Genomic DNA, 144,179 nt, shown 5'->3' with positions numbered 1-144,179 from the left:
AATAATCATGTCCATATACACATGCACAAAATAGTGTTGCAAAATGCAAACACCGTCATATTGTTGAGAGTAGCCTCTCAATGATGTTTGTAAGTGGTCTCCCACAGTTTCTTTGGCTAGAAGCTTTCTCAACTGCAGTGTATCTCATTAACAGATTATCAAGCTGTCGTATTTTTCATATCTTCCTTTCAATTTCTTTTCCAAAGGAGACCAGAATACCTCTAGAAAATCATGTTTTGTGGTTTTTGTATGACTCAAAATTTTGCACACATACTCTTTTCATCTCAATAATCAATCCCCTCCCCCCCCCTCCCCCTTGAAAAAATAAATCCCCTCAAACAACAAATCTAGACCATTCATTTGGTGAATTTCAAGATCTTAGCCTTTACAATTTCAAAATCATTTTTTTATATTTTAACATTGTTCATCTAATGATAATAAAGCCATGTCAAAAAATTGGAAAAGAAAAAAATCCTTTAAGGCCTAGATCTAAGCATCTTATCAAAATGAACGGTCTATGTTAATTGAGCTGAAAAAATACTTTTTAGGTTTCATTTTTGTTTTTTTCTTTTTTGTGATTGTTCATTAGAATGGAAAGAGTTTATATTTCAAAATTTCGATCAAACAAAAGCCTAATATGGTTTTTTAAAGTTGTTGCAACATACTATGATACAACAGTAGCATGAATTCATTGCCACATATATAAATATATATATATATATATATATATATATATATATATATATATATATATATATATATATATATATATATATATATATATATATATATGAGAAAAGTTTATATAGAGCCGAGGTTCTAAATAATCACATTCGAGCGTACCTCAAAAGTTTCACTAGATGGGATTGTTTTGATTCGTAAATATCCTCAAATTGATCATCTTGACATTAAGATGCATGGACATAAGAAAAAAATTGGTTTCAAGTTTTGAAAATAATGTATTTTGTAATGCATTTTTTGATCGTCAATTTTCAAAATTTTCAAGTTTTCATAGATATATCAATCTACTCCATTTTTGAAGTATTAAAACTTTATAAATAAAGATGAAAATATATTCTAAGGCTATCAGAAAGATTTCCAATGTTGAAACCACATTTCTTAAGACTATTTAAAGGTAGGCTCTAATTTGATTGCTTAGAGCCTAGGCTCCACACAAACACACACACACACACACACACATATAGGACAATAATTCCATGCAACCATTATATAGTAATATGATGCAACAACCTTAAAAAGCCATCTTATGGCTATTTGTTTGATCCAAATTTTGAAATATACACTATTTTCCTTTCTAATGAACACACAGAAAAGGAAAAATTGAAAGCACAACTTAGATAGTATTTTTTTAGCCCAATTAACATAGCCCATTCATTTTGGTGAGATGCTTAGATCTAGGCTTTAGAAGGATTTTTTAATTTCCAATTTTTTGGATGGCTTTATTATCATTAGATGAACAGAGTTAAAAAAGGAAAAAATGATTTTGAGTTCATAAAGGCTAAGATCTTGAACTTTACAAAATGAATGGTCTAGATTTATTTTCGGACGGGACTCATTTTGACTACATCTAGGGTTCAAATTGAACTTTTTTTTTATTTTGGGATTAATTATTGAGATGAAGAGAGTCTATGTGCAAAATTTGGGGTCATGCAAATACCACAAACGTGGTTTTCTAGAAGTGTCATTGCATTATACTATGATACAACCATTGCATTAGATCATTGCTCATATATATATATATATATATATGGAAAAAGATGAGATTAACACACTAGCTCATATGAACATATGAGCCCAATGTCTGGGCAGATCTGACAATCACAGATGTCCACTAGTGTTTGAATTTTAGTGTTTTTTTTTACAACTCCAGGTCATTTGAAAGTTTAGTCACGTGTTCATCAAAAAGAGGTGAATCATCTAAAAATATCAAAAAAATATTTTACATGCAAAATTGATCAAAATATCCCTGAAATATTTTAGGGGGTATTTTGATCATTTTTTTTCCATAGATAATTTTTGTTTTTATTTTTATTAGGTGCGCCTTGATGAGAAGAACACACATCTAAAATTTCATGTGATTTGGATTTGTAGAAAAATAAATAAAATTTAAACACTACCAGACATCTGTGATCGTCAAATCGGCTCAGATTCAATTTGAGTTGTTGAACTCATATGTTCATATGAGCTAGTGGGCTAATCCCAACATTTTATTATATATATATATATATATATATATATATATATATATATATATATATATATATATATATATATATATATATATATATATATATATATATATATATATATATATATATATATATATATATATATATATATATATATATATATGGAAGATACTAAAAAATGCTTATAGGCGAAAATGAATAGTGATTTCGTCTACGCTCATTAACATCCAAATTTTTTCGCACGGTCACAATTGTCCGGTAATGTTTCAATTTTTATCTTTTTTTTACTAATTGGAATGATCTGAAACTTGGAATGTGTGTACACCATAGTGAGTCGCACCTAATAAAATATGAAAAAAATAATTCGTAAAATATAAATTAATCAAAATAACCCCAAAAATTTTTAGGGGTATTTTGGTCAATTTATATTTTACGAATTATTTTTTTTCATATTTTTATTTGGTGTGAATCACTAAAATGTACACACAGTCCAAATTTGAAGTAATTTAGATTTTTAGATTAAGCATGAAAATTGAAACACTACCAAACAATTGTGACCGTGTGATGAAGTTTAGATGGTGATGAGAGTAAGCGAAATCACGGTTCATTTCGCTTATAGACGTTGGGAAGAATATATATATATATATATATATATATATATATATATATATATATATATATATATATATATATATATATATATATATATATATAGGGAAAAGTTTATATAAGGTTGCAACCTTAAAATGTAGAACTACGGATGCACCTCAAAAATCCATTCGGAAAGGTTGTTTTAATATTAGAAAATGCTCTAATTGATCATCTCGACATCGAGATGAATGACTATGAAAAAAAAAAGGATTTTGAGTCGCAAAAATGGTGTATCTTACAACACATTATCTAGACGGTCCATTTTCAAGATTTTCATATATTTATAGATCTACTTGATTTTAATTATTTTTGGAGTTTAAAATTTTATAATTAGATATGAAAATAGATTTTGAGATAATCTTAAGAATATTTTACATCAAAATTATATGTTGTGATAAAATTTGAAGGTGCACCTTAAATGGATTGTTTAAGGTTGCGACTTTATAGAAACCATACTCATATATATATATATATATGTGCCCTCTTTAACCCTTTGGATGATCAAATCAATAGCTCAGGTCACCACACTTGAATCTCTCCATAAGACAACCAAACCTTAATTCATTCTTCACTTTTGCATGAGAGAAAACTAACACTTCTAGAGTGGAATGCCCCCCTTCTCTATTGCGTTAGAGTCATACACTTTGAGAGAGAGAAAGATATATATATACCTCCATTGAAGCTAGTTTGAAGGAGTCTTGGAGGGCATCATATCTAACACTTGGCATTTCTTTCTTGTTGTAAATCATCCCCAAAACAAAGGTAATAAGGTATATTTCTTTCTTTAGATTTGATTTATCTTAACCCCTTCATGCTAGATTGAGTTGCCTACTTGCCTAGACTATCATATCTCAATTTGACATAGTTTTGATTAAGTTTTCCTTAGTTTCACTTTGCTGATATTTCTGATATTTTTCATATTGTATTAGTGAGCAAGAATGCCTTTTATTATACTAAGAAAGCCATTTTACTAGCCCTCACTCAGCCAAAATTATAGCTTAATTCTTTCCATGCCCACACAATATATATCTCTCAAAAGTTTCTAATTTAATTATTCTCATACACGGATCTCCAATTTGGCTTCCTTACACAACATTTCTCACTTGTTTCATATAACCATCATTTCTCTGTAACTCCACACTTGGTTCACTAGCCCTTCATTATTGAGTTTTCTTTGAGATCTTAGCACCCTCTTTGTGTGTTTTAAGTATTATACTGCATGCTTCCTAATTGTGCTTAAATTTGATAAATCGTCTTGCACTATCAGGAGTTATCATAACCAATGGTGTGAATAAATACTTGGAGGTGATCCGTCTGAATTGAGTAATTTAATTGGCTTCCTATGCTATTAGATTAAGTGGACACACTTGGATGGAATTTGAAATGAATCAATTCATGAGACTTTAGGTGTGACATCAATAGGCGATAAGATGAGAGGGAGTAAACTTAGGTAGGTTGGCCATGAGTGGTGCCAACCCTGTTAGGAGGTGTGAGAGGACTTAAAATGACAAGGCGTAGGCCCAAAAGCAAATGGTTGGAAGCAATGGTTTAAAAAACGGATCGGTGACCCGGATCGGGCTTCCAAAAAACCGATCCGGATCGGCGAATCGGCCATCCGGATCGGGAATTGGGTGAATCGGTCATAATAAAGCTTAAAAAAAAATCCGAAAAAATTATTAAAATTCATTATAAATATTGTTTTTTAGGAATTCAATAAGAAATGGGGGTACTCCATTAAGAATTTTCATGTTTTTGAATGAATATGCGAATATTGATATGTTCTTTCGCTGCATGAACCGCCATTCAGCATTTAATTTACATCACACAAAAGGATAAACATATAATTATCATGGAATAAGTATATCAACATACATGGATTACAATAAAGCATAAAATTAGTAACATATGATCTAAAAATAAAATGATAGACGACATTATTGTTCTTCTTGGTCACGCTGGTACCATTGATTGAATTCGTTTAATAATTCATTGATTCGATCTAAAAACGAATCATCGATATTAGCAGGCGTCTGACTATTCCCAAATCCCTAAGTGTTAGTGTTTTGTTGTGTTCCCAATCTAAAATCCCCAAAGATTGTCCATCCTTCATACTCACCAGCACTGTCGTGCTCATCCCTACACTGTTGCTGAATAATATGGCTGGGATAGGGTGGCCTCAGAATCATCATCTCTCTCATTTTCTCTTTGAATAATATGGATTAAAAAAAAAAAAAAACAAATTTTCAAAAAAATCGATCATGGATTAAAAAAAAAATCACAAATTTTCAAAAAATTCTATCATGGATTACAAAAAAAAATTCAATCATGGATTAAAAAAAAAAAATCACAAATTTTCAAAAAATTCTACCATGGATTACAAAAAAAAATTCGATATGGATTACAAAAAAAAGCAAACAAAAAAAAACAAAAAATTCAATCGTGGATTACAAAAAAAGAAAAAAACAATTCGATCATGGGTTACAAAAAATTCAATCATGGATTACAAAAAACTCTATCATGAGTTACAAAAAAAGCAAAAAACAAAAAATTCGATCATGGATTACAAAAAAAAAAACAAACATTTCGATTATGGATTACAAAAAAAAACAAACATTTCGATCATGTATTACAAAACATTCAATCATGGATTACAAAAAATTCGATCATGGATTACAAAAAATTCTATCATGGGTTACAAAAAAAAAAAAAACAAAAAATTCGATCTTGGATTACAAAAAAAAAAAAAACAATTCGATCATGGATTACAAAAAAATCGATCAAGTATTACAAAAAAATCTATCATGGATTACAAGAAAAAAAAAAAAAAAAAAAAAAAAAAAAAAAAAAAAAAAAAAAAATTCTGTACGAGACTCGTCGATTCACTGTTCTGACTCGCCGATTCCGTACAGTGAATAGGCGAGTCACTGTACAGAATCGTCTGGTTCTCTCTAGAACCGGACGATTCCCGTTTTTTTTGCCGATTCGATCCGTCCATGGCGATTCCCGAGTCGAACCGGGCGAGTTCGGTTCGACTCGGTGTTTTTTTAAACACTAGTTGGAAGTAATTCAGAAAGATATGAGGACTTATGGCCTCACTGAGGATATGACCTTTAAAGAGTATAATGACGGACCAGGATTTGTATAGTCAACCCCAATTAATTGAAAAAGGGCTATGATGATGATGACTTGGTTTTTTGAGTTGTATCTGGAGGTTGAGGTTGAGTTTGAAAGGTGTGGCTGACTAGCACTCCAGCGTACAATTCAAAAAATTTGTTATTTTCTTTATTAATATTTGGAGTTTCTATTTACAATTGGCACAATACAATGCAAAAATAAAACTACAATAGTCTAAGATCTTTAAATCTTATTGCCCCAAAAAAATCTTTATTAAAAAATGAAGTTGAACTTATAACTTTGGAAACAAATAGTAATGAATTAGGAAGATTTATTGAAATACGTTTAAAGAGTCCTAATTGTATTAGGTGTTCTATTTGAATTTAGATTCCTACTTGGACTAAGACTCCTAGTTTTATCAAAACTCGTAATAAAATATTATTTGTTTAAAGAGTCCTAAAAATATTAGGTGTCCGATTTGGATTAGTATTCCTACTTTGATCGGAATTAAATTAAAATACAAATCTATTTATGACTAGAAGTGGATATGGGTCAAAAGATTTAGACATCAGGTTCCTAAAAATCTCTCTAAATCATGATGGCTGATTTAAGGATGGATGACTTAAATTGGTTCTCTCTTTCACCTCATAGTGTACTTAAATATTTTCTAGATAATATTGAATCTTGATCTGATTGGAGCACTCTAGGACCCTCAAAGATGGTATAAGGAGGGGAACCTACTTCATTATATACATACACACTCTTTTTCCCCTTCTCTTCCCTCCCTTCTCCACGCCATTTCTCTCTCTCTAGCTCCCTCCCCTCTCTAGGTGGCATGCTACCGCCACAATAACATTTAGGTGGCACACACCACCCAAAGGAAAATGAGAGAGAAGGGGGCACACCTTAGGCCGAGGGTGCCACTCGCTGCATTCGACAAGAATTGAAAAGGGTCTAAGATACTATGTGTGATATTTTAGCCTTTCATTTTTTGTACAGGTCCACTGCTAGGTGGCCATTTTTTGTTTGAGAGACCCAGTCTGTCGGTCTCAACTCTTACCGATCTACACTTCTCTTTTAATACAAAATGTTGACCTCCTCAAAAAAAAAAAAAAGCCCTAATCGTGACCCATGTTCTCAACCCCACAGATTTCAGACACGGGTGTTTTAAAGGTGCTTCCCAGTTTAAAGTGGTGGATTCAACAGGTGCTAAGGATCAAGTGTGCCATCAATTAGGTGATTAGGTGGGGGGTTGACCTAAGTATATATATATATATATATATATATATATATATATATATATATATATATATATATATATATATATATATATATATATATATATATAGGGTAGTGATTTCATACAACGGTTGTATCATAATATATAATACAATGACACTTCTAGAAAACTATGTTTGTGGTATTTGTTTGATCCAAAATTTTGCATGCACACTCTCTTCATCTCAATAATCAATCAAAAAAAAAAAAAGTTTAATTTGAACCCTAGATATGGTTAAAATGAGTCCCCTCCAAAAAACGAATCTAGACCATTCATTTGGTGAATTTCAAGATCTTAGCCTTTATGAACTCAAAATTATTTTTTTCTTTTTTAACATTATTCATCTAATGATTATAAAGCCTTCCAAAAAAATTGGAAATGAAAAAATTCTTCTAAGGCCTAGATCTAAGCATCTCACCGAAATGAATGGCTTATGTTAATTGGGCTAAAAAAATACTTTTTAGTTGTGTTTTCCATTTTTTTTTTTTTTTGGATTGTTCATTAGAATGAAAATAATGTATACTTCAAATTTTGGATCAAACAAATAGCTATAACATGGTGTTTGAAGGTTGTTGCATCATATTGCTATACAACCGTTGCATGATATCATTGCTCATATATATATATATATATATATATGTATATGAGTAATGATATCATGCAACAAGGTTAGAAAACCATCTTTTGGCCATTTGTTTGATCCAAAATTTGAAACATACACTCTTTTCATTCTAATGAACAATCACAAAAAAAGAAAAAATTGAAAACACAACCTCGAAAGTATTTTTTTTAGCCTAATTAACATAAGCCGTTTATTTTGGTGAGATGCTTAGATTTAGGCCTTAGAAGGATTTTTTCATTTCCAATTTTTTTGGATTGCTTTATTATCATTAGATGAACAATGTTAAAAAAAAAAGAAAAAGATTTTGAGTTTATAAAGGCTAAGATCTTGAAATTCACAAAATGAATGGTCTAGATTCGTTTTTGGAGATGACTTATTTTGACCATATCTAGGGTTCAAAGTGATTTTTTTTTTTGGGGAATTGATTATTGAGATGAAGAGAGTGTGTGTGTAAAATTTGAGGTCATACAAATACCACAAACATGGTTTTCTAGAAGTGTCATTGCATTGTACTATGATACAACCGTTGCATTGAATCATTGTTCTATATATATATAGAACATTGAATCAAAGGGCCTCTTTTATTGTCATCAAGCTGTACATTCCCTTGGACCCGAAAAGATTATCAGCCATATCCCTGAAAAATGCATGAGAACACTGGAAAAAACCATAAAGAGGCTTCTGAGGTATACAGTTTGAACCAAAAGAAATGTTCTTCATCACAGTCCCCACCCCCCTAATAAAGTGCGGAGCCATCAAGTCTCAAGACGAATGTCTGAGAGATTCTAACATCTTGGATACTCATGAATGAGTTTTGAACAGGCACGTAGGCCTAAGAAAATTAAAGGTGTGGCGCCAGAGCTCTTAAAAATTTTGGAAACCTGACAAGTTTTTTTCTATGGAATAAGAGTTCAGTAACAATACTAGGTAACAGTTTAGGTGCATGAGACAAGCCTGTTTGAGCTTACTTTTAACAATTCAGTGCTTTAAAACTACAAATGTTTAGTGTGAATTGCCTTGGAATCCAGTATTTACTTCAAGATAGTTAGAGAGAACACTTCTCATCTCCCTACTATCACTTTTCCTCATATCATTTGGTAGATTTGTTTTGCTTTGTCATGTCCTTTTGAGCAAACATATTTTTATCTGCACTTGTGCAATTAGGATATTTCTTTCAATTGAAGTAATACAATTTATATATAGAGAGAGAGACTGAAAGCCAACACAGCAAATCAAACTATTTAAGAGAAATAGCATACTAGTTAGCACTATAGGATAACTGCCTGGATGTGTTGAGACATCATTGGGGTTTAAACCTGATGAATAAAACTCTACATCCGCGGGTAGAACACATTGCAAAGAAATAGGAATTAAAAGCAAAGAAAGAAAAACAAGAGATGCATGATGAAGTAAGAGAAGCTGGATAAAAAACAATAGCCACCATACTCCATGCATGAAATTGGAATGCCACATGTGATGTCACAAGTTTCAAAATCACAAAGACCAAGATGGGCATTAGAGCCATCAAAAGAAAACTGTGGGAAATCTTCATTCAAAATCAGTACCCAATGAAGCTATTTAAGTGAACCGCACATCCTATCGTGTTAGAAAATATTTCCCCAGCATCAAGATGTTCTTATTATAAAAGGCAGAAGGTAATCGTAAATAATAAAAAACAAATCCACTGTTGGATTTGGTGATAGCTAAATCACCATACCCATATTTTCTTCTCAAGATTAGGGTTTTATGAGAAATAGAAAATTGACTTTATTGGAAAGCAAGAAAGTGGTATCTTTATAAGAGAGTGAAGGAGAAAATAATACCCATCTTTTGAGGGTTACCTCTTTGGTGTTATGGGAATGGATCTCCAATATGGATATGGGTCTTCAAGAGAGAGAGACATGGCCTCCGAGAGAAAAGCGGTATTCCCATGAGTTTTGGGTTGGTTAACTTTCACTTCTGGAGAGAAAAAATCTCTCTGTTGCTTTCAAGGTTATCTTTTCGATAGCTGTACTATGGTGGGAGAGGATGTTGATCGATGGTGTTGCTCGGTCGGGAGAGTAGGTTTAGAAGGGAAGATTAGTGATGGTCTTTTACCGATGTTTAGCGATAAGTATTATCTCTTGTAACCCAAAACTGTAATCTTCATTATGATTGTGGATTTCTAATTGTCGAGGCCGTAGATGTAGCCCTACGAGGTGAACCACGTAAATCATATATTATTGTGGTGTGTTTTTTATGTCCACTTTATTTCTTGCAATCGATTTATAGTTGTATTCATCTACTTCGTATTTGGCCACACGATCTTGGTTGCGATCCCGATATTTGAGATTCTCGGTTTCGCAAGCCTAGGGATTCACGAGATCCCTACAATTGGTATCAGAGCATAAGGTATGTACGGGGGACTAAGACTTGCAAAAAGAAAATGATGAATGATGGAGTTTAATGGATACATGGTTTGAGGTGGAGAAATATGGAGGCAAAATGTTGATGAAAATTCTACAATAGAGGCAAGTGAAAAGAAATAAAAAAATATTTATGGTTTGAGGTGGAGAAATATGATGGCAAAGTATTTGTGAAAAGTCCACAATGGAGGCAAGTATGAAGAAATCAAGAAATCTATTCAGTGAAGGTTGTTAAGGCAATTATGGTGACTTTGCTATTAAGGTGGAGATTGTTAGGTTTGGTGATAGCTAAATCACCATACTCATATTTTATTCTAAAGATTAGAGTATTATGAGAAATAGAAATTTGACTTTTTTGAGAAGCAAGAAAGTGATAGCTTTAAAAGAAAGTGAATGAGGACATAATACCCATCCTTTGAGGGTCACCCCTTTGGGGGTTTATAGGAATGGATCTCCAATATGGCGATGGGTCTCTAAGAGAGAGAGAGACATGACCTCCGAGAGAGAGGCGGTATTCTCATGAGTTTTGAGTTGGTTAACTTTCACTTCTGGAGAGAGAAAGTCTCTCGATTGCTGTCAAGGTTAGCTTTCCGTTAGCGGTATTGATCGACGGTGTTGTTAGGTCGGGAGAACGCGTTTAGAAGGGAAGATCGGTGATGGTCTTTTACCGATGTCTAAAGATAAATATTATCTCTTATAACCCAAAATTCTAATCTTCATTGTGATAGTGAATTTCTAGCAACCACGAACTGCCAATACCACCAGCTCCAGCATTTTGTGGTACTTACTTCACTAATATTTAACATCTCTCCTTAATTGAATGACATAAGCATATGCTTTTAGCATACAAATACTTCAACTCATATAATTTCAACTATATGTAAGACAAATACAACTTGATCAGCTAGTCAAAAAATATACATGTTTGTATGATCTAAACAGTCAAAGGAAACTGGCAGCCAAAAAAACATCAGAAACATGTAAGTGCCTGAACAGATTTCGGCCATTTACAGATAAAAACAAAATGTTTTTAAAGAAGCACAAAAATCAGGCCAAAACCAATTAAAACATTTATGGTTTTATAGAGAAACGAGGACCACCATCAAGATCACCATTAATGGAACTCTAAAAGCTCTCTCTCTTCAATTTTCTCTCATAAAACCTTAGAAGAAGGAGGGGAGCAACAATTTTTCAAAATGATTCAAGAGTTGAGATAGTTAGGGTTTGAAATCTCATAATGTGCTTTTATAACATGGGTTTAACTTTGAATTCAATCAACACCTTTGATGCAGTAATCCAAAGGCACGTGAGATGCTAATGTACTTAGCTACCCATCCCCATCCAACCACCGGGATGAAGGGATGGGATTTCACACTATTATTACTCACCCTAACCTTAAGGTATGCCACTTTACCATTTTGTACTTGACCCATGTTTTTATTCTAATTGTATCCAATATGGCCTTACAAAAATGCCCTTAATTTTTTTTAATAATGTATTAGAGTAGATAACTACAAAAGTTAGTGGGCAAATAAGTAATCGACAAAGCTCATACATGTGGAGATATTCTACTTTATCAAAGCCAATCACTTTGTAGATCTAAAATTTCAAACCAATCAATTTAGAGATAATGTCCCTTTCACACATTTTTGTGAAGATATTTTTCAACTCAAATTTGAAAATGCATTTTCTCTTTAATATCAAATAAATAAATTAATTAAACTTCAGATAGGCTATGCATGACCAATGTGTGAGTTAATTAAGACATGTGATAAAAAAGGGGGTCTTAATTTATGACATTATATAACAAAATATAACAATGTATAACAAGAAACCATAATACAACCCCTTATAAAACAAGTAACCAAATGCAAATCTGGTCCACTACCTTGGGATTAGTGCCAAGCTGGGTGGTGATCATGGAGTGAGGCGGGGGTTGCCATGTGGCAGCCTATGGCCGCTCGGACGCCACATGGCACTACCAGCTCAGGATTAAAGTAGAATTTGCACCAAACAATAAGAAAGCCCTCATTTTTAGCAAATAAAATTATAAAAAATACTTTAAAATTTAGAATAAATATTTAAAGTATTTTTGAACAATTATTAGGTTTTTCTCATCATTATAAAATCAAACAAAAGATATAGTGAGATCTCAGACTAATAACTATAGGTATCGGAGTACTCCATTGGGCTAGTCCCGAATGATGTTTCGTCGAGTCTCAGATCAACACAATAGACGTATGTTCCACAATCTAAAGCAGGCCATATCAAAGCTGCTGAGCCAGAACTTCCGATCATTCGACTCTCAATGGATTACAGGTGTACGCCTGTGGGACATGATCCAACTCAATTACAGGGGTCCTCTCAAAGCACATGTGCACTAGCTCTTCCAAACTCGGATAATGCATTTGGAAGAGTGGCTTCCCGTACGAAATGAAAATGCACATGCCATGCAATGGTCTCGTGTCAGAATACGGACTTATGTCCCATAAGTCTTGACCATTTCATACAGGGTGAATACGCAATAAGTATTCGGGTTATATTTTTCTCATTTGGATTCTCCAAGCCCTGGCTGATTGCAGCTAAACATGAGGCTAACCTATAAAATCCTGACTAAGACGTGACCGTCACACCTCCTTGAGAAATTGTTTTCTCAACACGTGAACTCTCGATGCCTCATGCGTACTCGGGATAAAAGAATCTTGGCTCCATTTCGCAAGATGCCAATATTTCAATCTCTCAATCGCTCCCACTGAATGAGAGACTACTGGAATTTAGGCCTTGATAAGCCATATTTTCAACATTCTCCCACTTGGCCTTTTGAATCCTGAATATATATCTCTCTCATTATCGTTCACAATAAATCAAAGCATGCATACTTATCTATGGATTTATCATTCATAAGAAATAGACAAAGTAATAACAACTATGTCAACTTCCTTAAATCCATCCCATGCACATGCCTCATAAAATCATTTGGCCCCAAGCCTTTGGTTAATGGATCTGCATGCTTAGCATCAGATGGAATGTAACCAACTTCTACTTCACCAGCTGCTGGCTCTTCTCTTACTTTATGATATTGAGCTTTAATGTGCATTGACTTGCTGTAGAACCTTGGTTCAACTGCCACTGCTATTGCAGCTTGATTGTCACACATGATTCTAATAGTTCCATGTTTTAGAGGGTTGAAGTTAATATGATTCAAGAACTTCTTAATCCAAATGGCTTCTAAAGTTATGGAACTTAAAGCCATATACTCGGCTTCCATGATAGATAGGGCTACAGGGTCTTGCTTCTTGGTACGCCAAGAAATGACACCACCCCTATAAAGAAATAGATAACCCGAAGTAGATCTCGAGTCATTTGGGTCTCCTTAATAGTCGGAGTCTGTGTATCCCAAAGCTTTAAGCTCATTTGCATTGCCATGGGTTAATCCATAATCAAATGTTCCTTTCAAATACCTCATGATTCTTTTCACGGCTTTCCAATGTTCTAATCCAGGATAACTTTGGAATCGACCAATCAAGCTTTGAACAAAAGCTAGATCGGGTCTAGTTCCCATGGTTAAATATATTAGTGATCTTATGGTACTCCGATACGGGATCCTTCCCATCTCATTTCTCTCAAGATCATTGTTTGGTTTCATATTGACATTTAATTTTCCTCTCATTTCCACAGGTGTATCTATAGAGTTGGATTCACTCATACCAAATCTCTCAAGAACTTTCTTGCAATATGTAGATTTAGATAATTGAATAGTGTGTGCTGCTCTATCTCTTATAATATGAATCCCTAACACATATGAAGCCTCTCCCATATCTTTCATATCAAAATTACTTGATAGCATTGCCTTTGTGTCCCTTATAAGGTCTAGGGTGCTACTAGCTATTAGAATATCATCCACATATAAAGTCATGAAAGTAATGCCAGTCCCATTGGTCTTATGCTATACACAATGGTCATCCTCATTTGGTTTGAATTTATATCTAATCAGGGTTTGACGGAACTTGAGGAACGATCTTCTTGAAGCTTGTTTCAGACCATAAAGTGATTTGTTAAGTTTATACACGAACTTTTCCTTTCTTTTCACAACAAAACCCTCGGGTTCGTTCATGTATATATCCTCTTCTAGGTCACCATTTAGGAAGGCGGTTTTCACATCCATTTGATGCAATTCTAGGTTAAGGTAGGCTGCTATGGATATGATCATTCCAATTGAAGGTATTTTGGCAACAAGTGAGTAGGTGTCAAAATAATCTACCCCTTCATTTGCGTAAGACCTTTTGCTACAAGTCTTGCCTTGTATTTTTCAATACACTTTGGAGTTAAGTTTCTTTTTTAATATCCACTTACATCAAATGGATCTAAGGTTATGGTAATTGGACTAACTCCCATACATGGTTCTTTATGATTGAATTTATCTCATCTTGCGTGGCTTCTTTCCATAACTTATTATCCGGACAAGACATAGCATGTAGGTAAGAATAATGTTTATCATCGGGTTCTTCATTAATCATTTCATAGTCCTCCCCAAGGTAAGTGAAAAAGGAAGGTGGTTTCTTTATTCTCTCACTTCGCCTAAGTGAGATGGTTTCAATTTCTTTGTTAGGCTGAAGCTCATGGAAGTCTACTCTCTTTTGGGTTGATTCTCTCCCAAGGAATTCATCTTCAAGAAAATAGGAACTAAGGCTTTCACTCACATTACGCTTCAAGAGGTTATAAAACCTAAAAACCTTCCCATCACTTGGGTATCCTATGAAAACACATTTTATAGTTTTAGGATCAAGTTTGGACCTATTTTGGGATGATATGAGAACATGGCCTGAATATCACCAAACCTTAAAGTGCTTTATTGAGGGAGGTCAGCCCATGAAGAGTTGGTAAGGAGTTGATTAAATTGCTTTGGTGGGAGTACGATTAAGGACATATGTGGCGGTCAGAATCGCCTCCCCCGAAGACTTTAATTCAAGATTAGCGGTACTCATCATACTTCGTACCATCTCAACTACTATTCTTTCTCTAGGCAACCCCATTTTGTTCGGGTGAGTAAGGCATGTTGGTTTGGTGGACAATCTCATATTGGACATAAAGATCTTGGAAGGCTTAGGAGGTGTATTCCCCACCCCTATCTGATCTAAGGTTTTTGATGGTTCGACCTAGTTTCTACTTTATATTATTGGAATTTGGTTATGGCCTCACTTTTGTTTCTCATGAGATAGGTGTGACCAAAACAGGAATGGTCATCAATGAATGTTATGAAGTAGCTCATGTGCCCCATGGTAGACACACTCATAGGTCCACACACATCCGAGTGGATTAGTTCTAAAAGACTAGAGACCCTTTCGACCTTTTGATGAGGCTTCTTTACCATCTTTCATTTAAGGCAAGCCTCGCATCTATTATAAGAATCGATATTCATTTTATCAAGCAATCATTCTTTCATCACAGTATGCATTCTCGATGGATTAATGTGACCTAACCTCTTAAATGGCATAAAGTAAAATTTTGTAAATCATCACCCATGTAAACAAACTCCTTTGTTATTTTGATTTCATAAAGCCCTTGAACCAAGTGGGCTACAAAAACAAGGTCTCAATTAATAGAATCATCATGCACATAGACCTTTTCCTCCTTGAACAAGAGCATAAACCTAGCTTTGCTCATCTTGGAAATCGAGATGAGATTCTTCCTCATCCTGAGTGCATAAAGGGTGTCCCTAAGCATGAGAGTCTCATCATTAGTGAGCTCTAACACATAGTTCCCTTTTCTTAAGACTCTTTCCCTTTGATTTCCACCCATATAAAGATTATGGGTACCGGGTTTGACAGCATAAAACCTTCTAAAGCCTTTCATAGAATTTGTCATATGGATAGTAGACCCCGAGTCAAAAACCCACACATCCACCTCTTCATTGGCAATAAAAGTCTCATGGACCATGCAAACTATCTCTTTCCTTGGTCCTCCATCGGTATTAGCTTGAAGCTTATCGGTATTGAGCTTAAGAGCAAAATGAAGGTTTTGTGGAGGAGGAGGATACTTAGAAAACTTTTGGGTATGCTCAGATTTCTTGTATCTAAAGCATTGCATCTTCTAATAATCTTGGCTTGAGGGCCAAACCGACCTCCCACCTACCATCATGGGTGTGGGTGGTGGTGTAGGCCTAAAAGACACGGAGCTAGCATGGTTTTTAGGAGGGTAAGGGCTAAATGGATAAGGGGAGTAGGATTTTCCCTTTTGCTTCCCCTTTCCTTTCCATTTGCCTTTTCTTATTCTTAGCATTATCACTCCCACATTACATATATTCACCACAGAAGAGTTAGAAAGAGAAGAAGATATAGGAGTAATGAGTAAGGGAGTAGAAGAAGATGATGGTGCGTGAGATTTTACCATATAGCCATGGAAGAGTCCATCCATTGCCATCTTATCATTCTTTGCTCTTCCCCTTCCATAAAAAAGGCAATATCCTCCACTGTTGTAGGCACCACTTTAGCCATCAAATTGGCCACAAAGGTCTCCCATGAGGGAGAGATCAAAAGCACAAATATCGTCTTTTGTGTCACCTCATCATATGAGTGACTGGATCTCTCACTCTCTCTTATACAATTTTTGAACTCTCTTAAATGATCACCCACTTTAGTGTGATTATCTACTTTGCAACACATGAGATTCATCATTCTAATGATCTTTTAAGCTTCATTCAGTGTATCGTATTTTTTTTTCATGCTCTCCATAAGATCTTTGATACATATGGAATTCTCATACTCCTTAATAAATGAATCACTCATGATTGCAAAAATAATATACATGGCACTTTGGTTTTTGTTATGCCATGTCTCATATGCATCCTTAATAACTCGAGGAGCATTGATTGCGGACGGATTAGGTGGTCTAGAAGTCAACAATGGCAATAGACCATCTTCATGAAACACATAACCAATTTTCCTTCTCCATTCGAAGAAGTTGGTTTCATTGAACCTCTCCTCATTAAGCAATTCGGTGAGTATTGAACGGGCTGCCATGGGTTCCTATTTGACACTCTGTAATCCCTTTAAAGACCCTAAAAGAGACTGTAAATGAGCCTAGCTCTGATACCAATTGTTAGTAGATACAAAGACTAGAACAAATTTTCAATCCAGAAAACAAGGCAAAATGAATACCTTCAACAAGTCACTTGCTAAACCAAGCTAATTAAATAAGCTACAATCCTTTTACATAATAATTACAACTATTTCTAACCTTGTATAACCACTATAAATAAACTCAAATTCCAACCCCTTATGGGGCACTTACATATAAAGCAAGACTAGCTTATGAATTACATTTTCATAGCACAAATTATATAAACTATGTCCCACAGCTTAAATACATTATGCAATTAATCTAAACACAATTATAAAGAATAAAATCAATTAAACAGGGAATTAGAATGTCAAATTAAAATAGGGAAGCCATGTTTTGAACCCTTTGTGCTGGGGCCATGCAATCGGGCCCTATAAGGACTTAATTTTGTCCCTTCGGATTGTACAAAAGTGGTTCAATCTCACAAGAGTGTCTAATCCAAATGGGAAGAATTTCACATCTTAAAATCACTTCTTAAAATCTCAACACATTGACATTATCATCCAAAACAAAATGAAAAAGGTTTGAATCGAATCAGATAAAGAACAAGAGAGTTATGGCCAAACTACACACGGTGGTCCCTCGGACCATCAAAAAAGTTTTGTATGGAAAGATTATGAACCCCCATAGGTAAAAACGTGATGAAAAAGTTCTGAAAATGGAGTGACACTCTGAGACTAAAGTATTTGATGGATTTGAAAGAAAGTAATTAATGGATACTACACATGATCATGGATTATCATGCATATAGTCTATAACTCATGAAGGACCACACTATGAATAAGCATGATGAAAAAGATGATCAAATGGGGATTCTAAGATCAATGAAACTTTTTTAAATTCAAAACTCCAGCAACTATAGATGCCAATGAAATGATCTTATGAGAAAAAAAAATTCAATGGAGTTTACCTTGATAAATGTACAATATGGACTTAAAGCATAAGAAAGGAGGACCACCATCAAGATCATCATTAATAAAACTCTAAAAGCTCTCTCTTTTCATTTTTCTCTCACAAAACCCTAGAAGAAGGAGGGGAACAACAATTTTTAGAAATGGTTCAAGAGTTGAGATAGTTAGGGTTTGAGATCTCATGATGTGCTTTTATAACATGGGTGTAACTTTGAATTTAATCAACACCCTTGATGCACTAATCCAAAGGCATATGAGAGGCTAATGTACCTAGTCATCCATCCTCATCCAACCACTAGGATGAAGGGATGGGATTTCACACCATTATCACTCACCCTAACCCTAAGTTATGTCATTTTACCATTTTGTCCTTGGCTCATGTTTTTATTCCAATTGTATCTAATATGGCCTTACAAAAATATGTTTAGCTTTTTTTAATAATGTATTAGAGTAGATAACTACAAAGGCTAATGGGCAAATAAGTAATTGATAAAGCTCACATATGTGAAGATATTCTACTTTATCAAAGCCAATCAATTTGTAGATTTAAAATTTCAAACCAATTAATTTAAAAATAATATCCCCTTAACACATGCGTGTGATGATATTTTTGGACTCAAATTTGAAAATGCATTTTCTCTTTAATATCAAATAAATAAAGAAATTAAACTTCACACATGTCATACATGACCCATGTGTGAGTTAATTAAGATATGTGATAAAAAATGAGCTTTAATTTATAACATTATATAACATAATATAACAATATATAACAAGACACCATAATACAACCCCTTATAAAACAAGTAACCAAATTCCAATCTAGTCCCCCACCTAGAGATCAGTGCTCAGTTGGGCGGTGATCCTAAAGTGACGTGTGGGGTGCCATGTGGTAGCCCTATGGCTATTCAGACGCTACATGGCACTATCAGGTCAGGATTAAAGTGGAATTTGAGCCAAACAATATGAAAACTCTCATTTTTAAGGTAATAAAATTCCGAAAATATTTCTAAAATTCACAATAAATATTTAAAGTATTTTTGAGCAATTTTTATATTTTTCTCATCATTATAAAATCAGAAAAAAGGTACAGTGGGATCTCAAGCTAATAATTATAGGTATCAGAGTACTCCATTGGGATAGTCCCGAGTGATGCTCCGTCGAGTCTCAGATCAACCCAATAGACCTATGTTCCACAGTCTAAAGCAGAGATACATAATTGGCCATATCAAAGCTGTTGAACCAGAACTTCCAATCATTCGGCTCTCAATGGATTACATGTGTACCACTGTGGGACTTGATCCAACTCAATTACAAAGGTCCTCTCAAAGCACATGTGCCCTGGCTCTTCCAAAATCGGATATTGCATTTGGAAGAGTGGCTTCTTGTACGAAATGAAGATATACATGCCATGCAATGGTCTCGTGTCAGGATACAGACTTATGTCCCATAAGTCTTGACCATTCCATACAGGGTGAATACTCAATAAGTTTTCGGGTTCTATTTTCTCATTTGGATTCTCCAAGCCCTGGCCGATTGCAGCTAAACATGATGCTAACCTATAAAATTCTGATTAGGAGGTGACCCTCACCTCCTTGAGAAATTGATTTCTCAACACGTGAACTCTCAATGCCTCATACGTACTCGTAGTAAAAGAATCTGAGCTTCATTTCTCAAGACACCAAGATTTCAATCTCTCAATTGCTCTCATTGAATGAGAGACTACTGAAATTTAGGCCTTGATAGACCATATTTTTAACAGTACGTCCACTAGACCAATTGATGCGTGGATGTCAGCTTGGGTAATTCAAAGCTCAGAGCAAATACATCCCAAGATCTATTGCTACTCTTTAAATGGCTTTTCCCTAATTCGGATGTTTTGTGCTTCAAATCATGGTTGAAAGCTTGCCAAAAGAATTAGTGACAGATTTTAGATTTAACTAGGGTTTTAGTTTAATTAGAAATCTAATTCCAGCGCGTATTATGGAAGCCATTAGATTTGGATTTACTTTCCATGGTTTATTTGAGGCACTATTTAATTTCCTAATTAGAATATGATACATTCTTTATGTCGTATATTTCTCGAGGTTAGTTAGTAGAGAAACTTCTTTTTCTATAAAGAAATGATGAAAAGGTCATTAGATTAGTTAAGACCCAAGTCAAATGTATTTTGGATACAGGAAACACTAAATATATAAATGTACCTTAAGGTCGAGAAAAGTTATGGCAAGAATAAAAATAGAAAATAGATACATACCCCATACTATAATAGTAGTCCCAAATAAGCGCCTGAGTCCATAGAAAGCCCAGGGACCCCGTCTAAGATATAAAATAAGAACTATAACCCCCCACTTACCTTTTTCCTTGTATTTATCTTTTTACAAATTCTCCCATCATCCAAACCAAAATAAAAATGCATCCCTCCCCAATGTTTCAAAAAACACTAGGCGACCGGGGGGGTCAAGCCTCCCAACATCTATGAGAGCGCCCTGAACCTAGGTGGCCCAGTAGAAAGAAAAATATATGCCGTCTAAGTGTCTAAGGCAAACAATATAATTATATGACACATAATCCATAATCCATATTTTCATGAATGAGGAGAATTTAGATAGTTCATAATTCATATTTTCATACAATGCTATACACACAAGAGCTAGATAGTAGATAGTAGAAACTAGAATCTAAAAAAAAAAGAAAAAAAAAATACAGTTTAAGGCTCAATAGTTAACATCAAGAGTCAAGCATCCTCAACCATCATCATCACCATAAGGAGTAAGATAAGCCTCGTCATACACATCAGATTCGAGGCCATCATCATCAGAGTCATCTCCTTCTTCAACATAACACTTGTCCTCCTCTGTTTCTTTTGAATCTGTCTCTTCTTCCTCTTCTTCTACCCCCCTTTTACTTTGTGCAGATGATGCCTTAGGAGTTTTGGTTGCTCTACCTGGTGCGTCTTCACCCTTTTCTTTCTTTTGTGCTTCTCTAAACTCAAATATTGTATAACCTCTTTCTTAATAGCCTCAAGGACATTTTACATGGGGCAACATCCCCCTTAATATAGGAATGTGTTTCTTTAACCAGTAAATACCCTCATTAGTATCATTTCCACAATAATTACACCTAATACGATTATTGTCATTCGGATTCGGTTTGTGATCATACTTCCAACCTTGATAACCACTTCTAGAAGAACCTAGAGAAGAAATTTCCATAGAACAATGCTCATTTTCTTCGTTGTTCTGGTTCAACTAAAATCAAATTTTGTCAAATCTCATCTCGAATAGCATCAAAAACCTTTTTACGAGCAGTAACATTTGCTTTATTACTGGTAAGGTATTTTTTGAATTGGTTAATACCCCAATTGGTATATTTTTCACAAAAATTACAGTTTATAAAATTTTTATCGTTTAGTTTTGGGTTATAACCATACTTCCAATCTGGATCACCTCTTCTAGCAAAAGCAAAAATAGACCTATGATTCCCCTTTCATTCTCTCACATCCTCACCCCGTCGGCCTTTCCCTCTCTCTCAACCTCCACTAGAACCCCTCCTCTTGCACTCTCCCCCTCATCTTGTGAATCACTCTCTCCCTCCCTCCCTCACTCACTCCAACTCATTTCGACATATCAGCTTTCTCATAGCTCTAACACTTCAAGATCCACCTCTCCCTCTCTCTCACTCACTCTCTCTCCCCAAAAGAAACAAAAACTCTCATGTCTTCACCCCGTGAACCTCTCACTTTTACTTATTTCTCTCTCTCACACATCCTCATCCCTCTTTCTCTCTCAACCTCCCTTAAACTCTCCTCTGTCACTCTCTCATGTCGTCACCCCATGAGCCTCTCTCTATCTCACAACCTCCATTGGAACCCCTCCTCTTGCACTCGCCCCCTCATCATGTGAAACTGTCTCTCTCCCTCCCTCCCTCCCTTCAACTCATTTCCTTATATCAGCTTTCTCATAGGCCAAACACTCCAAGTCCCGCCTCTCGTTCTCTCTCTTTCATATTTATCTAAAACATTATGCTGCTTACTCTGCTTTAAACCCTAGCACCTCCCTCTCTTTCTCTTTACGAAATTCCTAATCTTTCCCTATGAATTAACCTGGTTCCGCTCCACTCTCTCTAAAAGTTGAGCGCATAAAGAACCCATAAAGGACCAGGTGTCACCTTTCAATTAAACACAATAACATCTTCTTCAACCTTTCTCTCTCATGCCACCACCTCCTCCTACTTTACTCCTATTCAATAACCCAAAACCACTTGTACACTCTACCCTCTTCTGCATATCAGATGCAAGGCCATTCACATACCAGAACCAGTAGCAGCAAAACCTGAACTTCCTCTCTCTAAAAACCAGTGTGACAAATCAGAAAATTGTATCTCTTTAACTGAGAATGCAAACACATCATATATATATATATATCTCTCTCTCTAAAACAACCGGTCTCGCTTTCATTGAAGACCACTGAGACAAAGCTACAACTTATCTCTCAAAAGACAGACGAGACTCTCACACACATCAGCGATTGAGAACAAGTGACTCTCTCTCATCGGTGGTTGAGAACTGATAACTTTTGTTCTCAATCACAACATTTCGTCAGAGGGAGAGAAAGAGAGGTTCATGGAGTGAGATAGAGAGAGGCTCTCAGGGTGAGGAATAGAGAGAACGAGAGGGGGGGTTGAGAGAGACAGAAAGTGCTTTTTTAGGCTTAGGCAACATAGGAATCAATGTAAGGAGAAAAAACAATGTTGTAATTTGCACAAGGAAAAAGATTGTTTGGGGCGAGGGGGCTCGGGGCTTTGAATGGCCTTTTTTTTTTTTTTTAACTTAAAGGGGGATCCACTTGTTTTTTTATGGATTTGAGGGTTTATTTGAGACTACAAATACAAGGAGAGAGGTTTGCGTCTTTCTCCTAATGAAATTTTAGTTTATCAAATTTATGACAATTAAGCTATCTTGAGAGGTGTGATTTTTGAGTCTTATAATGTTATAGGCATGTGATAACACGAATATGTAACTATTAAGTGGTGTGATTCCATCCCAAAGTTAAGGCCACGTTTTACTGGGATTTGCACGCACCACTACCACATCTTCCCCTTCACCTCACACCACACTCATCTCCATGGATCAACCCTTGTTCAACCTCACAACTCTCTTCTTCATCCCAACCTTCTCTACAATATACGCCCCACTCTCTACCATCCTCCATCCAAAACCTAAACCTAGATCACCTTCCAAAATCAGTACATATCATGTCCTAAAGCTCCCTACCTTCTCAACCACCTCCTTAAATCAGCCATGTGACTCCCTGTTGAGTACTCTACCATTACCCAATCCAATACTAACTATTTAACCTTCCCAATTCCAACCAAACCCTACATCCTATTCCAACTCCAATCTGAACCCCATATAAAACCCTAACTGATTTTTCATACTAACCAAACTTATAAATCCTAGCTTTCTATCTGGCCCACCATGCCCTAACCTGCTTGAGTACGAACCAAGTTTCTTGTTCCCACATCGGTTACAAACTAAATAAAATTATTTGTTCATTAAAGTCTAGAAGAGGTAAGAAGGTAGAATTACTCGCCTCCTGTTAGGTTTCTGCACAAGCTGTCAATTTTTTTAATTAGACAATAACTATCCTATTCCTATGTTAAGGAAGACATTTTCTGCACCTGCGGCTTGCTATTCGTCAAACCCTGTGATATTAAATTGCACATTGTATCATATTCTTATTTTGAATACATATAATGGTTGGAGTAGCCTACATTTATTCATTGTGAGGACAATTAATGTCTTTGAACATTAAATACGATTATTTAAGAGATGTGTGGGGCCTAGAAGGGTCATTCCATGTGGTATTCAAATTAAAGAAATACAGATAAAATCTTAAGCTTTTGAAGCTCTAGTTGGGTTTGAAGAAGAAACCCTAGGCTTCTTCTATTTATTCCCTGTGCTTGGTCTAAAATATTGTTGACTTTTTGTTTTTCATAAATTTTCCTACATCAAGTATGTTCTCAAGGGAAAATTCATACATAAACACTTTGTTCTACAAAATGTTCCAGGATACAAATTCATTTGTCACCCAAAATTACAATACCAGATACTTTTACCTTGTTAAATTCATAATAACAAGCATATCATATACGTATCATCCATAACTCAAGATGTATAGTTTATTGACATCCATGTTTGTAATTATGAAATTTAAGCTACATAGCTTTCTGGATGATACATATTTCTCAAATCATGCCTTCTCTATCGATGTGACCTTCTCGAACCATTTCACAAATCCCAAGACCTTTTCGAGAACTATCGTTTCCCTCGTAACCATCTTGCTAAAATTTTCTTTTCTCCAGTTCTTGCTTGCACTTTTCTAACACTATAAACAAAGTTTTTCATTGTGTAACAACAAACGTTTGTCTTATGGTCTGATGCCCCTAAAAAGTGTTCACTTAAAGCATAAAGTTTGAAATGGCATTGGATCAAAATTTTTTGTTCTCACATAAAATCAAACATAAAAAAAATCTCTTGCAAAATTCAGTAAAATAAAAAAAACATAGGATGATGCATAGGAAATTGAAAACCTAACAACAGGTCACCAAAAAGTTCCATGCAATGGTTATATCCTAGTATGATTCAAAAACCTTCATAAACCATGTTAGCGCTATTTGTTTGATCCAAAATTTGAAAAATAAACTCTTTTCATTCTAATGAGCAATCATCAAAAAGAAAAATTTCATTTTTCAGCCCAATTAACATAGGTCATTAATTTTTGTGAGATGCATAGATCTAGGCCTTAGGAGAATTTTTTCTTTACCAATTTTTTTTGATGGCTTTATTATGATTAGATGAACAATGGTAAAAAAGCTAAAATTGATTTTGAGTACGTAAAGACTAAGATCTAGAAATTCACCAAATGAATGGTCTAGATTTGTTGTTGGAGGGGACTCATTTTGACCATATCCAGGGTTCAAATTGAAACTTTTCTTTTTCAGGATTGATTATTGTAATGAAGAGAGTGTGTATGCAAAATTTTGGGTCATACAAATACCACAAATATGGTTTTGTAGAAGTGTCGTTGCATTATACTATGATAAAACTGTTGCATGAAATCATTGCCCACACACACACACACACACACACACATACACACACACACACACATACACACATATATATATATATATATATGGGTTTGTCTAGAGTTAACAACACCTCAAAATACAAATGTTCAAGTTAGAAAGGGTTGTGATGGGTGTATTTATCAAAGCAATCATTACTTTTTTATTAAACAATTATTTAAATATGTAACTTTACCATTAAGCAAAGACAAATTTGAAATTTTCACAAAAGTACAATGACATTTTGGAAGTTAGTTTTCTGAAAGTTTATTTGTAGAGTGCCTTTGTCCTTTAGTTAAAATTTCAACTTTACCTCTTATGGAGATGACAAAAGTACCATTTGTCTTGTAGTAATATTTACAAAATTGCCCCACAAAAGTAATTTTTTTTAAAAAATAGACTACAAAATTAATAAATCCACTATTCACAACTCTCTCTATCTTTAACCTTTGTAATTTAAAGGGTTGTGAAATTTAGATTATCATATATATATATATATATATAGTTAAGACCCCTCAAAATACAAAGGTTCAAGTTAGAAGGGGTTGTGATGGGTGTATTTATCAAAAACAATGAATACTATTTTATTAAAAAATTATTTAAATAGGTAACTTTACCATTAAGCAAGGGAAAATTTCACAAGAATACAATGGCATTTTGGAAGTTAGTATCTTGGAACTTTATTTGTAGAGTGCTCTTATCATTTAGTTAAAATTTCAATTTTACCCCTTATGGAGAGGACAAAAGTACTATTTGTCTTGTAGTAATATTTACAAAATTGCCCTACAAAAGTAACTTTTTTAACAAAATAGGCTATAAAATTAATAAATCCACCCTTTACAACTCTCTCTCTCTTGAACCTTTGTAATTTGAAGGGTTGTGAAGATTAGATTATCCATATATATATATATATATATATATATATATATATATATATAATAGTATAATACAATCACACCTCTAGAAAACCATGCTTTTGACATTTATATGACCCAAAATTTTGCTCACACATTATCTTCATCTTCATAATCAATCTTACGAAAACAAATTCAATTTGTGCCCTACATATGGTCAAAATTAGTATATCCTCCAACAATGAATCGTACCATCCATTTGGTGAATTTCAAGAACTAGGCTTTGACAAATTATAAAATCACTTTTTTCTCTTTTAGCATTGTTAAATTAATAATTATAATGCTGTATAAAAATTTTTGAAACGAAAAAATCCTTACGAGGCCTATATCTAACCATCTCACTAAAATGGACAGCTTATATTAATTGGGCTAGAAAAACACTTTCTAGGATGTTTCTTCAAACTTTTCTATTTTATGATTGTTCTTTAGAGTTAAAAGAATCCACATTTAAAAATTTGTGTCAAACAAATGTCTCTAACATGGTTTTTGAAGATGGTTGCATTATACTACTACACAATTGTGGCATGAAATCATTTCCATATATATATATATATATATATATATATATATATATATATATATATTTATTTTTCAAATATATTGCATTTGTTATTATTCGTGGGCATGCTATTGACAGTTGAAATAATTGTTGTATAGTGCTCACGACACCTAGTAGGGATTGGAGATATCCTGATTTGTTCAAAAGGGGTAATCGAGATAGCCTCGTTACCAACAAAGAGAAATCATTTTTAGGAAAATAATTTGAATGATAATATTGAAAATAACCGAAACCAATAATCCAATATTGGGATTTCCATATAAAGTATTGCTTTAATAAAAATCAGAAATACGTCAAATTTAGGCAAGAAAAAAGGAAAAAGAAAAGAAAAGATGCTCGATTAAAGCTTCTTCCCAATCTCAGTGTTTTCTTACGCCTTAATCTCTTTGGCTTAATTAAGGGGCACCTTGAAATGTAGGATGTTAAATGTTGAAGAAGAAACTTGAGTTCTGACCTATTGCAATCAGAAAGATTAAAAAATCTTGACAAATGTCTCAAAAAAAAAAAAAAAAAAAAAAAAGAAGAAAAGGTAAATGGGGAGAGTATGGGAGGTCAGAGAAGAGATGAAGAGGACAAAGAAGACTAGAAAGGTAGAGAAAAAGGGTGAAGAGAGGAATGGAGATGAAGAAAGAGAGAGGTTGGGACAGGAAAGGGAGATGGTAAATAGAAAAAGTATGGGAGAAGAGAGAGACAAGGGAGATGAGAAAGAAGATGAGGGAGATGAGAAAATAGAAAAACTAAGGGAAGAGAGAGAAAGGGAGATGAAGAGGTTGTCCAGTTGCCCCGTTTTGGATTTCAAGTTCGGATGTAATTGATCAGCGCTTAACGATTTGCAATGTTACATCTTAGAGTCGGTTCTTCCAAACGGTAAGGTTCTCTCCTTAATGAATCACTCAAAAACGTTCAGGCCAAGCGGATCAAAGTGGACACAATGTTACAAGTGGGTACACACCAAAGCCATGTCCTTCAATTTAATTCATGTAACATTTTAATAAAGAAAAATATGTCTAACAGTCTAGAGCGCAAAATAGTAGCACTAGATTAAATGATGCTTTCTTGACAAGTACATCAGCCATCATGTTACATATGTTTCAAATTGATTAATCATATATGCTATGTAGCTAATACAAAACATAACAAAAAAGTAATTGGTGCATAAGATTCCACAATAGCCTCCCCTGACGCACTTAACACCCATATTGTAGATGGATGTCAATGGCAACCCGCTTAGATTCTTAATTAAAGGCGTTAAAATTATATTTAAAATCTCATTTTCATTTTTTTTAAAATTATTTTTTAATTCATACTCATCATGGTTTAGAATTTTACATCCCAAAGCCATCTTTAAAATGGCTTTTTGGAGAGGAGGATTTATTTAAATAGGTGAGGCTAGGACCTCATAAAAACCTTGTCCAAAGATAACATCTAGCAATTACTGGCCATTTTTTGGTGCAATACTTAGCATTTTCTGCCAAAATCGTTAACCCCTTAACACATTAAACACAACTCTTACATTAATATCCATGTCACAGCCTTTTGAACCAAGGATTGTATACCATGAGACCAGTTATCTTTATTATTTTGAACAAAAATCGTATACCATGAGACCAATTATCTTTATTACAAGAACATGACCATCAATTCTACTTATTAGATGTTAAATTAGATAGCTTGGAGTCTGTCATGAAAGGCGGCCCGACCCTTAAACCTAAAGCCTGAGCCCCAAATTGTGGCCCAAAGGCTGGGCCAATGCTGGCCGGGCCTTCTTTTTTAATTTTTTCCTTTTACTTTTGCTTTATCTATTTCTAGCCCAACCCAAGCCCGGCTATTTGCCACCCTTGTCACGAAGTTGCAATTTTTTTTTTTTTTTGGAATTGTCTAATCAATGACACTCACATGCACCCGATTTAAAATGTCAAGAATGATCTCCTTTAGAATTTGTAGATGGAGATATTTTTCTTTTTATTAAAAAACGATTCGCCGAACATTAATGATTCAATTAGTCAAAACAATTAACAAAAAAACGTAGCACAATCCAATCACTTTTTTGATAAATATAGGACGTTTAAGTCGTACAAATAAACATATATCTCACCTTTAACCTCTTGGCCTAAAAATAATAATCTTTCTCAATGAAATCAGGTGATTAGGATCAAATTGTATCCCTTAATAATCGTACATGCACAGTTGTATATATATATAGTCATCAATGGAGTAGAAAAAAGTGGTGTAATGGAGTGAACGACGTCCGAGTTTCCATTAAAGTCAAAAAAGACTTTTATAGGATATTTTCCTTAAATGCACAATGAGATAACACAGCCACGTAAATAAATGGTAAACTTATCCAGCACTAGTCACCCCCTTCTCTCTCTTCACAGTTGTGCATGAATATCTTGAGCTAAATATTAATGGTAGCCTCCCAAAGCCGAAGAAGTCCATTACGAGCTCCACTACAAATCCTCTTGTGGTCTAGGTCTGAAGATACACATCTTACCTGAAAATTACACATGCCGAAAAAACAAATCAAATCACATATTTTGATGCGCCTAGGTACAAATTCATCCATCTCAAACCGTCCCCAAAAAAAATTGTTAACATTTTTATTGCCAAAGCACAAATTTTAAACCACCATAATGCATTGCGTCACATGTTTTGGGGACGTTATATATTGATCATACAATAGAAAATATATGCCCACCTTATACTATACAACGTGGACCTCTAAACTTCGTCAAGAGATGTTCCAGTCTCGAAACCATTACGATGGCTCGAAAATTCACGTTCAAACTTAATTATGAAATTTAAAATTTCAAAACTGGTGCAGATTAAACATATTTTATTGGCACTTTAAAATTCTAAAACTAGACAGTCTAGATAAATTGCTACAAGATAAACTCTTTTTCTTTATATTATACATATCTTGGGGTCAAGATGATCAATTGGACTGTCGTCCAACTTCCAACACTCTTTTCTACTAGACTTTTATGTGCACCTTCTATAGTATAAGGTTGCAACATTTTGTAAGGTAAAATACATATTAAAATCCACCTGAAAAGGTTATTCTGACGTTGAAAAACTCTGCAATAGATCATCTCGACTTCAAGATGTATAGATATGTTAAAAAGAAAAAAAGTTATCTTAAAAATAGTATATCTTGTAACACATTACCTAAACCATCCAATTTCAAAATTCCGAAGAGTTTTAGGGATCTGCTTGATCTGCACTTCTTTGGGAGAAAAATATTTTATAACTGGGTTGTGAAAAAATGGATTTCTAGGTCATAATAAGGATTTCTAGAACCACAACTGCACGTATGCCTCTTGATTGTTTAAGGTTGTCATTTAGAAATAGGACCAACCAACAGTAGTAGATCTTCTCCACAATTTATGACGCATGATTGCAGGCAAATCTAACTGCACAACCCTCTTTGCGAGAATACCCATCCTAGAATGAAACCTTAGTGTAGCATCGCCTTAATTTGTGTAGCATCACCTTAATTTGTCAACCAATTCAAGGAAGTGGTTGACAATTTGAGGGGGAGGAAGACAATCATGAGGCAATCATTTTTATCAACAATCACTACAATGAAAAATCACATGAAGTTCAGGATAATCTGGGACTAGTTCATATAATCCATCAATTTTGAGAACTAGAACAAAACATCTCTAAAGATATGGCTATACATATGTAAGATCTCATGTTGATGTGAACCTATTAGTAGTCCCCTCTCCTGTTCTCTCTCTCTCTCTCTCTCTTTGAAAGAACAGTGAAAAAAGCAAACCAAATCCAGTATAGAAATGAAAAAGAAGATACCATAGCCACAGTTCGTTGTGGAGTTCTATACAACTGCCATCCTGCCATCTTTGATCCTACACCAGAGAAGCTACCAAGTCTTTCTTGGGGCCGATGGAAGAGAGACATAGAATTATCAGCGGCACCAATAGCTAGCCAATTTTCCCCAGTGTTGATAGATAGAATTGACGATGAATGAACAGTCACATTCTTCACACATCTTATTCCACCTGCAAATAAATCACAAGTCAGAAAAGATTGAACCACAAATCCTCTCTAGAGGGAAAACTGCTAATTTCCAGGTGTTCCTTATCATCTAATTGAGTAACAAAAGCTGGAATTATTGTTAGCCAATACTTGAGTTAGTGTTGAAATAATATCATAATAAGATGGATTTTTATCACAAGCATAACAAAATGCAGTCTAGGCCTCATGGAAATTTAAAATTTAAATTCTCAAACTCTTGGAAGTTAATTTGGAACTTGATACCCCCTTCGGCAATCAATCACTTCTTTGTTTGGTTCTTTACTACAATCCTTAATTGCAAAAATTGATGAACAAAATTGCTGCACGAGTATGGATAAGTTACATAATTATGACGTGACTTCTCCCACTTGGAGAGATGCTAATGTGATTAAAACAAACGAAACAAAATGGGGGGAAGAAGGTATTAGATCAAGCAAGTCAGGTAACCACCAATGTTTTCATTGTGGTAACCACCGATTCTTCTCAAGCCAAAAAGCCGGGATGCTCATGGGTTTCTCTCCAATAGTGCTCAAAAGAAACACTGAATTTGGAATTCTATTTAAAATTCGGAAAAATTTCCAAGAAAAAGCGGTGGACAGAAATTCCATCACTAGAAAAAGATACGGCCTTGGTTAAGTCCCTATCAACAACATGAAAGTGCCAACCAGGGTCAAAAGGTTAATGCCAAAACTACAAAGACCTTAATGCCAGTCCCAAAATTTGTTGTGCGCTGCTGGACTACCTCACATGCTCTCAAAAAGTTACAGCAACTCCAATGCAATCAAGATTTCCCCGTGAGCTTCCGTCAAGTTTAATTTATGATCCTGACTGGTGGTGGGATCCATTTAGAATATCACTTCCCTAGCTGATTGGGTTCCAGGAAATGTTGTATCAGTGTTTGTAGCTTTACATAGACGATACCCCATAACTCCTTCCTGGCAACGGTCCATTGCCAGACTTCTGACTTTGATAAGAAGAGTGTTTGGGGAATTTATTGTGAAGTACCCTCCCATTCCATTTATGCCATATGGATCATAGTATTGCAAAAATTGCAAGAATCCACAGAAAGACGGAATGGGGGAAAGAACCATTGCTGAAAGAGGCTTTGTATTATGGATGGGCAAATCTAGGCAAAGACGAATTGCTTCAAGTAGGACTAGATGTTAGTCGCAGTCCCGCACAGTAAGAACGAACTTGGGACTGATTCTATGGCCTCTTCATACATGACAAACCTATTGAGGATCCGGATACTTTGATTTTCCATAATTAGAGCTTTTGACCAAACTTGTTAACCATCTCAAATCTTGATCTTACAATGGTGTGAGTATTCCCATATTCTACAGTAGCAGCTGCACTATTGTTCAGGCAGGTCATAGAAATATTTACCAACTAGATACCTTTGCTGTTAGGGCACCATATCAGCATGTCGCAACCCCTTTGAGGGATGATACAATAGTTCGATAAAGTGTTATTTACATTGTATTTTAGATTTCATTTGAATCAAAGGTAGTATGCTAACTGTCTACAGATTCTATGACCTAAACCCGCTGATTTTGTGGCCTCTTTAAGTGATGATGCAATTGTTCTATGAGATCTTGTGCTTTATTACCATTTAGGTTCCATTCGCAGCAAATATACGATGCTAACCAACATTTAAAAATTGATGATTCCGATCGTAATCGGCCGATCCGGATCGGGAATCGGCCAGACTGATCCGGAGTCAAGTAAAAACAGGGAATTGGCCGATTCTTACCAGTTCTTTGACAGAACCAACTGGTTCTCTTAGAGATCCGGGAGACGTAACCAGTTCTCTCTTTTTATTTACTTTTCTATTTATCTTTTATTTTTCATTTAAAATATTTGATTTTTTTTATTTAAAAGAGAGGTGGCTGAGTGGCTTACCCCTATGCCACGTCAGCCTCAAACTTGTGTGTTTTACAAGTTGCATGCATGAGCCACTTTTATAGACTTGCTCCCGTGGGAAATCTTGAAATGTTGCTGATGTGGGACAAATAACAAAAGGTCTTCCCTCGCAAATGACAAAAGGTCTTCCCTCTCCACGTTAATTAAAGAGAGAAAAAATATTTGCTTTAATTGTTGCTAAAACAATTAGAATAACAGGGGGAAAAACAATGATATCTGATTTCCCATAATAATAACAAACAAAAACTAAAAGAACTGTGATAATGGAAAAATAGCAACAACTAAAAGCAGATTGAATAAATAACATAGATTTCTACCATAGGTCTTCAAATGCTAATTAAAAAGAGACATGACCATAGCTTATGCCTCTCTCATTCATATATAAATACACAATAATACCCCTTATAAAGCCTATCTCTCTCTCTCTCTCTCTCTCCATTTAATAATGTCCACCACTTCCTCATAATGATTTGTAAAATACCCATCTCTCTCTGTTTAATAATGTCTACGAATTTCTCATAATAATTCGTAAAATATGTATCTCAGCAACTACATAGCAATAGTCCAGCACCAAAAACACGGGTGTATTAGGTCATCTTTCATTCTAACTTAATCGACTATTCTCTTTAAAAAAATTTAAGTGAGTCATCTTTCTTTCTAACTTAATAGACTATTTTCTTTAAAAAAATTTAAGTCCCTAGATTCCATTGTCCCTCAAATGGGTTATAAGTTACAAATATATTTATAACTGATAGACACATTAAATTGTTATTGTTATAAATTAAATAATAAATAAACATGTTATTGACATATTGTTATATCTTCCAAAATTGTAAAGTATAATTATATTTTGAAAATTGCAATATCATTTCCAAAAAATGCATAAATTTCATACATGAAAACCACTCCCTTGGCAAGGATGTGTTTTTATAAATATATGCCCCTTTTTGGACCATATATTCATATCCAAGATGATTTTATGCACCTTTTTTCGTGAGGTGTAATAGTCAACAAACATTTAGGTAGAAAAACATCTCAATATTAACGTATTTTGGCAAAATAATGAACGTACATGATGCACTACCCCCATTTTTCTTTGGAAACTCAAAAGCAATATTCCTAAGGATTTTTAGTATTTTTTGGGTTTTTTTTTAATGTCGTATCTGGCCGATTCACCGATCGGGACCGGTTTTCGTTTTGGCTATTTGGGCAACCTATCCGTTTTTTTCAAACATTGATGCTAACTATGGCCCAATCCATATCAGCTTCTCACAACCCCTTTTGAGGGATGATGCAATGGTTCTATGACGTCTTTTGCCTCCTCATTGTCTTTTAGATTCTATTTGAAGAAAAGGTCACATGCCAACTATCTACAGAATTTGCACACTAATCCAGATGATTCAGTGGCCTTTCTACATATGACACCTATTGAGGACTAGGAAGTGTTTCAAAAAGTGTTGTGCGGCACCCAGGCGACCATGGGGGTCCAGGCCCCCCCAACGGCTAGAACTTGGGTGGCCCAGTGGAAAAACAAATCTGATAATTTTGATAATCCAAATGACAAAAATTGCATCAAAATAAGAATTTTCTTTTATTAATCCATGTTTTATTAATCCCTAAGAATTTTGATAATCCATAAGACCATAATCCATTAGAATTTTGATAATTCACAAGACCATAATCCCTATTTTCATACAATGCTAAAATAGCAAACTATAAAACCATACAAGCATACACTGATAGTTCAATACACTGTAGACTGTACACACAAAAGTCCAATAGTAGAATTATAACCTAGAAAATAGGAAAAAGAAAATATACAGAAATAAAGAAAATATACAGTCTAGACACAAAAGTCAACACTAAACACAGTAGTCAACACTCAACACCACGAGGCAGGAGTCTTCAGTCATCATCATCATCATCAAAAGGAATAGGGTAAGCCTCATCATATGGATCCGATTCGAGGCCATCATCATTAGAGTGATCTCCCTCTTCAATATAACGTCCATCCTCCTCTGTTTCTTCTGAATCTGCCTCTTCCTTCCCCTCTTCTTCTACCTTCCTCTTACTAGTATGTGCAGATGAGGCCCTAAGAGTCTTGGCTGCTCTACCATTTTCTTTCTTTTTGTGCTTCCCTGAATTCAAATATTGTATAATTTCCTCCTTGGTAGCCACAAGAACATTTTTACACGGGGCAACATCCCCCATAATACCGACAAGGTATTTTTTAAATCGGTAAATGCCCCCATTAGTATCCTTTCCATAATAATTACATTTAATACGATTTTTGTCATTCGGATACGGGTTATAGCCATACTTCCAACCCGGATCACCACTTCTAAAAGAACCTGGAGAAGATAGTTCCATAGAACAAGGCTCATTTTCATCGATTTCATCATTTTCTGGTTCTTTTAAATTCAGAAGTTGTTTAACCACATCCCGAATACCTTCAGGAACTTTTTTACAAGAAGCAACATTCCCTTTAATACTAACAAGGTGTTTCTTGAATCGGTTAATACCGCCATTGGTATCTTGTTCACAAAAATTACACCTTATACAATTTTTGTCGTTTGGTTTTGGGTTACAACCATACTTCCAACCCAGATCACTTCTTCTAGAAGTTGCAGAAATAGATCTATTCAAATGACAAGGATTTTGTTCTTGTTTTTGTTTTACATAATTCATATATTGCTTAATCTCCTTTCTACTAGCTTCAGAAACATTTTTATAAGGGGCAACATCCCCCTTAATACCGACAAGATGTTTCTTAAACTGGTTTATGCCCCAGTTTGTATCTTTTTCACACAAATTGCATCTAGTGCAATTTTTGTCATTTGGATTCGAGTTATATCCATATTTCCAACCCGAATCTCCACTTTGACTAGATTCTAAAGAAGCATCTCAAAATAAAACAAGCAATCTAAAAACTAAAGTTTTGTACTTACTTTGAATGCTCGAACTCCAAACTCTCACCTCTGAGATGTTTTCTAGTGCTAAAATAATAAAAAATACCGTCTAATAGGATTATAAAACTCCAAAACTAAATCAAATCTACCTAGGTGATGTTTGGATCCGTTTTTCGCAACTTTGAGAAACACTTCGATTCAATGAAAATCACAAAATTTAGTTTTCTTGAAGTTTCTTTCTCTCTAAAATGGGTTCTTGTGGGTTTAAGTTTCAAATGAACCTAAAACCCATCTTTCCACACCTAGACAGGGCGTAGGCCCTGGGCGGCCCGTAAACTATTACTCTTCCTATTTCTATTGATACTTATTCGCCTCAGTAACCTAGACCTGCTAAACCTATTACTTCTTCATGTCATGACGTTTCTTAAGGCAGCCCGTAAAAGTTTGTACAAGAAGGCAAGTCCACAAGTGCATGATGGATACCTTCCATCGACTCAGCCAACCACCCAATGATCATCTTCCCCTAGCCACTACTTGCTTCTAGCACGCATTATTTGTCTATTGATGATGATGTATGCATCGTCGATCATAAAGGTATAAGATCTTGTACTTAACATCCCAATTCTCATTTAGTTGCCTTTGCAATTTGTTTCCAAACTATCAAACTTTATCTCTTTCATCTAGTTCCATCCCAAAGTCTTGTCCAGAAGAGCTTTCTCATACTGGCTAGAAGAATGCCATGGAAGAGCGAATGGCTGCACTCAAGTTGAATGATATGTAGGAACACATGCTAGAAAAAGACATATTGGGCGTTGTTGGGCTCATGTAGCACAATATCAGCTTGATGGCACCGTCGAGAAATTAAAAGCCAGGTTGGTTACCAAAAGATGTACCTAAACCTTTGACATATTGATTACTTTGAAACTTTTATGCGTAATGCTAAACTTAATTCAGTTCAAGTAGTTATATTTGTGGTAGTAAACAAGAGCTGGCTAGTGTGGCAGCGTGATGTGAAGAATGCCTTCATGGTGATTTACAATAGGAAGTGTATATAAACCACATGGGTTTGTTGCATAGGGAAAGTCAAATAAGGTATGCAACTTGAATGAAGCCATTTACAGTTTCCAGTAATCCCCTTGTGCATGCTTTGAGAAATTTAGTGAAAGTGTTGTGGCACATGGATTTCGACATAGCCATGCATCCAATGTTTATTTGGAAAAGGAACTCCAAGAAAAGTCTCTTAGTTGTATATGTTGATGATATTGTCATTACAGGCAATGATCAAGGAGGAATCGTTCATTGAAAGACACACCTAAAACAATATGTTCAGACAAAGGATTGGGCCAGCTAAGGTATTTTCTAGGTATTGAAGTTAGCTAGATCAGAGCAAGGCATTAGCTTGTCTCACAAACAAAAGTACCTGACTGATTGGCTGACAAAGATTGGAATGTTAGGTGCCAAATTAGTTGATACTCCTTGGGATTCAAATGCAAAATCATTAGCTAATAAGGGGGAGTCATTTGAGGATTCAGAAAGGCACAAAAGACTGGTAGGCAGGCTGATTTATCTGACCATCACTGGGCATGATATTGCTTTTGCAACAACTATAGTAATATGCGTTCTCCAACGATTCCTCACTAGGGCTGTCCGTAGAATTTTGAGGTATCTGGAGGGAGTTTCAGGTAGAGGTTCGGTTAATAAGTCATATAATCATTTGATCAAGAGAGTTACTCAGATGCTGATTGGGCAGGCTCTCCATCTAACAAGTGGTCTAACATGTCTATTAGTCGAAATCTGGTTACATGGAGAAGTAAAAAACAAAATATTGTCGCTTGATCTAGTGCAGAATCTGAATATAGAGCAATAACATATACATGTGAATTAACGTGGCTGAAGACACTTGATACAAGAGGTGGGATTTCACTATTGCTGAGCCATGAAGATGTATAATGAAATAAAGCTGCAACTTATACAACCTGGCATTCAATGTAACATAAGGGAACTAAATGTATCTTACTAGTCACTTTATTCGAGAGAAGGTCACTAATAAGCAGGCATCTACTTTGTATGTGAAATCTAAGGATTAGATGACACCTTCAACAAAGCCCTTGGCAGTAGTATATCCCAAAAAAATATTCCATGCTATGCAAGGGTGACATTTATGCTCCAGCTTGAGGGATTGTATTAAAAATTCATTTTTATCTTTATTTCTCTTTTATTTAAGTTAATGGGACCTAATGTCCTATTTCCAGTTTGTATGGGCAGTATTCTCATTTCTCTAAACTTTTTCTTTTTTTTGGTAACTGTTAAACTTTTGTATTGATCGAAAGGATAAATACAATGAGGTAAAAGTAAATCAAGAGCACCTTAAGTAAACGGAACTCTTGGTAAAAAAGAATAGGTCATCAGACCCTATACAAAATGGGTTATAAAATTATCCCCTTACACAGTGTACTGCAAATGTACAAAAAAAATAAAGAGAGTAGCTGACACAAAAAAACCCCGCCCCAAAAGGAAGCATGTGCTCTGTAGCCACCTGAAGCTGATAGGGCCCATTCTTCAACATGGGCCTTGGCTGCGTCCTTGGCCATCAGATCCGCGAACTCGTTCGACGTCCTCGAGATATGCTTCCATAAGACGGGCGTATTCCTACAAAGATGCTGAATCTCGTAATAAATAGACACAAGATACCAGGGGGGAGTAGCTTTCCTTGAAGCCCAAGCAATAATGTTTCTAGCGTCTCCCTCCACTAACAGTAACTGTCCCCAAGAACGGTTAAAGTTTTGTATGCCTTTGAGTAAAGCCATTGATTCGGCGAACTGAGAGTCCTGGATGCCGAGATATTCATAGAAGCTAAATAATACATTTTGGTGGTGATCCCTGAAAATTCCACCTGCCATTGCATAGCCTGGGTTTCCCAAAGAGCAACCGTCAAAATTTAATTGGATTGCTCCTTGGGGTGGAGGTTCCCAGGTCTTTGAAACTTTATTTTTCTTTGGTTTGTGAAGCAGGCTATGCTCCCATTTCGGTATAAAGGAGTTTGTAGGGATACCCTTGAAAAAATGGCGGTTTGAAGCCCAAAAGGTTACTAAGGACGAAACCTTATGGAAGAGAAAGGGGGCTAGACAGACCCGTCCTCGAAATATTCTAGCATTTCTTTCTTTCCAGATAGTCCAAATTGTTGCTGCCACCGTGGCTTTCCATAAGATCCTGCCTGCCTTCGGCCAGTGTGATTGCAAGTTCAGGGCGATAAGGTCTTTAAAGGTTGGAGGTATTACCCAAAGGACCCCAAATAGTTGCAACACTAGGCACCATCGATCATGGGCCGCGTTACAATGTAGGAACAGGTGGTTGTTCAATTCCTCTTCACTCAGCACATGATGCACCTATTGGGAATAGGGATTCCTTTCTTTTGAAGTTGATCCATAATAAGAGCCTTGTTAGAACCTGCAATCCAGTTAAAAGTTTGCACCTTTGGGGGGTGAGATAGACTGCCAGACCTGTGATAGAATTGAAGTTCGGTTGACGGGGAAGGTAGGTGGTTGGATTAGCTTTTTATAAAAAGAAGCGATTGTGAACTCCCCTTTAGGAGTAGGGAACCATACCAGTTTATCTCTACCAAAGATGGGAATAAAAGTGTTGTGGAGCGTTGTGAGGAGAGAAAGGAATTCATTATATTCGCCCTTAGAAAGATTCCTTCTAAAAGTTGGATGTGCCAAACTCTTCTTCCTCCATCCATTCTTAACTCCTCACGTATTGTAGCCTCTATTCAAAGTAATAGAAAACAGAGAGGGATAGGAGTCCCTCAAAGGGGCATGGCCTATCCATAGGTCAGTCCAGAATCGCACTTTACTTCCTTCTCTTAGGTAGAATCTGATAAACTTCCTGAAAAGTTCAAGGGTGGTAGTAAAGGACCTCCATACCCCTGACGCATTAGACCAAGGTTTTTTCTCTGGGATCAAAGAGTGGTTTGGAATATTATACTTGTGTCGCAACACCTGGGCCCAAAGTCAGTCAGGTTGGGTGGCCAAGTGCCACCACCATTTCCCTAAGAGGGCAAGATTTTGTTTTCTTAAGTTTCTAATCCCCAGCCTGCACTGGTGTTTAGGGAGGCGTACCTTTTCCCAAGAGAAAAGGTGGAATTTGATTTTTTTGCCTGTCCTGACCAAAGAAAGTTCCTCATGAGCTGGTCAAGACATTTTACCACAGAGACCGGTATTTGAAAGAGGGACATCATGTATACAGGTGCATTGGCCAAAGTAGCCTTGATAAGGGTGGTTCTTCTTGCTTGTGACAAGTATCTCTCTTTCCAACCAGCCAACCTTCTGCCGACTTTATCTAACACTTTGGACAAAAGTCTCTTTTTGGGTTTTCCGAGACCAAAGGGAAGACCCAAGTAGGAAGTAGGGAGGTCTTCCACTTGACATGCCCAGTTTGGGATGAGCTCCCTGGTTTGGGAGGTTGTGATAGCTATACCCAAAATTTTCGAATTCTCCATATTAACCTTGAACCCAGTGACAAATTGGAAGCATTTAAGGCAGATTCTGAGGATTTCGACTTCGAAAGAGGAGGCATTTAAAAAGACCAGGGTGTCATCTGTGTATTGCAGACGTGACACAGTGGGCCCTCGACTAGAAGACTTGAAGCCGAAAAGAAGGTCAGCTTGGTGGAGACGATCTAGTGAGCGGCTGAAAACCTCAGCCGAGATAGCGAAGAGAAAGGGGACAGAGGGTTCTCTTGGCGTAGGCCTCTCGATGAGGGAAAATAGCCTTTGGGAGTCCCATTTATGAGGATTGAAAAATTAGGGTGGGAATAACACCCTCTCATCCAAGTATGCCATCTATCTCGGAACGCCATTCGAGCCATTGTCTCATCCAATATCGACCAGTTTACATGGTTGTATGCTTTTTCCCAATCAATTTTGAAAATGAGACCAGGTTTTTTGGTTTGATGCCTGAAATGGATGCATTCATTTGCGATCATGGCTCCATCAATGACTTGCCTATTTTTTATAAAGGCCGACTGTAAGGGAGAGATGACCGATGGGAGGACCTCCTGAAGTCTAGAGGCCAGGACGTTATATAGAATTTTATATGAGGAGATGAGCAAACTTATGGGACGAAAATCCTTAATTTCCTCAGCCCCTTGGACCTTAGGGATTGATAGATTTGTTGAGGATACCCTGCTGGAAAAACTCTGCAAAGAAATTTAAGAAATCCACACGAAAAGTATCCCAAAAAATCTTAAACGGTGCCACGGGAAATCCATCAAGCCCAGGACCTTTGTCTTTGGCTAGTTCATCCAAAGCCTCAAGAATTTCGTCTTCAAGAAATGGGTGTTCTAGCCAAGTTGCTTGCTCTTCCGAGAAGGTAAGAAAATCTTGGTCAGCCATAGCTGGTCTAGGACCAGAGGGACTTGAGTATACGTTCTTGAAAAAATTTAAGATTGTTGATTCAATCTCCTCCGGCTAGTCTAAGACAAGGTCGTTTACTTTGATGTTAGAGATTGTATTGTCCCTCCGGCGACAGTTGGCAATCCTATGGAAAAAGTGGCTATTGTGCCCCAGTTTTGAGCCAGTTAACTCTTGACCTTTGGTACCAGTAGATCTCTTCTTTTTTCAAGGTGGACAAGTAATTAAGTTTGGTTTGGGTTCGGAGCTTAGCTTCAGAAGAAGATAGAAGGCGTGATTCTTCAATGTTGTCTAGGTCTTGTAGGGTCTTAAGAAGGTCAGAATTTATCTGAGAATAGTTTCCCGAAACTGACGATCTCCAGGACTTGAGTGAGGCTTTAAGAAGTTGAATTTTCGATTGCAGTCTAAACCCAATTCTACCTTTAATTTGGGTAGGAAAAGAATTCCACCAGGTAGGGATCAAAGTTGAAAGAGACCTTTCCTCCAGCCAGGACAGTTCAAATCTGAAGGGTTTAGGTCCCCTATAGAGAGGTAAGGTTGACAAGAGAATAGGGGAATGGTCAGAGACAAGCTTAGGCAAGGCCATCGCATGCGAGCCCGGGAACTCTTCCTCCCATTCTGGATTGAGCAGAAATCTACCCAACTTGGATAGAGAGGGTTGGGATGAGGGACTGGACCAGGTGAATCTGTTTCCTTGAAGAGGAATATCAAGGAGGTTAGTCTTAGAAATAAAATCAGAGAAGTCCAACATGCTCTGGGAAACCCGACTGCTGGTGTTCCGTTCATGGGACCACCTGGTAATGTTAAAGTCCCCACCCAGGCACCAGGTAGGATGAGATAGAGCCGCGATATAATCCAATTCAGACCAGAAACGTGGCCTACATGTCGAATTACAGGGGCCATAGATGATCGAGAATTTCCAAGCAAGGCCGTCCGAGAGTCTAGACAGCAGAATGGTGACTGAGAAGTCCCCTAGATGCGATGTCAAAAGATGGTCGGTTGGGTCCCAAATAACCCAGATACCCCCAAAGCTCCTATCGCAGGTACCCACTGACATGGTCTCCTACCCCAAACCTGATGAACTTGGGGAAGGGAGGGCTCAAGGCACTTGCTTTTGGTTAAGGCTAGAATAGTGGGACAGTGTTTGGAAGTGAGGTCCTTAATGGCCTTTCTTTTCGAAGGTTGACCCAGACCTCTGATGTTCCAATAGACTAACTTCATGAAGAATAAGCAAGAGAGGGGAGGGAGGCAATTCTGGGTGAACGGCTCATAGGACTGCCTGGGGGGGTGGGGGGGGGGGGGGATAGCCCTTCAAAAGTTGAGGGGCCTTGAACCGTTGAAGAGGAAAGGAGGTTGAGAAGCTCCCTCTTTCCTTTGAAACCCACCTTCATGCAGCTTTGGGGTCGGCGAGTATGAAGCGATGAGCCGGACCTTCTGGGCCATCATGCAGGAATCCCATCACGCGGCACATGTCTTTCATCCTTTCTAAGTCACGGTTGGACCCTTCCCTGTCGACCCCCTCAACCCCTGGGTTTTCTGAGGGGGAAGAGAAGGGAGCAGAAGAATCCTTTAGTGGTGGGTTAAGGCCATCCCCGTCTAAAGCCACAGACGAGGGGGAAGAGATGAGTTGGGCAGAAGCCTCGGACAAGTCCATCTCCTACTGATGGGGTGCAGAGGGAGGGGAGAAAGACAGGTAGAGATCAGAAAGGAGGGTGGGAGAAACACAGAGTGGGGGCGGAAAGGAGGTAAGAGGGGGAGGGGAAGGAGAAATAGGAGACGAAGGATGAAGGAACGAAGGCTCATGGAGAGGAGGGACGAAGGAAGGGGGAAAAAAACCAGGGAAGATGGAAGGAGAAGTGTGGGTAACGTGAGATGTAGCACGGAAGGCAGTGGGGGGGAGGTAGGAAAGGTAATGGGAGACCTCAACGGATTAGTGGGACAGACAAAAAGGCTCATAATAGTAATGGGAGGAATGCACCTTGTGCACCCTAACAATGTGGGGAGAATAACCAGGGGGGTAGTCCACAGAAGGGTAAGCAAAGGGGGGATAGTTTGGTTCCCAATGGGGGGGGGGGAAGAATCCATGAGGGGAGAAGGGAACGACAATAGGTCAGGAGTGGAAGGAGAGTGGGAATCAGTCACGGAGGGGCCCTTAGAAGAGGGGGAAGGGCTGCAGAGTTGAGGCAGAGAAAGAGAGGAAGCGAGGGAAGAAAAAGTTGACGGAGGTGAAGGAGGGGGAGGAGGAACTGAAGAGGTAGAAGGAGGAAGACCGAACAAGACAGACGAAGGCTGCATGATGGGATAAGGACACGTGGCAACCCGGGAGGGAGGCGACGAGGTCGAGGGAGGCTCGAGGTCAGGGACCTGACCTGCAGACGAAAAATTCGAGGGGGCTGAGGCACTTAGGAAAGATGGAAAGGAGGGAGAAATAAATGCAAAGGGGATAGGGGGGGTGGCGTGGCAGCCAACCCATGGGAGGGATGGCCAACTGGCAGCAGGGCAGAGAGAAGGACAACAGGTGGCAAGTGGGCCGTCAAGGCGGTAGGTGGGATGGCAGCTGGCTGATCAGCTGGCGGGAGGTGATCGATAGCACAGTGGTAGACTTCGCCGTCAACAAGGCAGGAGCAATCGGGGTAGAAAGAAGAGGGGCAGGTGGCGATTGGTCCGACAAAGGGGTTGGTGGGAAGGCGGCTGGCTGTCCAGCTGTGTCGAGAGGGTGATCGACAGCAGAGGGGGCAGGCTCCACAGGCAACATGGCAGGAGTGATTGCAAGTGGCGTGGCAGACAACCCAGGCAACGTGGCGAGTCGATCCGCAGATGCAGTCGACACGTATCACCAGACACCAAAGAGGCAGCGGTAGGGAGGCACATGCGAACAGTAGGGGGAGGCTCAAGAAATATGGGTGAAATTGGGCTAGGGTCCCCGGAATGGCCTGAATAAGGGACCTCGACGAAAGCGGAAATGAGCTCTTTACCGGATCGTCGGGGAGGCCAAAAAAAGGAAGCAGCAGGGGAGGAATCTGGGGCACCCGAAAGGGCTGTGAGGGAAGTTGGGCCAGGGGGATGGCTTCAGCAAGGACAGTGACCCTGAGAGGGACACTGATCCTGAGAGGGACACTAACCTACCGGGTCGCCGGTCATGCTCTTGCCTTTAGCTGGGCCAGCCGGGGCTCGAGGTTGCCAGACGAGCTTCTTGGAAGCGGAGACAGGAAGAATCATGGACGGGCCAGGGCGAGGGTTGGCCGCACCCCGCTGATGGCACCTCCTGAGACTACGTTTCCTGTGAATCACGGGAATCCAAATCCAAGCAAGAGGATTTGGGGGTTGAGAACCGGGGGGGTGTGTGTGGGGGCATGGTTGAAGAAGGAGGAGGAAGGGGGTGAGGCTTCCCTCGAAGATAAATAGATGCGGAAGAAAAGAGACTGCACTTTGAGCCATAAGTTGGTAGGGATAGAACTGGAATCCAGGACATCAATGAGCAGGCAAATGGAACCAAGGGGAAGAGTCTCAATGGATTTCCAGTGAATTGCAACTAAATCTCCGCAAGCTTCGGCTATCTTAGAGAAGGTCATGAGATCTAATGGAACTAAATCTCCGCAATCTCTCTCCCTCTCTCTCTCGAAACTTTTATTAATATAAAAGAGATTTGAGAGGAGCATGAGACCTATTGGACTCTCTTTTCCTCTCCCACTTTTTTTTTCATCTCTCTCTCTCTCCCTCTCTCTCTCTCTCTCTCTCTCTCTCTCTCCACCTTCGCTAACAAGCTATATATTACTAGACAAGAAAATTGACAAATGCGACTTTCAAAATTCTTTCTCAAAACTCTTTTTCCTTCCACTGCCCTAAAATTATTGGATCTCTCTAAATTGTTATTATCGATCAGTCATTAAAACCATTGTACTTGTAAACCGCTCATTTAAAACCTAAACCTGATGACTAATTTTCAAAACAAAATTAACCTAAAAATGATGGGGTTTGTGGCTTTCAAAGGCTTAGAGAGCGCATAAAACCTCTTGAACATAGTGGATATGTACTCTAATGAGAGTGTGTTCTGCATAGAACCAGAATGGTATACTTGTTTTTTTGGTTGACCCACCTGAAATGGGGTGGTCTAGGGCAAGAAAATGAGTCTAAAAATACTAGCTAGGCCTGAACCAGAACTGGAGAAGGATTGCAAGGTAATCCGTCGAAGAAATTCCTAGAGTGGTTTTACCTAGGAGGTGACCGCTCTCATCTGTGCAGTTGGTGGATAGTGAGGGTAAGGGCTAAATCATCAACACGACAACCACATGGCACATACACATGATAACCACATTATGGGAAGTGACTCAAGAGGATAGCATGTATACATGTTACCGAAAGGAGAGGATTGCCTGCACTATTGAGATAATGTGCACATCTATGAGGACATGACTTTTCGTTAGGAAGAACCTATAATCCACACACCAATCTCATGTTCTTATTATTTATTGACCAATTTTGATGGACCAATCTTGATCCACTACCATTGACTACGTCATGGATCTATTAGATTAGTTGAGAAGATAATCAGTTGGCCACATGTACTAGCATAGATAGAGTGCCTTAGCAATTCGCATGTTCCTAGCACGTTGAATCCAATCCTCTTGTAAATGTGTTTGTTTACGTTTTAGAAAAACTATGAAACAATAGAGCAATTTTTCTAACTTTGCAATTTTTCTAACTCAATTACATATTTCATTGCTGCCATATTATTTTTCAAAATAAATATTTTTGGAAATTAAAAACTCCAATTATTTTTTTGAAATCACTTCTAGGCATTTAAAAAATTACTTAGGGTGTTGGAAAATTAGCTGGACCTGTGGGACCTATGCACACGGGCCCACACATAGAGGTCCCATCTTTGTGAGGGATGTGGGGCCAAGGGTTCCATGGGGCCCACACTCACTTTCCACTTCTAAAAGGATAGGGTTGACTAAGTCAACCTAAGGTGGTTAGATTGGATAGAGTTTGTTATGAACAAGATTCTTGATTTTATAAATAAAGTTTACTTGAGAAAGGAGTTTTAAAGTTATTGAATTATCTTCAATTAGAATTCTACAAGGTTTGGAAAAGCTTCTAGAAGATTGAGATTAGTGTAATTCAAATTATTGGATTAACCTAATTCTACTAGGAGTAGAAGAGGACAACTAAGGGTTAGCGGTTCTAGTTCTTCCCTCTATCATAATGGTTGATTTAGGAAATGGCGGAATGAGATTAGAACATCGCTTAACCCCACAGATCATCATCGATCAATGGTCCAGATTGAATCCTTAACTAAGAAGCATAGCCTAAGCCTTGGCAACATTATAAATAGGGGATCCAACCCTCAAATCCCATCCCCTAAATCTAGCCTCTCTATTTTATCTCTTCTCCACCCCCCCCCCCACCCCCCAAGCCCTCTCTCTCTCTCTCTCTCTAGCTAAATTGGTGGGACACCCCACCAAGAGTGGCATAGGTAACCAACATGGAAGCCCATATGGTGGCACGCCTAGTCCAATAGACTCATGGGAGGTGCCACTCCAAGCTTAGATGAGCCTACTGTAGCATGTCACGTAAGACGGGGCACTAGCCCTAGTTGTTTGGTGTGCTTGTCTTTCTTGGTTATGCTCTCTACCCCAGTAATTAGGGTTTGTCATATGAACTTCGCATCTCAAAGAGGATTCAGACAACAAGATCAGTATGCCATTGGTTTGGTGATCCGGTATGGGCGTAGGCAAGACCTCTAGATGTGATCTTGAGGCATCTTTGCCTCTGGTAAAAGGATTCCCTATGTTCTTGAATCATATGTATGTGTAATTGTTTGTTTCTTTTATGAATAAAGTTTTATGTTCATGGCAGTAAGGCTGCATCCTTAAAATGCATCCTTAAATTGTACTAGGGTTTATTTTTTATACTATATGCATTGTTTATGGAACATGTAAATAAACCTGTCAAAACTACTAAAAGAATTTTTTTGAATATATACGCCACACTCGTTGTACATAACCACCTTTCAAAAAATTTGATCATGCTTATCTAAATATAATAAACTTAACCATAAAATTTGCCTAAGTATATATGAACTGGTCACCAACGTATATTTGGCATCACTGGATGTACTTGTTGAGAGCATTGACAAGAAATTTTATCATGCAAGTGATATTTTTTTTATCTTTCAAAGAATGCTAAGTTTTTATCCTTATAACTTGGTAGAGATTCAAGAAAGCTAATGCATAAGCATTGAGAACGTAAAAGATGTGCATTTTATTTTTCTTTTGTATAAAACAATGGGATTGATTTCCAGGTGAAAGACAAGTCAAATTGTATTATTGCAGAAAAACAAAGACAAGTAACACAGGGGCAGGAGGAAGGAGAATGTACCTTCTTCATGTTCCCAAAATCGTAGTAGTCCATCCAATGAACCTGAACAGTAAGCAGGATAATAGGATGCATACATCAGCTAAACAACTCTAAGCACAAACAGAATTTGCCATTGGATAGGACTTTAACACACTCATTCAGTAAAAAAAATTAATATTTTCTTGAAGAGAGAGAGTTTCCAACCCGTAATAATTCCTTTATCCGCAAATGAGTAATCCACACATAAAATCGGGCCCGCATGGCAAGCTAGAACAGCATCACATGCTCCACGAGAAACAGACCAGAGTCTGGCAGTCCAGTCATCGCTACCAGTAACTACGGTGTCCCCAACCATTCTTATTGACCTGCATATTGAGAGAAAATTGAAATCAAGAGTGCATATATGATGCTCAAGAAACAAAAAAATCACCGAGTCATTAGCAGGAATTCAGATGGAAGGAAATGTTGTTGTGCTGAATGATCACCGGATCCATTTTGTATGCCCCAGCAACTTGTGCATCTGTCTTCCTGCCCTAATGTCCCAAATGTTCGCCACCCTGATGTTACCAACAGATTTAAGTCTTCAAATGGTCCTTATATACTGGTCAAGGCCACACAAAACAACTAAATAGGTTACATAAACCATTTTCTTAAGTTATGGATATACATACACATCTCTCCCAGCTGCAGCCAGTATCCCAGTGGAATCATCATACTCCATACAAAGAACTGCACTTGAAGAACGACCTACTGTTGCCACACAAGTATCAGTTCGCACATCCCACATCTTTACACAACCGTCATGAGAAGCAGTAAGGACACGCTCCCCTGAAAGCATCCGTACGCAGCTGACCTACAGAAAGGGAAGGTGAAGCACATGGAAGTTTATTCAGCATTCTGTATAATCCCCTGAAATTATATCTATTAATCAATCAAAATGGAAGCTACGCCTGTATCAAAGCTTTAAGAAATGCTAAAAAAATTTCCGAAGAGGTGGTAGTGATGGAGGAAAATTTTTCTAGGGAAGAAAATCAAATAATCTATTTGATATCGAAACGAAAAGAAGCTAACAAGCCTAGCTTCAATAGCTCTGTAGAGTTGATAAAAATTCAAGGAAACAAGGCTTCAAAATGATAATTTCTATTCTAGATTCTCTACACAGACCCCTATTTATAATAAAAGGCCTTACTCCAAGAAATTCTAATTCTAATAGAAATAAGTGTATGAATTAAAGCAAAATTTGTAATGACATTTTCTAACCCTGAGAAAAGCTAAGCTTGTTAGCTCGTTTTAATTTTTCAGTATAAGGGAACACATGTTGACAAATGTAATTTTAAGATTAAGTTTAGGAAATTAATAATTTACAGATAATGCATGGAGAGACCTGATAACAATGAGCAAGACTATGACTAGTGATGATAAAGATGTTCAGGTTTCGTGGCCATTTCAAGGACTTATGAGAGCATGTAAAACTATAACTAGCGATACAATGACTCTAGTAGGACTAGGGTCCGGTAGGACTGATGAGGCATGTTTCAAGATGCCGTGACTAACCCAGGCTTCAAAAACTAGGCCTAGTGTTTCAAAAAACGCTAGGCGGCCGGGGAGGTCCAAGCTGCCCAGCACCTAGGTGGGCGCCCAGAATTTGAGCGACCCAATAGAAAGAAAAAGTTATGTAGTCTACGTGTCTAAGTCTAACAGTATAACTATATAATACATAATCCATAATCCATATTTCCATGAATGAGGAGAATTTTGATAGTCCGTAATCCATATTTCCATACAATGCTAGAACCATACAAGCAAACTTAGATAGTACATACTAGAAACTAGAAACTAAAAAATAAGAAAAAAAAAATGCAGTCTAAGACTAAATGGTCAACACCATGAGTCAAGCGTCTTCATTCTTCAATCTTCATCATCATCATCATCATCATCAGGAGTAGAGCAAGCCTAAGCATATGAATCAGATTCGAGGCCATCATCATCAAAGTCATCTTCCTCTTCAACATAACGCATGTCCTCCTCTGTTTCTTCTGAATCTGCCTCTTCTTCCTCTTCTTCTACCTCCCTATTACTTTGTGCAGATGAGGCCCAAGGAGTCTTGGCCGCTCAACTTCGTGCCTCTTCACTTTTTCCTTTCCTTTTGTGCTTCCTTGAACTCAAATATTATATGATCTCCTTCATGGTAGCCTCAAGAACATTTTTACACGGCGCAACATCCCCTTTAATGCCGGTAAGGTGTTTCGTGAACCGATAAATACCTGCAATAGTATCTTTTCCACAATAATTACACCTAATACGTTTTTTGTCATTCGGATTCGGGTTATGACCATAATTCCAACCCGGATCACCACTTCTAGACGAACCTGGAGAAGATATTTCCATAGAACAAAGCTCATTTTCTTACTTTCTAGTTTTACTAAATTCAAATATTGTCAAATCTCATCTCAAATACCTTTAGGAACTTTTTTACACGAAGCAACATTCCCTTTATTGCAGGCAATGTGTTTCTTAAATCGGTTAATACCCCCATTGGTATCTTTTTCACAAAATTACATCTTCTACAATTTTTATCGTTTGGTTTCTGATTATAACCATACTTCCAATGGAGTAATCTCTCTTCTATATAATCTCTCAATGGGGTCATCTCTATACAATTGCCTTGAGCCCTGTCTCTCCAAAAGGTGGCATGCGACCCTCTCCCTTTATACTCTCATCTCTCTCTCTCCCATCACAAAAGAGTTAGTAAACTAAAAGAACAAGGGGGAACACTCGTAGGTTTGGTTGACCCATAGGTGGGCACGCCCCACATAGTAGATCAAGGGTGAAGCCCTTGTTTCGTTCCACATGCTCTCATACATCATAGCAATGTTTTAGCAAAGCTTCCCATGTTTTATAAAATTCAAGAAACACCTAGATCACATCCGCAATCGGTGGAGGAGAGTACAAATCCTTAGAGGTAACTTGAGGCAAGGTAGTCATTAATTCTAATAGCTCTATGTTTCTTGATTCCTCATGCATTGTGCTTTGTATGATTGAATAGAATTGTAATGGTATGCAAGAGAAGATCCTAGCTTGTATTAGATTTTATTTCTGTAAATTAATGTTGTATTTTTGGACATATGTAAGTGATCTAGCCGGTATTGGAAAGAAAGAATGAAAAATTTTAACCTACATATAATGTGCTAGATCACACAATCATTCTTTCATAGCTATCAGAGATGGATCTCTTGTTGCCATATTCCATTTGTTTTTGATGTTTTTGTGTTGAGTTTAAATGAGAAACTTGAGAGCCAATGGCTTTGTGGTCAATTGATAAACCCCCGAAAGAATTATTGGCATGTTTACAACACCGAGAGGCACTCTACAAATTAGCGTTTTTGCATTGGTTTGAAGCTGCAATATGAACCAAAACATGAGGTATTTTTCTTAGGCATACTCTATTTATATTTTTTGCTTTCAAGAGTAGTATCTCCTTGCAAACTTTCAGTAAGAGGCCATGTGGGGATTGAGAGTAATGGACTCATCATTGAGGGGTGTCAGTTCTGATCCCCATAATTCCAGAAACGGTATATTATGTAAAATAAATTTTCCACCAAGTAAATATTTTTATTGTTTGGGGAAAATCTTACTGTTCACCCAAATTGAGTCTACGCTCAAACAAAAATAATTTCATAAAGAAAACCCTATGGTTTGAAAGGTATGGTTGTTTTATTGAAGAGTACTCAAAAGCTGTTTTTTGTAGTAAAACGTGTTTTTTTGACATGAATGCCATGATTATATATCGCTTCTTAAAAGATTGCCTACACTGAGTTTTTATATTGCCACTTTGAGTTTATATTTTAACAAAAAAAAAATTCAGAGAGAAACTTCAAAGGCATTAAGAGAAAAGATTATTTTATTAGAGAAGGGTCATCTTGAATTTCCGCAGTCTCATCTTTGGGAAGTGAATGTCACTTTTTTCAGCTGAATGAATTGTGTTGTGATGTGAGAATTACCAGTTCATAGACTCACTAAATGGTATGCATTGGGGCTTGTACTGAGTATTATTTACATTTATGAGTCTATTTTCAGATTCAAAAAGTTGGTGAGAGACACTCTTTTTGAGTTGAGAGAAATTGTGTTTTTATCAAAAGATGCTCACTTTCTTTCTGCAGCAAATCCCAAAGGTGGGACATGTGAAGTCACTAATTGTATTCTAATTGATCGGAAAGATATAGGGTTCACTTTAAGGCATGTTATTGTGTTATGTGCGTACTTTATGATAATAAATTTCAGCGAGAGTTCATGAACGATTGAGGAATTATGAAGCCATATGTGAGGGGTGTTCAGCCCACAAACTGCTAAAATTTAAAGTGAAGAATTACATGATATACTTGTAGAAGGCATATTGATTTTTTATTCATTTTTGGCAATGAAGGGATCTGTAAAGACACGTGGTGGCTTAGAAACCCTACGATCAATGGCAAAATCAAATTAGTGACATTTTAGAATGATGGCATGCAAGAAGAGTATTTCTTCATAATGTGCGTAAGGGAGAGTCCAAGGGCCAAATAATTGGACACTTCCCTGTCATGTGCAATTGATGACCAAGTGATTCTCCATCACTTAAGTTCTCTTTTAGGACTATAAACATTCGTCAACAAGAAAAAGCAATGATCAAAAAAGGCCTAGTACCACACTAAGTTTGAGGTATGAAATCTATCCCGCAATACTGGTGAGGTCATATAGGGAAAGAGGATTCAACAACTTATAGCCTTTTTGGGTCAACCTGACCTTTATACTTCTTTGATTGCATCTTGGCTGGTTAATGTTTTATGTATGGAGAGAAGGAGATTAATTACTAGATGCTACAATTTTGAAAGAGCCAGTTTGATACCCTTTAATACATGTGCCTTCTTATACTTGTGCAAGCCACTTAAGGTAGCAAACACAAGGGATGTGGTTTTAGTGATCTTGATCGAGGTCTATGGCCAGGTATCAAACACAAGAGATAGGTACGGCTCATTGAAAAATGCACAGCACAGAGGGAGTGTTGCACCCATTCTTGTATACTCCGATAAAAGCATTTTTGTCGTTTGTCCTCTTGGTAATGTCTGGTGATATGATGTGTCGCATGAGATGAGGATTTCATTTTAAGCTCTCCAAATTGCCAAGAAAATATGCAGTTCGGATATTTTCAGGTTTTGATAACATTTTAGTCGTGCTTTTGTTTTGGACAAAATCATAGATGGATTATATGATTCCTTTTTTGTGACTAAAACATGACTTGATAAATAATTAAATTAAAAGATTAAGCATGTATTTTGAAATTGACTTGGACCATTTATGTTGAAAAACCTTGGTCAATGGATATGTTTTAAGAAAACTCCATATCTTGTAAGGTCCATCTAGTTTATGTGAAAATTATATTAAACAATCGTTCTATTTTCTATCTGATGCTTGTGAAAAATACCAAGTCAAGAATTTTGATAAAAAGAAAAAAAAAAATATTGAGCCAAATAAATTATTTTTATACACATGAGAGAAAGTGTCATTTATCTTTGCACTAATTTTAAATTCCCATGTCTTGACTCGTATTTTTATAGTACGATTATGAGACCTCATAGTCAGCTCATTAGAATCCTAGATTACCTAAGACCATGAAACATAAGGAATGTCTTAGGATGCTGATCTTGTTAGGCTTCCTTGACACATGTTGGTTGGATAAGGTCCCATGGTTTGTATAGATTTCAATCAAAAGACCAGTGTGGTTGAACCTTTGTGGTTCAATAAAGGATTGTACATTTTGAGACCACAAGCATTGAATTATTTTGGCATGAGACTTGTTGTACTACTACTTCATGGCATATGCATGAGCATGTTGAGATAGTATGTGTGATATGTATTTTATTTGAGTGGGAGTTGCTACAGTCCCATGGTTGTTTTCAATATTTCAAAAAGCGCTAGGCAGTGCCGAGGCGGCCCAAGGGGTCCAGTTATTTCTTGAATCGATTAATACCTTTTGTGTTTAGGGACTTTGTGATCCTTTTGTGTGAATGGTACGCCTGAAGGGACAAGGACCAAAATCCTCATCGTGACCATATCACGGCTTGTCCATATGATAACGACATTGGAAAGTAGACGACATTGAGGGTGTCACATCTACATGTGCGAGAGATAGCCCCCATGCACCAATTGTGATGAGAGTGCACCAATTGCGATAAGAGTGCAAAGGTATGCGTGACCAAGGCTTGTCTCAAGGGGGAACCTGTAGATTGTGCTCTCATTACCTATTATATGGCAGTAGTAGTCCAAGAATCCCTATGATGGACTGAGGGTCATGGGAACTACAGGGTCAATTCGAGAAAGTGAGTGTGGAACATAGTTTCTAACAGAGATGGAGTGCCTCAGCATATTCACATTTTTCTTAATGAAATTGGATCAAAATATGAATTTTTAAAATATTAATACGAATTTTAAAATATTAATATGAATTTTCAAAATCCTTTGAATATTTTATTTTATCAAAATTAATTTTTAAATTAGTTAAAATTGAATTTTTAAATACTTAAATATCTAGAGAGAAAAAAGATTAAATATTCATGGTTTTCTAAAGATTAATTTAACTGTTTTAAAATTCAATTCAAATTGTGGGGGCCAAAGATTTAATGGGGCCCACCACATTAGACCCACTTATGTGCTGCATGGGGCAAACTTGTGTCATCCATAACTGCGGCACCCCACTCCTTCCTATTCCTTGAATGGTGTGGCCACTACTTCAAAAAGCGGACCACCTAGCGCCTAGGCGGTCACCTAGGCGGATATCCCTGGGCGCCCACCAGAACCTGCCTAGGCGGCTGCCTAGGGACGAAAATACGGCTCCTTAAAGATATTTTTGGATCATTTTTTTAATACTAAAGGGGAAAAATTGTGGATTTTAGATTCATTTAAAACCTAAAACCGATTAGAAGCTATTTTAGAGAAAGAAAACCCAAAAAAAAAAAATTTCTACTAGGCCGCCCATGTTCGGGGTGCCCGCCTAGGCGCTGGGCGACCTGGACCCCCCCGGACCGCCTAGTTGCTGCCTAGCGCTTTTTGAAACACTGGGTGCGGCTTGTGCATGAACACATGTAGTGATTTAAAAATCAAAATAGACTATTATGTGAAACAAGGATGATTGTTTTCAAAATTGGAAGGTGTAGAAGATTGATTGAAAAAACAAAAAAAAACAAAAAATACATAATATATTCTGTCTACACTAAATATTTCATCGGCTTAAGTTAAAGAAGCGGAGTGATAAGGTTCTGACACCTTCTACTAGATCATGATGGCTAATCTATAGAATATATGGCTAAGATCTCTCACCTTACAAGTCATCGATGATCAATAACCTAGATAGAATCGCCATAAGGATTGCTAAAACCAAAAATCCCCTCTGCTCTCCAAAAGGTGGCACGCCACTCCTCTAGGTGGGGATGTCCCACATAGTAGATCAAGGGTAAAGCCTTTGTTTTGTCCACATGCTCTCATACTTCATATTAGGGTTTAACCAAGCTTCCCAAGATTTGTGAGATTCAAGACAATCCTAGATCCTGTACGTCATCAGTGGAGGAGAACCGGTGTGGGGTGTACGAAGTCTTTGTGAGTAGCCTGAGACAAGGTACTCAATAATTCTAATAGCTCTATGTTTCTTGATTCATCATGCATTGTATTTTGTTTGATTGTATAGAATTACTATTGTATGCAAGAGAAGATCCTAAGTCGTATTAGGTTTTATTTCTAATTTTTTTTTTAGAAATGTTTTATTTCTGTAAATTAATGTTGTATTTTGGGACATATGTAAGTGATTTAGCCAGTATTGCTAAAGAAAGAACAAAAAATTCTAAGTTATACATACTGTGGTAGATCACATAGTCCTCCTTGCAAGCTTGAGGCCCATATGGGACCCACATTGCTCTCATGCCCCACCTTTGCATCTCTCTCTCTCTCCTTGTTACTTGTTGATTAAGTCATGACCAAGTTTGGCAAAGTTTTTTGATTGATGATTGATTATGAGAGAGAATGGGTTGATTGAGAGTTTTTACAATAACTTTTCCATAAATAAGATTTTATGACACACATACCATTTTCTCATAGAGTCAAATATTTAATGGAAAAGGATCAAGGAAACTTCGAGATAAGGGTTCTAGAACCTTTGCTTTAATCATGATGGTCGATTTAAGGAATGGATACCTAACATTGAAAGCCTCACTTCACCCCATAAATCACTGTAGATCAAAAGTCATGATTAAATCTCATTATAATGGCAAACCCTAGACCACACAAACTCTAATTTGATGCTACAAATACCCCCCTTGCGGGTAACCTCTAGACACCTCTCTCTCTCTCTCTCTCTCTCTCTCTCTCTCTCTCTCTCTCTCTCTCTCTCTCAAGCCTAGGCACAAAGGTGTGCTACACCCCAAGAAAGACAAACAGTGGTACATCGCAAGGTAGTAGGCCTAGGTATAGAGTAAGCCATATCCCATAATTTTGAGATTGATATTTATTCTTGGTCGTGCTCTCATTCTAGAACTACGGTATTGACTTCCCACTTTTGTGAGACAAAGAATGACCTAGATCATGTGCACCATCGGTGTTGGAGATCCAAAGTGCGGTGAACTAAGTCCATAGAGGTGATCCAAGGCAAGGTAATCAGGTATTTTACGGTTCTATTTCTTGATTCAGTCTAGTACATTGTATCCCGGTTTGTTTGAATAAGAAGTTTTTATAGCAAGCAATGAGGATCCTCGATTGTATTAGGGTCTCTTTTTTATGATTTTTCAGTTGTAATTGGCACTTGTAAGTGGTCTAGCAGGTATGAATAAATAAAGTGAGAAAATTTTGTAACTGTGTATACTTGTCGAGAACCACATTGTCCACCTTTCATTGGCATCAAAGCCGGATCTCATGCTGCAATATTGTTTTGTTCCCGTCGTCTTTATTGTTTTTGAATAAAAAATGTGTGAGCTAATGGTTTCGAGTCTAAGGATTGCACCTCCGAAAGAGTCATTGGCTTGACTCATACACCTACAAGCAGTATGCGTATTGGGGTTTTTATGTTATTTTGGCACACTGAATTGGACCTGTGGGTGGAGTACTTATTGTTTGGCAAATCATACCTTATTTTGTGGATTGAGAGTAGCATCACCCTACAAACTTTCAAAGGGAGTTCATGTAAGACTTGAGAATTAGGGAGTCATCATTTAGAGATGTCAATTATCTTGCAAAATCCAGGAACTATGCACTCATCATTGACGTGAGTGTTACTAATTCATAGATCCATTAAATAGTGTGATTTGGGTCTCACATTAAGTCTTTATTTTGAGTATTGATTGTATTTCACACCCGAAAGGTTGGAAAGATAAATTTTTTGTGAGTTGGGAGAAATTGTGATTTTATCAAAAGAATGCTCATCTGAAAGTGGGATGTATTAAGTCAGGTGAGCATGCTTCAAGAATGGAATCCATCAGTTCAACTCTCCAGGCATACTTGGCAAACTGTGTCAATTTGGATCACATTGCCAAGGTTGCCAATGGTGTAGTGGGAGCCAGAAATTCTATTTTGTATTGCCTCTACTGTCGGAACGCCCATCTTCGTGGACAAACCGACAAAATTAAGATCAAGGGCTGAGCCAAGGGTGTGTGTTGCATTGGATCTAGTTACAATATGCTCAACTGAAGTTTGGTTGGACATGAATGGGTAGGATTATAGGCAAGAGATAGTTTATGAGTTCATACCCTCAATCTGTTCTAAATGTGAAGTTTGGTTGGACATGGATGGCCAGGATTATAGGCAAGAGATAGTTTATAAGTTGGTACCCTCAATTTGTTCTAAATGTCACAGGCTCCCATCAAGGTTAGTGCAACAATTGTTTCTAACGTTGGCAATGCCGTTAAGTTACCCGCAGGGGAAGAGGGTTGAAAGGTAATCAAAGGGTGACAGCAGCTAGTATATAAAAGGAGGGTGAAGGAAAGAACTAATGGTTTTCCAACCCTTTCCAATGTGCCAAAGGAGTATAACGGGCCTACTACTGACCACACTGTTGGCTTTCATGTTAATAACAAAGTGGACCCAAAGGAAAGCATCTCTAATGCTTTTCAAATTTTAAACAATGTCCAAGAGGATAACAATGTGTGTGTTATTGAGCAGGCAGTTGGGCTTTAATCAGCAAAATACAGTGGACACTAGTAATCATATGGGTGAATCTGATGCACAGAAGAAGTATGAGGTTACAATTATGACTAATGTCAAAAATCTTGGTGTTTCTAGCGATGACGAGGATCTGCTGCCAGTGATTGGCAGTGTTTCGTCATCAGTTGAGGATGGCGAATGCTCGCCCTTGCCACAAATTGCAGTTCTGGACCGATTCTATGATTACACATGATGGCATGACGACTGTGGTGACTGATGAAGCAGTTGCACCTACAAGCATGCATTCGGTAGTCCATGGTAATGATCAAGAGGAACGTGAGTATAGTCTCAAGCAGGTTAACGCCACTGCTGACATAGAGAAAGATGGGAAGGAGCATGATGTTGATGGCAGTTTGGATCCCTCTCCTCTGCTTATGGAGGACCCGAAAACCTTTAGAAATGGTAAGGGTGTGACTGAGCCTCATGGGGTCAAGATAGAGGATGGCATGGGGTATGTCGATTGTGGTCATAATCCCAAACATAAAGTCGAGTTTCAAAAAGTCATGGTCCCAGTAAATCATGGCAGGCCGTTGGATAAAGAAGTTAGTAAGGTGGAGGTTCTAGCAAGCAAATGCAAGATCATGTGAATAGTGAGAGGCTTCCTCAAGCTCGAACTAGATCGCAATTAAAAGCCTCTTTAGCAACTACTGGTGACAAGAAGGGGCTATCTTTATCTGCTATTGGTGATATAAAGGATCAATTTTGTCAGCTACTGGTGACAAGAAGGGGTCACCTTATAAGGCTCAATGTGCCCCATCAACTACTGAAGGTAAGATTTCCCTTACCAAACAACCGAACCGTTAATTTTATTTATGCCAGTGGTAACTTGGAATGTCAGGGGCCTTCAGGGCCAAGGTAGAATTTCGGATATTGGGGTTTTACAAGGACAACATAATCTTAATCTCGTTTTTTTATTGGAAACTAAACTTCCTGTGGAGTTGAGTCGTATTTGGTCTAAAAAGTTGGGATTCCATAATACCTTTATTACTAATGAGATTGATGGTAGATCCATAATTTTAGTCCTGTGGAATCCTTTAATTTACTCAATCAAAATGATTGATGTAAATGTCAGATGATAACTGTGGAGGCTACTCGTATTTGTAATGGAAATATCTCAGTTGTTTCAGGGGTTTATGCATCTAGTTATGTCTCAAGGGCTATGCTTTGGGACCATATGAGGGCTATAGGAGCAACTATTATTCTTCCCTGGATAGTATTAGGGGATTTCAATACTCTATTGGATTAATCGAAGAGAGTGGGGGTTAGCAGTTCTTTACCCCCATTTTCAAGCGATTTTGCTCAAGTCATGTCGGATTGTGCTCTAGCTGATCTTGGTGTAGTCAAAGGGTCGTTCTCTTGGTCTAATAGCTAGTTGAGTAGGAGATGCATTACTTCTTAAATGTACCTCAAATCATTGTCCCTTACTTGTCTCTATTTCTGATTTGGGTTCGATTGGGCCCAAACCTTTTAAGTATTTTTCTATGTGGGAGCAGCATCATGGATTTTTGGATGTTATCTCTAATTCCTGGCAAAGTCGAGTGGGGGGAACACCCATGTATCATTTTGTTGCTTAACTTAAGAGGCTAAAGGCTAAGGGCTGACCTTCGTTCATGGAACAAGGATGTGTTTAGCTATGTGGGGGAATCCATTGCAGTAGTTCGGCATCAGCTATCATCATTGTATCATAGCTTACACATGGATCCTTGCAATGAGACATTCATGCAAGTAGAAAAAAAGTGTACTCAGAAATTGCAGAATCTTCTAGGTCATGATGAAAGATTCTGGAGGCAAAAATCACGTCAAACGTGGTTAAAAGATGAGGACTCCAATACCAAATAATTCCATCTATCGATTGTGGTGAGGGGGAGGAATGACATAATTATCTCTTTGGAAGATTAGAATGGGAACTATTTGTTTATTGAGGCTGAAATTGAAAATCATATGATTAGCTATTTCAAAGATAAATTGGCTCAGGAGAGTAATATTGACGTACATATGGTTGATCAGTTCTTGCCACCATTTCTTCTTAGTTCTTCTCAGAAGGACAAATTGGTGGATGCAGTAAATATGGACGAGATCAACGTGTGCATTTGGGATATAAAAAATGAAAGTGCCCCAGGTCCGGATGGGTTTTCAGTGGCATACTACAAGTTTGGATGGGAAGTCATTAAAAAGGATCTTTTTCTGGCCCTTAACGATTTCTTCACACCTAGGGTGATGAAAGATTTTCGACCAATTGGGTTGTGTAATGTCTTGTACAAAATCATTAGCAAAATAATTTCTAATCGGCTATGAGTTGTTCTTGCAGATATTATTGATCCTATGCAGGCTGCATTATTGAAAGGTAGGCTAATTACAAATAATATCCTTATGGCAAATGAATTAATGTTTCTTTGCCATAGGAATTCAGTTTGGCCTAAAATGTGTCTACAAATTGCTTTGAGCAGTGCCCTATGATAGGGTTTTTTGGGTATCACTATATCATGTTGACGAGAGCGGTTGGCTACACTAGCACCTAGGGGTGAAAGGAGGATGAAGCCCCACCAGGACTCAGAAGTTTCTGCTCGTTCCCACACAACCCATGATGCATTGATTCTAGATGACATGGAACGAGGAAGGGTGCGACAACAAATTAGCGATTTTCTTGGGAACATAGGGGTTTTCACCCTCTCCCCATCTATTGTTGATAGGGGTTCTATGAAAGCAGTGTCATGGTGGGACATTTATGATGATGTTTCTCTATAATTGCATGCAATTGCAGTGAAGGTGTTGTCACGAAGTGTTAATTTCTCATGTGCAGAGAGATGTTAGAGCATGTATAGCTACATGCATAATGTTAATCAAAATTGGTTGAATGCAAATCGTTGCGAATCATTGGTGTATGTTCATTACAATGATAGACTATTGAATAGATTGCAGACGAACTACAAAGTTGAATATAAGAATTGGGACTCTCATCCTGAAGACAATCACTTCGAGGATGACATAGAGGCTTTTGAATCATTGGATGCATGCCTCGATGTTGATGATGACAGTTGTATCTACACTACCTTTGGGATCTGTCACTCCATTGGGTACTTCAAGAGAGCCACCTAGTAGTCCAAGCCACCCAGATGTATTGGCAACTGAAGGTACCATCGAGCGCCTCCTCAGCCAGCCTTCACCAAGCGCCACCCCAAGAGTGCATCCATCATCTTCCACCCCAAGAGTGTCTCCATCGTCTGCCACAGTTCGAGTTCCTCCAACATCTTCTACCGTTACACAAAAGCTCCTCACAACAACCCGTAAGTGTGGAAGAAGGAACAAGTCATAGCCATCCTCCTCCCCTTCCCCTTCCCCTCTCTCTCTCTCTCTCTATTATGACGTATTGAATTTTTTTTTTATTACACAATATATAAATTCAAGACTTCCAATTATCAATCCATGTGTGTTGCTTTATATGTTATTAAATGATTTCAATATTTTATAAGCATTTAAATTAGAGGCGAACAAATAAAATTAACATTATTGATAACCACTTTATATTCAGTATTTCAATACTAAGCAATGTTGCGAGGCTACACATGGTGTATGAATACTTAAGCAGTCTTTTCACATAACACATGAGCAAGATTAAGAAACCAAAGCAATTTACATCACCGCAAATATAAGAAACATTATTCTATGGGCATTTAAATCATTTCACATAACATATGAGCAAGATTAAGAAACCAAGGCAGCTTACATCACCGCAAATATAAGGAACATTATCCTATATGCATTGAAATCAGGCAAAAAAAGTAAAAATAACAATACTAATAATCACTTTGCAATCGGTAGTAAAATACTAAGCAATGTTGCAAGGTGAGACGTGGTGTAAGTTCACTTTAGCAATTCACATAACAATGAGCAAGGTAAAGAAACTATAACAGTTTACATCAATGCAAATATAAGAAACTTAATAAAGATAACTAAAAAAGCAACACAATCTCATTAAATTCCTTCTAAAATACATGCCTTATAAATAATAACAGCCCCTTCTAGTACACATGTCGTCTAATACTATCATTTGGGACCTTAAAGCATGATATCCACTAGAAAATAAAACATTACTTTTGTGGTTATTATTTTCAAGAAACCAATGTTTTATACGGTGTAGATTATTCAAAACCTTGACGAAACGAGTTCCATTACATGTAGAATCGTGTATCATTTAACATGGAATCAAGATGTAAACCTCGCTGGAAGCCAGATTCAATCTATTTGGGAGCGTCTATCGACAATTAGGGGGTTCAAGTTTCTCTAGATCTGTTGGATTGAGATTCCGAAATTAAAGAATCGAGATTCCAAAACTAAGGGATCGAGTTTTCTTGGTTCCGAAGAATACTTTTAAAAGAAGTGTTGAATCGAGATTCCGAAATTACGGAATCGAGTTTCCTTGGTTCCGAAAATTAGTGTCCACATATGTGAGGAATCGAGATTCCGAAATTAAGGAATCGAGTTTCCTATGTTGCAAAAAAAAAGTTCCCACCTAGGCAGGGAATCGAGATTCCAAAATAAAGGAATCGAGTTTTGTTGATTCAAAAAACACGGTTTCTGTGGAGTTTCCTTAACTGAAAAGCGAAAACGGGTTTGGGAACAGGAATCGCGAGTTCGAGGAGAGATTTCGGTAACTATGGTTTGAGGCAAGGGGATCCTCTATCTCCATATCTATTTTGGGTTGTCATAGATTTCTTTAGTAGGCAGCATGATTGTGCTATGTTGCAAGGCATAGTTCCCAGGGCATTTCCTTCAGGGTGTGATTATGGGGTGCCTCATCTATTTTATGCTAATGATGTTCTTATTTTCTGTGAGGCATCCATTTCTTTTGCCGCTGCTATGCCTAAACTCATTTCTAAGTTTGAAAGGACTACTGTTCAGATTTTGAATTCATCCATAAGCAAGGCCTTTTTCTTTGGTGGACCATACGGAGGATATGGGAGAGTCCTGAGGAAGTTAAAGTTCCTTACAATAGCTCTACCAGTCCATTATTTGGGCCAACCATTATTTCGAGAACATTTGAAGCACAACTATTGCCATAGTCTGGCAGGCAAGGTGTTCGGTAAGATTGGGTCATGGCAGCCTTTATGTTTTTCATATGCAGACCGACTTCAATTGCTTAAGTCTGTACTCAGAGCATCAGCGGATTTTTGGCTGTTATCTTTCATTTTCCCTAAGAAAACATGTAATATAATGTAGAGACTACAAAGAAACTTCTTGTGGGCCAGTGAGGCAGAGAAAAAAGTTGTTCGTCTTATAAAATGGACACTACTCAGGCTGAAGGAGGTCTCGGGGTAAGGGAAATGGCAGGCTTCAATATCGTAGGAATGACGAAGTTAGCATGGAGAATTTTGGAAAACCCATCCTCGTTGTCAGCATAGTTTTTCAAATATCGATATTTTAGAAATTCTTCTATATGGGAGGCTGAAGCGAAGGGAATTTTACTTGGCTTATTGCAGTTGAATGACAACGTACAGTGGAGTATTGGTAGTCGTCAGATGGTGGATTTCTGGGTGGATCCATGGTTAGCAAGTCGGTCACTATCGAATTTGCATGGTAGTACCACTCAGAAGGATTTGGGGGTTGATTCTTGGGGGGAGGGTTTCAGATTTTATAGGAGGTGCACCTCCCACATATGATTTTTAGAGAAATATATGGAGGGAAGTTGAGAATAATACTCATTCGTTACAGCCCAAAAAGGATTCAATGCTCTGGATTAACTCTGCCTAAGACCAAGAACCAAAGAAAGCATCTTAGGAATTCAATCTTGTTTGGCTTCCTTGACATATGCCATGTGGATAAGATCACTTGGCTTCTAAAGAGTTACAACCAAAACATAAGTGTGGTTGAACCTCTATGGCCCAGAAAGAGTCTACATTTCGCAATAAAAACTGGAGAAGGTTATTTTCGCATGAGGCCTACTGAACAAGCTCATGGTATCACCATGAGGGTATTAAGAGAGTAGCTAGTCTACGCATTTTTGTTTGAGAGGGAGTTATTGCATGTCCCACAGTAATTTTTAGATGCATGAATATTCAAATATAGTGGTATTCCATGGTGAACTGCCAAAGAGATCCAAATGACTTAATATCTTAGTTGGAGCACCTGTTTATCCATAGTGGAGCAACCGGAAATAGATATTGTGGTGATGTCCACCACAAAGCCTGAAAATGTGGTCACATTGTCTAGCTGTGAAAGAAGCAATATAGTTGAACTTCCGCAAGCTGCTGAGATACAACCACATGCAATACGAGTGTGTGAGGATCTTTTGCGATAACGACTCACGATTACATCGGAAGACCGAGAACATCAAGATGGGACTACTGCCATGTTCCGAATGACATCCGAGTAGCAAAGATAAGAGGCTTTATATTTCTAACAGAGGCCCAGAATAGAGTCTAAAACCCTTGAGCCCTGGGCATAAAGCACACTTGTGAAGCGTTGGTAGGGTTAGCCCTTGATGAGGCCCAAGAGATGCTCAGGGTGGTTTGTTGGCTAGTGGACTTCGTAACCCCTAATGCGCTGTCGGAAGGCCTAAGAGGACAAGGGTCAAGTCGTCATCATTGCAATCACACCAACATGGGCCCAAGATAGCCATGTTTGGGAAGCAACCTATAGGGGTATTACATGTGCATGTGCAAAAGAGAGGACCCCCTGCACCATTACGATAATATGCATATTGGGAATGACTTGTCCTCAAGGGGAAAGCCGTAATCCATACACGAGTCATTTTATCTTCATTTATTGGCCAACCTTAATGGGCCAATCATGAGCCCTTGCAATTGACTATGGAACATGGGTTCCATTAAGTTGGTTAGAGAAGATAATTGTAGTTCATCGCTGCTAGAATAGGTGGAGTGCCTTAGTTAATTCGTAGATCTCTTGTCCCAGAGGATCCAATTCAAACTTAATTATATTTCAATACGTTTTATGATTGGGAATGGACTTATGGCGTTGGTACCCAGGGTAGTGGGTGCCATAAATAAAGTCTTGTGTTCCATTCCTACCATGAGTAAGGGGCCTTTTCCCCACTAAACTACCAAAAAAAAAGGTATGTGAACATTAAAATGAATTTTTGAAATGCTCTGTATTTTTTCCCCTCAAAAACAATTTCTACAAAGCTATAAGTTGAACTTCAGGTTTATATTTAAAAATACGAAATGGTCTTTTAAAAAAAAATTTAAGAAATTTAAAATTATCTAGTGGTGGGTGTGGGGGCCCATTTGGAGTAGCATCCACACATGGGAGGCGCATTTTGGTGTGAGCATGAGGCTCACGCCAGATCCACATACCTCAAATAGCCCACCTCCTCCTCTTGTTCTCCTTGTTACTTGTTGATTAAGTCTTCTAGATAGAGGTCCAACTTAAGGGTGTTTTTTTCTTTTTTTATTGATGATTGATTGAGAGACAAAGAGAGAAGGGGTTCACTGAGAGTTCTTATAGCAACTTGTTTCATAAATTGAGATTTTAGGACATTAATATGAAAATAATCAAATAATTGATAAAAATGAGTCAAAGAAACTAAGAGATAAAGATTCTAGAACATTCTTTTTAATCATGATGGCTGATTTAAGGAATGGATGACTGGGATTGGAAGCCTCTCTTCAAGCCACAGATCTACTTAAACCAACAGTCAAGATCAAGTCTTAAAAAACCCTAGAACAAAGCCTAATTTGAAGCTACAAATAGCCCCCCTTAGTCTAGACCCTAGGGCTCCACACCACTCTCTCTCATCTCTTCTCCACCCTAGGGCTCAAGTATTTAGTGAGCCCTACACCATAGCATTGAGATTGAAATTTATCCTTGGCCATGCTCTCATTCTAGAATAAATGTTTTTCCTTGGCTTCCCATTTTCATGAGACGAAGTGAATGGCCTAGATCAGCGCCATCCATGTTGGAGATCCGAAGTGCGGTGTGCTAAGTCCTTGGAGGTGTCTAAGATAAGGTGATCTGGTATTTTACTGCTCCATGGTCCTTGATTCACTCTGTTAGTATATTGATTTACTTTGAATAAAAAGTTCTTTTATGGCATGCAAGTAAGGATCCTAGATTATATTACGGGTTTGTTTCTATGATTTTTGAGTTGCAATTGGCAATTGTAAGTGGTCCAGCCAGTATTAAATAAAATACAGTGAGAAAGTATTTTAATTGTATATACTTGGCTAAAACTAAGTGTAGATCTTTGAGGGGATGCTATAGAATCCAAAAGTTTTAAAATTAGCCGGACTAAGACAAAGTATATGTAATGCAAGTTTAGTAATAATAGGAGTAGAGACGAGGAAGTAGCTAAGATTGACGACCAAGAAATACAGAACACTTTCTATACCTAGGGTCGATAATCTAAGAAAATGGAGAGATTGAGGAAAATGTCACACATAGAATTAAAGCTAGGTGAGCGATGTGGAGTTGTGCAATAGGAATTTCATGTGACTGCCGCATACCAATGAAGCTGAAAGTTAAGTTCTATAAGACAACTGTGAGACCAGCTTTGCTTTATGGAGCGGAATGTTGGGTAAAAAAAAACAATATACCCATAAAATGAGTGTAGTGGAGATGACAATGTTGAGATGGATGAGTGACAAGACGAAAAGGGATACAATCAGAAATAAATCCATTCAGGAAAGTTTAGGTGCGGCACAAATAAGTGATAAGATGAGAGAGAGTAGACTTAGGTGGGCTGGCCATGTGTGGCGTCGACCCAGTACAACACCTATTAGGAGGTGCGAATTAGTTCAACTGGAATGATCGAAAAGAGCAAGGGTAGGCTCAGGATGCGGCTGGAAGTCGGTGTTTCAAAAAGAGGACCGCCCAACGCCTAGGGCGGTCCAGAAGGCCTGGGCACACTGCCCAGGCCTAGGCGGGTATCCCTGGGTGCCCGTCTGAACCCGCCTAGGCAGCCGCTAAGGGCCTGCGACCCACCCAGGGGCTGAAATGCCATTCGTTGAGGGCATTTTAGTCATTTTTTTAATACTAAAAGTGCAAAATTGTGGATTTTAGGTTCATTTGGAACCTAAAATCCATTAGAGCCTATTTTAGAAAGAGAAAAGCCAAAAAAAAAAAAAAAAACATTTTTGGGCCACTCAGGTTCTGAGCGCCCACCTATGCGGCCGCCTAGGCGTTGGGCCGCCTGGACCCCCCGACAGCCCAGGTGTCACCTAGCGCTTTTTGAAACACTGTTGGAAGTAGTCCGAAAAGATATGAGAAATTATAGCTACACTGAGGGTATGACCTTAAATAGAGCACAATGGCGGACCAAGAAAGGCTATGATGATGATGATACTTGGCTAGAACCACATGGTCTACCTTTCAGATATTTGCTTTAAATATAACACACAGTGACCACAGTTATCTACATATAAAAGGAACATGCTCAAACCTGTGCATTATGGCCCTTCAGTTCTTCCAGTAGCTGAACGGTTTGCTTATCCCAAACGATTACAGATTGGTCATCAGAACCGGATACAACCCTGCTTCTGTCTGAACTAATGGCGCGGACAGACCTAAAAGAAAGACAAATAAAGGTTTGATACAAAAGTGGCTTATAGATTCACATATTACAGCCAATAACTTGTTAGCACTTCTAACAGAAAAATATGGAAATCCAAACATACCAAAGTTACAATTTCTTAATGTGCTATAAAGACAAATGACAAGTACAACAAAAAATAGGAAAGAATTGCAAATGGGGATAACCTCAATGGACGTGATTAGAAATAAAAATCTTCCCATGAAAATTAACATTTTCCAAGTTTTTTTTAAAAAAAAAAAAACCTAGTGATTAGAATAAGTATATTTTCTTTTGCAGTGAAGAATCCAAGACATCAGAATGTACATTGTGATCCTTTGCATGCCTATCTTGATTTAACTCTGTTCTGCACCAAAATAACTGACAGTTATTGAAGAAAAAAGGGGTACATGGATGCATCCACTAGTTGTCTTAACGAAGTCCTAAGCCAATTAGGATAATAAGAAAAACCAGTGCATGCAGCCAAGGGTTTATGACCATGGCTGTATTGAATATGGATGGTGCACATGACAACCAAATGACTCCAAAAGTTACAGCTGACTCAAAAAGTGGATAAGGAAAAATACTTTTCCAAATCAATGGCATCACCAAATCAGTTCCCTTATAGAGAAACCCTATACTTCCTAAAGAAAAAACAGCAAATAGCTCTGTTTTACCAAGTGCTCAATAAAAAAAAGATACATGGAAAAATTTGGACCACTGCTCCAATGGAGATAGATTCAAGGAACAAGGAAATAAAATAAAATATGCAATTTGAGGCAAGGATTTAGAAATACAAGCCAACAAATCAAGGGAAAAAACAAATAAATGCAATAGGCACTTACAGGAATTTAATGTGCATTATTAGATAGATTTGAATATCATCTCTTCTGATAACTACGAGTTGTTTCATATGAAAACCGAATGATTTCGTAGAAAGTATTAATCATATAATGCAGGAGATGATTGACTACGATGACAAAACCTAGACACAGTAAAAAAAAGTTTTATAATGGAAATACACAAAACGGAGCACCTGGTATGTCCATTTAGGGTAGCCTTGAGTTCTGAGCCACGAAGGCTTGGGTCCCACATCTTAACCTGTATAATGAATATTACAAAAAAAGGATCTAAATGTCAGCAAGAAATAGCAGCATTTAAAAAAAATATACAGTTGGCGATGTATTCATACTTTAAACATCCATTGAATACAAAAAAATACCATTGATACTCATAAAAAGATAGATAAGCATAAGCCACAATATCTAACAAGTAAGACAAAAAATAGAATAGTGACAATAAAACTATCAGCACCATAGAAAATATAAATTGACAGCTCAGCATTACGAGGTTCACAACTTCATGATAAAGTTAAAATATGCCCATTAAACAATTATGCAGAAGTCCCCCTAATTAGTGGAGTATAAAGTCAGCTAATGCACTTTCTGTTTTGACTGAAAAGCAGACTAAGTCTGACTAAAACGCCATCAAGTAGTTTCTAGCCAACAATAAATATTCAACTGACTAAAACGCAATGAAGTAGTTTCTAACCAACGATAAGTATTCAACGAAACATCTGTTTCGACTGAAAAGCAACTTTAACATCAACACCGGGAAAGGAACTATGTTTACAAAGAAACTTCTACCACTCAAATCTTTTACATTACTACATGAAAGACCAAACAATTGTAACGATCCCATGACCTAGGTGGCAACTCTAATCCGGAATCTCGCGTTGGCGCTGTGAGAGAGGTATCTTCTGTTTTGTGGCCTTTAAGGCCTAGAGAGCATGTACAAATGATAATTTATAGTGGAATATGCGCTTCAGTGGAGTGTGTGCGTTGATTGACTAAGGGTTGGGCGGTTTATGCACTTCGATGGAGAAGGGTTTATAATAGGTCATCCCTTGTTGAGGTCAGAGAGATGCCCAAGGATGATGTTTGTAGGCTAAGAGAACTATGTGGTCTCATGTGTACAGTTGTATGCATGTGAGAGCAAGGGCCAAAACCTCAACAACCTTCCGCACGACGTACACGACAGATGCATTACTGGGAAGCAGCCGTATAAAACGACACATGTAAATGTACATAGAGAGAAACCCCTTTGCACTACGATGACAAAGTGCTAGGCTCACTCTTAAAGGGAAGGATCGAAATCCACATTCTAGGATCATGGTCCTCATGTTTATTGTCCAACTTTGACAAGTTAATTATCAGCCCCTGCATTGAGACTATGGGTCATGAGTATTTGTTGGGTTATATAAGAAAACAGCAATGATCATGGTTCTTGGGTCAAGTGGAGTTCTCTTATTGTCGTTAATTTTGACCTATTGGTACCAGTCAACTTCTACTCTATTTAAGTTTTAGTATTATAAATGATTTTATGATTTTGTACAATGTTTTTCAGAATTTTGAACTTAATTTCTGCTGTAAAATTGATTAAAAGGGCATTTTTGAAATTCTTAGAACTTGACAAGGCACTGTGGGCACCAAGGTTTCAAATCCACATGTGTGTGCCACCCATGTGTGGGGCCATGTGATCCCCTGAGGTGGCATGTCCCTTTTTTTTATTTTAAGTGTGCCACTCTGAGTTGAAGTTAGATAGATAGGGAAGTTTTTTTTTTGGGTAAGTGTTAGATAGGGACGTTGAAGTTAGATAGGGAATCTTCTATTTTAAAACTAGTTATCATTCCTATTCAAACTTTTTTTGAAAAGATTATTTTTTACTTTCTATAGATTTTGAAAAATCTAGATAATGCGAAAAGTGTATAATTCAAACTTAAATAGAAGTTGCACTTGTGTTAATTATAAGAGGATAAAGTTCTTATTTTCCACTCAAAATCATACGGCTGATTCGCAGGATGGATGGCTCAGATCTTGATCTCTCTCACTCCACATATTTCCCAAATATCCCAATGGTTAAGCTGAAAATTTATTTAAGGCATACCTAAATTAGAATCCTATTCAAAATGGGAAATAGATTTTATTCTATTTAAATCAATTTGAACCATCTCTCAAAATAGATAACAAGATTTCTCTCTCATGCCTTTAGATCTCTCTCTCTCTTTCACGCCATACTTCTCTCTCCCTCTCATGCACAGATAAGAAAATATTTCTCCCTTTTCTACATGCCCTTTGTCCCATAAAGAGTCACACAACCCATTGAAAGAAAAATGGCACCTCCAAACCCTTAATTAGGGTTTGCTGTATTTTGAAGAAAGAAAAGAAGCCCATCTCAACTCATAAATTCAGCCCTAATATGTTCCTATAGGGTTTGTAAAAACCCTAGTTAAGTTTTTTAGCTCTCTAAAACCCTAGATTGAAACGTATCGCCTGAAAAGCTTCCCATCACAGAATTTTCAGCAATACCTAAAAGACTAAAAGTGTACCATCGGTAAGGGGATCGGGTGTGGGGCAGATCAAGACCTGTAGGGATAACTCCAGCACCTTCTGGTAAGTCTTCCCAGTAGATTTAATTATTGTTCAGTAATATTCATATTTTTCTTTAAATTTTCAGGAACATATATTTTGCTTGAAACCATAGTGGACGATTGTTTATTGCTCCTAGATGTTTTTTCATTTGCTTTGACCATGAAAGTAGAGAAATTAGGTTGTATCTAGGGTATTAATTTTGATTTAAAGCAGTAAATAGTGACTTATGTAAATGGAATTCACGTGCATTGGATAAAAGAAAAATAAAATTTTTTCTATTTAATACCTTGACTTCCACATAACCACTCCCTTCCTTTTTGCGGGATCTCGATTTTCAAATTTGAGATCTAGATCCCACTGTTAGGGATGAAGATCCCAAAAGGCTGGGAGCTACTCAACCTTTACATCATTTATTTTCACAAAAACCAAACAGTGTAGTCTTAAAATAGTTCTATTTCTTAAGATTATACCCTTTACATCTAGTTCTCAGTGGAAATTATAAAATTAAACAACGTAGTCTCAATTTCTTACATGATCCCATAAAGTTAGGAGCGAGATCCCTAAAAAGGTTGGGATCAAGATTCCCCAAAGGTCGGTATAGAGATCCCTAGAATATGCATTGCACAAATGATGCTATCAACCATAGAGATCTTCCAGTCTTTTTTGCTAACCCGTTTCCAATGCCTAAATTGCTGCTAATCCCACTCCCAATACCAACAACCAAAGGTTAGTTTTACCAAATCATGTAAATTCTAGAAAACTACTTAAGAAACTTCTCTTGAAAGGTGCTACTCATCCTCCTCTAATGACAGATATATACATGTCTTAGGGAAGTCTTGAGGTCTCCTAGATTGAGCAGGAGTGAATTATAGAAGGCCTAAAAAGGGTGGGACTTAGGTAGGTCCATGGGAAAGGGTTTGGTGTGATAAGGGCAATAATTAGAGTTTAGTTCAAGGATTTTAGGGTAGCACCACCTTGCTGAAATTTAGGAAGTCCAGTGGTATAAGATTATAACGAGATATACTCTAGAGTTACAATTAGGGTAAATCTAGGACATAAACTTATGTCTAGAGGCTACAAGGGGTACATATATGGTTAGGAGAGCTATTGAGCTGGTTTACCAAGGGCCCCAAGAGTTATGAGTAAGGTTCATGGAAGGGCTGAATCAGAGACAGATTTCATTTTGGAGAATAATTGTTGAAGATATATATACCACATAAGAGGGATAGAGATCTAAGGCATGTGGTGGTGCTGCAGGTGAAGCCCTCATTGTTTCTATGCCCATGACCAGCTTATCAAAGATCCCATAAGTTGAGTTGCTCCCAGTCTCAGCTTCATCTTCCTTGCTCTCATTTATGGGCCCCTCCTCTGCATCATCAGATAGATATATTCAATAAAAAGACTAGAATGTTGTTCTGCAATGGAGATGAAGCAACAACCATATTTAGCACATGAATAGGTAATGAGGTAATCGTGGAGCATTCTAGTAGATATGGGGAATCATTGAAAGGAAACTTAGCCCCAAAAAAAGGGCTACAATTGAAATTTTGTGTCCAATCGAACTAGAGATCACAAAAACCAGCAACAAATAATAAAGGGACCCTCTACACATTAAACTCAAACTATTTCCTGCCCAACTGCCACCTATTTATCGCAATAACTACCAGCTGATCAGGGTTCAGCCTTCTCAGACCTCGCTGAGTCCCCCACTCCTATGCCAAAGCTGTAACTCTCAATAAGGCATCTTTGAACCCCCGAATTGATGAAGAAACTCAGAAATCCTTCGAGGCCATAATAGAACACTTCCTAGAATTATTTTGAACAGCCTTTCAGCACCAAAGCACACACCTCAAACCAAGCTTGTAATCTATTGCCCTAGAACCCCCATAGCCAAGGATACTTAGTTAAAAATGGCATTCCCCGTATTCGGATCTGGCCATCCCAGAGTCCAGAACTGGAAGAATGCAAGACTATCCTAAAAACTTGCCTGGTGGCCCAATTCCACGACCAAATAAATGACATTGGAGGTCTTTGACAGTAGTCGAAGCTTTCACTCAAATCAGACCTCAAACATTGTAAGGCTCTATACCAAGGTAATATCCTATTAACCTTTCCTTCCCCAATGGCAAGTTGTAGAGCCATAATCTCCCAAAATCTCTCCTACAAAAGGTGGTCAGGCAGAGCACAAAAAGTGGTTGGAATCTATGGGGGCAATGAAAAGAGAGCAAATCTGGAATACAACAAAAGGCATCCCTGTCCATCTCTAATATCAAAATTGGAGCTTGTTGTGGGAACTTCTTGATCATCCATTGGAAGTCTTTCGGGATTCAAACGAGCTGCAGGCCGAATCCTCTCTTCCCCTCGCGAGTCCATTATCAGTCTCACTGCATTCCAGGGGTTTCGTATACAATATAGAGATAGTAGTCCCGTGATCAAGCAAGTATAATGAGGGCAGCCATGGACAAAAGGATGGGGATCACAGAAACATATATTATAGAGGACATGACCATCGTAGAGGAAGGACCATATTGCACATTAGGAAAAAGAGAAAAAACGCCTGAAGCACTATGTTGGAGTACCCCCAAAACAATGATCCCCAGGACCATAGTGCACAGTAGTTATAAGAGAACAAATGCCTGGAGCACAATGTTGGATTAGCCCAAAAACCATGATCCGCAGAAACTCCAAACCAACTTCTGTGCACACTTCAGTTACGTGGTGTGGAATGGCCTCCACATGCCAGCGCTATTGCAGAGACCAGCTAATCCTCCTTAAAGAAGCCCCACAACCTGTTGACATTGTCAAAGTAGACATTAATACCCATGACAGTCCCTTAAATGCATGATTGGTTAGAGCAGGTTCTAGCCCCACACTTCCCCTCAATATTCTTCTAGGCAGGGGGGTAACCTAAGCATCACATTCCATGGCCTCCTTGATCCCAAAACCCCATCATGCACAGCCACCCATTCATCCCCATCAACCCCTAGACCACATCCAATCAGATCCAACCCTTGATCCACCTTCCGTACCTAATCCTTTTCCACGTAGCCCTCATATTGTGCAACTGTTGACCCCTCTAGCTCCCAAAAGGCCTCTCCTAATGGAAGGACAAACATCCCATTGCCCAGAAGGAGGAGGAAGGAACCGCCTGTCCTTAAACGTACTCCTCATCCCCACATAGGTACATGTGTCTCAGGCCAAATTCAAATCGTCCAGAACATTCAACCTTACCCATTTTACCAAACAAGTATGTTGTTTAAACCCAACCTCACCGAGTTTCAATCTTTTTCCACCACTTCCTCTCCGAAACCCTCTAGGACCTTCAGACCCCCAGGGAAAAGGGGCAACGTGGTCCCCAGCAGAGCAAGCCTCATAGGAACAAGCCGTGTAGAAAACGATTCCCCCTCAAGACTCCTTGGCCACGCCCGTATTTGGAAACACCAGTTCCTAGGCCATATACCCCTCCTGTCCAAACTCTTATACCCGCAACCCATTAGAACCCCCAACCCAGGACTTTCTGTTCTCCCATCTCACGCTCCCGGACCCTGAGCTTACCGCACTATGCGACCCCTTTTTCTTTTTTAATATCCAGCCCCATCCCCAACTCATCTATAGTTCATTACTTCACCACCCATGTCTCCGTATATAATTATATAATATAAGGCCTAGACGCCTTCTCTCCTCCCCCAAGTCCATCGCGTTGAGTGTATTAAAACCATGTACTAAACCAAGTCCGAGGATACATCATTTAAAATTTTCACACATAATGAAAATTATGTACATTCAAAAACAACTTTTACATACCTCACTTTGTCCCAACACAACTCCCACACAAAACAACAATCTGGAGATTGAAAAAATTACAACACAGTGCCACTTATTCCAATGAGTTAATACAAACACTTAAGACTACAAACTCAATGAAACTAAATCTCCAAATTACATAGACAGAACCAAATATGTGCACATTGATCTAAAATCATGGGAAGCCGATTATAGAGCTCAATTACCCAGTTTACTACCAAAGATATATATAAACCCCTCGAGTATGTCCACTACAGCTAGCCTCACACATGTCGTGTCATACACACGTGTTGCCAAAAGACATTTGTGTGTAGTAACACAATGTAAACATCCATTTGTCCAATCAAAGTTTCACATAAAGAGAAGCTCTTAGTTCTAGGTTTGAATTAGACAAATAGGCCACAAATCAAGGGAAATATCTAGATCCCACATGGCAAGCCACACATCTGCCAAAAATCACCCATGTGCATAAAACACATTAAACTTATTACAAATAAGTTTTCCTTCCAAACAATACTGTAGAAGCACACCACCGTATGGCTGCCGAATCATCCACATGTCACCCACATGTGGTGATGTGGCAACTAAATGGTGGCTGCATGGCACCCATTCGACACTTGTGCCAAATGGCCCACCTGTTGCTGTCCTCAATGGTCACTTTTCCCAAACAATTTCAAAATCCTCAATTTTTTTTAACAGAAAATTCAAGAATTCTCAAAAAATCCAAAAAGAACATTTCCAACCATTCTCTATCACTTTGAATCAATTTGGTACCTCAGAAAAATATGCACACAATTGGATAGGCTCAAATCATAGAAACTAACTAACCAAAATGGTGATCCTTTTTTTTTTTAAATCAATAGCAAATGTATTAAGACAAATGAATCAAATACATAGGCCAAGAGACAGTTTTGGCAAAAGCATATGCTACCAATGGAGAACCAATTATGAAATATTTACAAGATCAATATATTGCAGAAACAGCGAACAATACTATGCTTATTTGATTCTTTTTAGTGTTAGCAAGGTTTCAAAAAACGCTAGGCAGCCCTAGGCGGCCTGCCTGGCGCCCAACGCCTAGGTGGGCGCCCAGAACCTCACGCGCCCGCCTAGCCCGCCTGGGCACCCGCCCAGGTGCCCATATAGGGCCGCCTGAGTCTAGGCGGGCGTCTAGGCGCCAGGCAGACCGTTTTTTAAAACTTTTGAGTGTTAGTGATCACTTTTGTGCAGAAAAGGGACTCCTAGAAACACTTAAGAGCCCTTTACATGAGGACAAACATCGGCTGAACGGAGGAACAACTAATCCATATTAAATAAACAAAACTATCAACTATCTATGTTTCAAGCAATTTTTTATAAAGATCGACTTGTGTTACAAGAACTAACATGGAGAAATTGAGTTGAGCATGTTATAAGATAAAGATTGGCTTGTGTTACAAGCATTAAAATGGAGAAAATGAGTGAGCATGTTATATAATATCACATGTGCATTTGAAATATTTCCAACTTAAAGAGCAAAAACAGTGTTTTCGCATAAACCTCAGAAACCAATGTATCATCAGGCTTAGACATAGAACTGGCAATGAGAATGTTTTCAAAACTTAAAAGTCAAATTGGTGCCACATGCTGAAATGACATGAATTTTTACAATAATTTTCATGATCATAGCTCATACAACTAGCACATTGGGAACCTCACACGTGATAAGAGGTAAAGGATTGTTATAAATAACGCTTCACATGCATCTACATTCTAAACTAGGAACTTGGAAGACAAATTGCAAAAGCAAACCCATATCTAGGGAACTACATTCTAGTGAAAGTTATGCAGAGGAAATTTGACCAGGTCTATTCACTATTATACAATTCATGGAAGGCCAAACAGATATACTCCAAAAGATAAAATCAACAAAAAAAAAAATTAGCTCTGCAGCTCATGAGAATACCGTGCAATCAGTACTGCCGCTGATGAAAAATCCTGCATCCTCACGGTCGCCCACCAGATCCCATACCTCCCTTCTCGTTACACAATGGAGAGCAGTAATAGCACCTTTGTGGCCTCTAAGTATTCGCACACCCGATTGGGTTTTCTTTTGTCCAGCTGCAGGAATATCCAGCTTCTTAGGTGAAGCAGTACCTTTTACATTGTCATTTGACGCTGAGACACATCATCAGCATTGTAAATATAAAGTTGCAACAAAGACAAAGGGAAATTGTAGGGAAACCAAGTGTAGAGAGCCTATGGAGAGAATTAAGGTTTTACCCAAAGCACCACTTTCAGAAGTCCAACGACGCACTCGACTGAACGAGTTAGTACGTGAAGCTGTTTCTCTGCTAAACATGCTCTGCACCCAACTCCGCCCAACAGCGGATGCCTCGGCAGGCTGCTGGCTTTCATTTGGAGCATCTTTTGAGTGGGGAGACAGCATTCCATGAGAAATAACAGTTTGGGCTTTTCTGCCATAGGTTCCCCAATATCCAGTCCTTAATTGCTGGATATGAGATAACAATCCTCTGAGTTTTATCTGGATCAGAGTAACAGAAGAAGCATTAGCAACTCACTCACTTCGTTAATTCATCACCGTAACACCCATAGTAAGCTGCAAGTTCAAGAAAAAAGCACAAGCACAAGCAAATGTATTGAGACCTAAACATTAACAACGATGTTTTGGAACTCAGCTTGAGGTGGGACCATGGCCTTGCCCGAGCTGAGTAACTCAGGCGAGTCGGAGTGACTCACCCAAGCAGGGTACGGGGCAAAAAGAAACCCCTGAAAAATAAAAAGTACAGATTAAAAAAATATTTAAAACGTATTAAAAATAAACTAAACTAAAAATAACATAAAACTTCCACATAATATGGAAAAATTATATAATATATGGATTTAGAAAAAATAATTAATAGCTAGAGACTTTTCAAAAAAATCGGAAAAAAAATAAGAAACTAAACAAAAGGGCATATGACAAGAGACACTCACAGATCATTATCAGAAACATTAAAACTACATATAAAATATTGATACATTTACAATTTAACATGTTTTTATATTCTTTTATTTTATATAACTCTGAGTATTATCCTAGTACTTGGCTTGGCAAGAAAACGATTCCGAGTAACTCGACCTAGTCCAAGTCGACTAGAGACACTCAAAGATCATTATCAAAAAATTAAAATTACATATAAAATATAGATACATTTACAATTTAACATGTTTTATATTTTTTTATTTTATATAACTCTAAGTATTACCCTAGTACTTGGCTTTGCAAGGAGACGATTCCGTGTAACTCGACATAGTCCGAGTCGACTGGGCCGAGAACACTAGTCAACACAAATTACCCAATGTAAATCCGTATGCTTACATACATATACAAAAAAAATGCAAGGAGGCTCAAGTATAAATATGGAAGTACATGTATATCTGGTGTGCGTGATGAAAGCTAAGATGCCCTGATATGGATAATGATACTGGAATAGATATAGAGTACATGATTCCCATTTCTCAAAATCCAAGACATGAATATAAATACGAGTATCCTATCAAACACAAAAGTACATATATAGCGCGTATGAAAATAAATGTACGCCTCCCATACATGACGCATAGACATATCACATGATATGGAGTTTCAAAAAGACATAATACAATTTCTCCAATTATGCCAGTTAGTATTTAAAAATATCATAGGAGTATCTAGTACCTGAATCAGTCACGAATGTGTACAACACCTGTATGTTAAGTAATATAGAAAAATCTGTGCATTGTCAGATGAAAGCATAGGCGAAATAAATTAGGGATAGTAGCTTTGAGATGATACCACCGGAAAGTTTATTTCTGCTATGCAAGTGAAGAAAATTCACAATTATGCATTCATGGTTCCAAAGTACAGAATTACCAATTTGAAGGCACAAAACTGCAAGCACGAAGGTCAACAGCTAAACAATCACAATATGCAAAACAGGAACACATTATGCAACTGGATTTCAAGCTAGCACATGTTGCCCAAGGAGAAGAATTGGCTCCCAGGAATCTAGTTTTGGTGCTTCCAAGTTACACTTGCAAGAAAAGAGCTTCAAATGCACGAGTGGCTTCAAAAAATGCGCCACTGGATAGTTTCAATATAGAATTTTCCTAAACATTTTCTAGACAGAAAAAAAAAAAAAAAAACAAGCGTCAAACATTCAAAATTAATAATGCATTAACTTTAAGAAAATAGTTCATTGTCATATTTTGCTGATGAATGTTCTGTTCCAAGAAAAGGAATTGACAACTTACAAGCTGTTTGTATCCAATGTTGTTTTTCTCAGCAATAGACTCTATCATGTACCACGCATCAGGATCTGGAAGACCTAAGCCAGACTATATCACATACAAAAAATTTAGCTACCATGACAAGAAGCTGGATATGAACAACAGCAATAAAATATGAGTAAGAACTCCACCATATGAGATGCCAGTATAATGAGTTGTCCAGTAACAAGCGTTGCATAATTCGATAACCTGTGGAAGCAATTTAGGAGAAGAAGGGAAAATAGATAACAGAGAACCAACAACATAATGCAGTGGATGCAGAAAAACTATTATTGTTATTGTTATTATTCACTATCACTATCACTATCACTATCACTATCACTATCACTATCATTATCATTGTCATTATTATTATTATTATTATTATTATTATTATTATTATTATTATTATATATACACAATACATGCAAAACCCAAAAAGGGAATATCTTAGATTAAATGAAATTTTCGAACTCTAATAAAATTTAGATCAGAAGTCATCAAAATAAATGAAGAGACATGGAGCCAAATTTTCTTTCTTCTCTAGCCCTTTAAAGTATGAACTGTGACGAGTTCTTATAACCATAAAGTTTGATTTAGTTCCTCAAGGCAACCAAGTAACAAAAAGCACATAAAAAGGATAGAACCAATTTAGGGTGGTACATGGAAACTTGTGACAACCTTAGAATCAAATCTCTGTAAGAATTCTGTAAGTGTTGGAGCAAATAAAGATAGAACCGCAATTGAATAGAACATTTACAAAGCTACGTCAACATTCCAGATATTATTACTGCCCTCACAGTCAGATCACAGGTGCACTCTGACAATAAGTTATAACGGAATTGGTGTAAACATGTAAAATAAATGAGAAAATGGTATCTGTCTAGACATATGATCTTACAAAGCATACATATCAAGCAACACAGATATCATACAGCACTAGCGCATATCTGCATGCATTTAGATCATGATTGTGTACAATCATACACATGAACTATGTATAGGCACATAATTATGCACACGCAAGTAAATCAGTAAGCATGCATTTATAAAAACATATATATACATACATGCATATACACCAACATATATGTAGAGGTACGTACATACAAGCATGTGTATCTATGCTTGTGAGTCTGATATTCTGATGTGTTTGCTAATGTAAATATCACACAACCATACAAATATGCATGCATGCATGCACACATGTGGGCATGCATAAATTCATACATGGAGCTGAACACATGCACAATAGATTGATCCAAAAAATAGGGGTATACGTACTTGTTGGAAGAATGTTCCATTAGGCTCTCGAAGTATCCTTCCCAGAAGCTGTAACAAGAAATGCAAAAAGAATGACAACAATAGGAACAAGAAATGAATTTAACTAGTTCAGAAGTTGTTCCATTCATACAATTGAAGAATAGAGTTTCTCAAAACAAATTAATGAGAAATCGATGGACAAGGGATCCAATAGTTGCAGTGGGAGAAGGGATCGATGCATTGCAAAAGACCAAAAATGGGAAATTTAGCAATCATGCGATTGGCGGTTTAGGTATCTTGAGATGTAGTTCAGTTATATTTCTTTATTGCTCCTGCAAAGAGTCATGCTTCGACATTGTTTATCTTACGAGTTATAGTCTTTCAAGGCCTTGACCCCAAAAATAATAGATTATGGTTATAGTGGGAGTGAGTGAGAGCAATCTAACTCAAGGATCTAGGCAAACTGGGACCAAGCATCACAAACCCTGTCACGTGAGGCTTGAGACTGAGAGGCATTCTATCAGGAGAGTTGAGGTTTGCTTCTAATCAGGATCGGATAGTTTTATACCTCAAGACAATGCAATGGCCAGGACGTCGAGAAACCTAAGAGTGATGAGCTCGAGTAAATGAGAGATATGGAATTGTATGAGAGTGTTAGGTTTTTAGAGGACCTAAGCCAAATACCTGACACTGAACCTTCTCATGGTACATGTATAGACAATCGCAAATGGGAAGCCACTCATTGTTGGTCCACTTAAAAAAGAAATGCATATTTGCCAAGAGAGGATACCTGCATCCACAAGGGTGCATGTCCTCTGAGGTGTACCTGTAATTCATTGTAACATAAGAGTCTAAAGCCATGTATTGGATTGACTTTGACAAGCCAATCATGGGCCCCTGCCACATAATGTGGGCCATGGTTTTTTTGCATCATCCTAAGAAAGTGGCTTTAAATTATACGCCTAGCCAAGTGGAGTGCTCCATTACCCTTTCATCTCCACAGGATCCTAATTTCGCTCATTAATAAATTTATATGACCCCAAACTATGTAAAAAAGATTGAGAATGTTTTAAAAAAAAAAAATTGGAAATTTTTTAGAAATTTTTATAGATTCTTCTAGAACAAATCACCAAAAGATAAAAAGCCATATCTAGGGCTTTGGGGTCTGCAAGGAAAGATAGATCCACTCAAATCTATCCAGTTTTAATGGGGTTTATTGAACTTGTTTTCCCCTTTTTCTCTATGTTCCTACATCAATTGGTATCAGAGCTCAAGTTTTCTTCAACAATGAAGCTAGGAATATAAAACCAAGTCTAGGGTTCGTTAATTTTAAACTAAGTTTTGCCAAATCAGCCTAGAACTTGCTAATTTCAGCTAGATTTGGTTAATTCTATGCCTAGGGATAGTGATTTCTGTGAACCTATGGCAGCAAGAACAGGTCGAGACAGAGCGCTAATATGGATCTACCTTTTTTAATTGGAAACATATACAAAGATGAAATATAGGGAAATGATATAGTGTTTATGGAGCCTGCCATTTGTAGTTGGGGAGACCATGGCAGTATGACAGTCGTACCACTCATGATTGTTTCAGAAACACTTACTCCTTTGTCTTTTTTTGGGAAATAACACTTACTCCTTTGTCAAGGATCGAGTTCAAGTGATCCTATGTCCCTCTAACAATTAAAGTACTGCAAAATCAGAAGAGGACAGCACTAATCTCTTGTCTCCCTAAGGAGCAAGAGGAGTTACAAAGGCAAGTTTCAAAAATTGCAGCATATGGGTTTTTTTAGGTAGAGTAGGAGCCCATGCACAGTGCCAGCTGTTGATGCCCAAGAAAGATGATCCTAGCACATGTGTGAGGACAAAAGGTAATAAAATTACCATAAAATACCACTTTTGGATACAACACCTGGATGATATGTTGGAAACGTTGGTGGGGACTATGATTTTCTGTAAAATACACTGGAGAAGTTGTTACCATCAAATCAGAATTATGCTGGATAATGAATGCCTGACAACATTTAAGATGTGAGAAGGATTGTATGAGTGGCTCGCTACACCATTCGGGTGGGTTATCAAATGCAACTACCACCTTTATTGAGGCTCGTGAATCAAGTCCTTAAGCCGTATATAGAAAGTTTGAGGTGGTATACTTGATGATATCCTCATATACAGCACTAGTGAAGAGCAGCATATGGACAATCTGAGGCTCACGGTGGAGCTATTACGAGGGGAGAAACTGAATGCAAATTTGAAGAACTGTGCATTCATGACCAGCCGTTTGATTTTCTTGGGTTTCATAGTTTCTGCTAAGACAAGGTGGATGAGAGAAAGGCGGCAGCACTAAGAGAATGGCCAAACCCTACATCAGTCCATGATGTGCATAGTTTCCATGGGCTGGCCACGTTTTATCTACAGTTCATTCGAGAATTCAGCACTATCATAGCACCATTCACTGATTGTTTGAAGGGTTCTTTCAAGCAAACCACCAAAGAAAAAAAAAGCTTTGAGAGGGTTAAACAGGCTATGAATGAGGCACCTGTGTTAGCATTGCCAGACTTTGATAAGATGTTTGAGCAAGAGTGTGATGCCTCGCATGTTGTTATTGAGGTCGTTTTGAGCGAGGAGGGCAGACCTAGCATATTTCAGCGAGAAACTCAATGATACACACTGACAATATTCCACATATGACGTAGAATTTTATGCGATCATTCAAGCTTGAAGACACTACTTCATTATCTTATTCAGCAGGAGTTTCTTTTATTTTCAGATCATGAGGCACTTGTTGGTGTTATGTGCCTTTTTAAAGGCCTGATGAGAGCATGTACTAAAAATGTTCATATAGTGATATAATAGCTCCAATGGGAGCGTGGTCAAGATGGAGTGTGTGGCATTGGTAGTGTCGTGATCCACTTAAGTTTCGACAGATTAGGCTGGGGTTGACGTCTAAAACCCTTAATCCAAGGCATACGCCACAACTAATAAAGGTGTAGGGTCATCCCATAATAAGGTCAGAGAGATGTCCAGGATGGTTCGCCCGAAAACTGGGTGTGACCCTTGTGTGTGATGGCTAGATGGAGAGAACAACGGCCAAAATCCTTATAATATCCATCACACAACATGTATACTAGATAACCATCCGGGAAGCAACCCTTTAAGGCGTCTCGTATGCATGTGCGGAAGAGATATCCCCCTGTAACACTGGATCGTTTGGAAGGTCCTATGAGATAGTGTGCCAAATGGGACTTGGACTTGTCCTCATAGAGGAACCTGAAATCCATGGACTAGGATCGCGTACGCTTCATTTATTGGCTAACTGTGAAGGACCAATCATGAACCCCAGCAATGGGCTGTGGGTTATGAGTTATATTGGATCAGTTTGAGAAGATGATAGTAGTAGTACACGGTTTCATGAATAGATGGAGTGCATCAAATTCATTTTAATATGTTAAAATATGTTTTATTTCAATTTTAGAATATTAAAATGAACTATTACAGCTCCTCTAAATATTTTACTTTGGCAAAAAGGAATTTCAAAATAGCTAAAATTGAATTTTCTCGATTTTATTCTTTTAGAGAGAAAATAAAATTAAGTGACGAGGTTCAGAAAGGCCATTAGTGTCATAAAACTTGGCAATATAATAGAAATGATCAAAATATAGAAAAATATAGAAATGCTAAAAAAAATGCTGAACAAAAAGTAAATAAAGGCCAAACTTAAGCCATGATAATCTATGCAGTAAACAACGAACAAGAAAAGGTGAAATAGATGTCCTCAAATTAGCAAAAATAAAAAAGTATTAAATAGGTTAAGAGTGAATGCATTACTAGGGAGGATCAAAGGGTCTTGGAGAAAGATGAAGAAGTCAGAATTTACTTTCAAAAATTACTAAATGAGAGCCGATGTCATATATACATTTGTAGGATTAGAATATCAGAAGTGAGAGAAGCTTTGAAGAGGATAAAGATAGGAAAAGCTTACCAGATGGCATTCCGATAGCGGTTTGGAAGTGCATGAGGAGACTAGCGTTGACTAGCTCACCAAGTTGTTCAAGAAGGCGTTGAAAACAAAAAAAGTGTCAAACAAATGGAGGAAACGTATTGTGGTACCTATTTACAAAAGCAAAAAAGATATACAGAATTGTGCAAACTATCAACGGATCAAGCATATGAGTGGTTGACCAATGACTAAGGCATAAAATGAGTTTATCAGAAAATTTGGTTTTATGCTAGGGAGGTTAACTGATTGAGAAGTTTAGCACAAAGGCAAAAGACCTCAACATGGTCTTAATTGATCCGGAGAAAGCTCATGATAGAGTACCTCGAGATTTGATTTGGTGGGTGTTGGAAAAGAAATGAGTCTTCAGACACTAGCATCGACATAGTGAGAGATATGTACGACGGAGCGCTAACTAATATACGAATAACTAGTAGAGAGACGAGTCAGTTTTCAGTGGCAATACGTCTACATCAGGGGTCAACATTGAGCCCTTACCTTTCTTAGTTATCGACGATATAATCAAGCACTTAGAAGATCAGGTGTTGTGGTACATGTTCACAGATGACAGTTTTGATCGATGACATCCAAAACAGTGTCAACACAATGTTAGAACTTTGCAAGGATGCTCTAGAATCTAAAGGTTTTGAAATTAACCAGACTGATATAGAGTATATGAAATGCATGTTCAATACAAGGAAGTAGTTCAGATTGAAGGCCAATAAATATCATAAAGAGCGCACTTTTGACAGTTTGGGTAGATAATCTAGGAAAATGGAGAGATCGAAGAAGATGTCGCACATAGAATTAGAGCTAGGGGGGCGAACTGGTGTGCAACTAATCTTTTATATGATCACCACATACAGATGAAGTTGAAGGGCAAAATCTATAAGACAGTTGTGAGACCAATTTTGCTCATGGGCTAGAATGTTGGGAGTCAAGAACAACATACCTATAGATTGAGTGCAGTTGAGATGAGGATGTTGAGATAGATGAGTGATAAGACAAGAAGGGATAGAATTTGAAATGAATATATTCAGAAGAATTTAGGTGTGGCACCAATATAGGCGATAAGATGCGCTGAAGTAGACCGTGGGTTGGCCATGTTTGGCAGAGACCAAGTAAACATGTTAGGAGGTGCAAGTTGGTTCAAGTAGAAGGATCAAATAGGGCAAAGAGTAGGCACAAAAAGACATGGTTGGAAGTGGTGAGAAAAAGTATGGGGGACCATTCATTTAGCCGATCCCAATTAGTTAGAAAAAGGTTTTGAAGATGATGAATGGACTCTACAAAGTGTTTTATTAATTTCCAAATTATCTATTAGGTATGGGTGCCCATGTGTGATGGGAGCCCACCAAATAAAGTCCATTTAGGTGGGGTATGGTGCCCACTTGGGACCCACATGGGAGGCACCCCCCACCGCCTCCTTTCTTTCACTATTTGACTTGCTAAGCAAGTCTACTAGAAGGGATTGAAATTATGGAATATTTATGTAATTAAGCTTGATTGATTTCAAAAAGGAAGGTTTGTGCATTGATTGAAATCAATATTTTGCATTATTTTACTTTCTATAATTCAATATTTGATGGGATAGGGTTTAGGAAATTGAGGGAAAATGCTTCTAGTACATTCCCATATTCATGATGGTTGATGTAAGAATGGGTAGCTAAGATCTCTTCATCCCACGGGTCTCCAAAATCGATGGTCAAAATTAGGACTCACTAAAATGACAAACCCTATCTTGTGCCATAAATATTGTGTAGATACAACTAGATCTCCCTATCCAAGATCTCTCTCTCTCTTCTTCCTAGACTGGAATGTCACTCTCACTCTCTCTCTCATCTAATCTCTCTTTTTCTCTAAGATTAAGGTTAGAAGGGGGTGCCACGCCCCATGAAAAAGGAAGAGCGGGCAAGCCCCATATTCTGGAAAAACCCTAGAGAAAGAAAAGAAGCTTCCCATCTCTTGGTATTGTGCTATCATCAGTGAAGAAAAAGACGGCCACCCGGCCACCCAGGTGGCCTGGCCGACAAACCAGCTAGACGGCCAGCATGCCTAAGACTGGCGCCTAGGAGGGCTATAGGCGGGCATCAACTGCTCAGTTAGTGTCATCTCTTAAAGAAAAAGAAAAAGATATTCAAATCCAACCGAACAAAAATGAGATTCGGTATTGCCCATCTCTCTCTCTCTCTCTCTCTCTCTCTCTCTCTCTCTCTCTCTCTCTCTCTCTCTCTCTCTCTCTCTCTCTCAGGTCCATGTGCTCTTTATACATATGAGAAGAAGGAGAAGAAGAAGAAGAAGAAGAAGAAGGACTCCCAAGTGTTCAATGCACAACCTCTCTCTCAAAGACGCACAAAGATATACTTGGACCCATATGCTCCCACTCTACATGTAAGAAGAAGATAACCTCCAAGTGTTCAATGCGAGGTCCCTCTCACTCACTGACTCTCTCTCTCTCTCTCTCTCTCTCTCTCTCTCTCTCTCTCTCTCTCTCTCTCAACATAACCTCCAAGTGATCGTGACCTCTCTCGCATAAATGCAGATCCAAAAGAAAAAAGACGATGATCTTTAAGAATTTCAGGCAAGTCCTCAAGCACCCACATATGAGCGCATGCACATACATAATAAACACACACACACACACATAAAACAACATATCGCCCCCACTCCAAATCCTTTCCCTTAGGGCCACCCAGGTATCTGGGCACCCACCTAGACAGTCAAGGGCCTTGGCTACCTCCGCCTTTTTGAACATTGGTCCCCATGAAGATTAGAGTTTTCCAGGCTTCCCATATTGTGAGATAAGGTTGAGGACCTCGACCCCATGCACCATCTGTAGAGAAAACTCGGAGTGGGTGTATCAAGTTCGTGGAGGTAACCCTTGGCAAGGTAATTTGGTATTCTAATGGTTTCTTATTTCTTGATTCAATCTCATGTATTGTATTTTCTTTGAATGTATGATTTGTAATGGCATGTAGATGAACATCTTAGATTTGTATGAGTATCTATTTCTGTAAATTAATTATGTATGTTTGGAGATCCACAAATGTTCTAGCCGGTATGAATAAAAGAAAGAAAAAAGAAAATTTTAATTGTATATACTTTGCTAGATCACATTGTCCAGCACAAAAGTATATTAATGGGCAGCATAAGTTGAATTGCAAGAGTTTACCTTCACGATCACTCACAACGCTACGAGTCAGAAGAAAGTCGCAGATACCTTCAATTGAGAGCGTCACTTTTGACCACTATGGCAGCAATGATGAAAAGGTTGGAGTGTCTGCGTGACTTGTATGTTGATCATGAAGATTTTGGAGAGATTTGGAGTGATGACCCTAATTTTAAAAATAAAAATAGGAATAATAATAATAATGACAACAACAATATACTTACATAAAATGATTTTGAGTGATGGTTCAGTGTTGTTAATACACCATAAGGCCTATTCTTTTTTTTATCTACACGTTTTCACACCCAAAGATTGATAAATTAATAGGAAAAATGAACATGTGATGATGTGGCATTCATGTTGGTGATGAGTCACAAGGTGGCAAATGCACTTAATAAAATAATAAAAATAAAGGACACATAAGTTACATGTGTCACATGGAAAAAGGCACTCTCTCACTTTAAAAAAAAAAACACTCAAAAGCCCATCATCCCCAATCATGGGGTCTTCTCTCTCTCTCTCTCTCTCTCTCTCTCTCTCTCTCTCTCTCATTCTCTCTCTTTGTAAGTACCTCTCTCTCTCTCTTAGCAACTAATTTTCATTTTATTCTCATGATATTAGTATTATGATAATATTTTCATGATGATTATCTCATTATTCTCATGATATTAGTATTAGAATTTTCATGATGATTATCTCATTATTCTTATGATATTAGTATTTTAATGTTCATAAAATAATATTTTCATAATGAGACTCATTATTTTCATAAGAATAATACTCTCATCATTCTTATAATGAGGATAGTCTTATTAAATAAGTATTTTTAAATAAGCATTTTTAATATTATGTGTATTTTCATAATTAGCATACAATATTATGTGTATCAATTTTAAAGTACTACACATGATTTATTCAGTTAAAAGTTATGTATTTAATTTTGAATTATGAAATTCAACTAGCTAATTTGTAATGTTATGAATGGTTTTTTCTACGTATGCGTCTTGATTTTTTTCATTTGCATATGGTTTATATGCATATTATTATACACATATCTTATATGCATTATTTAATGTTATTATAGTATTTATTATGATATTTAATTTTTATATTACATGTTACAATAAGATGTCATCACATGTTATAGTATGTTCTCATATGATAGAGTTCTTAAAATAATTAAGAGACTTATAATAGTTTTCTTTCTCTCTTATATGAACATATTTTTATGCTCCTTTCCCTATAGAAACTCATTCGGTCTCTCCCTTCTACCTTTAGCTAAACACCCTTTATTCTAGTTCTACTCCGGCAACGATAGTAACATATCTATCTCAGAGTGACATATAGGTGACTTCATTTTCCTATAAAATCATCATTTGAAAAACTAATAGTTCTATATTTAATTGTAATATTGCCAATACTGTAAGTTTTACGTATTTCTGTATTTAATTGTAATATCTTCAGCAAGAATTTTGGATATTCTAAGTGCCATGTGCAGATGGCCTTACTTTCCTGAAAAACGGTTATTTAAAAACTTTGGGTCTGTACGCTATAAGTTTTACGCGTTTCTGTAACATGATTATTTAAAATTTGTATCTCCATGATTAAAGGAATTTGTAATATTTCCGTCTATTGCTAAAAATTTTAGATAGTTGAAATTTGACTCTAGACTTCCATAAAAAATCTTTTAATTGAGAATAGACCGCTTATCTTGTTATATTCCAAAAATGTCAGTGAAAGTGGTTGGTATAAATTGCTTCATTTGAATTCATGACATTATTGTCTCCTAATAATTAGTAATGTCTAATACATTGATATATGACACGCTATTGACATGATAATGTCCCACGTGACTATATGTATAATAAAGACATGTTGATGTTTTTTGTGAGTACATGTGGAATATGTTCATGGTAAGATATGTGTGCATGGTAACATGCTTCTAATAAGATATGTGTGCATGGTAACATGCTTCTGGAAAGATATGTGTGCATTGCGACATGCTTTTTTTATATGATCGATGCATGGTAACATTTTTCTGATAAGATATGTACACATGGAAGCATGCTTCTGTTATGATATGATAAGATATTTGTGTCGGCAACTATGATTTATCCTAACACTCTATGATAGGATGAGAGTTAGGAGTATGTGTGTTTGGGAAGTCGCACACCGAAAACTTAAGTGAGACACTACTCATTGGGACCCTTTGGTAGTGTTCTCTCTCGCCAGAAAGGCAAATGAGAGGGCCATGTCTTGCAAGGTCAATGCCTATCAAAAGACCCAAAGCGCATTGAGGTTGTGCACATGTGTGAGGCACTATGCAACGGATTCACTCGTTGATGGTGTCTCTCTCCTGGTTGTGATGGTAGAGGTTCTACACATCAGGATTTGACTTATCCGATGGGTAGGACTTCTACTTCAGGAGTTAGTTTGGTATCAGAATAATAAGTTTCGGATTCCTAGGAAATCTGAATAAGAATACACTCTATATCAAACTTTTTACGATGCTAAGATTCCGTGCAACTAGAGCAATCATGGAAGGACTCTTATGCAGCATAAGTTATAGAATAATAATCTACCCAGAGCATCAGTTACAGGGAATAAGTGGACTGATAGAGAATAAGTGGACTCACCCGGTACGCCGGTAAGGTATAAGTGGATCTATCCGGTACGTCGGTACGAATTAAATGGACTTATATGGACTCAACCAGAACGCTGGTGGGTATATAGATGACCTACTTGGGACGGCGGTAGGGTACTTTGAGAGATCTCTTGAATCATGTTAAGTTGAGCATTTCTGTTAGAGGATTTATATATGCACTTGCTCATACTGGTTCAATATGCATTCAAATCTTCTGAATTATGTTAAATTGTGTGTTTCTGAATGTGAAACTGTTCTCCATGCATGCGCTTTCTCATATTGTTTTTAATATGCATTTTTTTATAAAATATTTACAACCATGATTTTTTTAAGGATAATGACAGTCACTTATTGAGTAGCCAAACTCATCAAGCTATTGTGAAATGTGTTTCAGAGAAATTGCAGTCGCATTGTTCGTATGTACAGCAGGAGTAGTTTGGAAGAAGTATGTAGTGATGGAAAAGTTCGCCTTTGTAACTTTTGTTTTATCAAAATTGTATATATGCATAAATTTTCATGTGAATTATAAGTTGTGAATAGACTTTGTAAAAGTTCCTGAATGGAATTTGTTTTGGTACAATATATGTCGAAATTTTCAAATTTGTTTTGTTTTGACTGTCACATCTCAGGAATTCTAGTATTATAAAACCTGGGATGTGACAATTATTATTATTCTTATGAAAATAATGAGGCTCATTATGAAAATATTATTTTATTAACACCATAATACTAATATCATGAGAAAATGAGATCATCATCATGATAATTCTAATACTAATATCATGAGAATAATGAGATAATCATTATGATAATTCTAATACTAATACATGAGAATAATGAGATAATCATCATTAAAATACTATCATAATACTAATATCATGAGAATAATGAGATAATCATCATGAAAATTCCAATACTAATATCATGAGAATAAAATAAAAATTCATTGAGGAGAGAGAGAGAGCATGAAAATATTATCATAATACTAATATCATGAGAATAAAATAAAAATTCATTGAGGAGAGAGAGAGAGAGGGGTACTTACAAAGAGAGAAAGTGAGAGAAAGAGAGAGAGGACCCCATGATTGGGGATGATGGAGTGCCCTTTTTTTTAAAGTGAGAGAGCCTTTTTCCAAGTGACACATGTAACTTATGTCTCTTTTATTTTTACTATTTTATTAAGAGCATGTGCCACCTTGTGACACATCACCAACATGAATGCTACATCACCACATGCACATTTTTCCTATTAATCTATCAATCTTTTGTTCTGAAAACATGCAGATAAAAAAAACAATGGTCCTTATGATGTATTAACAACACTATGAACCATCACTCAAAACCATCACTTCATTCAGCACCTTGTGATCTTTGAGAACTATGAAGACATCACTCAACCCTTCAAGGAATGTCTTCACCAGACAAAGCATAAGCTCGAAGCAACAGTATGTAAATATTTTGTTTTTTATTCTTTTAAAAAACAAATTAGAGTCATCACATTTGGGTGCATGCCAAAGTGGAGTTGAAAGAGATTATGGAGCACAGGATGGGTTTCACACCAAAGAAAATCAATTATGCATTCCTATTGGTTCCTTAGGTCCTTATTTCAGAGCCACATTGTAGGGGCCGTAGGGGACACTTTGGGCAGATAAAACCATTACATTGATGGAGTCTAAATATAGTTGGCCCAAACTTAGGCTAGAAGTGGCTAGGCATGTCGAGAGGTGCAGAGTGTGTCAAGTTGGAATGGGGCAAAACACATGTTTACATTCTCCACTTCCCTTTCCCTTTCCCAATGCACCATGGGAAGATGTTAGCATGGACTCCATGTTCAGCCTTCTGTAACTCACTGAGGTATGGACTCTATACTTGTTGTGGTTGATAGGTTTTCAAAGATGGCCCACTTCGTTGCTTGCAAGAAGACTCTAGATGCAACTCATGTGGCCAACTTAAATATCTGTGAGGTGGTGAGATTTCATGGGTTTCCCAAAACAATTACATTAGATGGGGATACCAAGTTTCTAACCACTTTTGGGAAACTTAAAACACAATGGGTACCAAGCTACAGTTCAGCAGGGCTTATCATCCACATGTTCATGGTCAAACTAAAGTGATTAACTGAACCCTTGGTAACCTATTTCAAAGCATAACGGGAGGCATGAAAAGACAATGGGACTTCGCTTTGCCACAAGCCGAGTTTGCTTACAAAAGCCCCTAGGATTTTCCTTGGGTTGGAGTTGAGTCCCAATGGACGTCGGCACACCCCAGGACATGAGGCCTATATAAAGGGGGCCCACCACCTAATTCACCACAGTTCAGTTCCTAGTCTCTCTCTCTCTCTCTCTCTCTCTCTCTCTCTCTCTCTCTCTCTCTCTCACGGGTGGTATGCCAACACCTAGACTAATCCTAGCGTGGTACCCCCTGCCTAGGGAGTCTAAGAGAGCGCAAGCCTAGCTCAGTTTATTTAAGGGTGGTACCACCTTGTGCCATGCCCCGAGGTTTAAAAAAAGGGTTGAAAAGAAATGCTAGCTCTCCAGTATATGCTCTTGGACCCAGTTCCAAGTTAGAAGGTATTGCCTAGGTGATTCCCATATTGGACGACTCAAGCAGGACCTAAGGATGAGTGCCCGGTTGGTTCGGTAATCAGGTATGGGATCTCAATGTCAATAGCATGCAACTGGATTGTGCTATGTCCTACAGAGGTAATCATAGAAACAGTTTAGTAAGTTGCTGAAAGTAGGACTATGTGACCTAGGCAAGTGAATACAGGTTTAAAATTTTCTTTCTTTTTCTTTTATATTAACACCCGAATCACTTACAAGTGTCCATATCCAATATATGAACCAAATAAAACCACAAGAATGCCAAGGATTCTGACTTGCTTGCCATCAAAACAAAAACTCATTCATAACATAAATCTGAAAATTACATAAGACTTGCAATAGAATGAAGAAAACACGAAATAAAGAACATACCTCATACCTAGCCTCAGGTTTCCCCAAGGACTTTGCACACCCCAGACCGGGTCTCTTCCATCAATGGCGCACGGGATCTAGGTCCAAACACATCTCGTAACTTGGGAAGCCTATGCAGAACCACCAGCGAACATGATATGGGATAGGGCTAGACCAACACTCAAGACATGAGCACAAGTCAACACAGATCAGCTACGTCGTGCCACTGTTGTGGCCTGGGCGTGCCACCCTAGGGTTTCTCAAAGTCCTAAAATCTAACTTAAAGACAGAGAGAATAGAGAGCGGTGTGCCAACCCTAAGGGCCAAAGAGAGAGAGAGAGACTAAGTTAATGTGTAGAGAATAAGGCCCCCGTAGATAGTACCTATAACATAAAGAATAGGGTTTTTAGGGTAGGGTTTTGTCATTAATATGAGACTCAATCTTAACTTTTGATCAAGGAGATCTGTGAGGTGAAGCGATCTCATCCATTCATTCTTTAGATCAGTCATCATGATTAAAATGAATCAGGTGGAACCATTATCCCCCAGTATCCATCACACTATTCCCATCAAATATTAGGTAGAGATAATACTATCTTTGTGTAAATCAATTTCAATTATTCGCTTACACTTTCGTATTTGAAATCAATCAAAATCTCTACACAACACTTTTCAAAAAATTTCCAATCAAGAAGATGGTTTATTGCACAATCCTCAAAAATAGGGAAAAAAAAAAACAGAGGTGAGACTTCCCACCCTATGGGTGGCCATGTGGACCCCACATCCCCCTAGTGGTGGGCCCCATGAAGCCCATTGGGCTTCCAACACCTTAAATAAAATTTTAAGAAATTAAAATGAATTTTATAAAGCCACTAAATATTTTATTTTTCTCTCTTATTAAAATAAATCCAGAAAATCGATTTTTCCCTATTTAAAAATCATTCTTCGACAAAATAAAATATCCAGAGAAGTCTAAAATTGAATTATCTAAAATATAATTAAAACATAATTAAACATATGTAGGAAGAATTGACAGGAATTGGATATATAGAGTCAAGAATGTAATGAATATACTGAGGACTCCATCCTTTCTAGAAACTGAATCCAATAGTTCCCATGACCCCATAGCCCTTCGTCGAGATTTATGATTGTACTATTAAAATCAGCCAATAAATGAAGGAGACACAATACTAGTCAATGGATTACAAATCCTTCCCTGAAGACAAGTCCAGGACCCTTCTAGCACATGTGCATACACACCCCAATCCAAATGTTCGCTTTCCGGACGGCTATCTAGTGTACATACCATGTGATGGCAATGGTGAGAATTTTGGCCCTTGTCCTCTCCGACCAACCATCACACACAAGGTTCACATCCAATCCCTTGGCCAAACACCCCGGTCACAACTCCAACCTCATCGAGGGATAACCCCCACATAGAAATCCTTATGGATTGTGCTCAAAATGCTCAGGGCTACGAGTTTTAGACATCACCTAGAGCTATAGCCAGTAAAATTTCATGTGAGTCACGGTATTTAAATTTCATTCTTTATCACTAAATTTGATGTTTAAGGTAGTAGGTGTGAGATCCTAGATTGCAATAGGGTTTTATTTTTAAATTTATATTGTATTTGGCAATTATGATTAGAATTACCCAGTTGTTCATAAAAGAAAATGAAATTTTTGAATGTATACGCCAGGAATCCCATAGGGCCACAACTTTCAGATGTAACAGCTACGACTTTAATATCATATAATTCACTAGCATGCAGAAAAAGCTGATAGAATTAATAATGGAAGGTTAGAAGCAATCTTCATTAAAAGCCAAAATTGTCCATTAATACAGGAATTAGGAAACCATTAGTAGAATATGAAAAATATATAATAAGCAATAAAATAAACAACCCAAAACTAATATGAGCACATACCGCAATTCATCCCAAATTGAAAGACCGAAAAGATGGCGTTGGACATAGTCTGCAACATTATTAGAGTCTTTCTTGTATATTTCAGCAGATACTTCTAATGCATCTCGAATGGTTGACAAGTCATTCCGAGAGGTAGCACGACTAATCGCTGTTTTCAGCTATGCAATAGAACAGAAGGACAATAACAACCAAATGAGATTCCCCAATTATCGCAAAACACCCAAACAGAAAAAATACTTCAAAAATAGCCATGCAAGAGCTAAACAAAATTGATTAATTTAAACACCAGTTCAGAAAGCACTAGTCGTCCAGTCAACAGATGACTAGTTACGTAGATAAAATTGTTAATTGAACATCACAAGCAGATTTCACCCCAAAGCACAACTACAAAATGGCAACCTAAGATTGTAGACAGTTAAAGAGATCAAATGCTATAGCCAAACTACACTTACCAATTCCTTTACCGCAATAAACTGTTCCTCGGTTAATCGACAGAGCCACCCCTGAGAACGAAACAAAGCCACCATTACTAACCTATTAATATAATGAAGATATTAATGTGTCATCCGCAATTTGTGCAATGTCATAAATACACACCGAGTGCATGTGTTCTCTGATACATTCAACGAACCCACTGCCACCAATTCCTTCCGCATCAGATTCAATCAAAGCTGCCAAAGCAACACTAGTGAGCTCAAATGTCTAAAACAAGCCCCATGTTAAACTACAAAAAAAGATTGATTGTCGCATAAAATCCACAAAAGCCAATCAAAGAAACCTCAGATAAGCAAAATACGTTCTCACCAAGAATTGTGCCATATTCAAATGATGATAGAGGATCATCAGTTGCCCCAAGCTTTAGAAGGCGTAACCATAACCCCTGTTCAACAGTACAGCCAATTCAATTCATAAATTTTGCACGAGAATAATGAAAGAATTACACAACATGCTACACGAGCTATAGCACCACCAAACCATTCAAGTACTAATTTGACAAGTTGTGGACATCTTCAAGAATGAACCAAAGGTGAAAAAAAACTTGACTAAAGTAGGAGTAAATTGAATGTTAGTGGTGCATAACCAAACATAATAATACATTTTAATTTAGTCAATCAAGTTGAATTTGTTTAAGGCACTCCAATGAGATCAAAATCAGCTTCCCCAATTTAAACAACGGGATCTACAACACAAGGACTAGTGAGTAGAATAGGACAGCTTGTTTCAACATTGAACTTGTAGACCATGAGAATAAAATGTTTCGAATACTTAAAAATAAGACAGATCCCAATTCTAGGTTCCCTCTTCATGAGTGATCATTAGAAACATAGTGAATAAAATTGGCCATCCAATGGTTTGATAGCCACTTTGGTCTTAATAATGTTTTCGTGATGGAGTAGAGGGGAGAATCAGTTCCACATTGGTTCAGCTTAAGAAAGGGTTGACTCATGGTTACTGGAATCTGCCCAGGTCATGATTCCACTTAAAGATTCCGATTCGGCGATTCCGACGAGGAATCATCATGGAACCCGCTTCCCTAAAGTCAAGAATCTCGATTCCTTATTTTAAGAATCATGATTTAGAACTTTTTTGAATCTCGATCCCAACATTTACGGAAATTTCAACCTCTACCGAACCTTGATTCCATATTTGTTGATTCCTGATTTCATTAATTATTTCTTTTTTTCTAATTCAAAATCCACAACATCAACTATCTCAATTCTTAGGTGTAGGAAACTGTGATTCAATCAATATGGAATCTTGCCTCCACCTTCATAGAATCTCAATCCCAATTTTTCTGGGTCCTAATTACCTAAAATGAAAGTATTGATGGTTATAGATGCACAAAAATCTCACCTCAAAGATTTAGAGATTTTGATTTCAGCTATTTGGAAACCCGGTTGGAGAACATTTCTTCTCATGGTTATAGGTGCCCCAAATAATAACCTGATGAACACAGCACTGAAGTATTTGAAACACAAATCAACTTTCATATGCAAGCATTTGGAGTTAAAGAAGTACTCAACATGTATGATTCTAATGTCTTTTGCATGTAAGAAAGGCAAGTATAACTTGGCTGTTGGAGCATTAATGAGATAACTAATGGTGCTAGGGCTGGCTCGGATCTTGTTTCTAATAGTGGTAGGATAGGTTGCCTTGTTTTAAAATATAACTGATGAAGTCTTTTACATTCCAATAGGACTATATTACATAGACAGTCCTATTTTGAACTATAATGAAATCAAAATCAAATTTAAAAACTACATGAGATAGCATATGGTGTCTTTTGTAGCGTAGACAACGGTCTGCTCATACAAAAAGAGAAGCCCATCTATTTTATACTCAATAACTATCAATAGCCAATCCCAAATAGTTGGGATAAGGATCCGATGATGATGATAAGAATCAATTGGCCATGGGGAGATTGGTTCCATTACAAACAAACGCATCTATATTTGTTCATGATTTGAATATTTCATATATAAGATACATTAGGAATCATTTTCATTCCACATTTGTCTCTGAACCTTCCAATCTATGAATAAAATACATCATCATCATCATCATCATAGCCTTTTTCCAATTAATCGGGGTCGGCTACACAAATCCCGGTCCATCATTCTGCTCTATTAAAAGTCATACCCCAGTGAGGCCATAAGTCCCCATTTCTTTTCAAACTACTTCCAACCACGTCCTTTTGGGCCTATCCCTTTTTCCTTTCAGTCCTTCTACTTGACCTAACTCGCACTTCTTAACAGGCCTTGTACTTGGTCGGCGTCACACATGGCCAGCTACCCAAGTCTACTCCCTCTCATCTTATCGCCTATTGGTGTCACACCTAAATTCTCTCAAATGGATTCATTTTGAATTCTATCCCTTCATGTCTAGCCACTCAGCCATCTCAACACCCTCATCCCCGCTACACTCATTCTATGGGTATAGTGATTTTTGTCTGCTCAACATTCTGCCCCAAAGAGCAAAGCTGGTGTCACAGCTATCCTATAAAACTTGCCCTCAGCTTCATTGGTAGGCGACGATCACATAAAATTCCAGTTGCACATCTCCACTTTGCCTACCCAACTCTAATTTTGTATGCAACATCTTCCTCAATCTCTCCATTTTGACCCTTGATTGACTCTTTCTTAATTATGTCGTCCATAACTAAGACAAATAGGCACGGGCTCAATGCTGACCCTTGATGTAGACTTATTGTCAATGAAAACTCACTCGTCTCTCCACTAGTTGTTCGTACACTAGTTAGCACTAATTGTACATATCTCTCACTAAGTCGAAGTAAGGTCTAAAGACTCCATTCTTTTCTAACACCCGCCAAATCAAATCTCGAGGTACTCTATCATAAGCTTTCTCTATATCAATAAAGACCATGTGGAGGTCTTTCCCTTCGCCCTAAACTTCTCAATCAGTTGCCTAAGTAGGAAAATAACTTCAAATGCTATGAATAAAATACAATGATGACAATATCATAAAGACAATAAACCCACTCTTACACACACGAGCATGCGAATGCGTGCGCGCACATACACACACAGAGAACCCACTCTTCATGGTATGGTATAGATTTCAACAAATGAAGGTTAATTATCTGTAGAAAGAAAAAGCTGAATATTGCATCTCAGAAACACAAGGACTATGCCATAAACATCCAATGGTTATGCTGCTAAAGGATTTATATTTTACCTGCAGCTTCACTTTAATGTCAAGTACCATTCGCTCTCTCTCTGCCTGCAAATTGCACAAATTCATAGTAATTTATGCATCCTGGTTTAGACATATCAGTGACCTACACTAGAAACAAAAATGCATCAGATAACAAGGTATTATGAAACTTACGGCCCTTTCCCTTGGACTAAGACTTTCTCCCTTCGCATCATTTAAAACAGACGGGGAGCTGAGTAAAAAGAAAACAGGAGCAACTCAGCTCTCAAGAAAAACACAAGTCTAAAAGTGCTAGGATTGCCCATAGTTTATAAAGAAACTATGTTGATGCTTAATCCATAAATCATCAGCCATGGCCAAAGATTGTAAGTTCCAGATCTTAAATACGCCAAAAATAACCAGTGCATACAACATTTTAACCAAATGTCAGCATCCACTCTGAACAATCACCGGAAAAGGCACATCAATTCTTTCAAGCACAATCACATTAATATGCAGAACAGATTTTCCCAGTACAAGTTGAAGTTCTTGACATAAGGATAACAACTCAACGAGTACAACTTACCTGGGAGTATGCCGCCCTGAATATTCTAAAGCTCCACTAACTGCAGCAAGAATGGCCTTCCGCTTTTCTTCTTGATCTTCTGTTCTTACATTTGAAGGGAATCTATCATAACAGTATTTAGCACCAGATCCTACAGTGAATGAAAAAGTTACAACCACTCGATACAGATCAACATAACATCATTTATGCATTCAAATCTTATATTATCACTTTATAAGAACATTCAAAACAGAACGATATAGGAAGTTCGATATAATAAATCAATCATCTAAAAACTTAAGCCCTGTTTGGAAGCATGTGTAAGACTAAGAACCAAATAAAGCACAATTATATGCACAGGCTGTTAGGTGTCGAGTTTCTGCCACCAATATTTGTATGGTTTCACCAATTTTTGTGCTCAAAAGGGTACATCTTGGGGATGGTGTCATTTCTTCAAAAACACATTTTGCCACCTCCACCAACAACTTCAACTTATAGCGCATCCAGTAAACTAACACTTAGTTATAAATATCAGCAGCAAAATCCAAACTATGCTATTCAAAACAGAAACAATACCTGCCATGCCCAGGGCTGGATCTGCAATGGTTATTATTTCAGGCTCTATTGATTCAGAGGGAAGGATAGAAGCTGGATTTTGACCCCTTCCAAGTGCATCTTGTAACTTGTCAAGAAGATTAGTCACAGAATCATCTGAATTGTAACATCTCTCTATATAATCAATAAAACCTTGTGAATCCAAAAACTGCACAATCTGTTGATCAATAGGAAACAGTAAAACAAGTCAATCAAACTAAACATGACGTGTTCAAGAAAGAATATTCGAAGCCTAAGAAGTAGAAAAATAGAAATATAAAATTCAACAACATTTCCCCCTTCAACCAACAATTGAAAGAAGTAGATGTCAAAGTCAGAAGAAATTTTCCAAAACAAAAATTATGAGCTATGAATCCCATCAATAGAACCCCCCGGTTTCGATCGTGCTGTGTTCGGCATGTCCGAAATCGAGAAGGGCGTTCCTCCCTGTACCATTATCCTATGAGCCACCTTATCGGCTGTGGTTGATGAACCATGAGACGGCTGGCATCCGCCCAATCCTTACTGCTCAGAGTCTATCATTGCCACCAGCCGACCCCGAATGCCCCGAACCCCCCCCCCCTTCCTTAGCGATAATCCATCATTTGAGTGTCATCCCATGGAATAAAATAAGACCTCAAAATGAAGAGCACTTCCACAGGATAAGAATAAGATTATTCACCATGGGTTCTTGCGGTTGACTAGTCAAACGGGATCGTTTCTTTAGGAATGCTTGAGTGTTGAAGACATTAACAGCCGTATTCTCCTGTTAAAAGAATGTTGTCAACACAACAGAATGTACAGGTGGAAATTTATAGAGAAACATTGTATTTGTAAGTGCCTGAGTTTCAACTTTATGAGGAACTCACCATAAAATTCTGATAGCCACTTAAAATAGAAGCGAAAAATTTAAGGAATATCAACCTGCAAAGAAGTACAAAATCGTGAGATACAATACTTCCATGTGCTATCCATTTTACAGACATAACAAAGTCATCTCCAAAAAGTAGCAATCAACCAAGCGCCATGAAATGACCACACACACCAAAATGCACAAAAAGAAAATCAACATGGCTTCAAGAAATACATAAATCTATTGAAGCTAGTGATTTTCTATAGCATCCACAAAGAGACAAATAGCACACCATTCAGAGATCAAATCAATCATCTGAATGGAAAGACAACTGGAGAAATACAACACTTATGCATTGGTCACCATTCCATAAGAAGTTATCTTTGTGGCTATTTTCTCTGATCAAGTGAAGAAAAAAAAAAAAGAATAAGATTTCTGAAAAGAATTGAAGAAAAAGAATATCATGTTGTACATAATTGGCAAGAGCAGATTTTGCTCAATACGCCATTCAATGACAAAACGATCATCAATATGCGAATAAGAAACATAAATGAGAAATTCAATAATTTAAGCATTCAACTCCATTCCAGAAACAGCTAGCAAGTTTTTGTTTGCCTTTAATTTTTTAAATAACAAAATAGAAAAAGAAGAGTAATAAATACAACCTTTAACTTGATGGCCAACAAATACCAAAAAGTGCGCACTTTTAATATCTTGAGTCGATAATCCAGGAAAATGGAGAGATTGAGGAAGATGTCGCACATAGAATTAGAGCTGGGTAGGCGAAGTGGAGATGTGCAACCGGAGTTTTATGTGATCGCCACATACCAATGAAGCTGAAGGGCAAGTTCTCTACGACAGCGGCGAAACCAGCTTTTAACTTTGGGTTGGAATGTTGGGCAGTCAAAAGACAATTATACCTATAGAATGAGTGTAGTGGAATGCAGATGTTGAGATTAATGAATGGCAAGACAAGAAGGGATAGAATTTGAAATGAATACATTCAAGAAAATTTAAGTGTGGCACCAATCGGCAACAAGATGAGAAGGAGTAGACTTAGGTGGGTTGGCCATATGTGTCCTAGACCCAATACAGCACCTGTTAAGATATGTGAGTTAGTTCAAATGGAAGGTTAAAAAAGGCTAATTAATAATTGGGCCTAAGGGGCCACGCCTGTCCAGCCAGTCTAGCCTAATTATAGAAAGGACCTCTCTCTCACAATACAAGGGCCCATACGCTCTATCTCACCCCAAACACCTTAGGGTGTCCCAAAAGAAAGAAAATTAGGGCACACTAGTATCTGGGCACCCGCCTAGGTGCCCGCCCGCTAGTTTTTTGAATATTAACAGTTGCAAATGAGAAGTCACTCTTCCATAGCATATCTACTAGCAAGAGAAATGCATATGTGCTGGAAGAGGACCCCTGCATCCATAAGATGCATGTCCTCGAGGGCGCATATTGGATTGACCTTGATAAACCAAGCATGAGCTGCTACCAGAGATTGTAGGTCATCGGTTTGTTGGGTCACTCTGACAAGGTGACTTTGAGTTCTAAGTCTAGCCAAGTGGAGCGCTCCGACGCCCAATTCATCTCCATAGGATCCTAGTTTTCCTCTTTAATATTTTAATATGACACAAAACTATGTAAATATGATGTAATATACTTTGAAGAATTTTTAGGAATTTTTTAATTTTTTGTATTTTTCTGAACTTATATTGAAGATTTGTGAAATTGTTCTAAGCAAATGACTCACAAGAATATCGCCAGTGCCACACATGATAACCAAAGGGCCGGAGGGTGCCATGTAGGGGCTGACATGATGCCACATCACAACCACATGGGTATAACATGGTGATGGCATCAAGGCCATGGGGAGACTGATGCGTCTTTTGTGTATTTGTTGTGCTATTTTGTGAACAGTGAATTTTGAGAAAATGGAAAATTATTTTGAGCATACGTATAATGTGTGGGGGTTGGTTATGTTCACATGGGGTGATCTTCTAGACGGGGTATACCATTTGATATTACGGTTGAAACCCTAACTCATTTTGGAATTTGGCTCATTACCGTCTATATGGCAACATGTAATTGGCATACATGCACACCAAGGTGGCATGGAATTGGAGGCAATTATCAAATTCAAATTGCTTCTAGAAGGGGTGTAAAATTACATGAGGGGCACGCTCCTCCCTATGCTTTCTCATATAGTATCAAATTGAGTAAGCATGGGTAATTACGAGAGCAAGTTGAATTTGATGTAAATTTGAGTTTAAGATTTATGGAAATTTGGAGTGAGTTTAGAGTTTATTAAGAGGATAATGGAGTTGAATATCATCCACTCTTCAAGATGACATGATGAGTGATTCATTGGCTAGGATCAAGCAGTTTCTCATACCATGGATGATATCAATCAAGATTTACTCATCTAGAAACATCTCTACACTAGCCCATAAAAGCTCTCTTGGTTGCTCATATGCTAACTTTTTGGCTAGTGTGACACACCCCCTTAAGGTTATTCTCTCGCTTCATTTATGTCTGAATTTGGCCTGAGAAAATAAGTGAAAGTGAGTTTGAAGCTCCATTAAAGCTTCATCTTAAGCTTGGAGGTAGAACCCTAGCTCCATAATGATTCAATTTTGGAAAATTCATCATCAAGCCATGCATCCTTGGAACTATTGGTGGCTGCAAATCTCCATTTCCAACAAGACACCATAGCCCCTTACCTTCTTGTTTCATGAGATTCTGAGTTCCATTTGATCCTTGAATATGAGCCTTTGATTCCTAGTCGATTGATTAAATTTTGGATAGAATTTGATGGAGAATTCTTGAGATTTAACATGAGTGATTTTTCTGCTACTTTTTTAGATCCAAATTAGTTGGTGAAATTTTGAGGGGAAACTATGTCAAGATGTTTTCCTCTCCCATATGAAAAATGGTTTCTCGCCAAATTGAGAAAATCTTGAGCTTCCATCTCCCATGTTTTCCACACAATTTTTGGGTCCAACTTGTTGAGCTTCTCTTCAATAAAATTGCCATACAAAGGGCAGATTAAATGATGCTTAATTGCTTCCCATTAAGACGATGTGAAATAGGCCAAACTCTTGGTGCCATCCAGGTAGTCAATCCAAAGTATGTTGTTAACAACCTTGGTCGTAAACCGGGAACTATGAGCTAGATTTTTTGCTTTTCATGATAATGATCCATTAAGCACTTGAGTATAATTAAGTTTGTATGTGAAAATTGAGTCTTATGGTGCATTTCTATTTTGGAATTCACGTGTAATTTTGTATTAGATTTTGTACAATGTTGAATTTTATGGCACTTTGAGTTTTAAGGGGTGCATGCTCAATCTCCTTGAATAGTTTTGTTGGACTTTTGTGAGGGACCTAAATAGAGTTGATATCCTTGGATTTGGAAGTGTATGGATGTTTTTTGAGGGCCGTAATTCATCTTGTAAGAGAAATTTTTCAAGTCTTGTAACTTGTACATGGTTCCATACACTATCAAAGCAAACCCGTATGGTCAATATGCTAACCAGGAAGCCCAGCATCCAATTCGTGTACTGATGAAGTACAAAGATTATCCTCAAGTCATTAGTTAACACAAGATGAGAGTTCAGAAATTTAAACACTATAAGATTTTATTCCCAAAAGCAAAATTACACGATTTTTTATAGCCTATTCTTCAAGAAATAGATTTATACCTTGCGAGCCACATTTCTACATCAAGCCTTGAAAAGGGATCAAATAAAACAAATGATACCACAGTCCCAAAATCATGGTTCTGTTGAGAAAAAAACATGATTTAATCTAAAGATGAAATCACATTACACGCAGGATTCTACTACAGAATTTAAGATGCAGAGTTCAAGAGAGGAATCAATATCCTAAAAAACAGATCCAATAGGCGCCTAGGAGGTACCTACAGATGACCGGCCTCAGCTGCCCACCTAAGCCAATGCACCCTGCCTTAGGAAGGCGTGCCTCCGGCTGGCACCTAAGTGGGCACCTAGAGCCTCAACCTAGGTACCAGGCCACTAGTCCGCCCCACCCACATCATAGAATCTTAGAGCATTGCTTGATTTGACATACCCAATATGGTTATCTAGATCATATTCTACACTCTATGTATCCATCCATGTGTTTCTTCATGCACTTGTGTACATTGTATGTAAGAGCATGTACCTGTTCTTTGTTCGTTGAATGTTTCTGTATCTAATTGCTGAATTTCTATGATGCATACTTTTTAGTGGGTTCCGTTTCATGCCACTTCTATTATTACATTGATATATCCCCTTATATTGTTATAGTGCAGCAGTGCTAGTGTGAATTTTTATAGAATGGCTAAGATAAAACTACAAGGAAATTAATCAAATATTTTGTATCCTGTTCAGTTGTGATCGAGGGATGAAAGTTTTACTAATCGAAAAAACCTCGCACACTACTACTACTAAAGTCCCGTTTTGCTATTTCTCTTATTTGGCTATTAAAGAAAGGCATTCTCTCTCTTCATATAAATTGCCATTCAGGTTTCCCAAACATGAAGTGGCTGCCTAGCACTTTTGAAAACATTGAGTGGAGTAACCACTCCAAGAACCAAAATTCCTACAACTAACAACCAACTAGTGAATCACCAAGCAATACAAGAGGAGGCAAGTTTATTGAAACTACCCAAGCTGCATTTATTTCCTCATGTATAGATTCACTGGATTGATAAAACAAGGTCAATCACTCATATTAAGGCACCAATTACATCGCAAGAGATGAGAGTTTTTGACAGCATTAATGCCACACTAATTAAATTAATAATTTACTCATAAGTCCTGGAGAATAACACTAACACAGTTTTTATGTATTATTACCTAAGAGAGTAAGGCGGGAACAGTGACATAAGAAGTTTAAAATCAACGAGATTGACAACTCAAAAGCATTAGTCATAAAGTATCACCTGAGCTCCACATCATGGTCAGGACCCCATGACTTGTGACTGTTTCTACGGAATGGCCCAGAAAAACTTCCGGAACTATTCTGCATCCAATCCAACTCCACAACATTTGGATACAATAGCTTCATGATATCTCCACGTAACGAGCTTAGTTCGGGCTCTGGTATTGGGGGTATGTCCTCAGTTGTTGTGATACGATTATAATCAAGATCTACAACAACTACCTACAGCCCATAGTCAAGGAAAAACTTTGATTCAACCATACGAAAGATTCAGAAGATCATATTCAACAAAATAGCAAATATAAATGTTGTGATTTATCTCCAAATGTAACTCCGTTAAAAAATGGCAGCTAGAAAGGGATAAAAACAGTCAATAGACTATCATATCACAATGAAAATATTTTGCAGTTGAAACCGCCAACAAGGAAAGCACCAACAATATTTTTGTTGCAGTTGAAACTCCCAGGAACATTTATCCTCAGACATTTTATAATCTATATCCAAGAAGGAAACTGCTAGCTTCAAGTAAAATAGGCTGCCCATGGCTCAATCATAAGGGCAAGAAGGGGAAGTTATGTTTGACGGCAGATAATGTTTTGGAAAGTAATAAAGTATTTGATGTTAGACAAATGGAATATGTGAATGGGCAACTTCCGCAGAATTTTCTAACACAGTCCACATTGTATTGTTATCCAGAAATCTACATTTCCATCTGGAGACATGAAAACTTCCGAGTCATTCTGGTTAGATGATGTTATGTGAGATATTGGCGACAACTATTAACTTCACTTAGGCTAATGAAGTCAATGACTTTAAAATCGACTAGTGAACATAAGAAAAGAAAATTCTGCACCAATTCTTCAGCATCAGCTACTTTGGCAGAAGAGGCTGAGCCATCTGAAGAGTCCCTTATTGGCAAACCTAACATATTTGTGATGCAAAGTTTGGACCAAGAATATTCCACTTATTTTCAAATTGGACCAACTACAAACATATAAATTATATGGTAAAATGAAGCCTTCACCTCATCCCAACCCAAATCTAGTGCTTATGCCTAAACGATCGAAATCCATCATTTTCGGTCATTATGTTTCATTCTTCAACAAATTCAAGATTTCTTCCAACGTTCCATTTCCCTAGATTTCCAGTTTCTACTACTTTTTTTTTTAACCTACCCTTGGTAGGAATTGAGCCTAGGACGTAGTGTTACAAATCATCAAGCGCTAACCAATTAAGCCCTAGCTCTTATCCTAATTCCAGTTCTTTTCTTTCTCTTTAGAAAACAACTATGGATAAGGTCTGTGGACTTTCAGAAGCATTGGAGAAATTCACGGGTGTATTGAAGGTAGGAAGCTCCAAAGGCATCCATTAGTTGGAAGGTCACAGCCCAGCTACATCATATATATATATGATCGACAATCAAGGGACAACTTCACACGGTGAATATTCCAAACTATATAGGTATCCAGTCTTGATTAGGAAGATTGCACACACACAGTTTCAAATGAGGAGGGTGGGTCAAAGGATGGTCATTATAGAAGAATAATCCCTGCAAACATATGAATGGATACTAGTACTTTTTGCTCTGATGTCAGCATTACCATTAGTGAGACTTTTTGGGAAATATTTTTTGACCTCTATATGCAGTGAACTTGGGCAAAAAATGCGTCTGAAGCCTTGAACACGGTCACTGTAGTGTACTGCAAGACAACTGCCTACTTCAACTCCACAATCACAAGAAGCCGGAAGGAAATAAGTGGTATGTTTGGACCATTCTCCAATTCCATGGGCTAGAAGAGTTCTAGCCAAGGACAGTGAGCCATTGATAGGGAACTTTCATATTTCTATATTGCCTTTTTTTTTTCCTTTTTTTCTCTGGTTTTTTTTCCGTCCCCTTGGAAATTTTCACTTTCTCAAAATTTAAATCACTGGCAAATGGATTCTAGTGGCCTCGTCTACAGCATGCAGCCCCATTAGTCCTCATACAAGGGAATCCTCAAGGGCCAAAACACATGCCTGCCAACCATTAACTGAAAGGTCGAAAATCAACCATAGAAAAAGAACTAACAAATTTGACCACCATTATTGGATTCCCTAAGAGGTCGACCACAAGAATCTAGCTCATATCACAAGAGAATCATAGAATCACAATATAAAGACCGAACTAGAAATTAAGAAGGAAAGATTTGATGATGAACATGTCAAAAATTTCCGGCATCATAGGTGTTGCTGCATCTTGAGATCCCAGGTGCTAGAGAATGTATCTCTCACGATCAAACCTTGTGATACCACAGAAACATGGCAATCAGGAGCTCAAGTACTTGCAGACCATAATTTTACTAAATAGTTATGGAACGTATGAAATTGAAACTATTGCATCTTCAACCTAGATTCTCCAGCGAGATAACCTAGATCACAAGGAAAAGGATTTCAAAGGTTAAAGTTTATGCTCTCTAATTATAATATATTCGAACAATTTACGCTTGAAAATCTTGTCAAACTGCCAGCACATGCACCAAGCTTTGCTGGTACACAGAGAGCCATAAATTACCTATCTTTTGGAATGCAAGAACCTTAGCTAACAGTTTTTTTTTTTTTACCATGGCAGACACAGAAAAACAATTTTGCACCATAGCTGAAGAAATCAATTTAGAACTAAACAACAACAGCAATATGCAGCAGAGGGTATCCTTTCTGCGATATAAATATCGGTGCACTATATTAATACCCTTTCCAAGCTTACCTACCAACAAATGACTTACATTTTCAGGAAGTTATGAAAGAATTAATGGAAGGATTTTGGCACAAAAGTAATGTGCATAAACAGTAGCAATAAGTACATAATCTAGAATAAAATATTCAAGAAAGAATTGAATAACTAAACCCTGAGAGTTTAATACATGTGATAATACAAGTAGAAAGAGACAACCGCATCATTTTATCTGAGCATGGACAGCAAAGTCAGGTTGCATCATTTTAGTTTGTTGCAAGAACTCGAAGTACACCAGAAACACGCTCCTAATTCCAGAAGACTATCAAGTAGTCATAAGTGCCCATTCCAACTAAAAATAAAATTTTACACAAGCATATACAAAAATTTTCATTTGTAGAGGGAAGAGAAAAAAAAAAAAAGCAGATTACATGACATGTCTACAACTTACACCATCCATAGCAAGACCAGATGTGTCAACTCCTGAATGAAGTCCCATCATGTAAGGCGTAGGGGCATCAATATAGTCCACTCCACTAAAAAACAGAAGTGGAATATAGACATGCTTCAATGCAACAAAAGCTCCAATTAGAACCAAAAACAGCCATAGAAACACAACGAAACAAAGTCATCAATACCCTCAGTAAACAAATGTTTAATTGTTGCTTTTCATTTAGTGTACCATGGACGATTAAGAAGAATAAAAATAGAAAATGCCAGTACAGAGATGCTCAGGTGTTACTCAATATTTACTCAATGGCAAATGTAATAAGGAAGCACTAACCTGCCACCTAAACGGATATATTAAGTGACATATAGCCTCTGAAACAAGAGTTAGCAGCGAATATCTGCACAAACCTTGATTGTTAAGTAGAAAGCACCAAAACAAAAAATGTGTACAACTCATTGTACGGAAATTATGAAAGAAAAAGGATAGAAGGCAATATGATAAAACTAGAAATTGGTATACAGATATCTTATCCAATCCTTTTAATGATACTACAACCCAAGGTTCATCTAGATTGCTTGAAACTGAGTCTTTCATGAAATGATGAATCCTATTGTGGTTAACAGCTTTTTCATCATATAGATGTTGTTGAGAAGAGCTATAACTCTAATTGTTGCGAAGAGCCAACCCCAAATAGTTAGGATAAGTCTCTGACGATAATGATGAAGATGTTGTGTAGAAGAGCTATAACTTTATCATATTTTAATACATGACTGCATAGAAGATTTTTTTTTTTTTTTCTAATGAATCAGACAGCAGATTTGTTTACATGTCATAATGACTGACCATCATCAGTTTTTAGAGGATACTTTTTCGCTTCTTGAAACTCATCATTCAAGTAGGTTCCAGATCAAACTCAGTGGAATGCCCTAGTGCCTAACTACATTTCCTAAAGTATCCTAATTTCCCTGTTTACATTTTTTGTAGATGCCAAATTGGTTCAATTAGTGGAGTACAACTGAAAATTATTTTTGGTAATTTTTTAGAGTTTTTATGAATTTTTTATATGAGAAAAATGAGTTTTAAACTTTATTCAACCAAATCCCAAAAGTGGCCAATTTGTGCCACGTGGCCTCCACATGGCTGCCACATCACTCCATGTGGATGACGTGGATGTGATGTGGGCCTACATGAGGTGGCAGTGCCTAGTTGGATGTTTGGCTGTGGCACTTAATTGTTATGTCTAATTGAGTTTTACAATGTCGGTGTATGTGTGTGTTCACATGTGTGCCATAAAATATCTAGATATTTTTCCAATTTTGTGCATCATTTCCACTAGGTTTTTAGATCCAAAAGCTTTTATTGATGTGTTGGTATTTAATTGCAGATGCGTGTGAGCTATGACACTGAGTGTGTGATCTACAATACAAGTGTGTGAAATCTGGCAATAAGTGTGTAGACAATGACACTTCAAGATTAAAACCCTGTTTTAAATTCATATGTTTTGGAACAGTAAGAGAGAATAACGAGGTGGGACGCTCCCCTTGGGGTTTCTCATCTCTCAAGGGTATCAAGCCCTTATCATGAGTACGAATGGTGAGAACCGTGACATCTTGGCAGCTAAACTTAAGTTTTGAAATTTATTTAAAATTTCAATTTTAATGGAAGGGAAATCTGGAAATTCGATAATGTTTTGAGGCGATAAGGCTACATCACAACCATCCATATGATAGCCATTGGATGTGTTGTAAGGCTGCAATCATATGCCCTCGTTAACCCTTTGTATGATCAAATCAATAGCTCAAGTTTAATTAAAAAAGGTCACCACACTTGAACCTCTCCATAAGACAACCAAACCTTAATTCATTCTTCACTTTTGTAAGAGAGAAAACTAACCCTTCTAGAGTGGAATGCCCCCCTTCTCTATTGACTTAGAGTTGTACACTTTGTGAGAGAAAAGAGAGAGAGAGAGAGAGAGAGCCAAAGAGATACCTCCTTTGAAGCTAGTTTGAAGGAGTCATGGAGGGCATCATATCTAACATTTGGTATTTCTTTCTTGTTGTAAATCATTCCCAAAAGAAAGGTAATAACGTATATTTCCTTCCTTAGATTTGATTTATCTTAACCCCTTCATGCTAGATTGAGTTGCCTACTTGCCTAGACCATCATATCTTAATTTGGCATAGTTTTGATTAAGTTTCCTTAGTTTCACTTTGCTGATATTTTTCATATTGTATTAGTGAGCAAAAATGCCCTTTATTATACAAAGAAAGCCATTTTACTAGCCCTCACTCAGCCAAAATTATCCCATGCACTAGCTTAATTCTTTCCATGCCCACACAATATATATCTCTCACTAGTCTCCACTTTAATTATTCCCATTCACTGATCTCCAATTTGGCTTCTCTACACAATATATCTCACTTGTTTCATATAACCATCATCTCTCTCTAACTCCACACTTGGCTCACTAGCCAGTCCATTATTGAGTTTTCTTGGAGATCTTAGCACCCTCTTTGTATGTTTTAAGTATTATACTCCATGCTTCCTAGTTGTGCTTAAATTTGATCAGTCATCTTGCACTATCAGGAGTGATCATAACAAAAGGTGTGCACAAATACTTGGAGGAGATCCGTCTGAATTGAGTAATTTAATTGGCTTCCTATGCTATTAGATTAAGTGGACACACTTGGATGGAATTTGAAATGAATCCATTCATGAGAATTTAGGTGTGGCACCAATAGGTGATAAGATGAGAGAGAGTAGACTTAGGTGGGTTGGCCATGAGTGGTGCCAACCCTGTTTGAAGGTGTGGGAGGACTTAAAAAGGCAAGGAGTAGGCCCAAAAGCACATGGTTGGAAGTAGTTCGGAAAGATATGGAGACTTATGGCCTCACTAAGGATGACCTTTAAAGAGCATAATGACGGACCAGAATTCATGTAGCCAACTCCAATTAATTGAGAAAGGCTATGATGATGATGATTTGGTTTGTTGAGTTGTATCTGGAGGTTGAGGTTGAGTTTGAAAGGTGTGGCTAACTAGCACTCCAGCATATAAATTCAAAAAATTTGTTATTTTCTTTATTAATATTTGGAGATTCTACTTGCAATTGGCACAATACAATGCAAAAATAAAACTACTACAGTCTAAGATCTTTAAATCTTATTGCCCCAAAAAAAATCTTTATTAAAAAATGAAGTCGAACTTATAACTTAGGAAACAAATAGTAATTAATTAGGAAGATTTATTGAAAGATTGCCTAGGTCTACCCCCCTTAGGACTTGGGGCACCCCACACCTAATCACCTGACTGATGGCACACTTGATCCTTAGCACCTATTGAATCCACCACTTTAAACTGGGAACACCTTTGAAACACCCGTGTCTGAAATCTATGGGGCTAAGAACATGGGTCACGATTAGGGATTCTTTTTTTTTTTTTGAGGAGGTTAACAGTTTGTATTAAAAGAGAAGTGTACATCTGTAAGAGTCAAGAGTACCGATAAACTGGGTCTCTCAAACAAAAAATGGCCACCAAGCAATGGACCTGTATAAAAAATAAAGGGCTAAAATGTCGCAATTAGGGTTTCATAGACCCTTTTCAATCCTTGGCAAATGCCACTGAGTGGCACCCTCGACCTAAGGTGTGCCCCCTTCTCTGTCCTTCTCCTTTGGGTGGTGTGTGCCACCCTAATGTTATTATGGCGGTAGCATGCCACCTTGAGAGGGGAGGGAGCTACAGAGAGAGAGAAATGGCGTGGAGAAGGGAGAGAAGAGAGGGGCTGAAGAGTATGTGTATATATAATGAAGGAGGTCCCCCTCCTTATACAAGCTTTAAGGGCCCTAGAGTGCTCCACTCAGATCGAGAGCCCTAGAGTGCTCCACTCAGATCGAGATTCAATATTATCTGAAATATACTCAAGCAAACTATGAGGTGAAAGAGAGAACCAATCTAAGTCATCCATCCCTAAATCAGCCATCATGATTTAGAGAGATTTTTAGGAACCTTATTTCAAAATCTTTTGACCCATATCCACTTCTAGTAAAAAATAGACTTATATGTTAATTTAATTCAGATCGAAGTAGGAATCCTAATCCAAATAAGACACCCAATATTTTTAGGACTCTTTAAACAAATAATATTTTATTACGACTTTTGATCAAACTAGGACTCTTAGTCCAAGTAGGAATCTAAATCCAAATAGAACACCGAATGCAATTAGGACTCTTTAAACAAATAAAAATTTAATAGTTTCTGATCAAACTACGACAAATTTTAATAGGGGCATCCCATTGTGTGTGTGGGACATCAAGCCCTTGTGGGCCCCACTTCCCACCATATGTGGCCTAGCCATGTATGAAAGCTGGGCCCTTAGCCCCCCACATGGATCCCACATAAAAATCAAACCCCTACTAAGTAGTAAAATATTAACTTTGCCCTTTCCAAGTTTTTCACAACAGAAAATAAATTCTTGAAAATTTTCTAAAAAAACATATCATCATAATTCAAGCTGAAAAAATAATATTTTTGAGGTTCTTAAAAAAGCTATCTCATAAGCATTAGAAATACATTTCGAAGTGGATCGGTACTAATGGATCAAAAAAAGTGATTGTCAAAGCACTCCACCAAAGCCAGAAACTGTGATCCACAAATATCTTCTCAAAACAACCCAACAAGACCCATGACCTGCAATCATGTGCAAGAGCTCATGATTGGTTGTCAAAGCTGGCCAATAAATAGTGGAACCACAATGCCAATACGTGGACTACAGATTCCCCCCTAAGAGCAAGTCAAATGCACGTATCATTATAGTGCACGGGGGGCTCCCTCCACGCACATTTACACGTATTCCTCTATGAGAATTCTTTCCATAAATGCAATTGTCATATGTATGTGTTGTGCAAAAGTTTTGTTGAGGATTTAGCCTTGCTCTCACAAGCCTAAATCCACAAACTAGAGACCACGAATCCCTCTTAACCTACAAGCCATCCTTGGGCATCTCCCTGACCTCAACAAGGTATGACTCTCTAAAAACCCTCAACATTAGTACCTTTGCCCAAGGTAAATGGTTTTGGACATGACCCGGACCATAGACAGCCTAAACCTGATACAATCAACCAACACTCCCACTGAAGCGTACAATTCATTATCATTTATTATATTCACATGCTCTCACAGGCTTTAAAGGCCACAAATCACAACAGAGTTTGGCATGTATCTAAAATTTATGTAGTTCAAGTGTGCAATTTGTGGGCATTTATGTAATGAGCAGTCCCAAGTATTAAGTGTCATGTTTATGTGAGTTTACTCAATCTTTATAGTCTTACTTTGAGTAGGCGTTGTCTTTGGATCAAGTTAAAGTCATTTACATGTCTTTTGGAGTAAATGTAATCGTTATTTTCAGGACTATGAAGGTTACATGTGGCTGTAATTTGAGTTTATGATTTGTAATTTTGAGTTGTATAAGGAAAGTTTTTAATTGTAGGCACCTAGAGCAAGGCCTCCATACACTCCATATTTTTGGAACCAAATGTAACAGATCCTCCAACATACCTAAACAGGCTAAAAAAAAAACTAATATCCATGGCATAATCCATGAGAAAGGAGAGAGTGAGGAAGACATTGCTCCTAAAACCAGAGCTAGGTGGACAAAATTATGATGTGCCTCTGGAGTCTTATACGATTGTCACATACCAATGAAACTGAAAGGGAGCTCTATAGAACGGCTATAGGACCAGTCATGCTGTATGGGACTGAATATTCGGCCATCAAGAAACAATATATCCATAGAATGAGTGTAAATAAGATGAAGATGTTGAGATGGATGACTGGCAAGACAAGAAATGATAGATTTCATCATGAATGCATCGAGGGAACTTAGAGGTAGCTCCAATAGGCACTAAAATAAAGAAAAGTGGACTTCGGTGGTGAGGTCATGTGCAGCATTGACCTAGAACAACACCGATTAAGAAGGGCGACCTAGTTCAAGTGGAAGGCTATGGAAAGAATGCCCCAAAGGACATGGATATGGTCATACTAAGGGTAGGGTCCTAGATGGAGTAAAATGAAGGAACCGACCCCAGGTGGAATACGGCTTGGATAATGATGATGATCCATGGCAACATAAAAATATCAAGAGAATTGCGTAAGTAATCAAATAATCGGACTGATTGAAAGTAACTCCTCTTCATTATACAAATTATAAACGGGACAGTGAAAAGACAGTGAAAATAGAAATAGAAGCGAAACGGAAAGCAATATAACATGTTGATGGTCCTGCTAACAAATCGTAGACCCAAAGCAGACTCATAAAAAACTATAAACACATGGAAAAAGAATGAGTTGTATGTAAGGAATAAAATACACCAATTACATTTCTAGGGTACAATATTTGTGCAGAAAAACCAAACTGATTTAGTAATAATAAACTATGCCCCCAATTCTCTTTGACTTAATTATAACCAATTAACATAAGTAACACATCCACATGCCAGATACAGTAGAGAAAAGATCAAAATGCTCAGAAGTTGAGTGGTACTTGTTTGCCCTAAGTAAAATTCGCCTTTCAAGCAACACAGCAGTAAATAGTTGTAGTAAGTTATCAACATCAAGACACTGCACCAAAGGCTGAAATGATATCTGCATGCAAGGAGAAAGAATAGTCAATGAACAACGTGCCACAACATCCACACAAACAACATTTCATGACTAACAAAATATTTTCAAATGAGAAAGTCCTCAGAAATGCAAGAATGCAGGAACTGCTACCACAAAAAGAATAAAGGCTACATACATCAGCATGTGGAAGCCCATCCTTTGGGGGAACCTCCACAGAAAGGAGATAGCTCTCAACTGCAAACAACACGCGATCCTTTCCAGGGGTAGGAAAGGGAACATTCAACACCATATGTGCTATAACATCCCATATGGGCTTGCTGAAAGTTAACAGGGTAGTAAAGCATAAAAGAAGAACACAAAAGGTTAAACTGCAAGCAAAACAACTGTATATTTCTGGTCAATAATAACTTCCTTTAAAAAATAAATAAGAATTAAAACATAAGTTGTTTTAATTTTGTGCGCTCCCTTCACGAGCTACTGTATTTCTTGTAACTCTCCCTAAGATTCTCTCCTTTTTTCCTTTTATTTTGTTTTAATTCGTAGTCTAAGCACCCGACATGTGAGCTGCCTCCCTTAATATTTTTATGATGTTGTATTACTATTATTTATATCGATAAAGTTAACCATTTTCCAAAAAAAACAAAAAAATAATACAATTATAGATGGCTTTCGTGAGTGCTTTGAGAGATTAGTTCCCAATTCAGAAATCGCACATAAGATATCAACTGAAGAACTCATTTTGTATAAGTGTGCTTTGAAGTCGTTTGGGAAAGAACTAGCACTAAGACAGAGGAGCAAATCAGATCCAGGTAACATATTTTGTTTGAAAATTGTCTTTCAAGTTCCTAATAACTAATGCTGTATTTTAAATTTGCTAAAATTCTTTATGATAATATTGAATACTTAAATTAATTATAAAAGTTGCACTCAAATTGCACCCCAGTGGTGGAGCCAGCATGTTAGTAGCGCTCTAAAACTCCAGAAGATGGCTAATCGGGTCTTGAGTTCAACACCTAGCTCTTCTTTGTGACCAGAATTTGAGTTCATTTGATATAGTACTTTATGTTGTTTTTTCTTATTTATAAGTTCATCTTTCTATTATAGAAGATATAAACATATAATGCATTACTGACAGCTGGCTCAATTAGAAATAGTACTCATGTACTTTTTCTTAAAGGTGCATGCCAAGAGAATAAATAGGCGTGAGGAAAGGAGACTCAATCATTTGGAATTTGTCAAAGATGATCAAAGGCTCAAGGAGATGTTCAACAAGCAAAAGAGGGATTCTATCGCTTCGAAAGACAAGAAGAAGGCTTCTGAGTGATTAGTTAAAAAACCTGGTACTGACGAGGCCTTACCTGGGGAGAGTATATGGTCGAGGAACAACTACTGCCGGCACTTCACAGAGGGCAAGGGAGATAGAAGAGGAGGAGGCAGATTCAAAAGAAACTGAGGAAGAAGACATGTTGAAGAGGGTGACGATTCTGATGATGACGCATCGATTAAGATGGAGATGCAAGTGAGAATATTGATTCTGATCATGACTGATGATGATTGGAGAAATGAAAATGTCCTCTCTTCTTTTGTATTCCATCTTTATTGCACTATCTTGGTTTGGACATTTTGATTTTGGAATTTTTGCCTTTTTGGACTATTGGTTTTATACCTTTGTAAGTTTGTTGAAGACTTGGAGTCCATGTGATTATGGAATATGGAGAGTTGGAGAATAATACTAGCGATATATTGTGGACTTTTTTTAAGTTTTTGACAAAATTCTCTATGATTAAGTTTTGAACATGCTTATTTATAATACAGCAATATAAATATATATATATATATATATATATATATATATATATATATATATGAAAAAAAAATTGTTAAAACACATATATATGCAAAAATTTGCAAAATTAATACAAATATACGCATAGCATATATGTGCATTTGGACAGCACATATATGCATTATATCTGAAGGATTTTCACTACAAGGCACCCTAGGTTCTGGATGCTCACATAGGCGTTGGGCACCAGGCGCTAGGCCAGCCGCTAGCATTTTTTGAAACCCCGAGACTGATATCAATAAATGTTACTTGTTCTTATTATCCGTATGGCTATAAGCAATGCAAAGAAGCATACAAAACACTAATAATAACAGACTTTGCCCTAAGTGATCAATGCAATATAAATTTCTTCATGTAATTGCACATCTTGAATTTTCTCAATTTCACGACAACAATTAAACATTTTGGAGTCCGCAAAGTACTGTTTAACTTAACAAAACCTAACTTCAGGAATAATGTCCATGAAAATAATAGTACAATGCCAGTTATGTGAGCAATGAAATTAATGTAGGGAAATGCTAACACATGAGCATTTCCCTGGTTTCTAGAAGCCAAAACATTATAAAATTTCAAGTGATTTACCTACTGCCAGATGGAGAAAAGCAGAGATTGAACAATTCCTCCACCGCATCGCGAAGAACATGAAAACTTGGAGAACGTGAAACAAGACAGATACATTTGTCGGCAAAAGAATTAGGTGGAATGCGATAGGCTTCAGCAATATCCTCACTAACAGGATCACGAAAAGCAATGCAACTCACATATATTTTAGATCCATCTCCTTCTGCATACAATTTAAAAATATTAAAAAATCATGTACTAAGCAAGATGCAGTATTTAAATAAAATCACCCGAGCATTTGGATATCCAAACAGGGAAGAACTGCCAACAGCCTCCTAATCAGAAAAAAAATATATGAAATTCTCATTATCATGGCACTTCCCCAAAAATGAGAATGAAAAGCAATAAGAAATGAATATAAGCTATAGATTAGTGGTATAACGGATAAAGTAGGTTTTGAACTTAAAAAGAACTATTGTACTAGGTAAGAGTGTCAAGCAGAGGTCCATTACTTATAAACAAAGCATGAATGCAACAAATACACATATACAAGCATTATTACCAGTTCCCGAGTTATCACACTGAAGCCAATAAGTACAAGATGTTTTATTTCAAAAAGTTTCTGGTAAAAGGGAGACACAGTCTCTCATAAACTGTAACATATATTTCTTCTTAACAGCGCCCATTATTTTGTAAGGGAAAAAATTCTGACAGCAAAGGTGAGGGAAAATACACATCAAGTGGGACTAAAGAATATATGATGATGAAAAGAAAAGGGAAGGGAAGATGGAAAGTATCAAGGAAAGAAGATAGAAACATAAGGGAGGGGTTGCGATTGAATAAGGAAAAGGGGTGGTAATAGAAGGATAAGATAACTGGAAGGCCTAGAAAGGAGAATTAGACTCCTCCAAGGCAAGAGTTGTTACCCCACAGCCTCCTTATCAAACCAATCAGTAACATCATATGCCTCTTTAAGAATGCAAAAAATAAAATAAAAAGGGCAAATTACAGCAAAAACAGTAACATATATATATATAGAGAGAGCAATGATCCAATGCAACAGTTTTATCATAGTATAATGAAACACCACTTCTAGAAAACCATGTTTGTGGTATTTGTATGACCCCAAATTTTGCACACACACTCTCTTCATCTCAATAATCAATCCTCCCAAAAAAAAAGTTCAATTTTTTTTCTGATAAAGCTAACATTGTATTACTTGGAATAAGCGGGAATACAGAATAGAGCGGGAGAAAAGGACCAGGATACCCACGAGACGGATATCTCAGTCAAAAAAATTGGTCCACTGATATACAAAAATTTAGCCTCTTGAAGTGGCTGATTACAAAAGTTTGAGCTTTCAAAAAATGGGGCTTAAAAGAACGTCCAAATACAAGAAGGAGCAAAAAATTGTCTAGTGTCCTAAGAAACCTCTGTGGTCCAGAGCAAAAAAGAAGATGGACCAGTCAAGGTCTTTAAGATGATCGTCGTCGAGCTCCTTTTTTAGCCAGAAAGTCGGCGAACGCGTTCGACGTTCGCCAAGTATGCCTCTAATAGACGTTGGTATCCCTGCATATGTTGTAAATTTCGTCAAAAATCCTTGATAGATACCAAGAGGGGGTAGCGGTGCCTGCTGCCCAAGATACAATATTTTGAGCGTCTCCTTCCACCACTAAAGGTTGACCCCAAGATGAGTTGAATTTTTTTAGGCCCATAAGGAGTGCCAAGGCTTCGGCAAACTGAGAATCTCCATGTCCGACAAATTCGAAATATGTCATGAGGACATTGCGGTTGTAGTCACGGAAGACCCCCCCAACTCCTGTTAGGCCCAAGTTCCCTAACGAGCAACCATCGAAATTGAGCTTTATGGCATTTTCTGGGGGAGGCTTCCAATTGTGAGGCCTATGTACCTTGAGAGGTTGAAGTTGGATATTGTTCTCCCACTGCCTGAGAAAGGTATTCTTGGGAATCCCACCAAAGAAACTTTGGGTGGAAGCCCAAAAAGTTACAAGGGTTGTAACCTTGTCAAAGAGCACTGAAGCCTCATTTCTGTGTCCTTGAAAGTCCCTCTCGTTTCTTTCTAGCCATAGGACACAAATGGTAGCAGCGATTGCTGCCTTCCACAAGATTCTACTTGCTTTGGGCAAAAGACCACCTGAGTGATAAATGAAAAGTTCCTTAACCGAAGATGGAATGACCCACTGGAGACCAAACAAGTGGAGGATAAGAGTCCATAGTTCAAAGGCCATATTACAATGTAGAAAGAGGTGAGGGTTTGACTCCTCAACTAGGCACATTATGCATCTGTTTGGGAGCGGCAGGCCTCTCTTTTGAAGCTGATCAAGCGTGAGAGCCCGTTGACAGCAGGCAATCCAATTGAAGGTTTGAACTTTTGGGGGAGCTATAGTTTTCCAAACATTGGAGAGAGGAGAGATGGGATTTAACGGGTAGGTAGGCGGTTGGGTAAGTTTCTTGTAGAAAGAAGCTACTGAATACTTACCAGATGGCGATAGAGTCCATACTAGAGAGTCAATCCCTGAAGAAGGTAAGAACATTGGGCCAAGAGCAGCCGAGAGGATGGAGAAAGTTGAAGTTTCCTCCTCTGTGAGGTTCCTTCTAAAAGAGGGATTCCAAGTTCTGCGCCCCCCTTTAAGGACCATTTCATCTGCAATGGTGGACTCTTTGTTGGAGGCAAGCTCAAAGAGGTTGGGGAATAAGTCCCTAAGGGGGCATGTCCAATCCAAAGATCAGACCAAAAGCGCACTCTATTACCTTCTTTTGGATGGAAGCGTAGTGATTGCTTGAACATAGCAAGTGAATAAGTGAAGGATTTCCAAGCTCCTACGGGAAGTCATGTGAGGCACCCATGTGTGGTCCAGAAACTTATATTTGTTCCGAATAACCTGTGCCCAAAGAGAGTTTGGTTAGGTGGCCAACGTCCACCACCATTTCTCCATCAAGGCCATATTGTGTTTTCTAAGATCTCTGATTCCTAGACCACCTTAGTACTTGGGTTGTCTGACTCTATCCCTAGATATGGTCAAAATGAGTCCACTCCAAAAATGAATCTAGACCATTCATTTTGTGAATTTCAAGATCTTAGCCTTTATAAACTCAAAATCATTTTTTTCTTTATAGGTGTGGTTTGCATAAGGTTGCAACCTTAAAAAATCAAAGTAAGGTGCACCTCCAAACTTTGTCTATGAGATGCACTTTTGTTGTCCAAAATTTTAGGATGGTGCGAGAATCTATTTTTATCTACAAATATAGAATTTTAAATTTCAAAAATGATTCAAAACTATCAGATCTATATACTTATAAAAATCTTGAAAATGGACGGTCCAAATAATGTGTTGCAAGATGTAATATTTTTAAGACTTGAAATCTCTTTTCCTCTCCATATCTATGCATCTTGACGAACACAATGGGAACATAGTGGTAGAAGGGACTGTTGGTACAAGCGACGGCGGAGGCCATAAATACATTCGTAGGATTAGGATGTCAAAAGTGAAAGAAGTTTTGAAAATGATGAACATAGGAAAGGCTTTAGGATCAGATGATATCCCGATAAAGGTTTGGAAGTGCATGTGGGAAATTAGCATTAACCGTCTGATGAAGTTGTTCAACAAAGGGTTGAGAACAAAGAAAATGCCAAATAAATGGAGGAAAAGTATTGTGGTACCTATTTACAAGAACAAAGGAGACATACAGAATCGTGCAAACTATCGAGGAATCAAGCATATGAGCCATAATATGAAGCTCTGAGAGAGAGTCATTGAGCAACAACTAAGGCATGGAACGAGTGTATCTAAAAACCAATTTGGTTTTATTCAAGGAATGTCAACATCTGAGGCTATTTTCCTACTTAAGCAACTGATTGAGAAGTTTAGGGCAAAGGGAAAAGACCTCCACATGGTTTTTATTGATCTAGAGAAAGCTTATGATAGAATACCTCTAGATTTGATTTGGCATGTGTTGGAAAAGAAAAGCATCTCTAAACACTATCGACTTGGTGAGAGAAACGTATAATGGAGGTTAACTAGTGTACGAACAACTAATAGAGAGACGAGTGAGTTTTCAGTGATAATAGGTCTACATCAAGGGTCACATTAAACCCGTACCTCTGTCTTAGTTATGGACGACTTAACCAGCACCTACAGGATGAGGTACAGTAGTGCATGTCATTCGTAAATGACAGTTTTGATTGACGAGACCCAAAACGGTGTCAACACAAAGTTAAAACTTTGGAGGGATGCTCTACAATCCAAAGGTTTTAAAATTAGTTGAACTGACAAGTATACGAATGCAAGTTTAGTAATAATAGGAGTATAAATGAGGAAGTAGTCAAGATTGACGGTCAGGAAGAATAAAAAAGACCGCACTTTCGATATCTTGGGTCGATAATCCAAAAAAATGGAGAGATCGAGGACGATGTCGCACACAGAATTGGAGCTGGGTAGGTAAAGTGGAGATGTGCAACTGGAATTTTATGTGATCGTCGCATACCAATAAGGCTGAAAGGCAAGGTCAATAGGACAGCGGTGAGACCAACTTTGCTCTATGGGGTGGAATGTTGAGCAGACAAAAAACAATATACCCAATAGAATGAGTGTAGCGGAGATGAGGATATTGAGATGGATGAGTGGCAAGACAAGAAGGAATAGAATTCCAAATGTTTCTATTCGAGAGAATTTAGGCGTGGCACTAAAAGGCGATAAAATGAGAGAGTAGACTTAGGTAGGCTAGCCACGTGTAGTGTCGACCAAGTACAAGGAGGTGTGAGTTAGTTAAGGTGGAATGACTAGAAAGAGCAAGGGGTAGGCCCAAAAGGACGTGGTTGGAAGTAGTCTGAAAACTTACTGGGACTTAAAAGTATCCCTTGTCTTATAGTAATATTTACAAAATTACCTAAAAAAAGTAACTTTTTAAAAAAAATAGACTACAAAATTAGTAAATCCACCTTTCACAACTCTCTATATCTTTCACCTTTGTAATTTGAAGGGTTGTGAAGTTTAGATTATCCTATATATATATATATATATATATATATATATATATATATATATATGGAAAAATATCCTTTCAGCCCAAGGGTGTACTGCTACAGTAAACGCCAAAGGACCAGATTCAATCTGACGATCTTGAATATCCGTTAGTGTTTGAATTTTAATTTTTTTTCTACAAATCGGATTGATTTGAAATTTGGAGCGTGTGTACATAACAAACAGATGAATCTTCGAAAAATATAAAAAAAATATTTTACATGAAAAAATTTGACCAAAATACCCCTGTAAAGTTTCAGGGGTATTTTGATCAATTTGTTTTTTGCGGATTTTTTTTTTATATTTTTATTAGGTGCACCTTGATGAGAAGAATATACACCTAAAATTTCAAGTGATTTGGATTTATAGAAAAAAAATTAAAATTAAAACACGAAAGAGGTCGTGACCGTCAGATCGGCCTAGATTCAATCTGGGCCATTGGCGTTTACTGAAGCGGTCAGCTAGTGGGTGTACAGAATCCACTCCCTATATATATATATATATATAGAGAGAGAGAGAGAGAGAGAAAAAAAAAAAAGTATAGAATGAGACCATTAATCTTTGGTACAAGGTGGTCACATTAATCTTGACCATTGGATGTGAAATTGGGTGGCTGCAATTATTCCATTGACCAAGCTCAAACTTCAAAATAAATGTTCTCGAACTTTGTGACATATCCAAGCCATCAAATTTCACATCGGATGGTTGCAAGTAATTATGACCACCTTGTAATAAAGATAAATGATCTCAGTGTGTGTGTGTGTGTGTGTGTGTGTGTGTGTGTGTGTGTGTGTGTGTGTGTGTGTGTGTGTATCATTGACAGATCTTTCATCCACACTCATTGACAGATCTTTCACCCACTAAGTGTGGAATCTTGCCAGGCCCACCAAATAGCACAAAGTTAACCCCTTTACACAAGCAGCAGCATAGATAACAAGAATCAGTCACAAACTAGTCAAAGGGCCTCTTTTATTGTCATAGAGCTGTACATTCCCATGGACCTGAAAAGGTTATCAGCCATATCCCAGAAAAATACATGAGAACACTGGAAAAAACCATAAAGAGGCTTCTGAGGTATACAATTTGAACTAAAAGAAATGTTCTTCTTCACAGTCCCCACGCCCCTAATAAAGTGCGGAGCATCAAGTCTCAAGATGAATGTCTGAGAGATTCTAACATCCTGGATACTCATGGATGAATTTTGAACAGGCACGTAGGCCTAAGAAAATATTGATGCTTCTTTTATCACAGTTGCTCTAAAGAGAAAAGAGCTTCAACAAAACATGACCTGGCTGAAATGGACAAGGGAATGTTCAACAGCATGGAAACCATTCTACTGAAGGCAAAACAACATACCCACGGACTCTAACATTGCACTCGACTTTTTGGGGGCTAAACAAAAAGACGTGTTTTACAATGAGAATAAAGAGCTCAATACGAGACTTTTCCTTTGACTGTATGCATCACAAAACATCACTAGTGAGGATTTAATGGTCAAAGTGCAGTAGGATAATATAACACTAAGGGTTGATAAGGATGGTTTCTCGCTACACTAATTGTCCAAGGCAAAGGGTATGGCTCTAGTAAAAATCAGAGGGACTGCTGAAGGAGACATCATGCATGTTGCGTCTTGTGTTAAAAAAGGGTATTGCTATTCAAGGTTGCAGCCACACATCAGAGCTGTTTGATACAAAATTAAAGGTGTGGCGCCAGAGATCTTAAAAGTTTTGAAAACCTGACAAGTTTTTGTCTATGGAATAATAGTTCAGTAACAATACTAGGTAACAGTTTAGGTACATCAGACAAGCCTGTTTGAGCTTACTTTTAACAATTCAGTGCTTTAAAACTACAATTATTTAGTGTGAATTGCCTTGGAATCCAATATTTACTTCAAGATAATTAGAGAGAACACTTCTCATCTCCCTACTATCACTTTTCCTCTTATCATTTGGTAGATTTGTTTTGTTTTGTCATGTCCTTTTGAGCAAACATATTTTTATCTGCACTTGTGCAATTAGGATATTTCTTTCAATAGAAGTAATACAATATATATATATGGGGAGAGAGAGAGAGAGAGAGATACTAAAAGCTAAAACGGCAAATCAAACTATTTAAGAGAAATAGCATACCAGTTAGCACTATAGGATAACTGCGTGGATGTGTTGAGACATCAATGGGATTCAAACCTGATGAATAAAACTCTACACCCGCTGGTAGAACACACTGCAAAGAAATAGGAATTAAAAGTGATGAAAGAAAAACAAGAGATGCATGATGAAGTAAGAGAAGCTGGATAAAAAACAATAGCCACCATACTGCATGCATGAAATTGGAATGCCACATGTGATGTCACAAGTTTCAAAATCACAAAGACCAAGATGGGCATTAAAGCCATCAAAAGAAAACTGTGTGGGAAATCTTCATTCCAAATCAGTACCCAATGAAGCTATTTAAGTGAACCGCACATCCTATTGTGTTAGAAAATATTTCCCAAGCATCACGATGTTCTTGTTATAAAGGCAGAAGGTGACTAACAAATTTTATAATCGTAAATAATTAAAAACAAATCCACGAACTCCCAATACCACCAGCTCCAGCATTTTGTGGCACTTACTTCACTAATATTTAACATCTCTCCTTAATTGAATGACATAAGCATATGCATTTAGCATAAAAATACTTCAACTTGTATAATTCCAACTATATGCAAGACAAATGCAACTTGATCAGCCAGTCAAAACAACACGCAGGAAACTAACAATCAAGCAAACATCAGAAACAAGTTAGTGCCTTAACGGATTTCGGCCATTTAGAGACCCAAAAAAAATATGCTTTTAAAGAAGCACAAAAATCATGCCAAAACCAACTAAAACATTTCTTGGATTGGTTAATACCACCATTGGTATCTTTTTCACAAAAATTACAGTTTATACAATTTTTATCGTTTAGTTTTGGGTTATAACCATACTTACAACCTGGATCACCTCTTATAGCAAAACTAGAAATAGACCTATGAGCCTCCCCTGTCATTCTCTCACATCCTCACCCCGTGAGCCTCTCACTTTTACTTATTTCTCTCTCTCACACATCCTCATCCCTCTTTCTCTCTCAACCTCCCTTAAAATCTCCCCTGTCACTCTCTCATGTCATCACCCCGTGAGCCTCTCTCTATCTCACAACCTCCACTGAAACCCCTCTTGCACTCGCCCCCTCATCATGTAAAACTGTCTCTCTCCCTCCCTCCAACTCATTTCCTCATATAAGCTTTCTCATGGCTCAAACACTCCAGGTCCCGCCTCTCTCTCTCTCTCTCATAGTTATCCAAAACATTTTGCCGCTCTCCCTCTCTCTCTTTACGCAATTCCTAATCTTTCCCCATGAATTAACCTGGTTCCGCTCCACTCTCTCTAAAAGTTGAGCGCATAAAGAACCCATAAAGGACTAGGTGTCACCTTTCAATTAACACCATAACATCTTCTTCAACCTTTCTCTCTCATGCCACCTCCTCCTCCTCCTCCTCCTCCTACTTATTCCTATTCAATAACACAAAACCACTTGTACACTCTACCCTCTTCTACATATCAGATGCAAGGCCATTCACAGACCAGAACCAGTAGCGGCAAAACCTGAACTTCCTCTCTGTAAAAACCAGTGTGACAAATCAGAAAATTGTATCTCTTTCAAGTGAGAATGCAAACACATCATCTCTCTCTCTCTCTCTCTCTCTCTCTCTCTCTCTCTCTCTCTCTAAAGCAACAGGTCTCGCTTTCATTGAAGACCACAGAAGACAAAGCTACAACTTATCTCTCAAAGGACAGATGAGACTCTCTCTCACACACATCAGTGATTGAGAACAAGTGACTCCCTCTCATCAGTGGTTGAGAACAAGTGAACTTTTGTTGTCAATCACAACAGAGCAAGGTTTTCTTTCGTCAGAGGGAGAGAAAGAGAAGTTTATGGAGTGAGGAAGAGAGAGATAGAGAGAGGCTCACAGGGTGAGGAATAGAGAGAGCGAGAGGGGGGTTTCATGGGAGGTTGAGAGAGAGAGAAAGTACTTTTTTGGGCTTGGGCAACGGAGGAATTAATGTAAGGAAAAGAAACAATGTTGTAATTTGCACAAGGAAAAAGATTGTTTGGGGCAAGGGGGTGCCCTTTTTTTTAACTTAAAGGGGGATCCACAAGTTTTCCGTGGACTTGAGGGTTTATTTGGGACTACAATTACAAGGAGAGGGGTTTCCGTCTTTCTCCCAATAAAATTTTAGTTTTTCAAATTTGTGACAATAAGCTATCTTGAGAGGAGTGATTTGACTCTTATAATGTTTTAGGGATGTGATAGCACGAATCTGTAACTATTAAGTGGTGTGATTCCATCCCAAAGTTAAGGCCACGTTTTACTCCTCCTTGCACGCACCACTACCCCATCTTCCCCTTCACCTCACACCACACTCATCTCCATCGATCAACCCTTGTTCAACCTCACAACACTCTTCTTCATCCCAACCTTCTCAACAATTTAGGCCCCACTCTCTACCATCCTTCATCCAAAAAACCAGCCACCTACAATTCACTTTACATCCCAAACCTCCAAGTACAGCGACACCCCACTCTGCCCCTCATCCCTTCACCTTAGTCCATATCGTGATCCCTCTCACTATCTATCCCTAACAAGCATTGACCTCTTCACCAAACAATACATGTTCCACTGTTTCATCATCTATCCTCAACCTAGATCACCTTCCAAAATCACTGCATATCCTCTCCTAAATATCCCTACCTTCTCAACCACCTCCTTAAATCAGCCATGTTACTCCCTGTCGTACTCTATCATTAACCACCCCAACCTTAACTTCGTCAACTACAGACTTTGAATAATCTCAGCCATCGCATGATAAGAATCTCTATCTCAACCTGACTCTGATCCCAATCCAATACTAACTATTTAACCTGCCCAATTCCAACCAAACCCTACATCCTAATCCATCTCCAACTCCAATCTGAACCCCAAATTAAACCCTAACTGATCTATCATACTAACCAAACTTCTAAATCCTAGCTTATTATCTGGCCCACCAAGCCCTTACCTGCATGAGTAGGAACCAAATTTCTTGTTCCCACATCAGTTACAAACTAAATAAAACGATTTGTTAAATAAGTCTATAAGAGGTAAGAAGGTAGAATTACTTGCCTCCTATTAGGTTTCTGCACAAGCTGTCAATTTTTTTAATTAGACAATAACTATCATATTCCTATGTTAAGGCAGACATTTTCTGCACTTGCTGCTTGCAATTCATTAAACCCTAGCGATATTAAATTGCACACTGTATCATGTTCTTCAATTTGAATACAGATGATGGTTCGAGCAGCCTAAATTCATTCATTGTGTGGACACTTAATGTCCTTGAACATTAAATACTATTATTTAAGAGATGTGTGGGGCCTAGAAGCGTCATTCCATGTAGTATTCAAATTAAAGAAATAAAGAGAAAAGCTTAAGCTTTTGAAGCTCTAGTTGGGTTTGAAGAAGAAACCCTAGGCTTCTTCTATTTATTGCCTCTGCTTGGCATAAAATATTGTTGATTTTCTGTTTTTCATAAATTTTCCTACATCAAATATGTTCTCAAGGGAAAATTCAAAAAGGGAAAACAAGTTAAAGAATTACCATGTGCCTAAGTAAATCTTTCACATGTATTCCAATGAAGAATTACAGCATGTAATCATAAGTTTGCATATGAAATATAAAATATGCATGTTCATTGCCATTTTTTTAATGGCTTACAATTTTGACAACAAACATACAATATATTCAATGAATGCTTCCTTTGCAGAATTCATACATAAACATTTTGTTCTACAAAATTTTCCAGGATACAAATTCATTTGTCATCCAAAATTACAATACCAGATACATTTACCTTGTTAAATTCATAATCACAAGCATATCATATACATATCATCCACAACTCAAGATGTATAGTTTATTGACATTCATGTTTGTAAATATGAAATTTAAGCTACAAAGCTTCCTGGATGATACATATTTCTCAAATCATGTCTTCTCTAACAATGTGTTTGTTGAAGGACCTTCCTGAACCATTTCACAAATCCCAAGACCCTTTCCACAACTACCATTTCCCCCATAACATATCTTGACAAAATTTTCTCTTCTCCAGTTACTGCTCGCACTTCCCTACCACTATAAACAAAGTTTTTCACTGTGTAACAACAAACATTTGTCTTATGGTCTGATCCCCCCAAAAATGTCCACTTAAAGCACAAAGACTGAAATGCCACTGGATCAAAATTTTCTGCTCTCACATAAAATCAAACATAAAGAAAATCTCTTGCAAAATTCAGTAAAATTGAAATACGAATCACAATTGAGCAGATTCTACATCATAACACTGTAGATAGGAGAAAGAAAGCATTTTATTATCATAACACTGTAAGGGCAATTGATGCATTGGTCAAAGATAAAGCCTCAGGTTTGGATGGTTTCCCGGTACGGCCTTTCAAGACCTTTTGGGAGACTGTCCGCCAGGATTTTCTAAGCTTCTTTCAAGAATTCCAATAGAGGGCCAAATTGCATAAAGCAATTAACGCCATTCATTGCCCTGATTCCCAAGGTGGAAAGGGCTGCGGAACTTAAAGATTTCAGACCCATTAGCTTGCTCAACTCCTCCTATAAAATACTTGCCAAGGTTCTTGCCACCTGTCTACAACAGGTCCCCCCTCTCATTATTTCTCCCTCTCAAACTGCCTTCATCAAGCATGGCAAATCCTCGATGGAGCCCTAGTTACACACGAGTACATTCATTCTAGGCATGCCTCTAAGAAGCCTGGCCTCATTTTTAAGATCAACTGGGAGAAAGCCTACAATCATGTGGACTGGTCTATCCTAGACCAGACTATGGGGAGGATGGGCTTTGGTGGGGTTTAGAGGAATTGGATGAGAGGGTGCTACTCCCACCCTCACTTCTCAATCCTCATTAATGGATCACCCAAAGGTTACTTCCCTGCTGCTAGCGGACTGCGTCAAGGGGATCCCCTCTCACCCTTCCTTTTTACGATCGCCACCGAAGTCTTCAGTAGATCCTTGGACTGTCTCTACCAAGAAGGCCTCCTCACATGTTTCAATAGCTCCACTCATGGCCCTATAGTGTCTCACCTGCAATACGCAGATGACACACTTGTGTTCCTCGAGCCCAATTCAAGAGAAGTTGACAACCTGAGGATTCTCCTGAAATGCTTCCAGGAAGCTACAAGTTTTAGAATCAACATGGACAAGTCCAAAATGATGGGGGTAGCCATCACTCAAAGAGGAAATCAGATCCTTGATCCCATCTTGGGAATGTAAAGTTGAGAACTTGCCCTCTACCTATCTCGGTCTACCCTTGGGAGTCGATAAACCGAAGAAAAACCTGTGGTCCAAAGTATTGGAAAGGTGGATAGAAGGTTGGCTGGGTAGAAAGGGAGATTCTTGTCAATGGCAGGACGTAGAACCCTCATTAATGCAACCTTAGCTAATTCCCATGTTTACCTTATGTCTCTGTTCCATATGCCTATTTCGATCGCCAATAGGTTGGAACAACTCTCCAGGAATTTTCTATGGTCCGGCCAGGCTGATAGAACAAAGTACCATCTCATTTCTTGGGATAAAGTCTGCTTACCAAAATCTCAGGGTGGCCTAGGAATTAAGTCTTTGAGATATAATCCCAGTATCAACATGGCTGCCAGAAGAGAGGCAACACAAATGTACTTCAAGTGTGTGGAAATCGATTTCCTTAGTACTACCAATTTTCAAAAACTGTATTAGATTCCATGCAAGAGAAGGATCAAGGGTTAGATTCTGGTCTGACCTCTGGCTGGGACATACCCTGCTAAAGGACCTTTATCCCGATCTCTACTCAGTTGCCTCAAACAAAGAAACAACAGTAGCTGACAAAGTGGTAACAGTAGGAGGGCAAAGAGTCTGAAACCCCATCTTCAGGAGAAATCTCTCAGAGGATGAAACTACACCATTCATCCTATTATTGACGGCTCTCCACAACACCTTTATCCCTCTCCAAGGCAATGACAACATCATTTAGACTCTTAACCCCTCTGGCGTATTCACTATGGCGTCGCTCTATAGAAAGCTCACCCTCCCGCCCACACCACCCGCTACCCCGACTTCGGGGTAATCTAAAGTCTGGCCCACCATCGCTTTGCCCAGGATTCAAATTTTCAACTGGATTGCTAAGTCACAAAGGGCCTTGACTGTTGACCAACTACAAAAAAGGGGTATTCTTACACCCAATAGATGTGCGATGTGTCACTCTGATGAGGAGACTAACCTACATCTCTTCATTCACTGTGAACAAGCACATCATCTGTGGAGCCTGGTTCTATGACGCTTTAGCTTTCAATGGGTTACTCCACCTTCAGTTCAAGCACTCCTCTCCACAGATTTGACAACCCTTGGCCCAAAACAGGGAAAATTCTGTGGAAGGCCACGGTTGCTGTTGTTTTGTGGGTTATATGAAAAGAAAGAATTACTAGGATTTTCCAAGCCTCCCTCCACCCTTTCTCTCTCAGTCAAAAGGTTACGTCCTTGGTCTCTTTTTCAGCTTCCAACCATAAAGCCTTCTTTGGGGTCCTAACTATTACCTTCCAAGGCTCATGTTCTTCTCCTCCATCCCAATAAGATGAAGAGATCGAGCAAATGGCAACCTCCTCCTAGGGGAACCATCAAATTCAACTTTGAGGGCTCCTCACATGGTTAATCCAAGGTCGGCAAGAGCAGTAGGAGTATTCAAGGACCATGATAGGACTATCCTTCCAACCTTCTCTAAGCCTCTAAATTTTAAGGAGTTACAACAAGCGGAAGCTTTGGCACTGTTACTTGGTCTCAAGATGGTTGACCCCGCCTGGGGGTCACGATTGATAGTAGAAGGGGATGCCCATAATATCATCTCCTGGCCATCGAGGGCGTCTACACCCCGATGGTACCTAACAAGTATTTTCTATGAGATTGAATTCAATTGCAGGGATATGGTCGTCTCATGGAGGCATATTTACAGGATGTCCAACGAGTTCGTAGATCTCATGGCCAATGACGGGGCAAGGATTGAAGTTGGGGGACCTCATCCCTTACTCTCGCAATTCACACCAAATTTCAGGAGAGAGGATCACTAGCTCATTGTTTTGACCAAGCATGGCCAAGACTTTTGTGTTCAGTTTGCAAAAAAGATGTGTACCTTCATAACAGAAATTTTGTAACAGCAACCAAGTGTGTATTAGAGGGCCAACTGAGCTTATTTTAGGCTCCAGTGCCCTCAAAAACTTGTGTACATATAACCTTTCGTATATATATGATATTATTAACATTTTCCAAAAAAAAAGAAGGCATTTTATTATCATTTAGAAAATGCAGCAGATGCAATCCCTAGTTCACCCACATGGTCAAGCTTCCTCAAAGACCATGAATTCGAGCTTCTCTCCAATGACCTTGCAATAAATTGACCCTCACCAGTCATTCAGTTTTGTGTAAGAAGTTTCTCCATGCTTTATCAGAGAATCGATCAGCATTGAAGTTAAGTAGTTAGTTTTGGGTAAGGTAACCTGAAGCCAATGGTTGCAGTAACAAGTACCTTGAGCTATGGCCTCGAACCAATAGCTCAACGCAACCTATGGGAGTACTACTTTCTCACATATGCATGGAACAAATAAACCATTTTCAAATATGCATAAGTACCAAACCTTGAATCAAGAGAGCAGTACAAGTGTTTTCAGAGTTGCGTCCCTAACCACGGTCAATTGTGCAAATCCATAATGCACAAAAAGAAAAATGTAAAACAAAGAGATTAACAATCAGAGATGGGAAATTGAAAATCCAACAACAGATCACCAACAAGTTCCATGCCCTACCAGGTCTGACGGAAATCAAATTATATATTTGATCAGCGAATATGCAGGAGACTGAATAGAGTTGAGGGTGCATGTTAATTGCTCAATTTTATGACATGAAGGGAGAATGAATAGGAGAGGTATGAGAAAGAGGAGGATGGCAGAATAAGAAGAAGAAGAAGAAGAATGTACCGTGGGGAGCTGGGGTGGAGGGGGAGGGTAGAGAGCGTCCTTAGAGGAAGGGAATTGATCAAGGAGGGAGGGCATGTACATGACGTTCGTCCCTTGGAATCCCCTCGTCCCGTCCAACGACCGTAGCTCCGGCCCTAAACCGCAAACCACCACGTACTCAAACAGTCTCCCGCCAACGCTACCCATCATCACACCCTCTATCGCTGTGTCTGACGCCTATGCAACTACAACAAATTCACCGGAGCCCCGCATCCCTTCTTCCACTCCAAATGCAGCTCTCTCTCTCTCTCTCTCTCTCTCTCTCTCTCTAAATGCAGCAGCTCTATCTCTCTCTCTCTCTCTCTCTCTCTAAATGCAGCAGCTCTATCTCTCTCTCTCTCTCTCTCTCTCGCCCTCTTCCACTCCAAATGCAGCTCTCTTTCTCTTCTTCCACTCCAAATGCAGCTCTCTCTCTCTCTAAATGCAAATCTCTCTCTCTCCCTCTCTAAATTATATTTAATGCAGATCTCTCTCTCTCCCTTCCAGTCGAAATCATAGTTAGCGAATCGGCCGAATCGGCGTTTTAAACGCGAGTTTTTTAAAAAATTGAAGTTTTTTTTAAATCTCGTTTTAAAGTGCGTATTTTTCAAAAGGGCGTCAGAAAATTATTTTTTTTAATGAAGAAGTTTAATACGTGATTTTTTTATTTTTATAATAAGTTATTTAAAAAAAAAAAGTTTCCATCAATAATACTCCATCGTACACACAGAGAGAAAACCATGTGATAGAGAACATCTCATCGTTGGGTACATTAAGAGGAAAGATAACCATCTCAAAAAAATTAGGAAAAAAAAGAGATAGAAAATTTTAAAAAATCTCCAAATTGAACTGCATCATAAATGCTTTATGGGTATAGAGGGAGAAAAAGAGAACCACCGTTTATAATACATGTTTTAGAGAAAAAAAACCATTGTTTATATTGAAGTATAGATTTAATATTAACTATTAAAAATCCCTAAATTTAACAACATTTCAGAGAAATTATGGAAATATAGATTAGGATAAATAGAGGACAATCTGATTGAGAACTTTCAAATCGCATCAAAAATTTAACAAAACTCAAAAATCCCCAAATTAACATAGCTCAAAGAACATATTAGGGAAAATAAATTAAGGAAAACATACAAAGGGCTTTTCCCTCAATCCAACAGCTTAAAAATACAACACGATTTGATTTAGACGCATCCATCTAATTTTCTTCACAAGTTCACCATCTGCTTCAAAAAGACAGCACCATTCTGAAAAACCCTGTCTGTTCTCCTTTGAGAGATCCGTGGTCATCCCCCGCCCCCACTCTCTCTCGCTCTCTCTATTTCTTTCTCTGCATCCTCCTCTCTCGCTCCCTCCCTCTACATTTCTTTCTCCTATGCCACTTCTCACTCTCTGTCTCCTGGCTCCAAAGGACATGGACACCCCCCTATCGTCTTCTCTTTATGTCACAATAGGATGGTACAGTGTATATTCGTATAATTAGTCTAGTGTATAGTTAGTATGGCTAGTATAGTGTATAGTTATTAATAGTGTATAGTTAGTATGGTACATAGTTAGAATAGCTAGTTTAAACACTATAGTGTTAGCATAAATATGGTGCCCCTCTTTTAAACTTATCCTTTTTTTTAATTTCAATTTTTTGAGCTTAGTCCGCTATATTTACGACATTTTTACATAAAGTATATTTGCCGATATGTATTTTTTACCTGATTTTTTCATTTGACTTTTTCAAATAAAAACAATTTAGTTCTGATTTTATGGTGAGCCGATATATTGATACTCCCCGACTTGCTAAGTATGGTCAAAATGCAGATCTCTCGCTCTCGCACTTGCTTGTCCTCTCACAACGCCAATATAGGTGTACCGATTTATTTAGAGCATCGGGGTCAATTACCGAATGGGTGTCATTTGCCATAAATTACAAGCACCTCCTCTTCTTCTATAGTTTTTTTTTTTAAGCCTTTATGTCTAGTTGCATAAACATCGGACATGGAGTTATTATTAAGGGAACCACCTTTTTTATTATTTGTTCCTAAGTTGCCTTGTATCTAGCTACGTAACATCGGGCAAGGAGTTATTATTAAGGAAACTGCTTTTTCTATTTTTTTAGTTTTTTAATTAGACAAAACTATCTATTCCTATGTTAACGCAGATATTTTCTACACTTGCTTCTTGCTATTCATCAAACCCTAGAGATATTAAATTGTGCACTATATCATGTTCTTCATTTTGAATACAGAGATGGTTAGAGCAGCCTAAATTTATTCATTGTGTGGACAATTAATGTCCTTGAACATTAAATACTATTACTTAAGAGATGTGTGGGGCATAGAAAGGTCGTTCCATGTGGTATTCAAATTAAAGAAATAGAGAGAAAAACTTACTCTTTTGAAGCTCTAGTTGGGTTTGAAGAAGAACCCCTAGGCTTCTCTATTTATTGCCTGTGCTTGGCATAAAATATTGTTGATTTTTTGTTTTTCATAAAATTTTCCGCACCAAATATGTTCTCAAGGGAAAATTCAAAAAGGAAAAACAAGTTAAAGAATTACCATGTGCTTAAGTAAATCTTTCATATGTATTCCAATGAAGAATTACGATATTTAATCATAAGTTTGCATATGAAATATAAAATATGCATGCCCATTGTCATTTTTTTTTTTAATAGTTTAAAATTTTGACAACAAACATACAATTTATTCAATGAATGCTTCCATTGTGGAATTCATACATAAGCATTTTGTTCTACAAAATTCTCTAGGACACAAATTCATTTCTCATCCAAAATTACAATACCAGATACTTTTACCTTGTTAAATTCATAATCACAATCATATCATATGCAAATCAACAACTCAAGATGTATAGTTTATTGACATCCATATTTGTAAGTATGAAATTTAAGATACATAGCTTCCTGGATGATAAATATTTCTCAAATCATATCGTTTCTAACAATGTGTTTGTGGAAGGACCTTCCCGAACTATTTCACAAATCCAAAGACCCTTTCAACAACTACTATTTCCCTCATAACATATCTTGCAAAAATTTTCTCTTCTCCAGTTATTGCTCTCACTTCCCTACCACAATAAACAATGTTTTTCACTATGTAACAACAAACATTTGTCTTGTGGTCTGATCCCCCCAAAAATGTCCACTTAAAGCATGAACACTGAAATGCCATTGGATCAAAATTTTTTGCTCTCACATAAAATAAAACTTAAAGAAAATTTCTTGCAAAATTCAGCAAATTTGAAAAACCATGGGAATCACAATTGAGCAAATACTACATCATAACACTGTAGGTAGAAGAAAGAAGGCATTTTAGTATCATTTAGAAAATGCAGCAAATGCAATCCCTAGTTCACCCACATGCTCAAGCTTCCTCAAAGGCCATGAATTTGAGCTTCACTCTTATGACCATGCAATAAATTGACCCTCACCAGTCATTCAGATTTGTGTAAGATGTTCATCCATGATTTATCAGAGAATTGATGAGCATCGAAGTTAAGAAGTAGTTAGTTTTGGGTAAGGTAACCTGAAGCCATTGGTTGCAGTAACAAGTACCTTGAGCTATGGCCTCGAACCAATAGCTCAACGCAACCTACGGGAGTACTACATTACCAAACCTTGAATCAAGAGAGCAGTACAAGTGTTTTCAGAGTTGCATCCCCAACCACGGTCAATTGTGCAAATCCAGAATGCACAAAAAAATATATGTAAAACTAAGAGATTAATAATCAGAGATGGAAAATTGAAAACCCAACAACAGGTCACCAACAAGTTCCATGCCATAATAGGACTGAAGAAAATCAAATTATATTTATGACCAGCGAAAATGCAGGAGACTTGAGGGTGCATGTTAATTGTTCAATTTTATGACATGAAAAGAGAATGAATGGGAGAGGTATGAGAAAGAGGAGGATGGCAGAACAAGAAGAAGAAGAATAAGAAATGTACCGTGGGGAGCTGAGGTAGAGGGGAGGGTAGAGAGCATCCTTAGAGGAAAGGAATTCATCAAGTAGGGAGGGCATGTAGATGACATTCATCCCTTAGAATCCCCTCGTCCCGTCCAAGGACGGCAGCTCTGGCCGTAAGCCACAAGCCACCAAATACTCAAACAGTCTCCTGCCAATGCTACCTCTCTCTCTCTATCAGGCGCCTAAGCAACTATAACAAAATCACCGGACGCCCTCTTCCACTCCAAATGCAGCTCTCTCTCTCTATCTCTCTCACACACCCTCTTCCACTCCAAATGCAGCTCTCTCCTCTATCTCTCTCTCACCCTCTTCCACTCCAAATGTAGCTCTCTCTCTCTCCCTCTAAATGCATATCTCTTTCTCTCTTCCTCTCTAAATTCTATTTAATACAGATCTCATACTCTCTCTCTCTCTCTCTCTCTCTCTCTCTCTCTCTCTCTCTCTCTCTCTCTCTCTCTCTCTCTCTCTCTCTCTCTCTCTCTCTCTCTCTCCCCCTTCTAGTCGAAATGCTGATCTCTCGTTCTCGCACTCACAACGCCAATATAGGTACCGATTTTTTTAGATCATCGGGGTCAATTACCAAAGGGCCCCTCTTCTTCTGATTTTTTTTTTTTTTTTTAAGCCTTTCTGTATAGTTGCGTAAACATCAGAAAGGGAATTATTATTAAGGGAACTACCCTTCTTTCTTTCTTTTTTCTTAAGTTGCCTTTCTATCTAGCTTCATAACATCCAACATGGAATTATTCTTAAGGCAACCACCTTTTAAATTTTTTTTAATTAGACAATAACTATCCTAATCCTATGTTAAGGCCGACTTTTTCTGCACTAGCTACTTGCTACTCATCAAACCCTAGTGATATAAAATTGCACACTATATCATATTCTTCATTTTGAATACATATGATGATTAGATCAGCCTAAATTTATTCGTAGTGTGGACAATTATTGTCCTTGAACATTAAATACTATTATATAAGAAATGTGTGGGGCCTCAAAGGATCATTCCATGTGGTATTCAAATTAAAGAAATAGAGAGAAAAGTTTAAGCTTTTGAAGCCCTAGTAGGTTTTGAAGAAGAAACCCTAGGCTTCTTCTATTGCTTGGCCTAAAATATTGTTGATTTTCTTTTTCTCATAAAATTTTCTACATCAGATATATTCCCAAGGGAAAATTCAAAAAGGGAAAACAAGTTAAAGAATTACCATGTGCCTAAGTAAATCTTTCATATGTTTTCCAATGAAGAATTACAGCATGTAATCATAAGTTTGCATATGAAATATAAAATATGCATGTTCATTGCCAATTTTTTTAATAGTTAGAACTTTTGACAACAAACATACAATATATTCAATGAATGCTCCCATTGCATAATTCATAAATGAACATTTTGTTCTACAAAATTTTCCATAATACAAATTCATTTGTCATCCAAAATTACAATACCACATACTTTCTCCTTGTTAAATTCATAATCACAGGCATATCATAAACATATCATCCACAACTCAAGATGTATAGTTTATAGACATCCACGTTTTTAATAATGAAATTTAAGCCACAAAGCTTCCTGGATGAAACTTATTTCCCAATTCATGTTTTTTCTAACACTGTGTTTGTAGGAGGACTTTCCCGAACCATTTCACAAATCCCAAGAACCTTTCGACAACTACCGTTTCACCCATAACATATCTTTCCAAAATTTTCTTTTCTCCAGTTACCGCTCGTACTTCCCTACCTCTATAAACAAAGTTTTTCACGGTGTAACAACAAACATTTGTCTTATAGTCTGATCCTCCAAAAAATGTCCACTAAAAGCAAAAAGACTGAAATGACATTGGATCAAAATTTTCTGCTCTCACATAAAATCAAACATAAAGAAAATATCTTGCAAAATTCGGCAAATTTGAAAAACCATAGGAATCACAATTGAGTAGATACTACATCATAACATTGTAGATAGAAGAAAGAAGGCATTTTATTATCATTTAGAAAATGCAACAACTGCAATCCCTAGTTCCCCCACATGCTCAAGCTTCCTCAAAGACCATGAATTCGAGCTTCTCTCCTTTGACCTTGCAATAATTTGACCCCTCACCGGTCATTGAAATTTGTGTAGGATGTTCCTCCATGCTTTATCCGAGAATCGATGAGCATCGAAGTTAAGAAGTAGTTGGTTTTGGGGAAGGTAACCTTAAGCCAATGGTTGCAGTAACAAGTACCTTGAGCTATGGCCTCAAACCCATAGCTCAACGCAAAGTACGAGAGTACTACTTTCTCACATATGCATGGAATACATAGACCATTTTCAAATATGCATAACTACCAAACCTTGAATCAAGAGAGCAGTACAAGTGTTTTCAGAGTTGTGTCCCCAACCACGTTCAATTGTGCTAATCCAGAATGCACAAAAAGAAAAATGTAAAACTAAGAGATTAACAATCATAGATGGAAAGTTGAAAACCCAACAACAAGTCACCAACAAGTTCCATAACATATTAGGACTAAAGGAAATCAAATTGTATTTCTGATTGGGGAATATGCAGGAGACTGAATAGAGTTGAGGGTGCATGTTAATTGTTCAATTTTATGATATGAAGAGAGAACGAATAGGAGAGGTATGAGAAAGAGGAGGATGGTAGAACAAGAAGAAGAAGAAAAAATGTGCTGTGGGGAGCTGAGGTAGAGGGGGACGGTAGAGAGCGTCCTTAGAGGAAGGGAATTGATCAAGGAGGGAGGGCATGTAGATGACGTTTGTTCCTTGGAATCCCCTCATCCCATCCAAGGACCGTAGCTCCGGCCCTAAGCCGCAAGCCACCAAGTACTCAAACAGTCTCCTGCCAACGCTACCCATCATCACACCCTCTCTCTCTCTGTCAGGTGCCTAAGCAACTGCAACAAAATCACTGAAGCCCCACCCTCTTCCACTCCAAATGTAGCTCTCTCTATCTCTCTCTCGCCCTCTTCCACTCCAAATGCAACTCTCTCTCTCTCTCCAAATGCAAATCTCTTTCTCTCTCCCTCTTTAAATTCTATTTAATACAGATCGATCTCTCTCTCCCCCTTCTAGTTGAAATGTTGATCTCTTGCTCTCGAACTCGCTTTTCGTCTCGCAACGCCAATATAAGTACCGATTTATTTAGTGCATCGGCGTCAATTACCGAAGCAGTGTCATTTGCCCAAAATTACAAGCACCCCCTCATCTTCCATATTTTCTTTTCATTATTTTTTATTTTTTTAAGCCTTTCTATCTAGCCGCATAAACATCGGACATGGAGTTATTATTAAGGGAATCGCCTTTTTTATTTTATTTTTTGAAGTTACCTTTCTATCTAGCTGTGTAACTTCGGACATAAAGTTATTATTAAGGGAACCACTTCTTTTATTTTTTTAATTAAACAATAACTACGTCATTCCAATGTTAAGGCAGACATTTTCTGCACTTTCTGCTTGCTATACATCAAACCCTAGCGATATTAAATTGCACACTGTATCATGTTCTTCATTTTGAATACAGATGATGGTTAGAGCAGCCTAAATTTATTCATTGTGTGGACAATTAATGTCCTTGAACATTAAATACTATTATTTAAGAGATGTGTGGAAGGGTCATTCCATGTGGTATTCAAATTAAAGAAATAGAGAGAAAAGCTTAAGCTTTTGAAGCGCTAGTTGGGTTTGAAGAAGAAACCCTAGGTTTCTTCTATTTATTGCCTGTGCTTGGCCGAAAATATTGTTGATTTTCTGTTTTTCATAAATTTCCTACATCAAATATGTTCTCAAGGGAAAATACAAAAGGGAAAAAAAGTTAAAGAATTACCATGTGCCTAAGTAAATCTTTCATATGTATTTTAATAAAGAATTACAACATGTAATTATAAGTTTGCATATGAAATATAAAATATGCATGTTCATTGCCATTTTTTTTAATGATTTAAAATTTTGACAACAAACATACAATATATTCAATGAATGCTCCCATTGCAGAATTCATACATAAACATTTAAATTTTGACAACAAACAAACAATACATTCAATGAATGCTCCCATTGCAGAATTCATACATAAACATTTTGTTCTACAAAATTTTCCAGGATACAAATTTATTGGTAATCCAAAATTATAGTACCACATACTTTTACCTTGTTAAATTCATAATCATAAGCATATCATACACATATCGTCCACAACTGAATATGTATAGTATATAGACATCCATGTTTGTAATAATGAAATTTAAGTGACAAAACTTCCTGGATGATACATATTTCCCAAATCTTGTTTTTCTAACGTTGTGTTTGTAGGAGGACCATCTCGAACCATTTCACAAATCCCAAGACCTTGTCGACAACTACCGCTTCCCCCCATAACATATCTTGCCAATATTTTCTCTTCTTCAGTTACGGCTCGCACTTCCCTACCTCTATAAACAAAGTTTTTCACTGGGTAACAACAAATATTTGTCTTATAGTCTGAAGCCCCCCAAAAATGTCCACTTAAAGCAAACAGATTGAAATGGCATTGGATCAAAATTTTCTGCTATCACAAAAATCAAACATAAGGAAAATCTCTTGCAAAATACAATAAAAAAAGGATAGGAATCACAATTGAGCATATACTACATAATAACACTGTAGATAGGATAAAGAAGGCATTTTATTATCATTTAGGAAATGTAGTAGATGCAATCCCTAGTTCACCCACATGCTCAAGCTTCCTCAAAGACCATGAATTCGAGCTTCTCTCCTTTGACCTTGCAATAAATTGACCCTCACCAGTCATTCAAATTTGTGTAAGATGTTCCTCCATGCTTTATCCAAGAATCGTTGAGCATCGAAGTCAAGAAGTTGTTAGTTTTGGGTAAGGTAACTTGAAGCCCATGGTTGCAGTAACAAGTGCCTTAAGCTATGGCCTCGAACCAATAGCTCAATGCAACCTATGGGAGTACTACTTTCTCACATATGCATGGAACAAATAAACCATTTTCAAATATGCATAATTACCAAACCTTGAATCAAGAGAGCAATACAAGTGTTTTTAGAGTTGCATCCCCAACCACGGTCAATTGTGCAAATCCATAATGCACAAAAGGAAAAATGGAAAACAAAGAGATTAACAATCAGAGAGGGGAAATTGAAAACCCAACAATAGGTCACCTACAAGTTTCATGCCATACCAAGAATGAAGGAAATCAAATTATATTTCTGATCAGTGAATTTGCAGGAGACTGAGTAGAGTTGAGGGTGCATGTTAATTGCTCAATTTTATGACATGAAGGGAGAATGAATAGGAGAGGTATGAGAAAGAGGAGGATGGTAGAATAAGAAGAAGAAGAAGAAGAATGTACCGTGGGGAGCTGGGGTGGAGGGGGAGGGTAGAGAGCGTCCTTAGAGGAAGGGAATTGATCAAGGAGGGAGGGCATGTACATGACGTTCGTCCCTTGGAATCCCCTCGTCCCGTCCAACGACCGTTGCTCCGACCCTAAACCGCAAACCACCAAGTACTCAAACAGTCTCCTACCAACGCTACCCATCATCAAACCTTCTCTCTCTTTGTCTTATGCCTAAGCAACCACAACAAAATCACCGGAGCCTCGCACCATTTCTTGCCCTCTTTCACTCCAAATGCAGTTGTCTCTCTCTCTTTGTCGCCCTCTTCCACTCCAAATACAGTTCTCTCTCTCTCCAAATGCAGCTATCTCTCTCTCTCTCTCCAAATGTAGTTCTTTTTCTCTCTCCCTCTCTAAATTATATTTAATGCAAATCTCTCTCTCTCTCTCTCTCTTCTCTCTCTCTCTCTCTCTCTCTCTCTCTCTCTCTCTCTTTCTCGCTCTCTCCCTTCTAGTCGAAATGCAGATCTCTCGCTCTCACACTCGCTTTTCATCTCGCAACGCCAATATAGGTACCAATTTTTTTAGATCATCGGGGTCAATTACCGAATGGGTGTCATTTGCTTTAAGTTCCAAGCACCCTTTCTTCTTCTGTGTTGTTTTTTTAAAGCCCTTCTGTATAGCTGCATAAACATCAGAAAGGCAATTATTATTAAGGGAACCGCCATTATTTATTTTTTATTTTAAGTTGCCATTCTATCTAGTTTCGTATTATCCATCAAGGAGTTATTATTAAGGGAACCGCTTTATTTATTTTTTTTATTTTTTCAATTAGACAATAACTATCCCAATCCTATGTTAAGGTAGACATTTTCTGCACTAGCTACTTGCTATTCATCAAACCCTAGCGATATTAAAGTGCACATTGTATCATGTTCTTCATTTTGACTACAGATGATGGTAAGAGCAGCCTGAATTTATTTGTTGTGTGGACAATTATTGTCCTTGAACATAAATACTATTATTTCAGAGTGTAGGGCCTAGAAGGGTCATTCCCTGTGGTATTCAAATTAAAGAAATAGAGAGAAAAGCATAAGCTTTTGAAGCTCTAGTTGGGTTTGAAGAAAAAACCCTTGGCTTCTTCTATTTATTGCCTATGCTTGGCCTAAAATATTGTTAATTTATTGTTTTTCATAAATTTTCCTAATGTTTTCAAGGGAAAATTCAAAAAGCGAAAACAAGTTAAAGAATTACCATGTGCCTAAGTAAATCTTTCATATGTATGACAACAAACATACAATATATTCAATGAATTCTCCCATTGCAGAATTCATACATAAACATTTTGTTCTAGAAAATTTTCGAAGATACAAATTCATTTATCATCCAAAATTACAATACCACATACTTTTACCTTGTTAAATTCATAATCACAAGCATATCATATACATATCATCCACAACTCAAGATGTATAGTTTATAGACATCCATGTTTGTAATAATGAAATTTAAGCCACAAAGCTTTCTGGATGACACATATTTCCCAAATCATGTTTTTTCTAACACTGTGTTTGTAGGAGGACCTTCTTGAACCATTTTACAAATCCCAAGACCCTGTCGACAACTACCATTTCCCCCATAACATTTTTTGCAAAAAATTTTGTCTTCTCTAGTTACGGCTCGTACTTCCTTACCTTTATAAACAAAGTTTTTCACTGTGTAACAACAAACATTTGTCTTATGGTCTGATTCCCCAAAAAATGTCAACTTAAAGCAAAAAGACTGAAGTGGCATTGGATCAAAATTTTCTACTCTCACATAAAATCCAACATAAGGAAATCTCTTTCAGAATTCAGTAAATTTGAAAAAGCATAGGAATCACAATTGAGTGGATACTACATCATAACACTGTAGATAGGAGAAAGAAGGCATTTTATTATCATCTAGAAAATGTAGCAGATGCAATCCCTAGTTCACCCACATGCTCAAGCTTCCTCAAAGACCATGAATTCGAGCTTCTCTCCTTTGACCTTGCAATAAATTGACCCTCACCAGTCATTCAAATTTGTGTATGTTGTTCCTCCATGCTTTATCTGAGAATCGATGAGCATCGAAGTTAAGAAGTAGTTAGTTTTGGGTAAGGTAACCTGAAGC

The 144,179-nt window shown here is 37.6% G+C and overlaps 1 protein-coding gene across 4 annotated transcripts; it reads right to left on the bottom strand.

The window, feature by feature from the left end:
• Nucleotides 1–28,941: 28,941 nt before the first annotated feature.
• Nucleotides 28,942–133,228, bottom strand: SCD1 (stomatal cytokinesis defective / SCD1 protein (SCD1)). Of its 4 annotated transcripts, XR_016055400.1 has the most exons (32): nt 132,691–133,225; nt 124,743–124,836; nt 117,593–117,794; nt 115,340–115,481; nt 115,085–115,185; nt 108,882–108,945; nt 108,549–108,662; nt 105,389–105,609; nt 100,458–100,512; nt 100,271–100,354; nt 99,571–99,766; nt 99,016–99,145; nt 98,625–98,682; nt 98,472–98,516; nt 95,580–95,655; nt 95,373–95,446; nt 95,228–95,278; nt 94,776–94,933; nt 87,253–87,415; nt 80,103–80,150; nt 78,971–79,028; nt 78,804–78,887; nt 76,791–77,052; nt 76,474–76,685; nt 68,330–68,394; nt 67,165–67,288; nt 48,227–48,408; nt 48,041–48,112; nt 47,760–47,920; nt 47,577–47,618; nt 30,729–30,937; nt 28,942–29,409 (listed from the first exon to the last, which is right to left on the bottom strand). XR_016055400.1 is itself a non-coding variant. In XM_006837710.4 (31 exons), exons 1-31 carry the CDS (start codon nt 132,877–132,879, stop codon nt 29,314–29,316), a joined length of 3,669 nt encoding a protein of 1,222 aa, XP_006837773.2. In that variant the 5' UTR covers nt 132,880–133,228; the 3' UTR covers nt 28,942–29,313. The 4 variants fall into 4 exon arrangements, 2 of the variants coding, with proteins under 2 accessions (XP_006837773.2, XP_088722658.1); XM_006837710.4 differs by lacking the exon at nt 87,253–87,415 and having other exon boundaries at nt 132,691–133,228; XM_088866532.1 differs by lacking the exons at nt 28,942–29,409; nt 30,729–30,937; nt 47,577–47,618; ... (4 more) ...; nt 68,330–68,394; nt 87,253–87,415 and adding an exon at nt 71,938–72,092.
• Between the last annotated feature and the right edge of the window lie 10,951 nt (nt 133,229–144,179).

Source organism: Amborella trichopoda, chromosome 5 (genome assembly GCF_054954075.1).
Source record: "Amborella trichopoda isolate Santa Cruz 75 chromosome 5, AtrichopodaSantaCruz75HAP2 v2.0, whole genome shotgun sequence".
Classification (NCBI taxonomy): Eukaryota; Viridiplantae; Streptophyta; class Magnoliopsida; order Amborellales; family Amborellaceae; genus Amborella; species Amborella trichopoda.
This window is presented reverse-complemented; position numbering and strand designations above follow the sequence as displayed.

Bases quoted from the DNA above. Each gene is read 5' to 3' on its own strand.
- SCD1 (XM_006837710.4), bottom strand. From the start codon at position 132,879: ATGATGGGTAGCGTTGGCGGGAGACTGTTTGAGTACGTGGTGGTTTGC. The intron at 105,610-108,548 runs GTAAGTTGTAGA...TATGGGCTGTAG, and splicing joins CTGGTCTTGCTATGGATGGT to GTAGTTGTTGTAGATCTTGA. The intron at 78,888-78,970 runs GTGGAGTTCTTA...TATGTGATATAG, and splicing joins TTATACTGGCATCTCATATG to TCTGGCTTAGGTCTTCCAGA.